Source organism: Phytophthora cinnamomi, assembly GCF_018691715.1.
Source record: "Phytophthora cinnamomi strain GKB4 chromosome Unknown Contig39, whole genome shotgun sequence".
NCBI lineage: Eukaryota > Oomycota > Peronosporomycetes > Peronosporales > Peronosporaceae > Phytophthora > Phytophthora cinnamomi.
Window position 1 is genome coordinate 1,356,805 of NW_027150972.1, and position 138,366 is coordinate 1,495,170.

The window sequence follows — 138,366 nt, forward strand, 5'->3', positions numbered from 1 at the left end:
CTTTGATGCGGAAACGCATCAAAGGCGCGATTACTACATCGGACTCTTTCATGAGCTCCGATGGTTTCAAAGCAAGAAGACCTCTTCTCGCAGCAAAGTGCCCGAATGGCAGGCACTTTGTCAAAGCTGGAACGCCTTTGTTGAGAACTTCAACAAGAGGCCGAGTGCTTACCGTGATCGGATTAAGCAAGCGCGTGATCGCTTCGAGACGTACTCGAAGCGTGGAAAGTTGGAGCAACTTCATGTTGCTGCTGAGGAGGCAAATGTGCCGTGCGCTGTGCCCGAGGGCTTTCAGTGCACGAAGTGCTTCAGGTGCGGTCCGCTTGAGCGACCGCGACCTGAACGGGTACACGTCGTTTCGTGTGCCCGAGAGTCTCAAGAGCTCCGTGCTAAGTTCTTAGCACGTGAGGGTTCGGGCGCTAGCGATGATCGCAGAGCTCGTGTTACTTCCGCTGCGCCAGCGCGTACTGCTCTTCGTACGCCCTCACCATTTCCGGAACGTCCTCCAGCAAGACGTTCCGCGGCTCTATGTATCTCGATGGGGAGGAAATCCTCTCCAACGAATACGAAAACGAGCCCTTGAGGGTTCGTTTTCGGGATACTATGGTCAACAATCCGCTCAACAATCCAGCGGGTTGAGCCGCGGGCGTCACGGATCGGCGGTGGCGGGGTGGGAACACGCCCGGGTATGATCAGCCCCGGGCTGATCAGTATGCGCCTCTCCACGACCGGGTGACCGTCGTGGAGCGTCTGCAGGGCGCTGAGTTCGCCGCCCTAAAACAGGAGCTGGCGAACCAGAAGGCCCAAGTCGCGGCGGTCTCGCAGACCGCCTCGAATATCCAGGTCGAGCTGGGGACCCAGATGAAGGGTTGCTCCAGCGCGTCCGCGCGCTGGAGGAGAGGTTGCTCGTCGCCGAGGCCAAGTCCTCCGCTTCTGCCTCGGCTCCTGCCGAGGCTTCGGGTCAGCCGAGCTAGATGGCTCGTGCTGCAGGTATGGCTTCAGCCGTCCGACGTAAAAGGTCGGATGGAGGCGCATGCTAGACGGTATGTCTAGCGTGTATGCGTTGCCGTGCCGTGCCAACACAGTGAACGGCCCGATGAAGCGCGGAGCAAGCTTGCTTGCTCCGAAATCCGAAACTGCATGTCTAGGCAGGTTTTGTGTAGCTAACAAAACTAATGAACCAACCTTAAATTCATTTGTGTTGCCTCTGCCCGCATTGTCTGCGTTCAGCTTCTGTTGATCAACAGAAGCTGCTATTGTGTCTTGGACAAACCGAATCACGGCTTGTCTTTTGGTGATGAAACTGATTGCATCCGAGCTGAAGTCATTCAGCTCGCTCTCCGCTAGAGGTCCGGCCTCTGCGTGGTTCTTTGCGGTGTCTGCGCCCTGCGCAGACCCGTGGTCGTTGGCCTTGTTGTTGGGGGAGTCTGCGCCCTGCGCAGACTCATGTGGTTTGTTCATTGTTGCAGCTGACACTGTTCAAGTGTCAGCGGTTTTCTGCGGCTGCAGTATTGCAGTCGTAGATCCTCCCCCACTTAAAGTGGGAGCCATCACTCCGAGTAAACTCGGTAGACGTGGATGTCGCATGGCATTCACGTAGAACGGTGTATGCCCTGTCGAGGCATGCACTGAGTTATTGATGGCAAACTCTGCCATCGATAAGCACTCGCTCCAGTATTGGAACGAGTGAGCGAAGCTCTTCAACATATCGACGAGCACGCGGTTCACGCGCTCGGTTTGACCGTCCGTCTGCGGATGATCCGTAGTCGACATGGGAAGCTGGCTCCCAAGAAGTGTAAACACTTCTTGCCATAGGTGCGCTGTGAAGCGCGGGTCTCTGTCCGACACGATGTCGGATGGCATGTCATGGTGTTTGAACACCATGTCGACGAGCAGACGGGCCGTCTGCTTCGCGGTCACCTCTGCTGGCATCGCAGCAAGATGTACCATCTTGCTGAAACGGTCTACAAAGACTACAACACCGGTGTTCCCTCCGCTATCCGGGGGAAGACCAAAGATGAAGTCCAAAGACATGGACTTCCAACACTCCGACGGAGTCGGTAGTGATTGCAGTGGAGCCTGCGCGAATGGCGCAGGCTTTACGCGTTGACATACCTCGCAAGCACGGATGTACTTGGGCACCCACTTATACTGGTGGTGCCAGTAGAAGTCGCGCGTGAGAAGGACGTAAGTCTTCTCACGTCCGAGATGTCCTGCAGTCGGGGCATCATGATACTCGTACATGATCCTGAGTCGCAGGTCATGGTCATTGGCACGACAACGCGGATCGCGTTGTCGTTGACTTGTGTAAAGCAGTAGTCCGTCGTGCACACGAAAGCGGTGTGCACGCGCTCGAAGGTGCTTGGGCAGTTTCTGACGGGACTTGTCAGAAGGCGCTGTGCCATAGGCCAGCAAGAGCTTCGCGTCCGCGTCGTGCGCGTACGCGGCCTTCACATCATCCAACAGAGATGATGTGGGTTTGCTCGATCGCATGGCGTCAATGGCATTGACGTCAACAGCTTCTGCGTAGTCCGGCCGACGTGATAACGCGTCGGCCACCACGTTCAATCTTCCGGGTTTGTATTCGACCCGGAAGTTATACTCCGCAAAGAATGAGAGCCATCTCGCCATTCTTTGTGAAATGTGGCGACTTCACTGCGGTACGCAGTGAAGCATGGTCGGTGTAGACCACAAATGGTCTACTCCCAAGCAAGTACACTCGGAACTTTGCGAGTGCATACTTCATGGCAAGGAGTTCCTTGTCATGCACCGGATAGTTGCGCTCAACTGGCTTCAGCTGACGCGATTGGTAGTAGACGACACGATCACGGCCCTCGTGATCGTGCTGCATCAACGCGCATCCGATCGCGAAGTCGGATGCGTCGCACACTACGTTAAAGGGGCGATCTTGGTCAGCCACTGCCAAGATCGGCGCCTCAGTCAAGCCCGCTTGACTGCATCGAATGCCTTTGGCAATCGGGTGTCCAATTCCACACAGCTTCTTTCTTAAGAAGCTGTGACAGCGGGCGGATCTTGCCCGCATAGTCCTCCACGTACTTGCACAAGTACGTGGCCAAGGAACTGCCTCAGTTCCTTGACACTTGAAGGCGTTGGCCATTCGTTGATCACTCTGACCTTTTCCGGGTCAGGGCGAACACCATTCTTCCCTACGAGACACCCGAGGACGGGTATCTCGCTCGCCCCGAAGATACACTTCTTCAGGTTCGCGTAGAGCTTATGCTTTCGCATAAGCTCAAGTAGCTTCCGGAGATGCACCCTGTGCATCTCTACGTCGTCTTCCGTCCACAGCCCGGCTGTGGATGAATACATCATCGAAGTAGCTCGGTGCGAAGTCGCGCACCGAGCGCAACAAGTGCGTCACGCACCTGTTGAAAGTCGCAGGGGAATTCTTAAGCCCCTGTGGCATTACTAGCCATTCCCAGAGCATACCGCTTGGCGTGCTCACTGCCGTGAGAGGGGTATCGCTCTCACGCATTAGGATTTGATAAAATCCATCTCGCAAGTCGAGAGTACTGTAAACGGTGCTCCCGGCCATCGAATCGATGATAACATCTTTTCGTGGTATCGGCGTCTGCGCCGGTACCGTCGCATCGTTCAGCTTGTTGTAGGCATGAACGATGCGCCATCCGCCCTGTCGCTTCTTGACACAGAACGTCGGAGCACTGTGCGGGGACTTTGATTCCCGCACTTGTCCTGCTTTACGACGACTTTCAAAGAAGTCGTCGATCGCTTTCACTTGTTCTCGCGGCAGTGGCCACTGCCGCGTGACACAGTACTTCGTGCCCGGCACGAGATCAATCTCGTGCTGAATGCCCTTATCCTGCGGAAGCTCCGCAGAATGTCTTCCGGGATTACGTCTTTGTACTCCCTCAACAATTCGTAATAGGGACTCGACTTCAGCGAGTCCCAACCTTATTCCTCGAAGCGCTCTCGCTTCGTCTTCGCACTGAGAGTGTCTTCACTCTCAGTGGTACTCCATGAAGAGTTGTCTCAGCTCTTCGCTCTCGCTCTCCGTTCTTTCGCTGTCCGAAGAACGCAGACTGCTCGATGCGTCCATCGTGCAAGTCGCGCCGTAGCGCTTCCAGCTCATGGCTGGAAGCAAGTCAACTCCGACGCCGTCGTCGGAGGATTAGCGAGTTCCATCTCACGATACTGGAATCCAGTATCGGTGCGCGTCAAGACGCTTAGCGTCTAGACGTCCGGCGTCACCGCCTCAGTCTGCCCAGCAGACTGTTCTTGTCGCGTCTCGGTCCCGGACCAAGACTTGCGCAGCGTTTTCCGCTTGCGCCGTCTTCTTGTTGTGCGGAGCCCGGCTCCGCACAGTTGTTCTTCTGATCCAGGCCCGGCCGTGGACAGTTGTTCGCCGGCGGACCCTGTCCGCGGGCGCGCGGTATCAAGCCCGGCTTGGCCGCATGGCGCTTCGTCGTGCAGCCCGGCTGCACGGTAACGTGTTCCTTCGCCGGCAGACCCTGTCTGCGGGCGCGCGATATCAAGCCCGGCTTGATCGCATGGCGCTTCGTCGTGCAGCCCGGCTGCACGACAGCATGCAAATTGCGTCAGTGCGGTACGTTTGCAACCGTCCGCACTGTTTGCAGCGTCAACTCCCGGAGTTGACACGCCTTCGTCACCTCGACGCCATTCATTGGCGGAGCCCCTCATGACCGAGGGTGCGTCGGCTCCCGGAGCCGACGCGTCGTTGTCGACCTGACCGCTTCGGGTCAGGGACTGTCCCTTACGCTTGAACGTGGGTGTTGGTTCCCGGAACCAACACATCTTTGTCTTCCGACGTCGGCAGCATTGCCGACGTGGGTCTCACTGTGCGCGCCCTCGCGCACTTCTTGGCACTTCGGGACAGCAGCATAAAGCGCTGTCTCGACTGGTAAACCGCGCGCACCTGCTGGTGCGCGCGCTGCGTAACAGGGCCATCGCTTTCTGTTCCGCTGTCGCGTCCGAAGCGCACGAGCGTGCGCTTCTTCCAGTCTACCACCGGATCAAGCCGTGCAAGCCACGGCATGCCCATTACTACGTCGAACTTATCGTCCAGGTCTGGGACGATAAAGTGTTCGACAAACACTCGTTGTTTGTACGAGAAGCGCACGTTCACGACGCGCTTCTCGGTTTTGATGGCACCTGTTGCCAATCGTACCTCAGAAAGACTTCGAGGTGTATCTACCTCCTCGAAGTCAAGTCTCGACAGGCTTCGTAGTCGAACAAAGTTGTTCGACGCGCCTGAATTACCAAAGCTCGAAGAGAGTCACTCGCTCTCTTCGAGTAAACCTTCAAGATGACTAGGTTCGGCCTGTCATCTTGTTTCTTACAGTGAGGGCTGGTCTCACTGGGGCTGCATTCTCAGTGTCGCGTGCCCGATGTCGGCACGCGCGACTGCATTACCAGTAGGGCGCCCCGCGCCTACTGGATGTTCGCGTTTTTTGTTGGTCCGCGGCGATGCCTAACATCGCCACGACGGCCACCTCCAGGGGCATGGGAGCTGTGCACTCCGTGCAAAGTGACCGATCCTTCCGCAACGGAAGCATCGCACGTTACCTCCCTGCTGCTGGTAACCAGCAGTTGTTGCGTTCGAGAGGTCCATTGGCTCCGGACCTCCCGTCCTCACCACCGGGCGCGGTTGCGGCCTCGGCACGTTTACATGCAGTTTAGCCTGCCGCAGGCTAAACTCTTCTTGCATGGCAAGAGTGATTGCAGATTCGAGAGTACTCGGGTACTCTCGGAAGAGATAGGTCTTCACAGGCCCATCTCTAAGCCCCTTCATGAACGTGACGACCTTGGTCGCCTCGTCAATCGGGTTAGTCACGATATTTGATACCAAATATCGTGCGCGCTGCGCGTAAGCATGGACGTCATGCTTACCCTGCTGAGGGTCGAGGAACTCCGCCCTCGACCGGAACTCGTTTTGAGGGGGCTCAAACGCTTGTTTGAGCTCCTCTTTGAACACTTCGTACGTGCTGAAGCACGTAGGATCGGAGAGTCGGCGTCCATACGCCCAACTCCTTGCGCGTCCGCCAAGGCAGGACATGGCGAACGCGACCTTCGACAGCGGGTCGACGATGCGTCGAGCCGCTATGGCTGTGTCGAGTTCGACAAGCCATCGGAGGAGAGGCTCGCCCTCTCTTCCAACGTAATTGCTTACGCTCAACTTTAATGGTTGAGCACGCGGTGTCGTCCCTGACGACGCCGTCACTGAAGCAGCGTTACGCTGCTCCTTCATGATGAACCCCAGAGCAACACCATGTTGCTCCGTCGGCGATAGCGTACGCAGCATTGTAGCTATCGCCGCTTCTCAATGACTGTTGACAGTCGTTGGAGGCCTCCACTCTGGGTCAGACTGGTGGGGCAGTCAGCGCGTGAAACATGCGTTGCAGGCGTGTTGGAGCTCTCCATGGGCACCTCCGTGCTCATGTGGTTCTCGGCTCCGCGTTCGTACACCGCGTACGAACGTCAAGCAGTCGGTCGTTGGACGGACTACAAAGTGCTACCAGGTGTAGTGGGTCTAACTTGACTCACTACTTTAGCTTACACGTTGCGCAACGTGTATGAGGAAGCGTAAGTACTTAGTAATTACTTAGGTTAATTATATTTGAATACACAAATATAAGTTAAGTAACAAAAGGATTCCAAGTGACTTAGATTAGGTAAAATGAGAACTGTATTGTTTGTAAATTGATCTTCCTCTAAAAGCTGCTAAAACTGTTTATCATCTATGAAAGGGTTGGCGGCGGCTGGCTGTCAGAGCCCCGCTAATATGCATGTCTCTGATTGGTGAAAGATGCTGCTTTCTACCAATAGGATCAATGGTATGTGTGGACCACTCACTGTGGTGGTCCACTTCAATGTATCCATCGGTGTGTCTTACACCAATGTGAGTAAGTATCCAAAACGTTTAACAGATAACCTATCTGTTAAATTCACAAGTGGCTTGCAGCCACTTGTACGTGTAACCCCGTTACACAACAGCACAGCATCTTGTAGGACGACTACCCAGAGGTACAGTAGCAATTCCAAAAATCCTCCAGTTGATATGTGCGGTGTTAACTGTTTTACCTATGTTGCCATGTAGTTAAATGGAAACACTTCGCGTTGCAGACTATCAGGAGGTGTAAGAGCAGCTCGATCTAAAACGAATGAGCGGCGGTCCGGGGGAACCCCAGCAAGGGAGCGCATGGCGTCCCGAGACAAAGCCGCCAGGTAATATCCATCCACAGCGCCAGCATTCCAGCGCCCCAATCTTCTAATATGTGACTCTGTTGCTCCAGCTAGTTCAGCCATTCGGGATCCAGATCCTCGGGTAGCGTGGGTCTGAGCTTTTAGTGCATACTGAGGGCAGATAAGGCTTTACGGTAGCGCCGTAATGTGCTCGGTATGTCATTGCTTTTGTTGATTTTTTTCCTGCCTTGAGAACTTAAAATTATACGACAGTGCAGGCTCTAGAAAATTAGAAACAGCTTCCTTAGGCGCGTATGCGCGGGTCGTGTCGGCAGGCCTTGCCTCGCGACAGCGATCTAGCGTTGCGTTACTGTCCTCTTCGAGCTCAACTTGCAACCCTGGTGGTTCCATGGCACCCCAAACACAATTTACGATATGGACTATTTTTTGCTATCACCGAAGAGCTGCCTGCAGGGAGGGACGCCGTCCCCATTCTATAGTGCATTCAAGTACAGCTACACCTAACCCTAGGGAGGTAACCTCTCATTATCGGAAGTTTTAGGGAGACGCAGTTCCCACCTCGTCCCCACCCCGTCCCTCGCCCGTCACTCTGATATGTCAACTATCTGAAGTTTGAACTTCCGGATAATAGCACATATCCACGTACTCAATACACAAAACAACACATTTGCACAATACACATTTAAACAAAATCCATTTGACAGAACGCAGCGGCACCAGCGCACTGGGCGGGGCACCACACGGACGTCGACCGCGCCGGCGCCGGAGAGAGTGATGGCCAAAAGGGCGGTGCGGCGAAGCAGAGCAGCAGGGGCCAGCGCTGCTACGACTAGCGCGCCGACGACGACCGCGCCGACGCAGGAGGGAGTGATGGCCTGAAGGGTGGCGCGGTGGAACAGAGCAGCAGGGCCAGCGCCAGCGCTAAAGAGCGGCAGTCAAATCTGTACGTGCAACAAGGGGGAGGGGGCTGAGCATGGATTGAACTACTAACTGGTTTTGAAATTGGTTTTAAATGTGAACTAGGGTTTGCCTTTGAGACTGCCGCTCAGCGCATTGAGTGTAAGCTTGCTCTGTGTACGGTGTGCTTCGACAGCACAGACGGATTGATCGCGTTCGTGTTAAACGGAGGATTTGCCCACAACTTATGGGATGGATGCACTTCACGCAACATGTAGTGGGTCTAACTTGACTCACTACTTTAGCTTACACGTTGCGCAACGTGTATGAGGAAGCGTAAGTACTTAGTAATTACTTAGGTTAATTATATTTGAATACACAAATATAAGTTAAGTAACAAAAGGATTCCAAGTGACTTAGATTAGGTAAAATGAGAACTGTATTGTTTGTAAATTGATCTTCCTCTAAAATCTGCTAAAACTGTTTATCATCTATGAAAGGGTTGGCAGCGGCTGGCTGTCAGAGCCCCGCTAATATGCATGTCTCTGATTGGTAAAAAGATGCTGCTTTCTACCAATAGGATCTTTGGGTAGGTGTGGACCACTCACTGTGGTGGTCCACTTCAATGTATCCATCGGTGTGTCTTACACCAATGTGAGGAAGTATCCAAAACGTTTAACAGATAACCTATCTGTTAAATTCACAAGTGGCTTGCAGCCACTTGTACGTGTAACCCCGTTACACCATCCCCCCTTAAGGTTAGACGCGCGGGGTCCCCGCACGTCAATCTTTTGGAATTGACCATTCGTCAATTCTCCGCGTTTGGAGAAGAAACCCGCGCTCATTCAACGATGAGCGCGCCTCAGAAGAAGTCCGCAAAGTCGGTGGGGAGTCATCTCTCCATCGACGACTACTTCGAACGCCAGAAGGCGAAGTACGGCGACGTCGTCGACTTCGACGACGACGATGAAGACATGGAGGGCGAAGAGGACTCGCCTCAAAGCGTAAAGACTCAGTGTCGAGCGAATCGCTCGACCCTCACGCCAAGAACGTTCGCCCGCGTGAAGGGGACGAATCGGACGCTTCGAGTTCGAAGCGTTCGCGTACTGAGAGCGATACCCCACTCGCTTCCGCTGGGGCTCTCAGTACTCCGCGCGCTGCTGCTGCAGCGCGTGATGTCAAAGGCTCTCCGCGCGCTGCGCCTGTAGCGCGCGATCCATGGATGCCGTCCGCGTCCGAGATCGCGGACCGGTTTGGGAACTCGGTACCTCCGAATGAGGTGCCGTTGTACGTATGCAGCGCCATCAAGGATGACGCTGTAGCTGCCGAGCTGCACTTTGATGCGGAAACGCATCAAAGGCGCGATTACTACATCGGACTCTTTCATGAGCTCCGATGGTTTCAAAGCAAGAAGACCTCTTCTCGCAGCAAAGTGCCCGAATGGCAGGCACTTTGTCAAAGCTGGAACGCCTTTGTTGAGAACTTCAACAAGAGGCCGAGTGCTTACCGTGATCGGATTAAGCAAGCGCGTGATCGCTTCGAGACGTACTCGAAGCGTGGAAAGTTGGAGCAACTTCATGTTGCTGCTGAGGAGGCAAATGTGCCGTGCGCTGTGCCCGAGGGCTTTCAGTGCACGAAGTGCTTCAGGTGCGGTCCGCTTGAGCGACCGCGACCTGAACGGGTACACGTCGTTTCGTGTGCCCGAGAGTCTCAAGAGCTCCGTGCTAAGTTCTTAGCACGTGAGGGTTCGGGCGCTAGCGATGATCGCAGCGCTCGTGTTACTTCCGCTGCGCCAGCGCGTACTGCTCTTCGTACGCCCTCACCATTTCCGGAACGTCCTCCAGCAAGACGTTCCGCGGCTCTATGTATCTCGATGGGGAGGAAATCCTCTCCAACGAATACGAAAACGAGCCCCTTGAGGGTTCGTTTTCGGGATACTATGGTCAACAATCCGCTCAACAATCCAGCGGGTTGAGCCGCGGGCGTCACGGATCGGCGGTGGCGGGGTGAGAACACGCCCGGGTATGATCAGCCCCGGGCTGATCAGTATGCGCCTCTCCACGACCGGGTGACCGTCGTGGAGCGTCTGCAGGGCGCTGAGTTCGCCGCCCTAAAACAGGAGCTGGCGAACCAGAAGGCCCAAGTCGCGGCGGTCTCGCAGACCGCCTCGAATATCCAGGTCGAGCTGGGGACCCAGATGAAGGGTTGCTCCAGCGCGTCCGCGCGCTGGAGGAGAGGTTGCTCGTCGCCGAGGCCAAGTCCTCCGCTTCTGCCTCGGCTCCTGCCGAGGCTTCGGGTCAGCCGAGCTAGATGGCTCGTGCTGCAGGTATGGCTTCAGCCGTCCGACGTAAAAGGTCGGATGGAGGCGCATGCTAGACGGTATGTCTAGCGTGTATGCGTTGCCGTGCCGTGCCAACACAGTGAACGGCCCGATGAAGCGCGGAGCAAGCTTGCTTGCTCCGAAATCCGAAACGGCATGTCTAGGCAGGTTTTGTGTAGCTAACAAAACTAATGAACCAACCTTAAATTCATTTGTGTTGCCTCTGCCCGCATTGTCTGCGTTCAGCTTCTGTTGATCAACAGAAGCTGCTATTGTGTCTTGGACAAACCGAATCACGGCTTGTCTTTTGGTGATGAAACTGATTGCATCCGAGCTGAAGTCATTCAGCTCGCTCTCCGCTAGAGGTCCGGCCTCTGCGTGGTTCTTTGCGGTGTCTGCGCCCTGCGCAGACCCGTGGTCGTTAAGCCTTGTTGTTGGGGAGTCTGCGCCCTGCGCAGACTCATGTGGTTTGTTCATTGTTGCAGCTGACACTGTTCAAGTGTCAGCGGTTTCTGCGGCTGCAGTATTGCAGTCGTAGATCCTCCCCCACTTAAAGTGGGAGCCATCACTCCGAGTAAACTCGGTAGACGTGGATGTCGCATGGCATTCACGTAGAACGGTGTATGCCCTGTCGAGGCATGCACTGAGTTATTGATGGCAAACTCTGCCATCGATAAGCACTCGCTCCAGTATTGGAACGAGTGAGCGTAGCTCTTCAACATATCGACGAGCACGCGATTCACGCGCTCGGTTTGACCGTCCGTCTGCGGATGATCCGTAGTCGACATGGGAAGCTGGCTCCCAAGAAGTGTAAACACTTCTTGCCATAGGTGCGCTGTGAAGCGCGGGTCTCTGTCCGACACGATGTCGGATGGCATGTCATGGTGTTTGAACACCATGTCGACGAGCAGACGGGCCGTCTGCTTCGCGGTCACCTCTGCTGGCATCGCAGCAAGATGTACCATCTTGCTGAAACGGTCTACAAAGACTACAACACCGGTGTTCCCTCCGCTATCCGGGGGAAGACCAAAGATGAAGTCCAAAGACATGGACTTCCAACACTCCGACGGAGTCGGTAGTGATTGCAGTGGAGCCTGCGCGAATGGCGCAGGCTTTACGCGTTGACATACCTCGCAAGCACGGATGTACTTGGGCACCCACTTATACTGGTGGTGCCAGTAGAAGTCGCGCGTGAGAAGGACGTAAGTCTTCTCACGTCCGAGATGTCCTGCAGTCGGGGCATCATGATACTCGTACATGATCCTGAGTCGCAGGTCATGGTCATTTGGCACGACAACGCGGATCGCGTTGTCGTTGACTGCATTGTAAAGCAGTAGTCCGTCGTGCACACGAAAGCGGTGTGCACGCGCTCGAAGGTGCTTGGGCAGTTTCTGACGGGACTTGTCAGAAGGCGCTGTGCCATAGGCCAGCAAGAGCTTCGCGTCCGCGTCGTGCGCGTACGCGGCCTTCACATCATCCAACAGAGATGATGTGGGTTTGCTCGATCGCATGGCGTCAATGGCATTGACGTCAACAGCTTCTGCGTAGTCCGGCCGACGTGATAACGCGTCGGCCACCACGTTCAATCTTCCGGGTTTGTATTCGACCCGGAAGTTATACTCCGCAAAGAATGAGAGCCATCTCGCCATTCTTTGTGAAATGTGTGGCGACTTCACTGCGGTACGCAGTGAAGCATGGTCGGTGTAGACCACAAATGGTCTACTCCCAAGCAAGTACACTCGGAACTTTGCGAGTGCATACTTCATGGCAAGGAGTTCCTTGTCATGCACCGGATAGTTGCGCTCAACTGGCTTCAGCTGACGCGATTGGTAGTAGACGACACGATCACGGCCCTCGTGATCGTGCTGCATCAACGCGCATCCGATCGCGAAGTCGGATGCGTCGCACACTACGTTAAAGGGGCGATCTTGGTCAGCCACTGCCAAGATCGGCGCCTCAGTCAAGCCCCGCTTGACTGCATCGAATGCCTTTTGGCAATCGGGTGTCCAATTCCACACAGCTTCTTTCTTAAGAAGCTGTGACAGCGGGCGGATCTTGCCCGCATAGTCCTCCACGTACTTGCACAAGTACGTGGCCAACAAGAACTGCCTCAGTTCCTTGACACTTGAAGGCGTTGGCCATTCGTTGATCACTCTGACCTTTTCCGGGTCAGGGCGAACACCATTCTTCCCTACGAGACACCCGAGGACGGGTATCTCGCTCGCCCCGAAGATACACTTCTTCAGGTTCGCGTAGAGCTTATGCTTTCGCATAAGCTCAAGTAGCTTCCGGAGATGCACCCTGTGCATCTCTACGTCGGTCTTCCCGTCCACAGCCCGGCTGTGGATGAATACATCATCGAAGTAGCTCGGTGCGAAGTCGCGCACCGAGCGCAACAAGTGCGTCACGCACCTGTTGAAAGTCGCAGGGGAATTCTTAAGCCCCTGTGGCATTACTAGCCATTCCCAGAGCATACCGCTTGGCGTGCTCACTGCCGTGAGAGGGGTATCGCTCTCACGCATTAGGATTTGATAAAATCCATCTCGCAAGTCGAGAGTACTGTAAACGGTGCTCCCGGCCATCGAATCGATGATAACATCTTTTCGTGGTATCGGCGTCTGCGCCGGTACCGTCGCATCGTTCAGCTTGTTGTAGGCATGAACGATGCGCCATCCGCCCTGTCGCTTCTTGACACAGAACGTCGGAGCACTGTGCGGGGACTTTGATTCCCGCACTTGTCCTGCTTTACGACGACTTTCAAAGAAGTCGTCGATCGCTTTCACTTGTTCTCGCGGCAGTGGCCACTGCCGCGTGACACAGTACTTCGTGCCCGGCACGAGATCAATCTCGTGCTGAATGCCCTTATCCTGCGGAAGCTCCGCAGGAATGTCTTCCGGGATTACGTCTTTGTACTCCCTCAACAATTCGTAATAGGGACTCGACTTCAGCGAGTCCCAACCTTGTTCCTCGAAGCGCTCTCGCTTCGTCTTCGCACTGAGAGTGTCTTCACTCTCAGTGGTACTTCCCATGAAGAGTTGTCTCAGCTCTTCGCTCTCGCTCTCCGTTCTTTCGCTGTCCGAAAGAACGCAGACTTGCTCGATGCGTCCATCGTGCAAGTCGCGCGTGAAGCGCTTCCAGCTCATGGCTGGAAGCAAAGTCAACTCCGACGCCGTCGTCGGAGGATTAGCGAGTTCCATCTCACGATACTGGAATCCAGTATCGGTGCGCGTCAAGACGCTTAGCGTCTAGACGTCCGGCGTCACCGCCTCAGTCTGCCCAGCAGACTGTTCTTGTTGCGTCTCGGTCCTGGACCGAGACTTGCGCAGCGTTCTCCGCTTGCGCCGTCTTCTTGTTGTGCGGAGCCGGGCTCCGCACAGTTGTTCTTCTGATCCAGGCCCGGCCGTGGACAGTTGTTCGCCGGCGGACCCTGTCCGCGGGCGCGCGGTATCAAGCCCGGCTTGGCCGCATGGCGCTTCGTCGTGCAGCCCGGCTGCACGACAGCATGCAAATTGCGTCAGTGCGGTACGTTTGCAACCGTCCGCACTGTTTGCAGCGTCAACTCCCGGAGTTGACACGCCTTCGTCACCTCGACGCCATTCATTGGCGGAGCCCCTCATGACCGAGGGTGCGTCGGCTCCCGGAGCCGACGCGTCGTTGTCGACCTGACCGCTTCGGGTCAGGGACTGTCCCTTACACGCTTGAACGTGGGTGTTGGTTCCCGGAACCAACACATCTTTTTCTTCCGACGTCGGCAGCATTGCCGACGTGGGTCTCACTTGTGCGCGCCCTCGCGCACTTCTTGGGCACTCCGGGACCGCAGCATAAAGCGCTGTCTCGACTGGTGAGCCGCGCGCACCTGCTGGTGCGCGCGCTGCGGTAACAGGGCCATCGCTTTCTGTTCCGCTGTCGCGTCCGAAGCGCACGAGCGTGCGCTTCTTCCAGTCTACCACCGGATCAAGCCGTGCAAGCCACGGCATGCCCATTACTACGTCGAACTTATCGTCCAGGTCTAGGACGATAAAGTGTTCGACAAACACTCGTTGTTTGTACGAGAAGCGCACGTTCACGACGCGCTTCTCGGTTTTTACGATGGCACCTGTTGCCAATCGTACCTCCAGAAGACTTCGAGGTGTATCTACCTCCTCGAAGTCAAGTCTCGACAGGCTTCGTAGTCGAACAAAGTTGTTCGACGCGCCTGAATTTACCAAAGCTCGAAGAGAGTCACTCGCTCTCTTCGAGTAAACCTTCAAGATGACTAGGTTCGGCCTGTCATCTTGTTTCTTGCAGTGAGGGCTGGTCTCACTGGGGGCTGCATTCCTCAGTGTCGCGTGCCCGATGTCGGCACGCGCGACTGCATTACCAGTAGGGCGCCCCGCGCCTACTGGATGTTCGCGTTTTTTGTTGGTCCGCGGCGATGCCTAACATCGCCACGACGGCCACCTCCAGGGGGCATGGGAGCTGTGCACTCCCGTGCAAAGTGACCGATCCTTCCGCAACGGAAGCATCGCACGTTACCTCCCTGCTGCTGGTAACCAGCAGTTGTTGCGTTCGAGAGGTCCATTGGCTCCGGACCTCCCGTCCTCGCTACCGGGCGCGGTTGCGGCCTCGGCACGTTTACATGCAGTTTAGCCTGCCGCAGGCTAAACTCTTCTTGCATGGCAAGAGTGATTGCAGATTCGAGAGTACTCGGGTACTCTCGGAAGAGATAGGTCTTCACAGGCCCATCTCTAAGCCCTTCATGAACGTGACGACCTTGGTCGCCTCGTCAATCGGTTAGTCACGATATTTGATACCAAATATCGTGCGCGCTGCGCGTAAGCATGGACGTCATGCTTACCCTGCTGAAGGTCGAGGAACTCCGCCCTCGACCGGAACTCGTTTTGAGGGGGCTCAAACGCTTGTTTGAGCTCCTCTTTGAACACTTCGTACGTGCTGAAGCACGTAGGATCGGAGAGTCGGCGTCCATACGCCCAACTCCTTGCGCGTCCGCCAAGGCAGGACATGGCGAACGCGACCTTCGACAGCGGGTCGACGATGCGTCGAGCCGCTATGGCTGTGTCGAGTTCGACAAGCCATCGGAGGAGAGGCTCGCCCTCTCTTCCAACGTAATTGCTTACGCTCAACTTTAATGGTTGAGCACGCGGTGTCGTCCCTGACGACGCCGTCACTGAGGAAGCAGCGTTACGCTGCTCCTTCATGATGAACCCCAGAGCAACACCATGTTGCTCCGTCGGCGATAGCGTACGCAGCATTGTAGCTATCGCCGCTTCTCCAATGACTGTTGACAGTCGTTGGAGGGCCTCCCACTCTGGGTCAGACTGGTGGGGGCAGTCAGCGCGTGCAACATGCGTTGCAGGCGTGTTGGAGCTCTCCATGGGCACCTCCGTGCTCATGTGGTTCTCGGCTCCGCGTTCGTACACCGCGTACGAACGTCAAGCAGTCGGTCGTTGGACGGACTACAAAGTGCTACCAGGTGTAGTGGGTCTGACTTGACTCACTACTTTAGCTTACACGTTGCGCAACGTGTATGAGGAAGCGTAAGTACTTAGTAATTACTTAGGTTAATTATATTTGAATACACAAATATAAGTTAAGTAACAAAAGGATTCCAAGTGACTTAGATTAGGTAAAATGAGAACTGTATTGTTTGTAAATTGATCTTCCTCTAAAAGCTGCTAAAACTGTTTATCATCTATGAAAGGGTTGGCAGCGGCTGGCTGTCAGAGCCCCGCTAATATGCATGTCTCTGATTGGTAGAAAGATGCTGCTTTCTACCAATAGGATCTTTGGGTAGGTGTGGACCACTCACTGTGGTGGTCCACTTCAATGTATCCATCGGTGTGTCTTACACCAATGTGAGTAAGTATCCAAAACGTTTAACAGATAACCTATCTGTTAAATTCACAAGTGGCTTGCAGCCACTTGTACGTGTAACCCCGTTACACAACAGCACAGCATCTTGTAGGACGACTACCCAGAGGTACAGTAGCAATTCCAAAAATCCTCCAGTTGATATGTGCGGTGTTAACTGTTTTACCTATGTTGCCATGTAGTTAAATGGAAACACTTCGCGTTGCAGACTATCAGGAGGTGTAAGAGCAGCTCGATCTAAAACGAATGAGCGGCGGTCCGGGGGAACCCCAGCAAGGGAGCGCATGGCGTCCCGAGACAAAGCCGCCAGGTAATATCCATCCACAGCGCCAGCATTCCAGCGCCCCAACCTTCTAATCTGTGACTCTGTTGCTCCAGCTAGTTCAGCCATTCGGGATCCAGATCCTCGGGTAGCGTGGGTCTTAGCTTTTGAGTGCATACTGAGGGCAGATAAGGCTTTACGGTAGCGCCGTAATGTGCTCGGTATGTCATTGCTTTTGTTGATTTTTTTCCTGCCTTGAGAACTTAAAATTATACGACAGTGCAGGCTCTAGAAAATTAGAAACAGCTTCCTTAGGCGCGTATGCGCGGGTCGTGTCGGCAGGCCTTGCCTCGCGACAGCGATCTAGCGTTGCGTTACCGTCCTCTTCGAGCTCAACTTGCAACCCTGGTGGTTCCATGGCACCCCAAACACAATTTACGATATGGACTATTTTTTGCTATCACCGAAGAGCTACCTGCAGGGAGGGACGCCGTCCCCATTCTATAGTGCATTCAAGTACAGCTACACCTAACCCTAGGGAGATAACCTCTCATTATCTTATACGCAGCGCGTGAAAGAAAATCAATGATCTTTCCAATTGTGTCCTGGCCAGCAGAAGATGGTCTTATGTCTGCACATTTTTAGAAGGCGATGCCATCTCGCACGGACATCCCCCCCCGCATTGCCATCAATCCACTGGTAGAATGGCATCTACCGTCAGCAACGCTAACGTAGTCGGTGTCACCGATGTTGGCATCATCTGCGGAGCGCACAAGGCATCCCCATCGCTCAAATGTGGTGCCGAAAGGCTAGTGAGCGGACTCGACTGATACTCAATGGTCACTATCATGTCGATCACTTGTGCACTCGAGCCTGACGTGCCTAGAACATTAACACCGGATCTACCGGCCGTACATAGCGCAAAGTCCACTCCACCAAAAGAAGCCTGGAGGAGAGGTCCACTTGGACACTGGATAGATTCACCGCAGAGAACTGTGCTCGGTGTCACGCTGGTGTTATTGAGAGCAGCCAAAATGAGATCGAACGGCGAGACGGACGATAGACATTCCACAGTTCGGGAAATGGTGGGGTCTTCCGAGGTGGTCACCACGTATCCCGCGCCGTCCACGATCATGTACGTACGCAGCGTATCACCTTGACTGATGGTTGTAAGACCGTCGTACCGGATACTAATCTTGTCGGCAGATACGACTGGTCTCGCAAAACTGACAAACGCGTCTTGTCCGTGAATGGATAACCCGTTACCCCCAAGGGTAACACGAAGCAGTAACGGCGGGGCATCCAACAACGAGGTCTGGGACGGGTGCAGATCGGCTTGCTCCATTGAATCTCTCGAACCGTGCGAGGGCAGCGCATGTGCCAAGCAAATGAGCGTGATAACCGCAGTGATCGTCGATCTGATTGACAGCTGCATCTGCAAAGCTGGCTGTGGTTGGGCGCGGGGATTTCGGAATGAGTTGTTTTTCGATCTATCTCGGACGGGCTTGAAACTACATGTGCATTTATTGAGAGGTTATCGCCTTAGGGTTAGGTGTAGCTGTACTTGAATGCACTATAGAATGGGGACGGCGTCCCTCCCTGCAGGCAGCTCTTCGGTGATAGCAAAAAATAGTCCATATCGTAAATTGTGTTTGGGGTGCCATGGAACCACCAGGGTTGCAAGTTGAGCTCGAAGAGGACAGTAACGCAACGCTAGATCGCTGTCGCGAGGCAAGGCCTGCCGACACGACCCGCGCATACGCGCCTAAGGAAGCTGTTTCTAATTTTCTAGAGCCTGCACTGTCGTATAATTTTAAGTTCTCAAGGCAGGAAAAAAATCAACAAAAGCAATGACATACCGAGCACATTACGGCGCTACCGTAAAGCCTTATCTGCCCTCAGTATGCACTCAAAAGCTAAGACCCACGCTACCCGAGGATCTGGATCCCGAATGGCTGAACTAGCTGGAGCAACAGAGTCACAGATTAGAAGGTTGGGGCGCTGGAATGCTGGCGCTGTGGATGGATATTACCTGGCGGCTTTGTCTCGGGACGCCATGCGCTCCCTTGCTGGGGTTCCCCCGGACCGCCGCTCATTCGTTTTAGATCGAGCTGCTCTTACACCTCCTGATAGTCTGCAACGCGAAGTGTTTCCATTTAACTACATGGCAACATAGGTAAAACAGTTAACACCGCACATATCAACTGGAGGATTTTTGGAATTGCTACTGTACCTCTGGGTAGTCGTCCTACAAGATGCTGTGCTGTTGCGTGAAGTGCATCCATCCCATAAGTTGTGGGCAAATCCTCCGTTTAACACGAACGCGATCAATCCGTCTGTGCTGTCGAAGCACACCGTACACAGAGCAAGCTTACACTCAATGCGCTGAGCGGCAGTCTCAAAGGCAAACCCTAGTTCACATTTAAAACCAATTTCAAAACCAGTTAGTAGTTCAATCCATGCTCAGCCCCCTCCCCCTTGTTGCACGTACAGATTTGACTGCCGCTCTTTAGCGCTGGCGCTGGCCCTGCTGCTCTGTTCCACCGCGCCACCCTTCAGGCCATCACTCCCTCCGGCGCCGGCGCGGTCGACGTCCGTGTGGTGCCCCGCCCAGTGCGCTGGTGCCGCTGCGTTCTGTCAAATGGATTTTGTTTAAATGTGTGTTGTGCAAATGTGTTTTTTGTGTATTGAGTACGTGGATATGTGCTGTTATCCAGAAGTCCAAACTTCAGATAGTTGACATATCAGAGTGACGGGCGAGGGACGGGGTGGGGACGAGGTGGGGACCGCGTCTCCCTAAAACTTACGATAATGCATAGTACGCTGACTTCAGCATCACCCCCTAGCAACCGTGGCGCAGTCGACGTTAAGATGCTGTTATACAAGTGTATTGTAATACTGCTATTACTAAACTGTGCTAAAGCACGGTTTAGTTCTGTGTATAAGCTACACAGCCTCTCTGTTTCTGTCTGTGTCTCGACAGAGCCAACGCAGACAGAGGGAGTCCAGCCCGAACGTGGCTTCCGGCATCGGCAGTGGAGCCGAAGCCCCTGAACATCGCCCGGAGCAGCGAGGACCGGGGAGGGCGAGAAGGTGGTGGTCCCGTACGCCCAGGGCAACGCCACGGTGGTGACGGTTCCCGTTGCCCCGAAGGAGATTGCCGCGATCGCGACGGAGGACTAGCAGGTGGTAAATGTGGTGACTCCCGAGGTTGAGACTGTATTATTAGGCTATGAAGGTGTCATATTTTGGCTAAAGAGTTATTGTTTTGATATTCTACGTGACCACAAACACATAATCTACTGCGTTTGCACCTCATGTTCAAAGCGATATGGTAGTTTGTGGTAAGTACTTGCAGGAACACTATTAGCAAGTACAAGGTTTCTTGTGACTACTTGTGGATACGCGCACTTATAGATGGAGATGCCGTGCTTAACGTTCGGCCCTTCTTCTTCTCGGGTGGGGATAGCAGCTGCACTATTGGAAGGACGCTTCGTTTTCCTCTTCAAACTAACACGCAGAGGTTCTTCTCTTCTTGTTCCGCCAGTTTATCGTTATCGCTTTACTCATCCTATTCAGCCTCATGCTTCTCCATCCGATTTGCATCCGCGTGCTCTTCTTCTCCCCTCTTGGTCTTCCTCACGTTTATCCTCATTCCACTAATCCACTGACTCCCCCCATCATGGCGCGTTCAGGCAAAATCCAACTATTGGTACTTTCGGAAACATCAGAGATAACCTGACCAAACCGTGAGCGAGGGAGATCAGTTGTTATCCAGCATATAGCATCGATTTCTGATCAGACACAAAACATACGCATGGTACAGGCCGGCAACATGATATATATACTGAGATTCATAGCGCACCGTTTCCTCTGCTACTTTTAGTACTCATCTTCCTTTGACTAGAGGCTAATTAGCCACAGAACAAGTGCTCCCCAATCGAATCGAAGAGGCAAGTACCGCACCAGCAATGTCTATTCGAGCGTTAACATAATCCTCGCATGTGACGTTTTTGAATACTACCTTAATATTCTCCTTGTCATTCTGAAAGTGGCATAAAGACCTGCAGTCTTGTACAGACGAAGAAGCCACAGCCAACTTGAATTCTTCTTTGTTCAGGAAGCGCTGGTCTTGCTCCATTAATGTCAAATAAAATGGTGCTTTGATTCCAATTCAGACGCGTGGATACGAACGGAATACATGGTACAAAACGCATACGCGTCCAAAAGGGCCGCATGTCCTTCTAAGGGAATTTGCCAATTTAGTGCACTTTTCAAAGGGCATCAGTCAAGGCGCGATAGCCGAAAGTCTACTGTGAGTTTCAGTGTGCAATATGCATGCCCAGACAGGTGTTTGTTTACTCTCTCACAGATTAATTCTGGTATGGAGAGGCTCTTATTGGGTAGTTTGGATGGACTGTAGTGAATGGCCTATTTCGCTGATTGCCAGTTTAGTGCTCCTTTTATCTTAGTATTTGTATGAACCAGCATTTCTCAAACTGGGACAGTGTTTCTTTCGTTCAGTGGTTAGGTAACCTATAATACACGATAAAAATGCAAACACATCAGTTTTGAAAGGATATGTATCTTGAAATAATTTGTCATTTCGACAGTGCTGACAGCTCAGTCGGTTAACGCCGCTGGCTTAATGAGGCCCTACGGAGCATGGTTGTCGCGGGTTCGAGTCCTCGGACACGTTAATTCTCCGCACTGTTATAAAGGTATGATTATCTGCTCATCTGTGTGTGCAATTGACTTACAGTAACTAACATTGATTTGCCTGTCTGTCTTATCTCTTGACTAAACTTCAAACAGCGATTGCTCGGGTGCGCCTGGAGCATTTTCAACCCCGTATGAACCGGTGTCAGTCGAACCTTTGCCGTGCCTTTCGAGGTTTGCTTGTAGGTTCTCTAGTAGTTCACGGTTAGCAATCGCCCACCAACTGTCGCTGTCTTCCGCTTCCTGTCTTTCGTGCGTGGTGGTGGAGGACGAGAAGCTGTTGTTGGACGGTTCTTCACGTGAAGCCAAGCGGCTTGCTTAATCGACGCCGGCGCCGCTTCATAAAGCGCCTGTACCAGCCGCTACCAGCGCCAGTGCCCGTAGTCATCTCAGCTATCGTGCTGGCCTTGGCAATGATTTCCACGTTTGGCCGGCTTCCGATAGCTGTCGCCCATTATCCACTCACAAAGGTTTGCTCTGCCTCAGCTGTCAGGCGTGGTTGAGGCCACGTCACTGAGACTCCATCGATTCGTCTTTCTTGCGCTTGCCTACCCACTTAATTAGCTTGCGGTAGAGTTTAGCTTGCTTTGGTGTAGTCTCCGCGCTTCGTCATGATTCTCGGGGCGAGGTCAATTTGGTAGTGATAGTCAAATAGTTAAGCTCATGCCACTAGTACTAACTGCAAAAGCAGACGAGACAAATCGGGTGGTCGAGAGTTAGCCAACAGGAGCTGTATACATAATGGCAGGTTTTACGGTTTCGAATATGTCATCCAGTAATATACCAGAGCTCGTAGGGTTTTGGCGTGATTGGTCGTTTCTATTAGTGCACTAATATGCTTCTAGTGCACTAAAGTGGCAGATTCCCTTACATGTATTAAGGAAGATTTCGGTGCGTAATCGTACGCCGTGGACGCGATTTGGAATTGTTTCGGTTTTACGGACGTATTTTGGAATTTCCCCTAGTTTTTTTTACGTCCACATACATAAGGACACGGAGAGCTGTTGTGAAATTGGGCAACTGTATGGAAGAAGTCGACAAACAGAGGTGTCCGTGGTCATACATGCTGGTACGAGTGTGAAGTACACTCGACGTTGCATTCTGGCTGTGTACGCGTGTGCCATACGAACTCGCTTTACTGTCCGAGAACGCAGCGTCACTTCAACTGAAGTTACCCCCGTCGAATCCGATATGGCTACTCGTCATCACCTTCTTTCCTCGTCACCATCGGTTGCAAGAGCTGTTGCCACACATCCTTGCTCTACCTCGCTCTGCCTCGCTCTACCTCGTCCCCCTACTCAGCCCCGCAGCCTGCGCCATGAAGGTGGTGTGCGTGTCCGACACCCACGGGCTGCACGACGACGCGCTGCAGGTCCCGGACGGCGACGTGTTCGTGCACGCAGGCGACTTCACGGACACGGGCGAGCGCAGCGAGGTGCTGGCCTTCAACGAGTTTCTGGGGCGGCTGCCGCACCGCTACAAGGTCGTGATCGCTGGCAACCACGAGTCGTCCTTCGACCGCCAGTTCTACCCGCGCTACTGGCACCAGTACGGCCACCGCCAGCAGTACGGTACGTTGTTGGTGTCGTCGCTAAGTCGACACTGCGCGGTTAAGTCGACTGCCCACTAAGTGCTGTTTTACCGCAGACCCAGAGGAAGTGCGGGCGCTGCTCACCAACGCACTGTATCTCGAGGACCAGGCGGTGCTGATCGAGGGCTACCTGTTCTACGGGTACATTTTGAGTGTTATGTCACTAAGTCGACAAGTGGCCCACTAAGTCGACAACTGTGTTGTGTGCGTGTGTGGACTTCATGGTGTACTGATACGCTGTAGCACGCCGTGGCAGCCCGAGTTCTGCAACTGGGCCTTCAACCTGCCGCGCGGAGACGCACTGCTCAAGCAGTGGAGGCACATCCCGACCGACACGGACGTGCTGATCACCCACACGCCGCCGATGGGCCACGGGGATTTGGTCGGATACCAGAACGTGGGCTGTGCGGACCTGTTGCGGGAGGTGGAAGACCGGGTTCGACCCAAACTGCACGTGTTCGGCCATGTGCACGAGGGCTACGGACGCAGCGCCAGTCCGGACGGAGCCATCACCTATTTCAACGCATCGGCTTGCACGCACAACTACGACCCGGTGAACGCACCCTTCGTGTTCGAATTGACTGGTCCTCCCAAACGGGGCTGGCTCAAACACACGTTACCCAGCATGACACCGTCGTCTTCTTCCGGTTTAGGCATTCGACGCAGCTTCAGCACGAACGACGTGAGCAGTATCAGCAGTCTTTCGACGACGGACGATGAAGATGTCGACATGGATGCGGATTTTCCGATCCACCCTGAACCACGAGACTACGCGTTGATGCTGCACGAGTGGCTACGACAGTGCTCGCACAAGCCCCCTTTCATTGAGAAGAAGGTCGTCCAAGTCGAAACCTGCCAAGTCAACGGGAAGGGAAAGCTGCGCGAGTTCCGCGTGGAGGGCACCACGTCTGGGCTGCTGTTTGAGAGCACGCTCAAGATACGCCCCGTGACGAACGTCCAGAAGCGCGCGTTGCGGTATCTCTTCTCACAAGGTTTTCGCAGTAATTCGGACAACTACAAGGAAGAGAATTCCGAAGGAGAAGCTGTGATTGCTCAGAAAGAGGCCAGCTGTGAGGTGAGGACGACAAGCATGGAGGTTGATAGCGAGCCTAGTGAGCCTACTAGAGAGCGACGGAAGTATGGAATCTCTCGCCGTGTGACTGTGGCTGTACTGGATGACATCGACGAAGTTAAAGAAGGAATGGACGATAGAGATCGGGAACATGTGCAGCAGGCGCGTGTAGCTGCTGCGGCTCTCGGTAAGGATCCGACATCGGATGCAGAAGGTGGTCGGTTTCGTCGTCCACGCCGCAATAAGACTCTGCAGCGCCGGTCAGCTGTACCGATGCTGGCATCTCTCACTGAAGAACCGGGCGAAGGTGAAAAGAACAGCACTAGCACGTCAGATACGTCGTCCACACAGGAGGAGAAGGCGAGTGGCGACGCCGCTGCGTCCGAGGCCATAGTCGTGGCCCCTCCGATTGTTGAGTGCGCGTTGTGCAAGTACAAAGTTCCTGGCCACATTCATCCCGGAGTGCAGCCACCTCCACCCCCAGTTACGGTAGTGACACCTGCAGAAGACACAGAAGTACAAAAAGAGGAAGAACCGAGTGAGCAGCGATCTAGAGCCGACAACCCCCCGCCGAAACGGTTGTCGTCCTGGTTCTAAGACTTAAGGTTGCGTAATAGATGCATGTGATGTTGCACTCTCTCGAAGTCGTACAACAAAAAAACAACAGCAAGAAAAAACTTTGAATCGTGATAAACTAAAGCTTTACGTTCTATCATTCGTGTCGCGGCTGCCGTGATTTGGCATACTTCGAAGTACACACTTGCATTTCTTCCGACAGCTGGCATCCAGGCCTGTTGCGGTCCTTCTCAGTAACACATTGTACCTACGAAGGCCCCCAGTCGTACACTCTCCAGACTGGGTTTGTTCTTGCACCCGATCTCTGTGAAACATAATTTCCGTTTTCTTGGGCCGTTCCAGTACACCCTCAGATGCAGCACAAAGCACCTTCGTGTGAGTACCTTCGTGTGAGTACCTTCAACGTGAATTTCGTAGTCTTGGTTATCGATCTAGATATCTCATCCTTTCTTTAGTTGTTGTCACTACCTTCTGACTTCGGTGCTGCGTTGGGAGGTATACACGATGCCTTATTGAGTGCAATAGGCATCACAATTCCCGTCGAAGCCAGCAGCGCCCCACCAAAAGCATCGCCCGACATGTTTCATCCGCCAGAGATGGGGACCCCTGGTCGATTGAAGTCGAAAAATATTTTCAGGAACATGTATGCATATAGCTTTCCTCATCACTATGGCCCTAACGAACGGTATTGCTTACGAATCGCTTTCATGTCCACGGATCAATAGCATCTTTGCTTGGTTTATTAAAAAAAAAAAGCACCACATCCTTCACTACGTTCCAGCGGTCAATCTGTAGTAGCAATAGAAAGCAGCTGACGAAGGCTGATCATTGCCAGACGCTGGACCTCCTGACGTTGTCTCCGCCACATTGGCTCATCTTGAAGGCTAGCCCGCTTGCATCGGATGGCTCGTTCAGCACAAGCAACCCCTCACCCAATGCTTCTACTTACTGATCAGATGTTTAGCGTGCACAGCCAGATAATTCTGGTAATGGTTGATGATTCGTCGATACACTGGGTTCGAGTCGATGTCTAGGTGGCCGTACATCGCTCGGTCGGTTAAACGCGCCTTGATCCAGTCATCAAAGGCCTTAGTTCGGGCGGTCTCTCTGGTCATCAATTCCTCCAGGAACGCCGCACTGAATCCCCGTTCTTCTTCGTCTTCTAGGTAGTGCTTGAGGCTTGCACGTTCTCGTAGAAGCCGTCTATTCTGCTGGCCCGCATCGCTCAGACGACCTTGAGAGATAGCCAACTTTTTGTCGCCCACGAGTGTGTTGCCACTTGTCTGGAGGATGTTTGTAATTGTCAATAAAAATATAAAGCAAAGGCGCATGGTGCTTGTAGGTTTGCTGTTGAGTGAATCGAAAGAGATGTGTCTTGTGTTTCTTTTAAGCTATTGATCAGAAAATGTTGAGAACTCATGGAGTTACATCGGTAGGGAAAAAACTCCATTTCCGTATCCCCGAAATTTCGATTTTATTTCTGGCGGTGACCTCAATATTTTTTTCAATTTTAACATATTGTATAGTGTCAGAAAGGTGTTGTAAAAACCAATCGAAATAGAGTTTTTTTCGCTTTCTACGACTGTTATAAGGTTTTATAGTTTTGATGTTTCGTTATGTACGAATTTTGACTGGTCAACTTCAGCCGTGATTATCTCGAAAGCTCCAAATGGTGGATAAGTAACTTTTTGCTTGGCGTGGCAGCGCATATTATGCGCAGTAAGACCGCCATAGATACAGTAACCAAACGGATCACAATTGACGACGTGAGAGTGTGAAACTGGACGTCAGACTCAGAAAACGAGATCAATATATAGGACAGATAGATATACGGTACATTGTATTTAAAAATTGAGCTTGCATCGGAGCTAGCGATCGATCTCCTTGTAGATTTGATTTCATGTGTACATGTAACGCAAACCGAAGTCGCTCATGCTAACGACTCTCTTTATACCATGATTTGTGGAGCGATCAACCTCGATCTAGCCATAAAACAGGGTGACATTTTATCTGCAAAACACAATACACAATAATTACGATCGTTATAATTAAATCGGCCTCGATTTATTATAACTGGAGAAGAGCGCCAAGTGAAAACGGCAAAACGTTTGCAAAGCACAATACCTATTCATACAGTCATATCACCAACTTAATCTGGCTTTTTTTTACTAGCAGATAGATTCCCCCGGGCGTCTCTAGCCGAATAGTAGGATAATATTGCGCTCTCCAGCTTTCGACGAAACCTGCTATTTACTCTACAGGTATTCTCGATTCGTACTGCTCACAAAAATCCATATTTTTAAAGTTGTGATCCTGCTTGGGTGTTGTGTGAAACTGCATTCAGTTCATAGTATGTAATAGTGCATATCTAAGTGTGTATTGCACCAGAAATCTTGGTTTCCGACACCAGGCAGGTTATGTGGGGGCCAGAACACGGAGACGTTTTCCATATTCTTAGCCGCTACATGTATTTCCAATTTGATTGAGTCGTCGAGTTGTTGCAGTACCAAACTTTAGTAGGTAAATACAGCACAAATTTATATGGAGTGATTACGAAATCATAGGATAGGACATGTTCAAGCTCGGACACGAAAACAGACCCAGGTGAGATCGAATTCTATTCCCTAACGTACATGTAGCTCAGTGAGCGCTAAACGCGTAGGAACGATCTGCCGTCTTCAACCATCAAATCCCACCCAGTCTAGTTCTTGCGTGACTGGAACTTGAGAATCGCATCCATACACTCAGGACCAAGCCACAGCTCCTTGAGCGTGTGGCATTCCTGGTGGTTGACCTCCTGCAGATCCTTCACAACCGCCGGTGAGCGAATCAGCGCCTTCGAGCGCTGCATGGACTGTGGGTAGCGCGACAACAGCAATTCCACCTTTGTCTGCACCTGCGACTCAAACTCTGCGGCGCCGTACACAGCTGTAGCCAGTCCCGTGTCCAGCGCGTCCTTGGCACTCAGCTTTTCACCAAGCAGCAGCAGGGCGTTCGCTCGCGCGGGTCCCATAATACGCGGCAACAACAACGACGAGCAAGCCTCCGGCGACTGGCCCAGCGACGTGAAGGGTGTGTGGAACGTGGCAGTTTCCTTGACGTACACGAGGTCGCAGAGCCCCAGAATGGTCGTGGCAATGCCCACCGCCGGGCCTTGCACCGCCGCTACGATCGGCTTCGGGTACGTGATGAATGTGTCCACCACGTTCTCCAGCAGCACCGCGCCCTTGTCCGCCATCGCCTCGAGCGAGAGGCCGTCCGGGTTGGACGTGAACATGCTGAGATCGTTGCCGCTCGAGAAATATTCGCCCGTGCTCTTGAGAAGCACGGCCTTGACTTTGTCCTGGGTCCTGGAGCTGTCCAGCGCCTTGGTCAGCCCCTCGTACATGGTGATGTCGATAGCGTTGAACTTCTTGGGCCGGTTCAGCTGGATCGTCAGCAGCCCCGCCTCCCTACAACAACGAACAAAGTAAGCTTCCGTCTCGACAAGGCCCTAAATCGTCTCTAAAATTCCACCAAAACCTCTAAAACCTACGAAATCTCGACAAGCAGATCTTCAGATCTAGCTGCAGCCGTTGCAGTGGCCGCCGCGTCCTGGTCCTGCGTGGCGGCGCCGTGCTCGGCCGCCAGCTCGTCGATGATGGCGATGTACTGCAGCTTGGCGTCGTCCTGCGTCATGTCCCCCAATTTGCTCCAGGCGTCCCACTTGGCGCGCCCCACGAAGTCCAGCATACCCGGTCTGGCCGAGGCGTTGCGGCCGCTCTGCGCCTGCTTGAACAGCGCGTAGAGCCGCAGCTTGGCCGCGTTGTCGCTCAGCGGCGGCAGCGTCTTGCCCAGCGCCAGGCTGCGCTCGAAACGCTCGGAGATGGACGAGGAGGTGGACATGGAGAGTAGCTGCAGCGGCAAAAGGGGGGCGTTAGAGCGTCCGTCGAGACGTCGGAGGAGCGACAACATCACTACTAGGGAGATCTCTGGGATTGACACATGGATACACACGCACCGTTTCGGATAGATTTTTTTTAGTGATGGGGCTGACGTGGAAACCAACGTGACACACCTGCTGACACGCATACGTATGCTGGATGGTGGGGAAGTTGCCTTTGGTGGGGCGAGCCGCTCGGTGCATTGACCTCGAATACATTAGCCCTACAGACCGCAAGTGCTGCAACCGCAAGCTTTCCCATGACAGTTAGGACTACAAACCCCAGGAGAGCGTAATCGAAGGGGCTAAACAAGGTGCCACGAAATCAAGCGTAGCCGTGGAATGTCCTCTGTCGTGTGAGCCCGGGGCCAGCTTGCTCGCCTCGGGTAATTGCAGTGAATTGGTTGTGAAAGCAAAAGCGAAGTGCGGACCTGGTTTTCTAGCCGGTTGGTCGCTCTTGTCAATCGAAGGCCGTTGGCAGTCGCTTTATGCCGGACACAGGCGGATGAACTTTGCCCAGCCACCATTTCGTCGCTGTGGTCATTTCTCGAGCCTCATGAAGAGCCTGCTCTTGGCGTATCCCGCCAGTTCCTTGAGTAAGGCTGCCGGAATGCTGGGGCGGACGTTCACGTGTAAGTGCTCCTCACCACGTTGCCTCGATAGAAGTCATGGGTCTTGTCCGCGTCAAAAACGCCCTCACGCTTGCCGACCGCCTTGGATTCGCTGGTGTAAGCACTTCTGCATGATTCGACTCCCTCTCGTGCTCCGTGATGCCACGTACCTGCTCGCTCGGAAGCAAAATTAATGCGTACATTGGGCTCTCGTTACTTTCGTCCTCGTGGAGCTTCGACGTCGTCACTGCACCCCAATATCAACGTCAGGAAGGTGCTTCCTGAAAATACAAATTTGTGAGCGTAGTAAAAGTGAAAGTAACGGGCCTCAAGCCACCTATGGTGCAAAGTTTCGTGCTACCAAATAGCAGTCAAGGTTTAGTGCAATCCACTCGTTTTTACCTGATCATGACATGCATTCTCTTATTTTTTATTTTATTTTCCGTTTTATTGAAATATAATATAATAGAGAACTTTAGTTTCTGGAGTTGGAGCTATATAAAATCCAGATAATCTGAAATAATCTGGAATAAATTACGGATACAATACCGGTGGATAGTCCAATACTTAACTACCTTGGAGTTATTGCAAAACTGGACTGCTTTTTGCCAAACCACGGGATCTCAATGTAGGCTGGAGACGGCTCCAACAGAAGTCTTACTGCTCTGGAGAGTGCGCACTGCTATGGTATTGTGGGTTATTCATATATTATATGGATTCTTCGTATGATATCAATTCCATGGCTGACATTGCCAATTTATTTTTCGACATTCGAAAGAGCTCGAATTTGACGGGTATGCAGTCAGAGTTATCCTCCAGCAATTGGAATTTGACGAACCCAAGTTATTCCCCCACCAGCAAGTCGAATTTGGATTCCTCGTCAATAACTAGCAGAATAACTTAGTCCATTTACACTCAGATAACTAGCAAAACGAGTTCGCAGCTAATCAACTGTTCTTTTTGTTCTCGGGTGCCTCATCAGGGGTTAATTGAGTTTTCTAGTGTACATCTTAAGCGTCTGAGTCTGGATTAATGAGCTGCACCAAGTCCGCCATCGATATTGACGGGTATCGTGCAGCAGACCCCAGCGGAGAAAAAGCAGGTTGGTCCCACACACTCTCTAAGGTCAAACGCCGACTTGCACTCCTGCTGTTTTCGAACGCTGCCTGTCGCTGCTTCTGGTTGTGAGTCGCAATTTTGGCTGGACACTGCTTCTTCGCAAACGCCAAGCACGCTTGGCACACTGCAACGTCCCTATCGGACAACTTTGCTCTGTGACCACCTGGCACTTTGACCCTTCTCTTCACTCTGCAACTCCAGCATAAAGGCGTAGCGCAAAGTGCACACGTCTTGTCATCACTGACTGGGGTACTGGCGCGGCGAGATGCCGGGTTTCGCTTCCTTACGCAATTATCACAGTGTCTTGACTCGATGTACATATCGGAATGTGCCAACGACGCCACTTGCTCCCGCCGCTTCTCGCTTTTGTTTTCGATACACCACTGCAACTTCTTCGTCTCGGATAGTTGTGTGGCTTTCCAGAATCCTAGAGTCGATTCCCACATCGCAGCAATAACCAGCTTATCCAGGAGTCGGCCGTATGTCTCCACGTACATCTGGATGTACACGTCCACGGTGTCATTATCTCGTTGACAATAGAGGGCGCCGTACATGAGTTTCCCCCGCACCATCGGAGCTGGGAGTGGCGGGCACTGCGGCAAATCGATCGACTGGACAACCTCGTACCCGATCCGCTCTCCGTTTGGACGGCGTACGACACCAGTAGCTGATACATTGATGAAGTCTCGTGGGCGTACAACCATGCTGAGAGGCCAGCTCTGCTCCCCCACCATCCACGTGACGCCCATGAACTGGAACGGGTCGGCTCCTGTGGGTCCTGTGAGTTGTTCCAAGATGGCCCCATCCACGGACTGTTTACCGATCACCTCGGCCCGGACTTGCAGAGAGAGGAAGTCGGGTGTCTCCAGTCCGAACATGACCTCGTCGAGAGTGCTGTCGATCGTCCCCACAGCCAGCAACACACACGGGTTGTTCCAGTTGTCCCCAGGGAGATGGAGGTCTCTTTGCGTGATGCTAGTGCGCTCCGAGTAGAGCGAGGCGTTCTTCTGCGTCTTGAGCTGCTTCCACCGCGTGCAGTCGAGGTTCGCGTGGTGTCGAGGCGACCCCGAGAATGGGTCTTTGCTTTCATTACGCTCGTCGTAGCAGCGCAGCGTGCGGTCGAGCAGCTGGAACGTGAGGTCCTGGCAATGCTGTTGCTGGTCGGGCGTCAGTTCCAGTGGCGCGAAGGGGTTGCCTCTCCTCCGGTCGTCGAGTGCCATGGTCCGTTGGTCGCTCCTCTAGCTGTTCGATTGGATTCTGACTCGGTTCCCGGCGTTTGAATCGCGGCACGCGTGGCGCTCATTTCTCCGCCGTCATCACCTGCAAACTCCATGTGCCTGGCGCATGACAGGGACAGCATAAACGCTCGAGCGCATCGTCTTCAAGCGAGGTACCGGTACATACACTGACTCAGCACAGTGCCGTTCACTCAGTATGCAGGGGCCGTAGAAGAGATGAACAAATCTCGCGTTCGGTGCGTGCAGATGTACTGGGCGTGCGGCGGTGAAGCTTTGGCTCGCCTTCGGTGTCCCTGTCCGCCCATGCAGTGACTGCAACCAGCGACCGCTGATGGATCATAGTCATCGGCGGGGGTTGTCCCGCGGTGCTCACTCAGCCGGCGCTCGTCGTTATCGAGATCGCGCTACATGCACCAGGACGGATGCCATATTTTGCGGGGCTCCAGGATGGATTCAACAACGCATTCACCAGCGAAACGAAATCCCCAATGCTTCGTTTTGCCGTCGAGGCGCAACCGCCACAACGCTGTCGATATCACCAGCTTCCTTGATGCCGCGGGTAGCTGTATTTGGCGAAGCTTCCTACGACGACCGAGCCGCGTGCAGGCACTGCAATGCTCGAGATAGGAACTGACCGTAAGCCGTGATAACGTCCGGCGGCAGCTTGGCAGTCTCCCTCACTCCGACCGCAGCCGCATGTCTAGCATGTCAAGTACCGGCAGGCTGACGACCAAGTCGGCGCCAACCTGCAGCGCAGTCGACGACAGCAACGCGCGACTCGAGCGACCTCTACGACGCGTCTCCCTCGCGTCGAGACCCCCCGCCAGCTTGAAGACGACGCATAATAGAGCGCGCGGGTCAAGCCGAGAGACGCTGCCGGACATCCCACCACGGATGTGCTCCGAAACTCGGGTCATCAATTCAAGCGCTTATACCCCTCTCACACCCGACGTCCTACATTCGGCGTCGCACATCCGATCATACAGGTTCCAGCCCACAACTCCCACATAACTGATACCCCCCTCCATACACGAGTCCTCGCACTTGTTGTACTCAGGCGTCGCGCCATCCCTTCCGTGTTCGACGTGGCATCTAATGGAGCTGTCGCCACCGCGCTCCCGCGGTCGATCTCTCTGCTGCGCGGCTCGGCTCCTGCGCGCTTCCGCCGCTGCCAGACCCGAATTTGCAGCCTCCCGCGCCTAGAGATCCCATGGTGGCGGAGCCCGCGCAGCCGCCGCGCCAGGCCGTGGCGCTGTCCGAGGAGGACCAGCTCAAGTTCCAGGAGATGGCCATGCAGCTGCTGGACCGCACGCTGCGCGACCTGGACGAGCACGACGCCGACCCGCGCGCGCACGACCGGCAGGACCCGCGGCTCTGGAAGCGCATCCACCACAAGCCGCACTTCACCACGTACACGCGCTGCGACGACGCGCCCGAGGCCGCGTACGTGGCGGCGGACGGCGGCCGCAGCACCACGTCGCGCCCGTCCAAGGACGTGGTGCTGGGCATGGGCTACGTGCAGTGTCCGCTGAGCGAGCTCATGTACGGCGTCTTCATGGGGGACAGCGAGGCCATGGCGCTCAAGTCCTCGGTCGTGGACAAGAACATCGGCAACGGCGCCGTGCTGCTGCGGCTCATGGGCCCGACGGAGGAGGACCCGTTCCGCTTCCTCGCGCTCAAGTGGATCGAGGTGCGGCCGCCGCGCGGCGTGTCCGGGCGGCTCGTGGCCCCCCGAGAGGTCATGTTCCTCGGGGGCACGGGCACCATGCGCCGCCGCGACACGGGCGAGTTCATCGGCTACGAGGTGCACCACTCCATCGACCACCCGGCCTTCCCGCCCGTGGACGGCCTGCGCCGCACGCGCATCGTCATCGGCTCCATCTACCGCGAGCGGCCCAACGGCACCGTGGACCTGTTCATCAAGAGCTACAGCATGGAGGCCGACATGGGCAGCATCCTGGGCCCGCTGGCCATGGCGCACGCCGCCAAGTGCATCGAGCAGGTCTGGACCGTGCCCGACTTCGCCTACGCCAAGAAGCTGCACTGGTGCGTCGAGCACCGCGTGCACAGCGGCAACACCAAGGCGCTGCAGGCCAAGATCGACAGGCGCTGCGTCGCGTGCAGCAAGAGCGTGGCGTCCGTGTGGAAGGCGCGCGCGGCCGCCAGGGTTTGCTCGCTCTGCAAGGCGCCGCTGTGCTCGAGCTGCCGCGTCAAGAAGGAGCTGTTCCAGATCGCGCCGTACTTCCGCGCGCGCAAGTCGTTCGTGCGGATCTGCCCGCCCTGCCGCGAGTTCGTGCGGCTGCTGGACGCCAAGGAGATCCAGCGCCAGGAGATGCTGCGCCCGCAGAGCGCCGAGGTGTTCAACCCGCTCACGCCCAGCACGCTGGACGTGCTGGCGCGCAATTTCTCGCTGGACAACAGCTTCTGCACGGCCTCGGTGGAGAGTCTCTGCGTGCTGGACTCGCCCCGCGCGCGCTCCGACAGCGTCATGACCGACCTGCTGCATTGAGGACGTGACGAGAGGAGGCAGGGCAGGTGTACGTGGTGTTTGATCAGAATTGTAATGCATTATGGTGTTCATACGATGGTTTTGCTTCTCAGATACTCTGCTGGCTTTAGCCGTAGAACGGAGACGTTCGCTGCGGGGTGGCGTTCAGTGACTCGGACGTCTCGAGCGTGAGCTTGTAGATGGACTCGGCCACCATGCGCAGCTCCACCATTTGCGACCAGATCTGCTCACGCCGCTCCCGGTCAGTCAACGCCACCTTCTCGACCTCCTCGTGCTCGGTGATGTCCTCGTGGATGACCTTGTCAGAGTTGTGGGCGCCACGGAACGAGTCCACGGGTAGATCTGCAGTCGGTGACAGCACAGAGCGTGAGAATTCGTCGTCCGTGGGCAGCGTCATGGTGCTCGCACCTGTGTCGGTGGTCACGCCCATGCTGGCGAAACTCGGCTGGCACGCGAGGCTGCTGGTGGGGGCGCTTTCCATTGAGAACCAGCCACTTTCGACCTCTGCGCGCGCGACGTCCACGGCTGCGAGGTGGTCGACGTGCAGAACGCAGCGCTTGCAGATGAGCACGTCCTCCTGCCGCAGCCACAACTTCTTGCTCACCTCCTTGAGCGTTCGCGAGACTCGACAGCGCGAGCACGTTGTTGCGGAGCACAGCGCACACGAGATGGCTCCACTGACGAGCTTGTTGAGTCGTTTGGCGCAAGTCCCGCACCTCAAGTCCTGAGCAAGTGGAGCAGGTCGAAGTGATCGATATGCGGTGTGAGGAGTGCCCAGGTTGTCGTGGATGTCGACATGGCTCACATTTGGAGAGCAGTTGATGCTGCTGCTGGCGTGGGAGCGTTGGCTCGAGCGACGGACTCGCTGTGAGCCTCGACGCCGACCACTCTCCCAGTCTGGTTGCTGCCGGAAGCACCACATGAGCTTCTTGAGGTTGGCACACTCGACCGTGTTCCAGGAGCTCATGAAACCCGTCGAAGCAGCCGTGAGCGCCACGGAGTCCAGCAACTTGCCGTGCGCCTCCACGTATCCTTTGACGTACACGTCGACCTTGGAGTGTCTGCTCCCCAGGCCTGCGGGGATCTCTCGGAAGATGGAGCAGCTCGAGATGCGCCCGCGAGTGACATCCATCCCAGACCGAGGCGTCATGTCACGATACTGCGGCAGGTCCACAGAGTGCAGGAGTTGGTAGCCGATGCGTTCTCCATTCGGACGCATGGTGATCCCTGTGGCTTCGATGAACACCAAGTCTCGCGGTCGCACGATGCCGTGAAGCGCAGTCGGGGGACCTTTCACGAACCACTTGATCCCCAAGAACCGGAACGGGTCAGCGTCGCAGGGGGCATCGATGCACGCCAGCACTGCCCCATTAATCAGCGTGTTCTTGACTACCGTGGCCTTCAGCAGCATGCTCTGCGCGTCTGGCGAGGCGACGCCGTACATGACGTCCTCCAACGTGCCCTCGATCCAACCAGTAGCTACCAGTAGTTTGGGCTCCGTCCACTCGTTGCCACGGAGGGCCATGGACACTCTGTCTGCTATACTGGCACTACTGGTTCGGGACGCCACCACTAAATGGTTCGTGGCCGCGAGGGAGCTCGGGATCGGATACCGTTCCTTGTAGACGGTGATGTGGTCCCGAGTCTTGACGGGCTTCCACCGCCGACGACTCATCCGTCGATGTCGCGGGTCGGCGGAGTAGATATCGTAGTCCCGCAGCGTGTTCGACAGCAGCTGGGTGGCCAGCACTCGGTACTTCTCGCGCTGCTCTGTCGTGAGCTCCACGGGCGGCAGGACGTTGGTCGTCCACGTCGTGGGGCTGTAGCCGTCACCGTCTCGTCGGTCCATGACGGTCGGCCAGTCAATTGACTATCAACTATCAGCTTTCGCGTCGGGCAGCGGAATGCAAACTGAACCAAGGAGAGACGAGTGCAGCACACACTGAGGTCGGAGGCGGCCACCTGGACGCCCTAAGCGCCACAAAGTCGTCGAGTCCCGCGTGACCGGAGTGGGCATGCCACTCACCGACTCTCGTCTGAGATTTGGGCAGTGGCGTCCTGTGTCCTGTACAGTACGCGGCGCAAACGCATTTTCACGCCGGAGCAGCAAGGGCATGAATGGATACTCGTTCTGATACGGCAGTTCGGGTGCTCTGGGCCGCCTTATCTGGTGCAGTGAGCACTTTCGGTGCGTCGAAAATGTGTGGAGTTGTATGGCATTCACGACATCATTACACAAGGTATTACGGGACGCAGGAGGCTGCCAGCTTCCCGGTCGCTGACCTGTTCTGGAGCCCCGTTCTTTAGCGGCATGGATACTTCTGGACTTCCGGTCGCCGACGGAGATGACGGCAATCAGATTCTGAAGCCGCCACTCGCCACCGCCCGCGATCTTGCACCTTGTGCGAGTGCTCGCGGCAGTCTGACTCGGACTCTTGTTCGACAATAGATCAAGTCGCTGCAGCTTCCCGGCACGGATCAAGCAACGTTCTCACCTTGACACATGCAGCTGCAGTGCTTTGAACGTCTAGGATATGGTACCCACGCCTCGACGATCCCCAGCGCTTGACGATAAAGGGGTTTACCGCCCTGACGTGCTACCATCACCTCGACTTGCATACTGAAGCAGATACGATGAAGCTAATGCGTGGTGGCCTGAAGGCGCCGCCTATCGCATTGCTCATGCAACTAAAGACCGAGACCACTTCAACATGATCACTTCAACATCGGCAATTTTCATGGTGACTTCGAGCACTTCATGTTCGCTCCGCTTACATTTTCGCAGTCGTCTCTCATAGATCGAGACGGACTTAGCTGCCTTTGCTTCAGTAGTAGGTGTATTGCGAGCTCACGCTTCCGAACGGACTGAAGTTCGGGCCGCAGCACGAGTCCGTTGTATGTTTGGCGATTTGGTACGTGTTCTCCACCGCGAGCCGCAGCTCCGTCATTTGGCTCCAGAGGTCCTGACGTCGCTGCTGGCTGTCCGTGAACTCGGGCGTGTCCGCCCAGTCGTCCTCGTCGTCTTCCTCCACGCGAGCGCGGCCGTCGCTATCGTGGGCGGACGAGCTCCAGCTGTAGGCCAGCGGGTGAATAGGCGACACCACCGGGCTCACCGAGTCCACCGCCGTCGAGCACTGCGAAAGCGTGCCCATCTGACAGTCACTGAGCGTCGTGGACTCGCCGAGCAGCACGGGTCTCGACTCGGTGCTTTGTGGTTCACTCTTTTTGCGGCGTCTGAACCACCGAGGCTTGGTTGGTAGCACGACACGCGAGCTCGAGGCTGAAGCTTCGGCCTGCTGCTTTTCCTGTTGCTGCTGAAGCTGGTGAAGGCGCTCAAAGAAGACTGTGGTCGAGTTGGAGGAGGTTGTGTGCGTCCGCGCGCTCTCATTCGATCTGTCGAAGTGACAATGAGATCCTGCAGAGTTTGATCTCGGTTTCGAGCGGACAGAGCAGCTAGAAGGAGAATGTACTGCAAACCCCGTGTTTTGGTCCTTGACACGCTGCGTCCGCTTCTGGGCACTGCTGGATCCGCTGCGGTAGCGCCCGTTGCGGATTTCCTGCTGAGCGATGCGGCGAGCAGGATGGAGACGCACCTTCGCCTCGCATAGGCGGCAGATGACACTCTCTCGGCGTTGAAGCTTGAGATCTCCTGTCACGTAGGCCAGTTTCTTGGTGACTCGGCATTTTGAGCATGTGGGCACTTGACACAGCGAGCACAGCCCGACGCTCTTCACTTTCTTCAGCTTACGGCCGCAGGTCCCCCCGCACAGGTCGTTGGGGCCAGCGATGCTGAGGTTGCGTAAGTGAAATCCGCTCGGACCGTCGAAGCTGCTGCTGACGTGTGAGCGCACTGGTGTTCGAGCGTCGGGCCCTCGAGCGCGAGCAGCGGCGTCCTCTTTCCAGCTCACAAGGTGCGGGTGCTCGATGAACCACATGAGTTTCTTGACATGGCCGCACTCGACGGCGTTCCACGAGCTCAAGAAGCCCGTCGACGCCGCCTTGAGCGCAACCGAGTCGAGCAGTTTGCCGTGCTGCTCCACGTAACCGCGGACGTACACGTCCACCCGTCGACTGTCCTCGGACTCCTTGAAAATGGTGCAGGTGGAGATTCGGCCTCGCGTCAACGAGCGCTCGGGAAGTGGTCCGTAGCCGTCCAAATCGACGGAGTGCAGCAACTGGTACCCCATCCGCACTCCGTTCGAGCGCACGATGGCGCCCGTGGACTCGGCAAACACCAAGTCGCGGGGCTGCACGAGGCTGCGCAGCGTGGATGGAGGTCCCTTGACGAACCACTTGACCCCCAAGAACCGGTAGGGCTCCTCTGGCGTCGGGCCGTCGATCTGAGCCAGCACCGCGCCGTCCACCAACGCGCTGCGCACGATCGCCGCCTTGAGCAGCATGGACTCGGCGTCGGGCGTGGCGACCCCGTACATGACGTCGTCGAGTGATCCGACTATGGAGCCGACGCCGACCAGCAATCGGGGCGTCTGCCACTCGTCGTCCGTGAGCCGCTGGTGCTCCGGCAGGTCGAAGCTCGTGCCGGTGATCTTGGGCGGGTCTCGCTCCTTGAACACCGTGAGGTTGTCGCGGGTCTTGACGGCCTTCCAGCGCTTCTGCCTGGCCAAGTCCCGCTTGGCGCCGGGCAGCTTGTCGAACGCGTCGAAATGCGCCAGCGTCTCGCGCACGAGGCCGCGCGCCAAGTGGCGGAGCTGAGACTCTTGCTGGGGCGACAGCGTCAACGGGGGGAACACGTTCTTGCTCCACGACCGCTTCATGGTCGGCTATGGTGCACTAGGTATGCTAGGCAGTACTTCTACGCAGATAGGTAGGTAGGTGAGACTTTGCTGGGAGCGAAGCGATACTTGGTACTGGCGCCGCGGTTTCAGTAATGAGCGATGGACTGCGAGTCATCGCGACGCAGCAGTCAAGTGACTGCGGCTTCTACCTGCTCCAGCATTCCTGCCCCGAAGAGGTCGTGGGCATTGTGGCAAGTGGCTCCAGTCCGCATAGCGCCCGCCCATCACACTTTGCTAATCGCGTAGATGCACCCGACTAAATAGATAATCAGTTTTTGTCGAATTTCGCAAGGAATCAGATATCTCAGTTATATTTGTATGTATCATCATTAACTTATAGATTGCGGATAGGACAACTTATCGCTATAAGCGAGGTAGAAAACTAAGACGATTTCGGGTCTCGTCCGACGTGAGTTCAGAGATCGCTCCAGTGCGAGCTCTGCAACCTGCGGACGTTGCACCGAGCCTAAGGCCCAAAGCTTCGGCTCGAAAATTGCCTGCCCCACTGCTGATGCTCGCAGCGGAAGACGCACACTCTGTTGATGGCGAACGGAACGCACAATATCCCCCGGCTGGCAACGTAGCCAAACAGCGGAGGCTAGACTCCACCGTCACTCGAGCGCAACGGCTCCGGCCTGAGGGAATGTGACACCGAGTCGGCTGCACTGGCGGAGTCCGAGTCGCCAGCTCGCCGGCTGCTCGGTCGGCGAGCATTGGCACTCGGCACGCTCCCGTAGCCATGCCGGGCTGCCCTGCAGTTGTTGAACGGTCAGGCCATCCATAGACATCACAGCCCGTGCGCCCGCTTCAAGGACGCAACTCAAAGTCCAGCGGCGGAGGACAACGCGCTGGTCAGCGGACTAAGAACTGCGAGTCTTCGCAGCTTCCATGTCGGCATGAACGCGACTCAGGCCACCAATTCGCTGCCACGCTTCGCTTTAGGATCAGGCCCGCAGATCACTTTCGAGTCGATTGGATAGGCGGGGGCTGACTCGCTTTCGAGTGCAGTGCCAGAGCCGCAGAGTTGCAATGACGATCTTAGTCCGGTCTGTCGGGTGATCCATACGTTGACTCCAGGCCCCGACCAATTTCGCGTGCCTTGCCAAGGCGATCTCCATTGTTGCGCCGCTCCTAATGCGGGACCCGATCTACTGATCCACTCCGGTTTCCAGCCTCGTCTCCTTATTCCAGCCTGGACACAACAGGCCACGAACGGCACGAGAGAATCTGAGAGACCAGCGCATTCCAGATCCCAAAGCTTATTATTATTCCGCGGGAATGCCCTCGCTTTCGGATTGCTAGGGCGAATGTGTGGCAATAATCTTCCATTCTCGTCCGCTGCTGCAGCCATTTGGGTGCTTCAACAGCGGCAGAGCGCGATTCGATTCCAAAATGGAAAATACGCTCTTCATCTTCAAGGTGGCAGCCGTTTAAAGTGTCGTACTCGATTTCATCGGCTTCTCCTCGCCCTGAAGAGTTTAGCGTAGTGATCTCTGCACTTCTGTGTGGCCAGCCAATATAGGCATGACTTAACTTCGACGTACATGAGCGCTCCACTGTCTGAAATCCATATTGCGTATGCGAGCGTAGAGCACAATGCGTAGTAGTGCACTGGTCTCGCGTAGTGTCGGCGAGTGGTTTCAGTCTTGTGCTTTGACAAGAAGTTAATACGCATTATGGTACCTTGTTGAAGGTTTGATGTTACGGTAGACTTGTTGCCGACATTGAGATGTATGGTGCGAAAAACTCAACTTGAATTGTAACATGGTGTTACAACTAACATTAGCGGGTTTTACGAAATAAAAATAGTAGTTCTGTCCTGCTGCAGGGCTTTATTGGTGAGATAGAATTGTTTTGCTTTCACTTCGGCCCCAACACTACTTCGTAGTCCTCAACACTCGAACACTCGTAGCCATAGGTTTCCTACTTTAATCATGAAGTTTCGCGCTTATCTTGATGAGCATCTCACCATGGTATCATCAATCAAACGAATACCGTATTGCTAGGATGCATCTGTGCAATCGACCACACATGGCGCGGTAGCACGTAGTGTAAGTAACCTAAATACACCTCATACAAGTAAAATTTACGATCGACAACCTCATTAAAAGAATCCAAATTCTGGGTGCTTAGGTTGGCGAAAAAGCGCAAGTTAACGTACGTGCAGGCGATCGATCAACCTTAAACGTCCACGTGTTACCACGGCAGCCACAATATTATTAATACTCAAGGTTTTGGTGATGTTAGGCATGGGCGTTCATGACGCGTCGTTAAACGTGAAAGTGGAAGTTTGGTCCATGAATCCGTCTCTGGGTGGCAAGGCGCCACGAATGAGAGGGCGGCACCATAACACTTTTAAGTTATGTACAGATAGCACCAACAGCTTTGTCCTCATCCAAGCCCAGGACACGTACTGTACGGGGTACGATTCGACGCGGTAGTAAACATCACGTAAATGCAATCGTATCAAGAATACGATGCACCGCACGAACGATGCTGCTTCGTATTTTTGTGCTGTTAGCACGCGCGCATGTTTCCAAAGTTTATTGAAGAGAAGCATTGGTCACGTGTTCCCTAAAGCAGACCTGCTCCAATATCCCAGACGAATCGGCTTCGGTGCGGCGCGTTCCGAGCGTCACATTGCCACATTAGCCTTCTGAAGCGCAAGCGCTCCGATCACTTCCATTATGTCATCCGGAATTCCTTTCGCGCCGCTGAGCTTGACACTCGACCAGCACCAACACTGCCAAGATATCGCATTCCAGCTGCTGGATCGCACCCTACGCAACTATGATGAACGAAATGATAGCAAAGATCCACACACTGGCCTGCCACGGCATCACTCAAACCTCGACAGCGTGAACTGGAAGCGGCTCAGGACACGCGCGAACACCTCGCTCTATTCGGAACGCACTAGCTCCTTGCCACGGGGCCACCATTTCCCCCTCCATGATGGCAGCTGGAACAACCCATGCGCCTTGTTGGCTGTGGGGACGATCGACAGCACCCTTGACGAGGTCATGTTTGGATTGGAGACGCCTGACTTCCTCACGATGCAAGTCCGGTCCGCGATGCTCGGTAAACAGTCCGTGGATGGGGCCATCTTGTCGCGGCTTGCTGGGCCCACAGACACCGACCCGTTCCAGTTCATGGGCATTACGTGGATGGCGGAGAAGCAAGGCTGGCCTCTCAGCATGGTGATACGCCCACGGGACTTTACCATCATCTCTGCAACTGGAGTCGTACGCCGTCCCAACGGAGATCGGATCGGGTATGAGGTTGCTCAGTCGATCGATCTACCGCAGTGCCCGCCACTTCCTGCGCCGATGGTGCGGGGTAAGCTCATGTATGGTGCCGTCTACAAACAACTAGACAATGGCACTGTGGATGTGTACATTAATATGTATGTGGAGTCTCAAGGGCGTGTTTTGAATAAGCTGGTTGCTGCTGCGATGTGGGAATCGGCGCTCGGTTTCTGGAAAGCCCCGCAACTATCCGAGACGAAGAAGTTGCAATGGTGTATGGAAAACAAGAGTGATACGCGGCAAAAGCGAGCTGCAGTGACTCACGACGACTCGGATGTCAAGGCAACGCACTGTGAAGTCTGCTCGAAGAAGAGGAACCTGCAATCAAGACGACACAGCACCCAGCACTACAACGACCGCACCGCATGCTCCCTCTGCGCAACTCCTGTGTGTTCGATATGCAGGATAAAACGCACGGTGAATGTTCCCAGTGAAACCAGCGAGAATCTCCTCCATATCAGTGTTTCTGTGTGTCGGGTCTGTATGCTGTTCGTGCGTCGGCAATGTCCATCTACGATCGCCAAGCTCAACGAACAGCAGCGACGAGAAACGGATTCGCGGTCCAGCCATCGCCTTACTTTCGAGAGCGTGTGGGACCACGCTGTGTTCTCGCCGTTGAGCTCGCGCACAAGATACCCATCGATCTCCGTGTCGGATTTAGTGAAGCTGATAAATCGTTTTGCGGATTTGGACGTGCCAGACGCCAAGCGCTCGTTACGCCGCAAGACAGACCCAACAAAGGCGTAAGTAGGTTACGAAATGAATGATTGTGTACAAGTATCGTAAAAAGAAAAATCTCTCAATTTTTATTGAGTTTTTATTGCCTACGGAGAACATCCATGGCTGTGAAGTAGCCGAAGGTGACTGGACTTCGTGCCACAGTCCATTCAATTGAGCTTCGTCCTGCCCGAAAGGGGTCAGCTCAATGCAGTCCTGGTTTTATAGGTCCGCCCACTGCGGTCGTGCCTCAACCGAGCCGATGGCGCCTTACGTCTTCCCCAACAAAGACACAAACGATGTGCTGAGGGTGTACACGTAAGAACATACCGGTGCTTGGTAATCCACACAACGTAGATAAGGAAATTTCGGTGAAAACATGCATCCCGCTTCCTCAAGAACCAAGTCTAGCCGAAGCCTTGCGTCGAGTGGACAAGTGAGCCCTATGTGGACGGGTGATTATAGAAGACGGAGGAATCACTGTGCAGTAAAAGGTATCCACGATTGTACAGTATGGAACCATTGAATACTGAGGTGGCAATGACGCGAGAAGCCATAAATTTTGCGACGGACGTGTAGTGCTGGAATTTGCAAGCTGCGGAGGTCGTGTCTCAATCGCTTGGAAGGAGCTCTGGTACTGTACATGCAGTGTATCAGGATACGGCAAGTCGATGAGCTCGAGCGAGGACAAACAAGCACCGCGAGTCGCTAAAGTTTATGTATGTCGCCGACTTGCAAAGCGGCTCTCGGCACGACTGTCGACATCTGCACGCACCGAAACCCCGATTTGATGCCCGCTATTTCTTAGTCCAATTTGAAGTGGCTCCGCTCGCCCACAACTTTCTCCTCGCGTGGCTACGACTCGTCCGCAATCAGACTGGCGCGCTCGAGCCCCGTCGGCCTGTCGATGACCCTGCAATATACGCTCGCGTTATTCCAGACGAGTCAACTCGGTACACAAACTGCTCGGCGGTGGAAGCAGCGCGAGGAGAACGCTCGGAGGCTTGCAGTTTTTCCTGTCCTTCAGTTCTCCGACACAACTCAATCGACCAGCTAGAGTGCAACGGCTACAGCAACGGCGCGGATGACAATCGACAGTCGCAGAGAAGTCCCCTTTGCGCCGTTACGCTTGACAAGGAAGCAGCGCCAGCACTGCCAAGACATCACCTTCGAGTTGCTGGACCGCACCCTGCGCAACTATGACGACAGAAGCGACAGTGTAGACGGGCACGTGGGCACACCGAGACACCACGCCAATCTCGACAGGAGCCACTGGAAGCAACTCAAGACCCAGGCAAACGCGTCGCTATACGCAGAGAGAGCGAGTCGGTCGTGGCACGACCTGAATCTCTCCGTCGGGAACGCGGACAAGCAGTGCGTACTGCTGGCTGTAGGGACCATCGACGGAAGTCTGGACGAGGTCATGTTTGGACTGGAGACGCCGGACTTCGCAACCGTGAAAGTCCGGTCCGAGACGCTCGCCAATCGCCCTCTGGACGGCGCCATCTTGGCGCAGCTCGCTAGTCCGACAGGAGCCGATCCGTTCCAGTCCATGGACATCACGTGGATGGTGGGCCAGAAGAGCTGGCCGCTCAACTTGGTGAAGCATCCTCGAGACTTTGTGCTTGTCTCGGCGACTGGTGTCATGACCCACACGAACGGCGAGTTCATCGGGTACGAAGTAGTCCAGTCCATCGACTTACCGCAGTGCCCAGCACTCCCGAAGCCCATGGTGCGCGGCAGACGAAAGTATGCTGCCATCTACAAGCAGAAAGAAGACGGCATGGTCGACGCGTTTATCCAGATGTACGTGGAAACTCAGTGCCTCGTGTTCGACAAGCTCGCTGTTACTGGGCTCTGGGAGTCCGTGCTCGGTTTCTGGAACACGCCACGCTTGTCGGAGGCCAAGAAGCTGCAATGGTGTATGGACAACAAATTTGTATCCTTGGAGCAGCAACAGTCGGCGGGAGATGGCGAGTCGAAGCACTGCGAGAATTGTCCGACCAAGAGAAATCCAAGCTCGAGACGCCGCAGTGCCCACTTAAGCGACCACAGCACGTGTGCGCTTTGTACAGCGCAAATATGTTCAAGCTGCCGAGTGAAGCGAACCCTCAAAGTGCCCGGGGAAGAAGGCGTGAAGCTGCTCGATTTGCACGTGGCAGTGTGTCTGCCGTGTCTGACCTTCGTGCAGGAGCAGGATCCGGCCGAAATTGCCTGGGACAATCAGATGCAACGCGAGGCATGCAACCAGAGCAAGACCACGAAGCGCCGCTTCTCCTTCAGCCGCGAGTGTGGTCTACCTACGTTCTCACCGCTCGGCTCCAACCGAAGATATCCGTCCATCTCGGTGTCGGACCTCATCAAGTTGATGAACTCCCTCTCTGACCTGGGCATGAACAGGGCGTCGCAAACGATACGGCGCAAGACGGTCCCGCTGCATTGAACGAAGACGCTGTGAAAAATTCCAGGTCGAGTTTTGTACTGTATGTAGTTACGTGTGCTTGTTGTTGTAAAAAGATGATACAATCAAATGTGCACCAATTTTATCGTCCACTTATTGTTGGTACATCGTTGCGACCAGAAGCAAGGCGACCAGCCACAACGGTGCACTGTCAATCGTAGAGGAACTCGAGGTGGCACCACCTTGAGTATTTGCTGTCGCAGCCTCTTCATCAAGATTGAGGGTTTGGCCGAACTGGTCAACGCACCGCACGAACATGGCGTTCCCAATCACGCGAGACTTGTATGCAGTGGGTCATTCGCTGTAAGTGCTGGGATCGTCGGTCACACCGACGTAGCAGCCCATGTAGGTGAATTCAGCCTTGCCGGTTTGAGTGTAGAAGTTCCTGCCGCATTCCGTCGGCGTGACATCGGTTGAGCCACCTTCGTTGATGACTTCCAAGTCGCGGCACACGCAGCCGTCAGGAACAGAATAGTTTAGTGTCAGGGCTGCATTGCCGTTCGCGTCGCCGCATACGCCCCCTTCGCAGCCGAACTTGCACATGTCGGTCGTCACTGATAAAACGTTATCCACCTTGCTGAGACCGGACTCTAACCGCTTTATATTTGCTGCGCTCATTGCAGCTTTGTTGGCTACCTTTGCAGCACTTAGAGCTGTCGCTGCTGTGCTCGCGCAAGCCTTGAGAGTGTTGAGCTCGGAGCATTTTTGTGCCTTGCCGTACAACCCCTTGTAGCAATTCATAAGTTCATTCACCTTCTCGTTGACAAATTCGACGCCGAAATTGATCGTGAAGCCCACAGGGTCATCCGTGAAGTCGCTGACGACGGTGCCCATAGCTTTCGCGACATCGTCCAGTTTAATAGCGGTGACCATATCGAGGGCACAACTGACGTAATTGATTGGGTTGTTGCATACTTCTTCGGACGGGCAGGTAATGGTTCCCCACCAGCAATTTTCGGTACTGGCAGCTTGAAGCGCGTAGAAGTCTTCAATCGACGTTCCATTGCTCACTCCGACGAAAGGACCAGAAGCAGCACTTGCACTTCCAACGATTGACGCGGTGGAGCCCGTGAAGGCCGTGCTGAAGGTGCAGGAGGCTGTTAGAACCAGTGTAGGTCGCAACATGTTTGTCGCCAAAGCTTGACTGGAAGCGGGGGAATTTTAGAGCGGAGGAATTGAAAGTGAGACGAATAGAAGGCTTGTTAATCGCTGCATGCTAGGGCGAGGACGTGGGTAGGTATGAGCGTGTCGCTCGGCGGACAAGTTCGTCAAGATAGCCGCTATTTGCACGCCTAGAACAAACCAAACCAACCAAAGTGCAAACTATTGGTTCGAAGTTATATTTCACGACCTTTGAACCAATTTTCGCCGTTACTTTGGTTACCAGACCAACGCTCTTGAACCATTCCTGAGGTTTGGAGTTTCGTGGTTTGGAGTTGAGCTTCAGCTGCAACCGATGGTTTGCTTTTTCCGCTGCCTGGTTGGTCAATATGGCTCTCTGTACTCCCGGCGGGCTCTCTTCAAAGGCCGCGCCCAAGCAAGCGGCATACCCGAAGAATTAGAATCTGCGGCTGGTATCGGTAGCAAGGTTGGCTTATTCGCTTGCACCTCCTGGATGACAGGATTTGCATTCCCGAAGGCGGCGAGCATCTCACCCTGATGCAGCTTTCGTCTTTGACAGCGGCTCCAGCCTTCAACGACGCCGGCCTTTCGGCTGTGCAGCGCGGCACTTCTCGATAAGAGCCGCATCGTGAACAGTTTCAAATCGAGGTTTTTATCCAACCACATTCTCGTGGTTTGCTTTGGTTTGCAGCGTCTCACTCGGTTCAAACCACTTCGAACCAAACCACGAAACAATTTCGAACCTGGTTCATTGGTAGTTTTGGTTTGGTTTGTTTACCGAACCAAACCACGTGGTTTGGTTTGTTCTAGGCGTGGCTATTTGATGCAAAATATAGACTTCGAGGACGAAGAATTTAATCGTCAGCGCTAGAGACGAATACGTCCTCCACCTAGAAACGTCGTGGACTTCTTCCCGCAGACAACCACGCTTCGTCGTTGATGAATAATGATCGCGTTCATAATGTCAATAGGGGGGGGGGGGGGGCTAACTAGCTAGTCAAAGGCTTCAGGGTGTGCGTTACGATATCAACCGGTCGCATGTGCTGCACGAACACCATGCACGCCCGACAGACAATGACCGTGTGATCTGTGAGCTTGAGACGCCGCTCGTCGATCGCCTCCAGTGTCTTCTCAACGCGGCACTTGGCGCACGTGGGCGACACGCACAGCGTACACGCAGTCTTGTCCTCCACGTCACTGCCCCGCATCTTGCGCTTCTCGAGACACAGTTTGCAGTTGTCTTTCGCCGACGGAGACGCCTGCCGCTGGAGTTGTCGACGCTGCGCCTTGCAATTGGCGATGCACCACTGCAGCTTCTTCATCTCGGCGAGCTGCGGCGCGACCCACAGGTCCAGCGTGGACTTCCACGTCGCCGACACCACGACTTTGTTCAGCAGCGTGCTCTGGGTCTCGATGTACGTTTGCACGAACACGTCCACGACGCCAGGTTCCTGCTGTCTGAAGATGGCGGCGTACATGAGCGGGGTGCGCATCGACCCGGGCAGTGGCGGGCATTGCGGGAGGTTCGCCGGCTGCACGACCTGGTAGCCGATGCGGTCGCTGTTGGCGCGCGTCATGGTGCCTTTCGACGCGAGCGTCACGAAGTCGCGCGGGGACGATACCGTTTTGAGCGGCCAGCCGTGCTTGAAGGCCATCCACTGGATGCCCATATACTGGAACGGATCCGCCTCCGTGGGGCCCGCCAGCTCGCTCAGGACGGCGCAGTCCACGGGCCTCATGGCCAGCATCTCGTTGCGGTCTCTGAGGCTTGCAACAATGGGCGTCTCCACGCCGAGCATGACCTCGTCCAGGTCGCCCTGGATGGAGCCCACCATGAGGAAGACCATGGGGTTCTTCCAGTTGCTGCCCAGGAGGTTGTCATCACGGTGTACGCTGGAGCTACGCTCGAGGTAGAGCGACGCGTTGGCCTGCGTCTTGAGCTGCTTCCAGCGCGTGCTGTCCAGGTTCGAGTGGTGCAACGGCGTCGTGGGGCGGCCGTTGTCCTCCTGGCCGTCACGCTCGTCGTAGCTGCGCAGCGTCCGGTCCAGCAACAGGAAGGACTGGTCGCGACAAGTCTGTTGCTCGTCGGGCGTGAGCTGCAGCGCCTGGAACGGGGCGCCCTGAGTCGCCATGGGCTCCGATAATTCGATTGTGGTTCCACGCACGCCGCAACCAGAGCACCCGATGTCACGCAGAGAGACTGGAACTTCCAGTGCCTGGAGCCATGTGTCGCCGCCCAGACAGGGCGAAGCGATGCATCTGCCCGGCTTTGGCGATGGCGAACTTGTTTGTCGAGATACGAAGGTGCGATGGGATGTTAAAGCAAGCATGCTGAATCCTGTAATCAGTTTCTGACTCACTGCATGATGGTGTGCATCAACAAGAAGGGCTCGATCAAGTGCCAGACGCCGGCCTGAATGCTCATAGAGGCGCCGTGTCCAACTTGGCAGCGCACGTAGGTTTTCAATTGAGTTAGGTACTGTGCTCGTCAGAACTGTACGTCCGTCACGACGCTGTCGTCTTGTTCAGGGGCACGCCCGAGAGGGCCCCGACGCTGGAAACGCGGCCAGCGCTGCTCGTCTTCATGTAGCACGTGGGCCCCGCCGGATCCAGGTTGACGAACGTGAAGGCGTTGCAGCCCTCGGTCTCCCGGCACAGCGAGCAGCAAAGCCAAGGATACAGCGTCGGCGCGCTGCTCAGGTCGTTGCCGTAGTAGTCCACGTCCGTCTCGAGTCCTCCGCAGCCGTCGGGCAGGCCGATGCACTGGTAGTAGTACGTGTTCCAGGGCTGGCAGTAGCTGCTCGACTCGCAGCAGGTGGTGCCCTGCGCGTTGCCACAGTACTGACCCTCGGCGACCGAGCACTCGGCTGTCGGTGTTGGTGTCGGTGTGGCCGACACTGGCAGGAAGGCCGACACCACCGTGAGGTCTGTCGACGTGGTGTAGGTGGTGCTGCTTCCCATCGCGCTCTTTAGTAGGCAGCGCTTGATGCCCTCGCTCTTGGACACGTACAGCGTGTAGAGCACGCAGCCTTCGGCCGCCAGTTGCGCGCAGTAGGCGCAGCACTCATCGGCCGAGTCGGTGGAGAACTCGTAGATGGTAAAGTCATCGTAAAATACGCCGTCCAGCTGCGCGCTGCAAGCAGATGGAGTCGCTGTCGTTGGTGCTGGGGATGGAGAGCTGGTCGCTGTGGGTCCCGGCGCCGACGTGACGGACACCATGAAGGCCGACACGGCGGTGACGCTCGAGCTGTCGGCATAGTTGGTCTTCTCGCCCGCCCCGCTCTTGAGGTAGCAGAGACTCTGGCCCGTGCTGGACGAGTGGAAGTACGTGTACAGCACGCAGCCGTCGTACGCAGCGCAGAGGCTGCAGCACGCCGCCGCGTCGGTCACGGTCGACGTCTGCAGGTTGAAGCCGTGGTAGTAGATGTCCTTGAGCTGCGAGCCGCAGGTCAAGCTTGTAGCGGCATCACCGATGCCCAGGAGGCAGCTGAAGGCCAGTGCGACTAGCAAATGGAGCGAGAGCTTCATCCTCGATGGCACCAAATCGATCACTGAAATCGGGCAAATGCAGGACTGCCGCTCGACCAGACTCCCAGCCAGCTTCAAGGCAACTATCGAAAGGGACTTCAAACACGGTCTCCGATATCGTAGCACTGCCAACGCCGGGAAGCGGAGCAGATTCCGCCATTCGAACGGCGAGCGCAGAGAGAGGTCGATCAGGTCGACGCTCGTTGCAGCCGCAGTCGCCGCTCCTTGTGGTTGCGTAGTGCGATATCTCTGGGTCGAAGCTGCTGCACGAACGCCAAGCACGAGTGGCACACCACTACGTGCTTGTCCGACAGTCTCGCGGTGCTCTCGTCCAGCACTTTGAGTTTCCGCTCGACGCGGCACCCCCAGCATGTCAGCGACGCGCACAATACGCAGACGCTCTTGTCTTCCTGACCGCACGGCTTCATCAACTCCCGCCTGTCGTGGCAGTGCTTGCAGACGCCCCGAGGTGACGACGACGCTCGCTGCTGCTCCTTCATGCGTTCCGACCTGCGGTTGGCGATGCACCACTGCAGCTTCTTCATCTCGGCGAGCTTCTCCGCGTTCCAGAAGCCCAAGTTCCCCTTCAGCGTGATCGACACGATCAGTTTGTCCAGGATCGCGCCCTGCGACTCGACATACGTGTGAATGAAGACGTCCACTACGCCAGGCTCTTGCTGCTTGAAGATGGCGGCGTACATGACTTTGTTGCGCACGATCGCCCCGGGTAGCGGCGGACACTGCGAGAGCCTCGCCGGCTGCGCCATCTCGTAGCCGATGTAGTCGCCGTTTGCTCGCGTCATGGTCCCCGTGCACGCCAGCGTCACGAAGTCTCGAGGACGCACCATCGTCTTGACTGGCCAGGCGTGCTTGTACACCATCCACTGGATCCCAACGTGTTGGAACGGGTCGACCTCTGTCGGACCTGACAGGTCCGCCAGGATGGCGCAGTCCACGGGCTGCTTGGTGAACAGCTCCGTCCTTACCCTGAAGCTGGAGACGTCAGGCATCGAGATGCCGAGCATGATTTCGTCCAGGTCGCCTCGGATCGTCCCCACCGTGAGGACCACCACCGGGTCCTTCCAGCCTCCGCCGAGGAGGTTGTGGTCATCCAGTGTGCAGTTGTGCCGGGCAGTGTAGAGCGACGCGTCCGCCTGCGTCTTGAGTAGTTTCCAGCGCGTGTTCTCCAAGTTCGAGTGGTGCAGCGGAGTGGCGCGGCGACTGTCATCCCCCTGGCCATCGCGCTCGTCGTAACTCCGCAGCGTCCGATCGAGCAGTTGGAAGGATCGGTCTTGGCAATGCTGCCGCTCCTCGGCTGAGAGTCGTAGTGTTTGGAAGGGTGTGTGTCGAGGAGACATGACGAATCGAGGACTGATGCGGTTTGTGCACTTCTCGGAAGTGAAGACACAACCGAAGGAATCGACTGGACATTTCGGCGAAAGCCTAGACAGGACGTGCAGACATGGCCATGATGATGATGGCGACTTCCCAAACGGGAAGCGAGAGCAAGGCTTAGCGTCGTCGATGGGGCAACGCAGTGCATTGATTGGCGAGAGCAGCTCCCGTACGGACGAGATCGGAAGCAGCGGCGACGTGGTACAGTCCTAATCAGAGTATGACAGCGCATTCAACCGTAACCGGATACGGTGGCGAGGCGATTGAGCATTCGCACCTCCTCTCGGTGTGTGTACGTTGCGAGCTTTCGGGTGATCGGTAGATGGGTTTTGGCATCTCGGTCGTCATTCCCCGCTAGCGGTAGGACAACTCGACCTCGGAATGGTACGAAGCATCATGTCGTCGTCGTCGACATTGTGTGCTGACTAACCAGTGTCAGTCTGAGAGGTGCAGCTTTCTTGTAACTCCTTGTTATTAATATAGTGGATTGCAAAGGAGGACGGCCAAATGGTACGCTGGATCCAGATCAGTCATGCAAGAAAGCCTGCAAGTATTGCATGATTTCGTTTATCAACGCTGCGTTAATTTGCGTGGCTAACTGGTATTGCGACTGTGCTGTTCAGATGTGGTTGTCGGGTTCAATGCTGATAAATTGGAACGCGACACTGCTTTACTGAGGGATAGAATTTAGTGTTATGTCCCTCAGTTTATGGTTCGAGCGTCTGGCTGCTCCATTGATTTAGATAGGAATGCAAGTCTCAATTTTGGTCATAACAAGCGACTTCCCCGGATATCCACGAGTGCAATGTCTTACCGGTATCCGAAGCGTGAGACCAACGATCTATGAAGGCACTAGCAGTGGTTGAGACGATCCGTTTGTATAACGCCACACATCATTCATTACTCATGTCAGCTGTACGAGCGAGCACATCGAAGTCGCACACGTTCTGGGAAGGATCCGTCTTACTTACGCAGACCACCGCCCATGCCACCGAAGCCGCCGCTCCATCCATTGCCACCCTGGTTGCCGTTGCCCTGCGTGTTTGAACCAGAAGTAGTAGTGGTGGTGGACGAACCGGCAGAAGTCCACGAGTTGCCGCTGTTTCTGGTAGCAGCAGTTGACCCGGTAGACGTCCACGAATCGCCGCCAGTCGTAGCGGATCCCGTCGAGGGGGCGCTGGTCGAGTCGCCTGTCGTCGCAGGAGTTTCCGTGGTGGTTTCGCCTGTCGTGGTCGATGACTCCGTCGTCGATTCACTAGTCGTGACTGAAGATGCAGTTGTCGTACCGGTACTGTCACCTGACGTGGTTGAAGTTGTCGTTGCTCTATCCGCCTCGTTTTCGGTAGTCGAAGATGCAGCAGTGTCACTCGTTGTAGACGACGTGGTCGTCGTCGATGAGGTGGAGGAGCCGCCGGCGGGGCCCGTGAGAGGCACGCAGTCCTTGTACACCTGCCAGACGATCTCGCTGTCCACGCCCTGGAACGCCAGCCAGTAGAACCGCAGCATGCAGCCGCTGGTCGAGCACGACGAGTAGTCCACGGGTGTGAACACCGACTTGGTATCGACCGTGCCGTCTCCGTACGCGGTCATGCAGTCGTCATTCGACAGCACCATGGTGTCGTCCAGCCAGATCTCACACGGACCGACGTGCACCATGCCGCGCGAGAACGTGGCATCGCCAGTCGTCGGCGGGTCCTTCGCAGTGGCGTCGGGATCCGTGTAGCCGCAGTTGGCACCGTACAGCGAGGTGTCGCTGTCGAGCAGCGTGCGGATATCGCTGTAGCCATTCGAGGACTTGAGCTCCGTGTAGACCGAGGTCAGACAATCGCTGTCGTCGCTGCTGCAGCTGTCCCAGTCGCCAGACCACTGCGGGCTGATCTGCACAATCCAAGACGACGTGGCCGTGCCGTCGAACTCGGCCAGCGGGATGTACATGTAGCCGTGGGCCTTCACATTCTGCACGGCGATTGCGAGCGCAGCGACAGCAGAAAAGGTGATACTGCTGGACACCATGGCGGACGAGAAGCTGCGACGTCAGATAGGACTATTACTTGGAGGTTCCGATGCAAATTCTCGAATGAAGCTAGAGACAACGAAGCTTCACGGACGGCTGCGGTGCACAACCGGGAGGTGAAGTGAGGGGTGAACACCATTATGAACGTAGAAAGCAGGTGATCGGCCAAGATGAAGGCACCTCCGGATACCCTTCAGCTATTACACGCCGATTAGATTCGAGCAAGATTGCCGTGGAGTGCATGTTCGATCGTCGAAACCAAATGGAGGACTTGGTCTCACGGGAAACGTCCACGTTGTGCGCTTTGGTGGACTAGAATGGCTCAGCCTTAGGTGTCTGGTGGTGTGTGCCTCTCGCCGGAGACCGTCAGAACTCCGCGGTCCTATACGTTTCCATGAGATAAGGGCGCTTCTTTACAGTTTGGAGGATCCGAGTCGCGGCATCGTCGTGATCGCAGCACACCGATGATCGACATCTGCTAGGTGGACGGCCACCGAAACACCTTTACGGGATCAACACGTTGAAGACATGCGTGTGAGAGCCACACTTCCGCACCGAGACTGGTAGGACAGACCGATGTTGGCGAGGCAATTGGCGCAGATAGAGTGATCACCAACCAACCTTCACTGGTGCTGCTAAAGTCTACATACATGAGGTGGACGAGATAGGTCTGTATCAACGGAACGGATATGCGGGCTACTACACCGGAACGGTGAACCAGCATGCTGCTATGATAGACTGAAACTAAGTAACATTTGGTCAGACATTATCTGCATGTTGTCTACTCCGTGCGCTTCACTCGCTTGTTGCTGCGTGGGCTGCTCCAAGACCATGACTTGTCGGCGTTCTTGGCCGCTCCCGCCAATTGCTGCGGCTCTTGGTTTTCCCCGTCTTCTTCCTCCTCGGGCTCAGCACTCGGCCGCTTTTCTCCGTGCCCGCTCCACCGAGAGCTCTCCTTGACCGGCGTCGTTTGCTGCTGGGAGTCATTCGTGGTTTGAAGCCACGCGTGCCCTCGTACTTGCTCAGCTGAGGGTCGTTGTCGCGGATCCACACGAAGCATCCAATCCAGCAGCGTGCGCAGTTCACGCGGCAGTCGGTCTTCCTGCCCCCACTCCCGCAGCAGCGATCCAATCGATCCCCCGGGCTTGGACACAAGGCGGAATCTGGCGTCCACGTCGCTCGCCTTCTCGAACGGCGGGATGCCCGTCACCAAAATGAACAAAATCACTCCCAGAGACCAGATATCTGCTTGCAGTCCGTCGTAGCAGACATCGACCCCCACACTCGCGCGGCTGCATGTAGCGCCTACGTCGGGGCGGTAGGGCGGGCGAGAGAAAACTTCGGGAGCCATGTACAAAATCTTGCCCACCCGCGCGCCGAAGCAGCGGGTTCCAGAGGCACTCGCGAGTCCAAAATCTGCTAGACGGCAGCGTCGAAAGCTGTCGAGCAGCACGTTCTCCAGCGACAAGTCGCGGTGCGCCACGTTGCGCGCGTGCAGGAAGCCAACCGCGCTTGCGATCTGCTCGAAGCACGAGCGCGCCATCTCCAGCGGCAGTCCGCGCGGCTTGCCGTGACTGCCAGCGTGGGCGCTCACGTGCGAGAACAAGTCTCCGTAGGGACAGTAGTCGAACAGCAGGCAGCGCGTGTTGGTCGAGCGGTCCACGAAGTCCTGGTGCAGCGTGAGCAAGTGCCGGTCGCCTTGGTGGGTCGCCCCGGCCGCGCGAGCATCGTCCTCGACCCCGTTGCTCCACACGGGGCTCACGCTCCAGCTGCAGTCGTCGTCGTCCTCCTCCTCCTCCTGGTTGTCTCGCGTCTTCTCATCGCCGCCGACGCCGGACGAGTAGACCAGGTTCCGCCCGAGCCGCCGCAGGATCTGCAGCTCCGAGTCCCCGTCCTCCTGCACGAAGGGCCCCGTCACAGCGCGCCGGGCTCTCACGTGCGGCAGACTCATGGCCTTGAGCGCGTAGAAGCGGCCGGACGAGCGGTGGCGCACCAGCACCACGCGCCCGTAGATGGCGCCGGCCAGGGGGCGGACGACGCAGAACGAGTCCATGGGCAGGCAGAGGATGGAGAAGTGGCGGATAAATTCACAGCGCCGGCGGCCGCTCGCTCGGGCTGCGGCGCTCAAAAAAGCACGCCGAGTCTTGTCAAACGCGGCCAAACGTGGCCGGCATGCGCGATGAACGGCAGCCACCTAAGAGCGGCCACCTTCCGCCGCTGAAATAGCACCGCTTAGGATAATGCGCATGGCGTCAGCGCGCTGCGGATCACGCGGAAGAGCGGCCAGCGTGCTTTGCCGTCCCACGCACGAAGCGCTCTCTGCGATGGATCGATGAACAACCGGACAATATCCCCACGCAGTCAAGTGCACGCCGATGCCGCACCCGTTCGACGCGCTGGAGCTGACGGACGAGGAGGAGCAGGACTGCTACGACCGCGCCTTCCGCCTGCTGAGCCGCACGCTGCGCAGTTATGACGAGCGGGACGAGGGCCGACCCGAGACGCCGCTGCACCACGCGCAGCTGGACAGTGCGCGCTGGAAGCTGCTCAAGACGCAGGCCAACGCGTCGCTCTACGTGGAGCAGGACAGCAGCACGCAGCGAGACGACGCCGTCCTGGGCGCGGACTGGGAGAACCCGGTGGCGATCCTCGCGGCGGGGACGATCCCGGGCGAGCTGGACGAAGTCATGCTCGGCCTCAAGGCGCTGGACGCCAACAGCATCCGGTCCCGCACCGAGATGCTGACGAACCACATCGCAGACAGCGCCGTCCTGGCCGAGCTGCTGGGCCCGACCGAGGTGGATCCGTTCCGGTTCCTTGGCGTGACTTGGCTGCTGTACGAGCAGAGCTGGCCGCTCAAGTCGGTGGTGCGGCCGCGAGACCTCTTGACGCTCACGTCCACGGGCACCATGACGCGCGAGAACGGCGACCGGATCGGCTACGAGGTGGTGCAGCCAGCGACTTTCTCGCAGTGTCCGCCTTTACCCGGGACCGCCGAACGCGGCAAGGTCATGTACGCCGCCATTTTCAAGCAGCAGGAGCCTGGCGTCGTGGACGTTTACGTGACCACATACGTGGAGACCCAAGGCGCCATCCTCGACAAAGTGGTGGTTGGCATCACGTGGAAGGCCATGCTCAGGTTCTGGGACGCGCCTCAACTCGCCGAGATGAAGAAGCTGCAGAGCTGTATCGCCACCCGCGGGCTGGAACGCCGACAGGAACAGGGACGGCCGTCTTCTTCTTCCTCTTCGACTTCGACTTCGACTTCGTCTAGTGCTAGTGCCTGCAAACGCTGCTTCGAACGACCGAGCATGATGAGGAGGTTCAGCACGATTGGCCACGGGGATAAAAGTTCCTGTTGCTGCGCTTTGTGTGCATCGTCAGTGTGCTCATCATGCCGCGCGGAGCGAATACTCAAGGTGACAGACAAGAGTAGCGGGAAGCTAAAGGATCGGCGTGTCATCGTGTGTCAGTCGTGCTTAGTCCTCGTACAGCAGCTTCGCCCCACAGAAATCGCCATGCTGAATCGTAAGCATCGGTCAGGACAGCCGTCACGTTGATCATACTAGCGCAGTTTATCAAATACGAGAAGGAGTTCATGGAGCTACTACGAACGCCAAGATCGTACCCTAGCAAGACAAGTCTATCCGAGCTTTGGGTATCATAACAACTCAATGGATTTCCACATAACCAAATGTAAGTAGTTGGCAGCACTGTGATCTTCAAAAAGCTCTGGCAGGATCGACCAGACCTTTGAAAACTTGCACAGCCTCTGTTGCACACAACAAAAGCTTTTCCCGAAGAGCTGCTGTGGTGGCCTGCAACTCGGCTTGATCTTCATAAATGAGCATACACGTCGTGAGCGTATCTTGGGTTACATGGTTCTTGGCCAGCCATTCGGGGCGCAGTTCACGCATGCGATCATCATATCTAAACATGACCAGCATCGATAAGTTTTTATGAGAAAAATAAAACCCGAGAGAAACGAACCCACCAACCTTTTCGCAATAAAGTCCTCGAGCTCCGTGGGTTGCAAGCTAATCGCTTCCTTGCAAACTGCATCGATGAGCTCGCACTGGGTATCCACTAAAGCGCCAAGCATGTTTAGGTACTACGATACCAGGACACCCAGCAAGAAAACATTCATGTGAGCAACGTCCTAAAATAAAATCGGCAATTCTCCTTACCTCGTGCAGGCTTAGAACCTGCATCACATCATCACCAAGGAGGGTATTGATGCTGCATGTGCTGGATGAGAATGTTCTGCCACTGCTTCGAGAAGACGTTCCTGCTGAGCTCAGATGCGCACTTTGGTTCTGCATGGCGGTGGCACTAGTGTTGCTTGACGTCCGAAAAATCGACCTCTCACTGCCGCTACTAACGTAAACGGTAGAACTCTCAGTGAGGAGGCCGCGACTTTGGTTCAGCTCCATCTCAGCAAAGTGCTTAAGTTTTGCAACCACCACCGCGGTTTCTGGCCGTTCAGACGGCTCGAAGGCGCACATTCTCTGGATAAGTTCCCACTGCTCATCAGAGAAGCTATCAGGTCTGATCGGTAGAGCTTTCAGTTTGACCACGTGATAGCGCACGGCAGTGTCGGGCATCTGATTTCCCCATGGCAATGCGTGCGTGGCTGCCTCAATGATGCTCATTCCGAAAGAATAGATGTCAGCAGCGTAGGACGCACCGCTAGCTCCGTTCAAAACCTCGGGGGCTTTCCACCGCAGGGCTCCAATCGTCCCCACTATCGGAGCCGGCTCTGCCGAGCTCGTGAGCAAACAGCTCAGCCCGAAGTCCGTTAGCTTAGCTGCTCCATCGGCGCCGACGAGGATGTTGTTTCCCTTGAGGTCGCCGTGGGTAACATTGCGTTCGTGCAGAAAGTGTAGCCCCAGCGCGACCTCGTGCAGCTTCCGCCAGAGCACGCGTCGACCTTCTCTCTCCTCCTTGACAATGTAATCCGTGAGAATTCCGTTCGACGCGAACTCGCACACGAAGAACGGGCGGCCGACGTGGCAGGCGCCGTGCAGCTTTACCACGTGCGGGTAGTTGAGGTAGAACCATATCTTGATCTCGTTCATGAAGACGCTGCGCTCCATCTCGTTGTCCACGGGGCTGAGCATGCGCTTGACCACGACTCGAGCGTCCAGCCACGTGCCGTGGTGCACCGACCCGAAGGCGCCGCGGCTGAACGGGGTCTCGACGAAGTCCACCTCGTGCGGGGGGATGAACCACCGCGGCACGTGGGGCACCTCGGCGCGCGACAAGCTGGCCGCGTAGCCGAAGACGGCGTTGAGCAGCTCCAGCTCGTGCGCGGAGTACTTGGCGAAGTACGTTTCCTTCTCGCACTTGAGCAGCACCATGGCCTCCACCTGGGAGGCCGTGTCCAGCAGCTCGGCCGCCAGCCGCGTGCGGTCTTGGCGTAGAGCCTCCCACCCTTGGCGTAGAACGCTGCGGTCGTGCAGCCACTGGGCCTCCCAGTCGTCGGCGGGCAGCTCCAGGGCGGCCCACACGGCGTCCAGCTCTCGGTGGAGGCTGCTGGTCTGCTCCAGGACCTTGCGGCTGCACACGAGGCGCGTCACGAGCTTCTTGCCGCTGAAACGGCTCAGGAAGGCGTGGAAGCGGAAGGTCTGCCATAGGAACTTGTCCAGCACGGGCGCGGACACGGCGTCCAGGCCCAGCAGCGCATTGTAGAGCGCGGACAGGCGGCGGCAAACGTGCGTGCACAGCGTCTCCGCCTCCTCCATGCGACGCGTCAGGCGGGCGGCGTCGGACAGCGCGGCGGAGAGAGGCAGGCCGAGGCGAGGCACCAGCACGTCGCCCAGCGAGGAGGACGCCATGCTAAGTTGAAGCCACGAAGTGAACCCATTCCATTGTTGTGTGTCGCACACAGTTTTGGTGCTCGTTATTTTTGTCGTGTATAACGGTGGGTTTGAACGTATAATACATGTACACGTCCATACCTAATTGCACAAAAAACATGGTGGAATTGTTTTGTGTTTACCTGCACAAAGGTAAATAACCCTCATAGAGAAGAAACACCGACGTACAGCTAGGTATGCTATGTAGCTTGATCCTGTAGCCATCTTCTACAGCTGGTACTTGCGCGTAATAGCGATCACCAGGCCATGAAAAAAAAAGCGCTCTTCTTAGTCTCCTTAGCCTGGGTAAAGTACCAGGAGCGTCACAGGCATTCATCCAAGTAGCTAGGCACCTTGGTTTTCTTCATGCCGCGCTCGGTCTTCATGCGAGCCATCGCCTTGACCTCCCAAATGTACTCTATCCGCTTGGTACAATCCCTGCGACCAGATTCAAGAACGTTTTCGCGTGGTTCACCCACTGGTACGAATACCACACACCAGTCAACACTTTGTTATTTTCAAGTGTGTAGATCTTACCTTTGTTGCGGCCGCTCTCACATAGGACTTGGACTGATCAGCCATAATCAAAGTGCTAATGTTAGGAAACGTATCTGGTCAACTTCAACTCCATGACAGCGCACCCACCAAGCCTCTGTCGGCGAACTTCAATGTGCGATCGACGAATTCTTGGAGCAAGATGTGCTGAAGTACACGTCACGTGACGATGTCCCGGGCGTAATCCAAGTTCATCCCGCATGCTTTCGACGGATTTTCCAGCCCCCTGCCGATATCCAACAACAGCTGTTCCGCGTGTACGCCGTCTATCGTACGACAAAATACATATCCACACAAGGTAAGCACACATAACTGACGCGTGTTACACAGATAAGACCGCGATGCGTGGCCGACACAGCAAGAGGATGCTGACCATCCGTCCCGCGGCCGGCCACGCGACCCGTCATATACCATTTCCGAATCGGCTTCGTTCCAGACAACTCCCCACCCCGTCATATCGACCAAGGCCGCGGCGTGCCACGGCCCGCGCGCCGGATCGGCGGCGCCGTCAGCAAGGACTGCATCATTGGCGTGCCCGTGCCATGTGGGGTTAGAGTGAGAATCGGCGGTTTGTACGGAGCGAGTTGGTGGGGCTACGCCCTGTACCGCTTTAGCTGATTGTTTTCAGTCACCACGATAAAGTATGCACTGACTGGCATTTCTGGAAGAGGATGATATCAACACTGAGATGAAAAAGAATTGCATTATTAAGTGAAGTTATGTGAAGCTTGCGTTGATCTCTGTCTCTTTAATCAACCTCTCTTCTTTTACGTCTCTTCCGTAGCATCTGCTTCAATATAGTGGCGCTCAACCGGGTACGCTGGCGGTTTCGGTATGTGGTTATCTCGGCGGAAGGCAGGTTAGTCGCCGGTTCCCATGTTGGCTCCTATGACGTTAGGAACGTGACACGCCCGATTATTCGACGGTCAGCTATACTCCTCCGCATTTGGTGTATTGGCCAGCCACTGAGGTCAAATCTTGGATGCACAGACTATTTTTCACATGCTTGATATCAAGCATGTTAAAGAAATACTTAACTTGGAAATTGTATAGGCAAAAAAAGAACGTCGTCCGGATGTCGGAGAAAAGTCTTATCATATGTACTATTTATGAACTCACACGATGTATATCAAGCGTCTCCAATCACATATCAGGACGATATGCTTGATATAGCGGATATCGTTTTGGCCCTTTTACTGAGAGCGCCTTTTTACGTTGATAGACGTGTGCAAACCGACTGCAATGAGTAGATAGGTATCGAAATTGATAAGCAATCGCGTGAATTGCAAGTATTAGCTGCTGATTACTCACGTAGCTACCCCGCTTCTGTCCGTACCAAGAATCACCACTACTTGTATTCTCGTCTGTCTTGCCATCAGTCTCTACGCGCAATTTCCCTTCCTCAGCCGTCTCCTCCTGAGTATCGTCATCATCACAAGAAGTCGCGGCATCCGCTTCCTCATGAGCTTTGTCATCTTCATCGGCAGCACACATCCTCACCCGCCTGCGCATCGTTATAGCAGGGGGATCCCTCTGTTCGTCTGCGGTGCCGTCGTCTTCACCTGCAGTATCTCGATGTTAGTGTACGGCATCGGCTTTGCCAGCAATTGGCAGCTTCTATCGAGGAGCTCGCATTTGGATACCGCGACCACAGCGAGGCTGCGGTCGCTCGCTCCCATTTCGCCAAAGCTGGTGCCAGATTGTAAAGCTAATCAAGTTGTTGTTTGGATAGTGCTCGCTACGCACCCCATCACACAAATACAACTAGCGTGATATCGAGCATGAGTCATTTGTATACGTGCTTGATATCAACCATGATGCACTTACAGGTTGGAGCCTTTGCAGCACCACGGACAGTAAAAGCGTGTTACCTGACGCTTGTTGGTGACAGTTTTGCGGATAGTGCACACCTTGCAGCGCCGCCGCCGCTTCCGAATATCATTCACCTCAACATACTCATTATTCATCTCGTTTGCGTTGGCGTATCGGGGGCAGGTGAGTAAGACTTCAAAAGCAACAGCAATTTTAATTAGAATCGAATCCTTCTTTTTCCTCATAGACGGTTTGCTCCACGGCACAGCGAGAGGCGTGGTCGCTTTCACGTACTCAAAGTCGTCGTTCGGAATGCCCTCTTCGTCATCAACGTAGCTTTCATCTTCATCGTCCGCCTCCGGCTCAGCTGCTGCAGTTTTCTCCGCCAGTTCCTCGTGGGATGCTACCGGTGCTTTACCGAACAGCCGTGACGTCTTCGCTAGCATATTGTAGAATTCAGATAGGGTTCCCAGCTTGATTTCGACGTACCGCGCCAAGCAACAGTCGCTCGGGATCGTCTGACAGAGGTGGTGGTGGTGGTGGTGGGGGGGGGGGGTGGGGGGGGGGGGCTATGGCGGCGGTGAGGTGGCAGCGACTTCATCATCGTCGCCAAAATCGGCGTCACGGTCCCTGGTGCCTTCCACGTACTCGCGATGCTTGGGGACGAGACGCCCCCGCTTAGCACCGTGTCTTCCTTACAGACGCCGCAGAAACGGCTTTGCCTCTCTTCTCGTCACACGGCGGGGTGGCATTCTTCCTTGAGATGGCAGATTCCTGAATTAACGCTGTCACCCACTAAACGTCATCGAGGGAAATGTGTGTACTGACCCTGAACTGCAGTGGATACATCGACCTTTCTTTCTGCAGTTGAAACTTTCTTTCTTTAGTTGGATAGTTGGAACCCCAAGCCCTGTGTATCGCGGACCAATTTGGTCCAATCGACCGGTTTATGGACATTCTCACATGTGTGATTATTAAGCATGTGAAAAATCCCACATGCTTCCTTATCAAGCCTTAGTACCGGGGGGGGGGGGGTTAAGACGTTGCAGCAAAAACGTTTTTTGTGTGTGTGGTGATTACTCAGTATCTAGCATACCTCACTCACAAAGAGAATTGTTAAAATTAACAAAATACTGTAGGTAACTCACATCAATATATAACTCTTAACCTCTTATTCCTATGCCTACTACTCTATGTCCGTGCTAGGTACCTGGAGGCACAAGAGGAAGTGAGCTCGTCTTCGGACTGCGTCCTAGACAGCTCACTCCTCGGCCTCTTGTCGTCATCGCACTATGGATGGCAGGCAGCTCTCCGCCTGTACTATCCAGATCGCAGCTGGCGATCTGAACATTTTCCTCTCGTACTTGCTAATATAAACATTAACAACTTAACGAGGTTTTTCTTTCATTATTCAATTACTCGACTGGCGGACAGGCATTGCCTGCTGCCATTCTACGAGCGGGGCGCGCGCTGCGCGCCTCCTCATTCAACACTCCCACTAAGTACTAGGGGACAATTTCAGTTCGCGAACGCCTAGTTTCTCTCTTAGTTTCAGGAATTTTTTTGTGGGAAGAGCTTTAGTCAGAATATCCACTGTCATCTCTGTTGTAGAGCAATAGGCTATCTTAAGGCGACCGAGTTCAACAAGGTCTCTCGTAAATAGATAGCGGATCTCAATGTGCTTATTTGCTTTGTGATTTCCAGGGTTTTTCACAATGCTGATGGCAGCGTTGCTGTCACGCCATACCTGCACTGGTACCTTTTGAGGAAATCCCATTTCTCCCAGCAAATGCCACAACCACTCACTTTCCTTGGCTCCCTCACTTAGTGCGATAAGTTCAGCTTTAACAGTCGAGAGTGACACGCCTCCCTGTTTGCTACTGCACCATGACACACTCGCTCCGGCCATTTGGATCACATACCCAGTTACGGATTTACATTCTTTTGATTGACACGCGAAGCTCGCGTCAGTGCACACTTCGTAAGTCACGTCTCTCGTTTTTCAATCGAGAAACAGACCGTACGTTGACGTCCCATTCAAGTATTTGAGTACTCGCCTAGCTGCATCCCAATGCGTGCGGTTGTAGCAAGATAGAAATTTGCTTAATTCTCTAACCGTGTTGGCGATATCCGGGCGTGTGCCACTGACCAAATATTGGAGTGAGCCAACAATACCTCTGTAGTCAAAGGGCTGCGCAGCAATTTGCTCTGCAGGCCAGGCACTTGTGGTGGCATTACTGGCGCGCATTCGCCCAGTTTGTACTTTGTAATCAGCTCTGCAATGTACTTGCGCTGTGAGATCATCATCACACGTTGATTTCTATTGTGGTGCACCTCCATGTTGAGGATATAATGATGTCGCCCAGGTCTTTCATTTTGAACCGGTTCGACAATTCGGCTTTCAGCCTGTTAACGAGTCGCATATCTCGCGACATTATCGTCAGATCATCGACATATACCACGACTATGATCCATTCTTCTCCCACGCTTTGCACGTAGATGCACAACTCTTTGTGGCAGCGTGCAAAACCCATCGACGTCAAAAAGGAATGTAAAATTCGATACCAGATGCGGGGGCTTGCTTCAGGCCATAGATGCTCTTTTGAAGTTCGCAGACCAAATGCTCATGGACTCACTTCGCAAATCCGTGAGTGTGCCTCATATAGATCTTTTGCTCTCCGTCCATCGTGCCGTTCCGAAACGCCGTATGGACATCCATCTGATGGATATGACAGTCCAATATCGTTCCAATCGCCAGCACTAGGCGCAGAGACTCGAATCGTGCAACTGGTGCGTATACCTCGTCACAGTCTACCCCAAACTCCTCGTGGTTACCTTGTGCTACGAGGCGTGCTTTGAACCGCTCGACAGTCCCGTCAGCGTTATACTTTACAACTAGTACCCAATGACATGGCAAAGTCATACGCCCAGGTGGCAGTCGTACGAGTCTCCACGTCCCATTCTCGATCAAGGGTCGTACTCCAGTTCCAGAGCCTGTTTCCACTGCTCTCTATAAGGCCCACTCAACGCGTCTTTGAGCGATCGTGGTGTAGGCACTCTGTGCTCTAGAATGTCTTGCGCAACGTTGTGCTCTAACATTGCCTGGAAGCACTGATAGTCCGAGTATCTCTTCGGTTTCTTCGCCACTCGACGTGGGCGGGGATCGCGCCTCGGTGGCGTATCCACGATTCCCGCACGTCGGCGTTTCTTAGCTCCCACTGCTGGGTTACTGGTCTGCGCAGGTTCTTCAGCTCCCACTGCACCAGTAGACCCTTCTACAGGTTCCTCAGCTGCCACTGCTCCCGTAGACTCGGTTGCAAGTGCATCGGCTCCCTCTGCTGCGGGTAACTCTCGCGCAGCAGATTCAATTGTGAGGGCCTCATAAGTCTGCCCGAACGCTCGCTGGACCATGGTGGCTACATTGGTCGTATCGAACAACACGTCTCGTGATTGGATGTACTTGTTGTTGTACATGTCCCAGAGTCGATAACCCTTCGTTTCCTCCGACATTCCGAGGAACCGGCACTTTACGGCACGAGCAGACAGCTTCTTGTCCTTTCTTAGGTTGGCAGGGATATGCGCAAAGCACACAGAGCCCCACACGGGCAGCTTGCTCACGTTGGGAGGTGTCCAATGCACCATCTCATACGGTGTCTTATTTCCCAACCGAGCCACAGGTGTGCGATTTTGCACATACGTCATGTACATAAGTGCCTATGGCCACCTTTTGTGTGCCATATCAGCGTCTTTCAATGCGCAGCGAACTCTGTCCAGTTTGCTCTGATGATCTCGCTCAGCAGCACCATTCTCTTCAGGGCCGTAGGCATTCGATGTCTGGAATATAATTCCTTTGCTTTTACACAAGCTTTAAAGGCAGATTTCACAAACTCAGTTCCTCCATCGGACCTGATCCGACGAATCGTGAACTTTCCCTCACGCTCCAGCTGCAAAAGCAGTTCCTCTACTTTCTCTAATACTTTTTTCTTATTGCGCAAGACATAAGTTCAACGCCATGACGTGTCGTGGTCAATGATGCTCAGAAAGTATTTAAGTGTTGGGCTCCTTTCGCACAAACCGCGCTGTCTCGCTGGTTAGGTCATACCCGCACCCTGAGTTAAGTACCCAAGAATTTATGGTTAGATACATTTCATCATCTAACAGAAATGGATACAAACTTCGCACCTTTTTCTCGAGCTCAGTCAGCATACCGTCGAAGGACTTCGTCGTCTCAGCAATCTCTTGATTGCTGTCCTTGCCTGGCTGCTCTTCCATGTCCACGTCGCCGTCCGGTTCCTTACCGGCGGCTTGAGCCTTGCCCGTGGCGTCAGCATTCACTGCGTTGACGACGGTATCCATTGGCTCGTCTTCGTCGCTGAAGGGCAGCGTGCCCTTTCCTGGGGTCACGGGCACCACGAACTTGCTCGGAGGCGGGCTCGTGTACCCATCAGCTGTCGCTGGTGACGCGCCGTGTTCAGCATTGCACGCGTCCACCACCACGGCTTTAGCCAGGCACTCATCCAGTGGGACTTCACGTCTCACCTTGGCCTTGGCCCTTCCCTTGCCGTCGCCCCTCATCTTGGGCGTTAGCTCGTAGACTTCCTTGCGAGCCTGGCGTCTTGGCATTGACCAGATGTTCCGGCGGTGCACGCCAGCTGCCTTGTCAAGTGCACGCTTGGGGCAGTTGATCATCTTGTGTGGCCCAACATTGTTCATTTTGTTGTGCTCACCACCACAGTAGTGGCATTTCATTGCACCAATGTTGTAGTGCAAATCGCGCACCGGCCCGTCTACGGCCTTGCGCTTGCCAATCACAGGACCATTCGGATTTGCAGGAGCTGCGTTGACATGGTTGACCGCCTTTCCGCTGGCCAGAGCCCAGATCTCGCTCTTGCTCTTGGTGCCGAAGATGGCATTGAGCTTGTCGCTCACCTTCTCGACCGTAAACCCATCCTGGGTCAGCTCAACCGAAGAGCCCCATATGTGCCTCTGAAGCACTCCGAGCACCATCACCAGCATAAGCTGGGAGGTCAACATGTGGCTGTGCTTAGCCTCGTGCGCGTTCACGTTGAGTTGGCTTCGCACACTGTTGAGATCTGGAATGAGCTGTCCCACGCTCTTGAAGTCGGTGTTCATCATCTCCATGAACTGACAAACCAGCCCGACGACGCCTGCCGCGTTGCTGAGGCTGTACTGTTTTTCAACGTGCCGCCAAATTACATGGACGGTCTCGTCCATTCGCTTGGTCGCGATTCCCTTGAAATCGCCCGGCAGCGTCTCGCACAGCAGCCGCTTGATGTACGACGACCGCTGACTCAGCAGCGTCTCGTGAAAATCGTGCTGCCATGCCGCGTCTTTATTATCCGCAGGAGGACGCGGCGGCATTACCGGCTGGCTCTCGAGCAAATCCTCGAACCGAGTCAACGGCTTTGCACGCTTGTGCTGCAGCTCCTCCAGCGCGCGTTGCTCGCTTAACACCTTGAGGTGGATGACCAGCTTGCTCTTCCATGATGCGAAGTGCAGAGGATTTCCGCTGAACCGCAGCGAGTCGACCGAACTCTTGTCAACTTGGGGCTTGCTCATGTTATTTGAAATGTTAAACTGAACAGAACACTGTAGGTAACTCACAACAATATATAACTCTTAACCTCTTATTCCTATGCCTACTACTCTATGTCCGTGCTAGGTACCTGGAGGCACAAGAGGAAGTGAGCTCGTCTTCGGACTGCGTCCTAGACAGCTCACTCCTCGGCCTCTTGTCGTCATCGCACTATGGATGGCAGGCAGCTCTCCGCCTGTACTATCCAGATCGCAGCTGGCGATCTGAACATTTTCCTCTCGTATTTGCTAATATAAACATTAACAACTTAACGAGGTTTTTCTTTCATTATTCAATTACTCGACTGGCGGACAGGCATTGCCTGCTGCCATTCTACGAGCGGGGCGCGCGCTGCGCGCCTCCTCATTCAACAAGAATCTTATTGTGTACTCAGTGTTCAGTGCGTGACAATTAGTAAGTGGGCGACCGGCGAGAGCTCGCACATTTTCTGCAACAGCGCTTTTTGGGCACGGAGCGTTGAAAGGGTGCCCTTGCTGGCAAGACCAGTGTAGTGCTTGAGCTGAAGGGCAAATATCACATGAATGCAGAGTGCGAACTTGAAGTTGCACTTACATCCACATTCAAAATTGCTCACATCAACCTCCATCCGCTCTCCGGTTGGCCTTCCAATTCCATTCTCGCGTAGTTTGAGGCCGCCTGTGCCGATACTGATGCAATCTCTCGGCTACGACCCAATTCAGTAAATATATGCGAACACAACCACGTGACAGTCCACGCACAATGTAGGGGTTTGGTGATGCGAGCAGAAACTCGATACTTGACCGACTTGGAGTCATGTCGACGAGCAGGTTTCGCAACCGAAAGTCGTTCATAAGCAACTGGGTGACCTTATGAACATCCTTAAACTTTCTTGGCGTAACCGGTTGGTGTCCGCAACAATCTACCAGCAGCTGGAAGAGCGTCCAATCTTGTGCTCCGTACGTAAAGTGCAATCGCGCTTGATTAAACGGTTAAACTACTCCACCGGATTGTTCGTGGTGGCGTATCCACTCGGGCTATGGAAGTCCTACCAGCGATGAAATTCGCTACACGCCTAAAGTAAAACCGAAAATCAGCCAACCCACTTTCACGCGACCACTCGACGAAAACAGTCGACCATTTTTCGTCATAAGTAGTTTGGTCAGCAGCAAAGTGAAGTTCGTAAATGTCGGCTGTTGCGCCTTCGGTCACGCAACCGCTGGGAAACACCCATAGACCTTAGCCATCACATGATAAAATCACACCAGGTACATGTAGACCGATTCCACGCCAAAGACTTGATCAACAGCATTTTTGCTGAACCGCTTCCGCATCTGCCATGACGTATTTGACCAGAAGTTGCTTCCCAGTAACCGCCGTAAACAATGTCCAATCCACCAACAGGGTCTTCACATACAGCTCCTCCAGCCTCCAGGAGGTGAAGAACAGCGCCACCATGGAACGAACGGTTCCTGCCCTACACACCGCAAGCAACAACTGGGTATACCAGCTGATTTAACTTGAAGGTGGCGTCCATGTGAAACACGAACGATGTTGGATCGTGGGCGACGTTCTGCAGCAGCCGCTGTGACGTCAGCCCCACCAAAACGAAAGTTCATCATAACTGTTTCCGACATCTGACTTCCCTTGGGCATTGCATTGCCACGCAAACGAAAATGGCTGGATGTTGTCGTAGTCATCATTTCGATGTTGCTTGGCATTGGTGAATGCGACGGTGAACCATTGAACTTATTTCAGTATACATAGCCGAAACGCCGAGCCATACCCATACGAATTTGCACTGGTTTTAATCCTTGCGTCGCCAACTCACGGCCGTATTCTTTGAGCCGAGGAGTCATCTTTGCTTTTGAGGGTCTCTTACGAGAGTCTCGTGGACACCCCTCTTATAACGGGGTTACACGAGAATTACCCGAAGTTTACAGAGTGTGGGACACACGGGGAGGGGTCCACTTTTAAACACAAATAACTAGGAACATCAGTTGGTGGCTTTACAGCCAATGGATATGCAAGAGACTAGGGCTCACTATGCTAAACAGTGAGCGCCATACATTTACACCAAGACAACAAGAAACATATTCAGTTTGGGATTAACATTCAATGAGTCTTGTGTTGGCTCTTGGAGTCCGTAGGAAGTACGGACTCGTACGTCGTTCTGGTACTAGAATGCCAGCTATCCTTAGCGAAGACTTGGTGAGTCTAACCTGCCTTTGTTTTGACGCAAAGTTATGGCAATCCCGCTGCACCTGGTAGCACTTGTAGTCAATCCTACACCTGAGGCTGGAAAGACTGACCCTCTGTGAGGATGGACCAGTTCGCCCACATGCCCCCGAGCCAGCAGGATGCACCTAAAAAATCTTGTGTCCTTGTTCGACCCAGAGAGCGTGACGCAATTTGCGCAGCCAGGCCCCGACTTGGTGAACACGCGTCTCGAGGCAATCTGAAGCTATGAGAATCCTCTGGTGGTGCTCCTTCAGCAAAGGATGGCCGCGACCGCGGCCCCCCCCCCCCCCCTGGTGCCCACGTTGCCATCCGACGATATATCAAGCCCAAGCCGCTCATGGTGAGCGTGAAGACCTTTGAGGGCAAGGAAGGTGCGAACCTCCTGTTGTAGACCCGAGAGGTCGAGATGGCTATGTGCCCAGCCATGCTCAGAGCGGAGCAGCAGCGCGTGGCACTAGCTCTCTCGAGTTTCGGTGGACGAGCGAGAGAGTGGACACTAACGTTCGGGTCGTCGGTCGACGTGGCCTTCCCAACATGGGACTTCCTAAAGCAGCAACTGTCCCGAGTGTTCGCTCTGTCTAACCAGGCGTATTGCGTACGCTCGCGTTTCCTAGCTACTCGACAGGGTAAAAACGAATCGGTGGACTATGCCCAGGAGTTGGGGACTCTTATTGCAGGGATGGCTGCTAACCCCCTCATGGAGGGCCTACGCACTGGTGTACCAGGGCGGAGGCATTCCACGTGCATCACAGCTCTTTTGAGGATGTGAACATCACATTGAACACCGAGATCAATTTTAAGTCATCCCGACATGGGTTGAATGCGTCGTACGCTAATTCTTAAAGTGATCCGGAACCCATAGACCTCAGCTATGCTGAAGATGAGGAAGATGAGCTTCGGGCTGCTGAGCAGCGGCGGGGTTTCCACATATTTTTCATTTGTCGAAAGTGATTGCAGACGCGGTCGCTGCAGCGGTAAGTGTGATGGCACTCGTCACCGGCGAGTCGGCTGCCCGCTGCGTAATCAGCGACAGGCATCGGCAAACCACAGCTCCGCTTCGCAACAACCATCTGGTTCGTCTCGGGGAAACGAGAAGACTCGATAGGCGCGGGGCGGTCTACTGTGGAAGAACTAAGTTCTGTTAAGCCTCGGCGAGGTGGAGGGACACAGGACTTAGCAGCGATGAGAGCCGTACTCTCTAACACGGAACGTGTGTGCAAGCCGGGCTTGCTAGTCGTCCAGGCGACTGTGAAGGAGTTCAAGAAGACGTGGGCGATTTTGATCGATTCGAGAGGGTCGGGTAACTACGCCCGGAGTTCTACGATAAAAGGTAATCAGCGGTATGCTGAGGCGCTGACAGCGCGTGTTTGTGACACCGTCACTGTTAGTCTCGCGACGGGCCCTCGTGTCACGGTGCCTATGGCCCTGTGAACCAGGGCGTGGAGTTGTTGGACTTCGATAGCGTGGAACGTTGTCTGGTCTTGGACCTGGATTTGAGATACGATCTCACCCTTGGCATGGCGTGGCTGGGGCATCACGTGCCTTGGATAGATTGACGGTCCAAGACCCTTGGTGCTACGCACTTCTCACCTGATGGAGCGTTGGCGAGTCGTGAACCCACCTATGCTAGGAAGCAGAAGCGCTTGTGGCGCGAGCACTGGACCGAGGTGGTCCACATGCTAGATGTCGGAGTTTCCGAGTTGGTGAGCACTGAATGTGCCGAGAAGGAGTGTCCCGAGCGTGCCCGGTTACTGTACGTGGAGCGGCACGAATTCCGATTAGCGGTGAGTATCCGGAGGGCGACACACTGCCGCGCGGTGGTCACGATGCCGCGACTGAAGAATGTGGAGTGCAGCGTCCGTTTCTTCATCCCCAAAACGTACACAAAGCCCCCTAAACTCCCCAAAACGTTTTCTAGAAAATTAGGGAGCGCTACCCTGGTTTTACTTAGTCCCCAAAAATATTTCTTACATTTTATTATTGCAGATCCCAGGATGATTTTTCAACAAAGCATATGAATGAATAAATAACGGTTTTGTGAAAGTTGTGAATTGACTTGGTAATGCGTTGTGTACCTAAGTAGATCTAGCTGGTCAGCCACTGCCAAGATCGGTGCTTCAGTCAAGCCCCGCTTGACTGCATCGAATGCCTTTTGGCAATCGGGTGTCCAATTCCACACAGCTTCTTTCTTAAGAAGCTGTGACAGCGGGCAGATCTTGCCCGCGTAATCCTCCACGTACTTGCACAAGTACGTGGCCAAGCCAAGGAACTGCCTCAGTTCCTTGACACTTAAAGGCGTTGGCCATTCATGAATCACTCTGACCTTTTCCGGGTCAGGATGAACACCATTTTTCCCTACGAGACACCCGAGGACGGGTATCTCGCTTGCCCCGAAGATACACTTCTTCAGGTTCGCGTAGAGCTTATGCTTTCGCATAAGCTCAAGTAGCTTCCGGAGATGCACCCTGTGCATATCTACGTCGGTCTTCCCGTCCACAGCCCGGCTGTGGATGAACACATCATCGAAGTAGATCGGTGCGAAGTCGCGCACCGAGCGCAACAAGTGCGTCACGGACCTGTTGAAGGTCGCAGGGGCGTTCTTAAGCCCCTGCGGCATTACCAGCCATTCCCAGAGCATGCCGCTTGGCGTGCTCACTGACGTGAGAGGGATATCGCACTCACGCATTAGCATCTGATAAAATCCATCTCGCAAGTCGAGAGCACTGTAAACGGTGCTCCCGGCCATCGAATCGATGATAACATCTTTTCGCGGTATCGGCGTCTGCGCCGTTACCGTCGCATCGTTCAGCTTGTTGTAGGCATGAACGATGCGCCATCCGCCCTGTGGCTTCTTGACACAGAACGTCAGAGCACTGTGCGGGGACTTTGATTCCCGCACTTGTCCTGCTTTGCGACGACTTTCAAAGAAGTCGTCGATTGCTTTCACTTGCTCTCGCGGCAGTGGCCACTGCCGCGTGACACAGTATTTCGTGCCCGGCACGAGATCAATCTCGTGCTGAATGCCCATATCCTGCGGAAGCTCCGCAGGAATCTCTTCCGGGAGTACGTCTTTGTACTCCCTCAATAATTCGTAATAGGGACTCGACTTCAGCGAGTCCCAATCTTGTTCCTCGAAGCGCTCTCGCTTCGTCTTCGCACTGAGAGTGTCTTCACTCTCAGTGGTACTTCCCATGAAGAGCTGTCTCAGCTCTTCGCTCTCGTTTTCCGTTCTGTTGCTGTTGGAAAGAACGCAGACCTGCTCGATGCGTCCATCGTGCAAGTCGCGCGCGAAGCGCTTCCAGCTCATGGTTTGAAGCGAAGTCAACTCCGACGCCGTCGTCGGAGGATTAGCGAGTCCCATTTCACGATACTGGAATCCAGTATCGGTGCGCGTCAAGACGCTTAGCGTCTTGACATTCGGCGTCACCGCCTCAGTCTGCCCAGCAGACTGTTCTCTTGGCGTCTCGGTCCCGGACCGAGACTTGCGCAGCGTTCTCTGCATGCGCCATCTTCTTGTTGTGCGGAGCCCGGGTCCGCACAGTTGTTCTTCTGGTCCAGGCCCGGCCGTGGACATTTGTTCGCCGGCGGACCCTGTCCGCGGGCGCGCGATATCAAGCCCGGCTTGATCGCATGGCGCTTCGTCGTGCAGCCCGGCTGCACGACAGCATGCAAATTGTGTCAGTGCGGTACGTTTGCAACCGTCCGCACTGTTTCCAGCGTCAACTCCCGGAGTTGACACGCCTTTGTCGCCTCGACGCCATTCATTGGCGGAGCCCCTCATGACCGAGGGTGCGTCGTTATCGACCTGACCTCTTCGGGTCAGGGACTGTCCCTTACACACTTGAACGTGGGTGTTGGTTCCCGGAACCCGCACATCTTTTTCTTCTGACGTCGGCAGCATTGCCGACGTTGTTCTCACTTGTGCGCGCCCTCGCGCACTTCGTGGGCACTCCAGGACAGCAGCATTAAGCGCTGTCTCGACTGGTGAGCCGCGCGCACCTGCTGGTGCGTGCGCTGCGGTAACAGGGTCATCGCTCTCTGTTCCGCTGTCGCGACCAAAGCGCACGAGCGTGCACTTCTTCCAGTCTATCACCGGATCATGCCGTGCAAGCCACGGCATGCCCATTACCACATCGAACGTATCGTCCAGGTCCAGGACGATAAAGTGTTCGACAAACACTCGTTGTTTGTACGAGAAGCGCACGTTCACGACGCGATTCTCGGTCTTCACGATGGCACCTGTTGCCAGCCGTACCTCCAGAAGACTTCGAGGTGTATTCACCTCCTCGAAGTCAAGACTCTACCAAAGCTCGAAGAGAGTCACTTGCTCTCTTCGAGTAACCTTCAAGATGACTAGGTTCGGCTTGTCATCTTGCTTCTTGCAGCGAGAGCTAGTCTCGCCGGGGGCTGCAGTCCTCAGTGTCGCGTGCCCGATGTCGGCACGCGCGACTGCATTACCAGTAGGGCGCCCCGCGCCTACTGGATGTTCGCGTTTTTTTGTTGGTCCGCAGCGATGCCTAGCATCGCCACGACGGCCACCTTCAGGGGGAATGGGAGCTGTGCACTCCCGTGCAAAGTGACCGATCCTTCCGCAACGGAAGCATCGCACGTTACCCCCCTGCTGCTGGTAGCCAGCAGCCGTTGCATTCGAGAGGTCCATTGGTTCTGGACCTCCCGTCCTCGCTACCGGGCGCGGTTGCGACCTCGGCACGTTCGCATGCAGTTTAGCCTGCCGCAGGCTAAACACTTCTTACACGGCAAGGGTGATTGCAGCTTCGAGAGTACTCGGGTACTCTCGGAAGAGATAGGTCTTCACAGGCCCATCTCTAAGCCCTTTCATGAACGTGACGACCTTGGTCGCCTCGTCAATCGGATTTGTCACGATATTTGATACCAAATATCGTGCGCGCTGCGCGTAAGCATGGACGTCATGCTTACCCTGATGAAGGTCGAGGAACTCCGCCCTCGACCGGAACTCGTTTTGCGGGGGCTCAAACGCTTGTTTGAGCTCCTCTTTGAATACTTCGTACGTGCTGAAGCACGTAAGATCGGAGAGTCGGCGTCCGTACGCCCAACTCCTTGCGCGTCCGCCAAGGCAGGACATGGCGAACGCGACCTTCGACAGCGGGTCGACGATGCGTCGAGCCGCTATGGCTGTGTCGAGCTCAACAAAAAAGCCACCGGAGGAGAGGTTCGCCCTCTCTTCCCACGTAATTGCTTACGCTCAACTTTAATGGTTGAGCACGCGGTGTCGTCCCTGACGACGCCGTCACTGCGTCACGCTGCTCCTTCATGATGAACCCCAGAGCAACACCATGTTGCTCCGTCGGCGATAGCGTACGCAGCATCGTAGCTATCGCCGCTTCTCCAATGACTGTTGACAGTCGTTGGAGGGCTTCCCACTCTGGGACAGACAGGTGGGGGCTGTCAGCGCGTGCAACATGCGTTGCAGGCGTGTTGGAGCTCTCCATGGGCACCTGGGGTTCTCGGCTCCGTGTTCGTACACCGCGTACGAACGTCAAGCAGTCGGTCGTTGGACGGACTACAAAGTGCTACCAGGTGTAGTGGGTCTACTTTGGCTCACTACTTTAGCTTACACGTCGCGCTACCTGTATGAGGAAGCGTAGGAGTTTATTAATAATTTGAATTAATTATACTTGAGTACACAAGTACAATATAAATCTAATAAAACACCAAGTGACTTAGATTAGGTAAAATGAGAACTGTATTGTTTGTAAATTGATCTTCCTCCTAAATCTGCTAAAACTGTTTATCATCTATGAAAGGGGTTGACAGCGGCTGGCAGTCAGATCCCCGCCAATACGCACGTCTCTAATTGGTAGAAAGATGCTGCTTTCTACCAATTGGATCTTTGGGTAGGTGTGGACCACTCATTGTGGTGGACCACTTCAATGTATCCATTGGTGTTACTTACACCAAGATGAGGAAGTATCTAAAACTTTTAACAGATATCCTATCTGTTAAAATCACAAGTGGCTTGTAGCAAGTGGCTTGTAGCCACTTGTACGTGTAACCCCGTTACAGACAATTAAACTGTTTGTTGAGTCGTGTTTCGCGGCGCTTTCCCTGCTCCTTGAACCGATCCTTCTACACATGGAGCAGACGTCGAACCGACGAACATGACGTGGTTGTGACTGAAGTTTGCTTTAGTCAATCTCCAAACTCCGTCTGCTCCTGCTGCATTGAAATAGCAGGGACATTCGTGTGCAGAATCAGCGCCGTCATTGAGCTGTCGTCCGTTCAATCTTTTACAACAATACTTCGCGTTGTCGCCGTTGTTTTTCTTGGAGCTGTTGCCTTTCACATACAGCTGGAAGCCGCATTTCGTAGCTAATTCCTTGCACCCACGTTGAACAGCACTCTGAGAGCCAAATGTATCCAAGCCGATACTCTTGCGCTTTCTGTATGCTTCCCCAAACTGAAAAGTACGTGGTGTCGATTCGTTCACAGGCACATCAGGACGAAGTATTCCCATTGAATGGGCTGTCTGGATATGGTCTTTTGACAAGATCCAGCCTTGACAAGTATCACCCGGAGTGGAGCTCATCCTGAGCAAAAATGAAGAGTGAAAAATGAACCGAAAACGCTGTGCTTATCTCTTTATATAGACCTCCTCCCCGAGTGAGACGGTGAAGGCTCAACGGAATCAACTTAGAAACACGCAGCCATTTCTAATTTGCGCTACCCGAGATATGGGTTATTTCTAATTTCGTAGCGAACTTAATTTCTTACTACAGTCTGCCCTCCCAAATCTGGATTGTTGTAATAGGAGTTTCCGATACTAAAGCAAAGCACTCGATATTCCCTCTCAGTACTGATAAGTGATAAGTTCTGGGACCAAATATCATCTATATTAGACAGGTTTAAAGTGGTGCGTGATTGTTTGCTGCTTTCTAGACGCGACTAAGACCCTGGAAATCATGACGGCTCTTGAACGTGGCCAGCCAGCCGTTTGAGAATCGTTTGGATGAGATCGTCGGAAATGGGGACCAGGTTGCCCTGCTGCGCGAGTACCCAGAGCTTTAGGGCCTCGTCGAGGCCATGATTCGTTTTGCGGTCGTCGCTCACCACGGCATCAAGGATCTCGGTGGAACGTTTGAGAATACTGGAGATTGTTGCGACACCACTCTCTCAGCTCGTTTTGCGTGAGCTTTCGATCAGCTGCCGCTTCTCCTTTTGAGTAAGGTTTCCTGTGCGGAGCTGGGGTGCGAAGATGGGTGTGGGTGTGGCGAACAGGGAGGGATTCGCAACTAATTGAGCTGGCCTGTTCTCCCGTGATAATCATCTGTGGGAGGGCAGACTGTACAGAACCGGACTTAAAGACCAATCCACTTAGATGCTGCAACTGCTGCCATGTGTTAGCACATCTAAGTGCTCTTTCACTTAGATAAGGTAATTCCTCTGAATCAAACCATGCCATGGGTTCCAATTTACACATGGAATCCAATTTATCATGCATAGCGTCGTGTTAACATTTGTTGTAGTAATACATGTGTAGTCGATTACGCCTGCTTCCATCATGGAACTTCCACGAGATGTGGACATAATCGAATTGATTGCATTCCGTCGCAAACTGCTACAGAGCGGGAGGAGCAAAAAACGATGCCGTTGCTTTCCAACACTTTCGGGAGAGAGGGCGCATTTTTCGCTCTTACGGAGTAATTGTACTAATGTGTACGAGTGCGTCTTAGAACACATTGATGCGACTCGTAGCCAGTGGGGTGCTTGGTGTCTGCAGATAGCAAATATATTTTTGCCCTAATTTGATTCTTAGATCATGCTGACACGGAAGTTCGAATTGTGCGGGATTGTGCCAAAGCACACCACATGAAGTTCACTTGCGTAGCACATAGCTACGAAGGCGTGCCTCCAGCTCGAAGAAGCTCTGAAATCCGGGTTTTCTAATATTTAACATCATTCGTACTAGAATACACAGGAAAATATGAAGCAAATTGGCCAGGCGTGGCCTAGAATAATCCGAGTAGGGATTCCAATCGCTCCTTAACCCTGGAATAAATTTCAGATACCATATCACAAACTGGTCAGTCTTGCACTTCGACAATGTTGTGATACGTGGATATGTGCTACGTAAGTGACCTACTCGTAGTTTGCTTTGGCACAATCTCGCACAATTTGAACTTCCGTCAGCATGCCGAATTCGCGGATACGGAAAATAGTGTTTTTTACTCGAAAACGGTCGACCGGCACATTGTGTGCTTCCGAACGCACCCTTAATTTTCAAGCATCTTTCACGTTTCCACTGGAGTACACATTTTATTGCCACTTAAAACGCGGTACTTCAATGTCAATACTTTGTTAACAACAAATCATACGAGGTAGCGTTTGTTTGTATCATTTGTCCGCTTGGAATAAGGGCTAGGAAAAATAGCCGTTATAAAACCCGTTAGGTCCATTCTCCACCAGCTCATGCGGCCCCATGCGTCGAAATACACGCGTGTGAGCGGCCGCATTCGTCGGGGAGCAAAAATAGTCGCACATTTGTTGAAATCAACGCGTATGGCCAAGTTGCCCCACAGAGACACGCGTGATGCTGGTGGTTTCTGATGTATTTTGTAAGTGTGCTAAGGTCCATTTTCAATTGGCGGTATCGGTTGAGAATGAAAATACGGCTGTATCGGTCGAGAACGAAAATGCGGCCGAAATCCTTGTTCTCAGACAGATGGTTCAAGCTATTTGCACTCAAAAGCGTTCCAACAGGGGTGCCCGCACCCTACCCGAAGTTCGTGTATACCCGGTTTCCTCGCGAACTGCAACAGAGCGGGAGGAGCAAAAAACGATCCGCTTCCTTTTTAACTTCTGGACGGGTGCGGGTGCTCCATACCAGATTAGTACACGTCGGACGGGTAGGGTGCAGAGCTCCCAATCGGGTACCCGAACCCGGGTAAAATACTTTCCCGAGCAGTGAATTCGAATATGTCATTACATGTCGCGTAATTGACTACACATGGAATTGTACAACAACTGTTAACCCGGAATTATGCATGATGTTTTGGATTCCATGTGTAAATTTGCATCCGTTACGTTTTAACTTGAGGTACATTACACTTCGTTTGCTTAACGACCTAGAGAAAGTAAATTATAACCCGTGGCATGATTTGATTGAAGTCAGATTGACTAATATGCATCGCAGCTGTCGCGCGTATTCTAGTCTGCGGACTACGGTTGCCTACGATACCTACCGACGGTAGGTATCGTTAGGCGACCCCATCGACGCATTTCCCAATTTGCAGCCTTCCCACTCCTACAAGTCCAAAATGGTGTCAACTGCGTCCCTCATCTCGGCCACGGCTATTGCGGTGGCTGGATGTCTTGCGACCCAAGTCCAAGGTCATGGCTACATGCTAATTCCGTTGACGGAGTTCAAGGGAGGCACCGCAACGGGGGACTGGGTCGTCCAGATCCCCCCGCAGTTCAGCGCGAACTGGGACTCCGTCAGCTACGGCCATGAGCTCAGCGTGATGTACGCCAAAGCAGCGAAGGAAGCCGGATACACCAACATCCGCAAGTTGCTGGACAGCGACACCAGCCTGTACGGAGAAGACTGCGGCTACTCGGACCCCAACGCCAAGCCGAAGAACCCGCCGACGGATGGCACAGCCACCTTCGAGCGTGGGCTTGCTCACCCCGTACGTATTAATTGGCGTTTCTTGTCCTTTGCAAGGAGCAGAACTCACATCTAATCTTCTGCTTTGATTTTTTTCTGTCCGTAGGGGCCCTGCGAAATCTGGCTGGACGACAAGATGGTGCTGCACAACGACGACTGTGCCCAGGCCTTCAGCATCGCGGACTATATGAGCATCAAGTCGGTGTTCAAGCCGGTCGACTACTCGTCGTGTGCATCGAGCGGCTGTATGTTCCGTTTCTACTGGCTCGCGTTTCAGGTGAACCCTACCGGCAAGGGCGGCACATATGTCTGGCAGATCTACAGTACGTCACCATATCACACCGAAATGGCGTGTGAGAGCTCCGCTAACAAGTCCTCGGGTTGTGCCACACAGAGAACTGCATCCCACTGACGGGACCGCCTGCGGGTCAAACTAGTACAGTTTCGACTGCATCTAACACTACCCAATCGGCGGAGGGCTCCTCAGCTGGTTCCTCAGCTACAGAGACCCCCGCTGCGAACCCTCCAGCTAGCGGAGATCAAACCCCTCAAGCGCCGACATCCACAGATGCTCCCGAGGCTCAAGCTACTCTGACTGCGGCGAACACACCGGCTCCCATCACGCCTTCTACGACGGAAAACTGCAATGCTCCTCAGAAGAAGCGCGCGTAGACGGCAGTGTGCGAGGTTGGCTCTTGCCCATACCGGAACAAGATGTGAGTTCACTGAATGTAGTTCGAGATAAGGTTTCGTATCAACCCAGTTTCGATGGAAGACGAGTTTCTTCAACCACTCAAAGGTTCGTCTTACATCAATCTTTTTGATCATTGGATAGGATTCTCATTTTGATAGAGGTACAAGAGAGTACGTTCTCCATCGACGTCAATGAGAGCATGTCGTTGGGCGACTTAACGAGCGCGATCAAATAGCAAAACTCTGAGAACTTAATTTAAAGAATGTCGACGCGCCTGAGCTGCAGCTCATCCTGGCGACGAACGACCGTACGTGGCTTCAGTACGACTCGGAAGTTGTGAAGAAGCTGGAGCAGGGGAAGAAGATTGCTGTAAACGAAGAGCTGGCACATGAGACCCCGGAGTTACCGGTGACGTGTGATCTCCAGACGGCATGTGTGAACCAGAGGTCGCAACCAGAGGTTCATGGGTCACCCTACTAGAGCTCGCCAATGGCGATTTTCGGGTTACCCGCCCCGCCCGATCGCATCTCTTGGTTCTGCTTCGGTACCCGCACCTGCTCGACAGCGCAGTTCGGGTACCCGAACTTACCCGCCCATTGTATACTAGTAGTACACAAACAGAGCCATTCTAACAAAGCGTGCAATATATTGTGAGTTCATCTTCAACACTTTCCCTACCATAAAAAAGCATAATGTACAGTTTACCAAAAGGTGGTACCAACGCCGTAGTACAGATAACACACATCTCACTCAAGGATTGGTAGTAAAATCACGACTAGTAATATACTCTACTATTAGTACTATGCTATTAGGAATAGTAATTTTACAATCCAAGTATCGCAGTTAGTACTAACATAAACTTAGTAGGAACAAAAATCACGACATTAGTACTAAAACAACTACTAAATATCCTACTAAATTCCAGGTTGAAGTTTAAGGCCAATACTTCAAAGGACACGCGCAATGGATGGCAATTGCAGAGCGGTTCTGTCGTATTCTCCCGCTCATTTTGCGTTTCCGTGCTTGAAGATCGCAGCCGGATCCGATGAGGTGCTCCAAGGCCGATAGCTGTTTGCCTGATGTGACGGAAACGGCGCCTTGTTGCATCTGCGGTCGTCCTGATCATTATATCTGCAGCAATGAAGTCTGGGGCGAGGCAGAGCTTTCCAAACGGTACGGTTATGGCTACTTGGGTCCATAGTTTGCTACCATCTATCGTGCTCACCCCTATGCGTAGCTTTTGCAGTCCAGGGTGCGTTCTAATAACGATCAACCGGACGGTGAGCCCTCCCCAGCAAGCAGTCAAGGGATATCTGTGTCGAGGCAAGCTACGGAGGTGGATGAAGCTACTCTCACGGAATCTAACAACCGTACTCAAGCAACAGCGAGTCGTAAATCTGGTGTTCGGATTCCGGTTGATATTAGTCATTACAAACCCTCCCGAGCTCGGGACGGCCGTTGCTCCTCAACAGGTTTTTTTGAGAGTCTTTTCGAAAGGTTCGATAGTATTGAGCCCTCTCCGCACACGCACAGGCAATGCGCGAGCCCAGCGCAGCTAATCCTTCATCACAACTACGTAGAGATTGAGCAGATGAGAAAATACGAGCGGAATCTGTGGTAAGGGATTTCAGAAGTTTGATTTTACTGTTAGTAACTATATTTGTCAATATTACATTTTCCACGTGCCCAATTAGCAATATTAATATATTAAGTAAATCAAAATCGTCTCCCGAATTATTAATATTACTTTAGCGTGCGAAATCGATATTATTACCAATCCCTGATTTTGAATTTTGCCAGTTTGGTGATTGCTGATATCTGTAAGCACTATTTCTACTAATCAAATCGAGAATAGCGAGTCTGGATACCGTAAGGAGACACAATACAAGCGAAGCCTGAGCGCACGGAGACACAATAAAGCGGAGGCGCCTTCCTGCCGAGGTAGAGATGGGCGCTGGCCACCAGGGAGCATCCAAGATCAGCTATAGGCTGCTCCCTACGGCAGCAACTCGGTCACAGGCCGCACCGTCCCTGCTGTCGCGCACGGATCTATGACAACGCGCCACATTCACCGGCAGATAAAGGTCACCACGAGGTCCACCAGCGTTTCCGTGCTTGTTGCGGCTCCACTACAATCTCCAAACCGGACCAAGATAGCGACGCTCTTCATCGTCAGCACGGAAGCAGATTTGCCGCCGCCTCACAACCAGATCGGGGAGCTTCATCGCTGTCGCAGAACCAGATTGGCGAGCTTCATCGCAGCCACACAGCCAGGTTGGCGCGCTTCATCGCCACCGCAGAGCTAGCTTTACCGCTGCAGCAGAATCGGATCGGCGAGCTTCATCGCCACCGGGAAATTCCAGCGGGTTTCATCGTGAAAAGGATAGTTGCGACAAATTTGCTGGGATGCTAGTCAACTATCAGGACGCCTCATACTAACAATGCTGGTGTTGAGTCACCACTGGTGACAGGCTAGAGCATCAAGCAGCAGAACTTCTGTACCTAGCTTCAGCCGGGAGAAAAAAAAAGCATACATATGCCAGTGATGACGTTTCGTACAGATATTTGGGGGGATGCACTCGTACTTGATAGTAATAGCTAGCATAACCACATACCTGATCACGTCGCTTCGGGAAAGATTCTCTCGCCATTCCCCAAATGGCGCGTGTACGGTCAAGCCCGAAGCCTGTTGGTTTGGAATGGTGCGTTCAAGGAAGATACATAAGCCATCTCGGGCGTCAAAGCGACCTCGAACATGCAATGCCAATTCTGCCTCAGCTCGTCCCCTACAAGGTGGGGCATTTTAGATACGGACGCGAGTTATCAATCGCTCACGTGTGTTGTATTTTGAAGCTTATACGCAGAGAATCAAGTGATTTTCAAACACGCATGGAAGGATCTGCGTAGGGAAGGATGGTTTGCTAAACCACCAAGGAGCGATTTAGATGGGCGCTATCGCTACGTGCGCCCTAACGGCAATCCAAATGGAATCAAAGGCGAAGATTTTTTCTTGAGTGAAGAGGCCCTTACTGACTTCTGTAACGCTACGTACGGTGATAACACGGAGTACACCATGCCTGCGGAAATGAAAACAACTGGAGGTAGCAGTGAGATGGATCATCCCCGCAATTTATCAACACAGCTTGCTGTAACTGATCCCATTGATTTACAAGTGGTAGCACTTGCAAGGGGTACCGCGACAGGACGATAGACGGCAAGTCAATTCAAAGCGCCATAATCACCTCATCCAGTCCATTCGAATATGCTGAACACGGAGAGATGAAACCGAGACTGACTAATTCGGACGACTCGTACACTGTGGAGACCACCCAGCGCTCTGGAATGGAAGGGTCTCCGTCCCCAACTACATGTGCTGTCTGTCACAATGAGTACAACATGGCGCGGCACTGCACCACTTGTTCTTCATTTCTGTATCACTTTTGCTCTCACGATGTTTGTGTCTTGCTAAAGCTTCGAGATCCGATTGGGCAGCCGATTAATGATTTTGGGGACGTGTGCTACTGCAGCAAGCGCTGCTACGAAAGTACAACAGGAAATATAAAGTACAAGGGTGCCTCGACCAACTTCGAATCAAATGCCCGCATTACAAGTCCACCTGGCGCCGATGACGGTGACACGACTCCACATCCTGCGACAGCAGGAGGCGGTAGTGGGTTGCAGTCTCGTCCAAAGCAAAAAAAGAATCGCTGCAAAGGCTAAGAAAGACACGAAGAAGAAGAGCGTCGTGCGCCAAGGTGAAGAAACCCACAGCATCTACTAAACCAAGTGCTACTCCTAAAAGAAGAAAGTGTAGCCGGTGCCAACCCCCACGGCAATCCCATTGCACGTCGGCTGGTCGGAGCGGCCGGGGAGATAGAGTAGTGCGTCCGCCTAGGTAACCTGGTAGACGCCATGAGGGAGATCCATGTGCGAGGCAGTCACGCAACACTAACCAAACAGCTACTGGCCGTCGGACCAGCCGTCCTTCGGATAGGGACGGTGGGGAGGACACATTATCGGCGACCCACGCCCCGGGAAAGGCCGGTGGGCTGTGTCCCGCAGGTAGCCCGTATTCCTCTAACTACTGTTGCGGGCTCCGGAGCTCGAGCCCGAGTACGTGCGGCTGAACTCCGTCGCCCTCACGGCCAAGGCAGGTTGTCGCACTCCCGCCGCAGCCCCCGCGGTCTTTCTCCACGGTCCCCACCACCCTACTGTGTTTCACCCTCTTAACCCTTTGACTACCAGCCGGCTGGAGTGATTTATAGGTCCATAGGGACCCATGAGAGGTCTAATCGCAAGATGCGATTGGCCAAAACTAAAAGCTACGAGACGACGGCAAAGCACTGTACAGCCTAACAGGTCTCCATGGACCTGTAAAATGCATTACCGCAGGAGCCACAAACAGTTCGTGTGACCTGCCATAGTTGTTTTCTCGTCTAGCTAGCAGCCCCGCCTCCCCTTCGTGAACAAAAGGACTTAGATGCGTTGTTCAATGTAGCCGACGACGACACGTGAGACTGGGAGACCGACACGGACCCTGGCCTGGAAGGGTGCGGAGCAGGTTCGAATGTATACGAGCTAATATTCAAATTCATACATCAGGCAACGCTACAGAATCCTAACCAAACTAGATGAGCTTACAGTGATAGCGTCATAGCAAGCCAATGTGAATATTACACAGGATTGCATGTGCAGGAGTGCGAGCGGTTGGCGGATGTAGATTGGAAACTGCTACTACATGGGGTGCTCGGCTAAGCACGCATACTTGAGATAATGCTATAACGAAATGACGCTGAGTCGAGAGCGCACGGGCTCCGACGCCGCTGCTCGGAGGTCAGCATCCTCAGTGGGCACGCCGTGATGTCCACCCCAAACGGCTCCTACTTCCGTAGACCATTGCCGTTGTAGCGACACTGACCAGGGCGCGACGGCATGTAGCTCGACCTCTCAAACTTTTGATTGGAAGTAACGTGAAGTAAACCAGCGTCGCCACGTGTAAAGATTAGTGTTTTTGATTGGTCGTTTTTTCCCTGTGCGTTGAATTGATTTGCTAGAGCCGTAGGTCCAAGGAGACCCGTAAGAAATCTCTGAAAGTGAAAAGGTTAACTGCACTGGTCGTCCTGCCCTCCGTCTTATCTCAGCCTTTACTTGTACCCGCGTTCGGCACCACTCTCCTCTGTATTAGTATTAACTGCTCTCCAACCGGGAACAATTGCAACTGAGGGTCGAGCGGCCTCACCGCACGCTCGTTGCCCTCGCCTACGAAGCCCACCCAGTCACCTACACTACCCTACGAGAGGGTCCTATCCGCTCCCTCTGCTGCTCCTCACCTTTCTCGGAGCTCCTCAGCCGCACACTCCACTCTACGCTGTCGCCTTGCCCTTCCGCATACTCCACGGCGTCACTCCTCGCCGTGTCACCCCGCCTTCGCTGCCGTCGTCTGGCACCTTGAAGCTGTGCAGCCCTTCAAGATCCCGCCCATGGCCTGTGTCACGAGCCTGCTGGCTCGCTGCCGCCACCATCCCGGAGATCCGCCACTCTCCTTGGTCCCGACTTTGCCGCTCTTTCACCCCGTCAAGTCGATCAGTACCTTCGGCTGTCGGTGCCGTCGCCTGGTGGCCACGTGATCGCTCCCCTGCCTACACGCCATTCCCAGCCTCAAGATCGACCTCGATCTTTCCGGCGTCGTCGAACGCTTCGAACTCCTCGTGGATGAGCCACTTTCGACCCATTGGTCACCCACGCCGTGTACTGTACTCGACTTCATGTTCAATGACGTAAAGCCCGGCGCGGTTACGCACTCGTCGTTGCGCCCGTTCCACGATGAAACCTGCCGTTTGCACTTGAAGCTGTTCCGGCAATGGCACCTGCCGACATGGTCGCCCTCGCCCTCGTAACATGCCGACGCCTGCTCCATCTCCACCTTCTCGATCTCCACCGTCGCGCCGAGAGTCTTCTGCTACTTGCCGGGCTCTGTTCCCGACCGGCACGGGGGCACCGTCACCTACACCTCCGCCTCCACTGGAGTCTCTGCCACGTTCGGCACTCTCACCACCGTGTATCCCACGAGCAGAGTCTGCACCAGCCGTCTGCGCATCTGTGGCTGCCTGCTGGTTACGCAGATCTTGGCGCCGAGCTGCCCGCTCTCCCCGCGCCGCGTTTTCGGCTTGGCGCCGCTGCTTCTTGCGCCGGGCCACCTCGCTTGCACCATCATCCGCCTTCGCCTGTCGCTGCCGCTGCTGGTTTGTCACTGGCACCGGGGGCTGCTCGATATCTCGCCCATCGCGCCGGCTATCTACATCTGCCGTACAGACAACGACGGATAAATCCGGGCGACACTAAAATCCGGGTGAGACAGATCCCCATTCGATCCCCACACAAAATTTAACCGCATTTTTATCCAATGAAATGCTTAAATGAATTATTTTAGAGCCAATCAGAAAGTTAAAGATAATGAGTGGTGTGAAGCTAAACTCCTTTGCCGACACAGTAATTTGAGGTCAGTTGCGCAATGAAGCGCGTCGAGCACGTGACGGCTACAGGGTACGGAGTGGCACAACTGGGCCAAATGGCGGCCGGTGGTGGCCCCCGGGCGGGCGGCCAGCACCCTCCCAAGGACGTGCTGAGTAGAACCACGTAGAGCAGCTGGTAGCGCGTGTAGGCGCCGCTCTGCAGGTCCGCCTCGAGGTTCCCCGGGTCAAGGAAGGCCATGCTCATGAGCCACCCAGTTCCCCCGTGTAGGACTAGAGCACGGACCAGCTGAAGCGCCTCCGTCTTGGGGACGTGGTGGGGGCATCTGGAGCATGTGGGGGGAGGGGGGGGCGAACAGCGCCGAGGTGTGGGAGGTCAGCATGACGCATATCCGGGTGTGAGGTTGCCACCGAACAGCTCACCGTTGTGCCAACCGCTTATTGCTGGTGTCATGGGGCCACTAAAAAGCGAAGCTAAGAAATAGTGCTAAAACTACTAGAGGCACAGCAAAAGAAAACGCCTTCGTGCTATTCATGCCACTATTGCTGTGTGGAACGCCACTACCGACAAAGGCGATAATTCGCAGCATCAAAAAAAACAATTCCTAGGTACCCTAAGGTAACTATCTAAAAAGACGGATGTTTTTGCCTTTCCATACGGTTTTGACTTCGTTTTCTGTACCATACGTTAGTTTATCAACCAATCCAATCGCAGAAGTTTTACTCCCTGGATTTTTGTGTCGGGAGCGGAGATTGCCCTATAGTATGGAGGATGTTGAAGCGACCTGCAGTCGCGCGCAGAGTGAAATCTAAGGTTGCTAAAGTTTTGGCGAGCGAACAAGCAGCAAAAGCTACTTGTGAAGGAATCGTGTTTTTATGAAGTGAGCTGGTAGCCCACATTAGTTCTTCTCTTTGACAGATAGTCGTACTGCGTCTTCAACTGGCGCATGCCTAACTGTCAGATGTAGCAGACAACCTCCGGAGGACAATTCTGCTACGTGGGAAAACCTCCAGCACCATCGTGCCTTCTCGGGATAAACGACCCACACATGCTCGCCTGCATCATCATGCTTCGCAAGTTTCTACCAAGCGGCGGGGACCAGTACACTGGAATCCCCAACAACCCCACCTACTGGTTTCAGCCGCTGCACTTGGCTCGCTCAAAAGCCGTCCTTGGTATAAGCCCCATGGCCACTCTGTGCTTCTCAAACTTCGCTCTTGATAGAGACTTAGTGAAGGCATCGGCGACATTTTCGCTGCCAGGAACTCGTAGCACTTCAATCTCCTTCATATCGACTCGCTCTCGGATGAAGTGATGGCGTACGTCAATGTGCTTGGTACGGCTGTGAAATGCCGGATTGTTCGCCAGCTTCTTCGCACTTTCATTATCCACGAACACTTCAGCTGGTGCCATCTGCTGCACTTTTAGTTCTTTCACCATCTGTCGAAGATGAACTACTTCTTGCACGAGCAGACTCGAAGCCATATACTCGGCCTCCGTCGTGTGCAAGGCCACCGTTTTCTCAGTTTGACTGCACCACGAAATTGTACTGCCGCACAATTTTGTTAAATAGCCAGCAATAGATTTTCTATCATCAATTCGATTTGCGAAGTCAGCGTCGGCAAAAGCTTCTAAATGTTGATTAAGCACCTGATCAGACTACTGCTTTCCGCCAAGCCGAATTCCCCATTCAAGTGTCTCCTGCAAATATCGAAGGCCCCTCTTTGCTGCTCTCCAATGCAATATACCTGGCCTTTCAAGATATTGTCTGCATTCACGAACTAAATAGGCTAAATCAGGGCGCGAGCCCATCATTAGATACATCAAACTTCCAATAACAGATCGATATGGCTTTGATGACATCAGCTGTCTCTCATCTGCATCCGCAGCACACATGCTCTTCGTCAACTCCATATCCGTTGTGCATGGCGTCTTACAGCCATTGCACTTCTCCATCCCGAATCGCTCTAGCACTGACTTAGCATATTTGTGCTGATTGATGAAGATAGTCCGCTCACGTCGATTGCGAATGATCTCCCAGCCGAGGATGTAATGTAGCTCTCCAAGCTCCTTCATGTCGAATCTCTCAAAGAACATTTGCTTCATCTCATTAATAAGTTTCATATTGGGAGCGAACAAAATAAGATCATCAACGTAAAGCGGAATGAAGACTAATTGGTCATCAATAATCTTCACAGCAACACAGGCTTCCGATTTCAGCAAAGTGAATCCTTGATCTTCCAGAAATGACTTCAAAAGCTGAAACCAGACGCGAGGCGCCTGTTTTAATCCGTACAAGCTCTTCAGCAAGCGACACACCCAAATTTCTTTTCCGGGCACCTTGAAGCCATCCGGTTGCTCCATATACACCTCTACATCGATTTTTCCGTTGAGAAATGCAGTAGTCACGTCCATTTGGTGTATTTCGTAATCCCACACCGCTGCAAGCGTTAGCAGCACTCGCAGTGTCTCCAAACGTACAACTGGCGAGTAGACTTCTAAGTAATCAATTCCATATACTTGCGTGAAGCCTTTTATCACCAGTCGTGCTTTGAACCTATCAATTTCTCCGTCTGCTTTGTATTTGACGCGGAACACCCAGCGATTACGCAGCACTTTCATATTCTGGTGCCGTGGAACCAACTCCCACGTGAAATTCTTTATCAAAACATCGTATTCTGCTTGCGCAGCAGCTTTCCACTGCACGGCAAACTCACCCTCGATAGCTTTGTCGTATGTCTCAGGCTCATCAATCACACCCATGGTCATACAGCAATAATCCTGCCACCATGCAAGTGCTTGCTCCGCCATTGCACGCTGCATCTCTTCGCGAGCCTTCTCCCATGGTATTGACGAGCTCATGAATTCATCTGAGTTTGTGCTGGCGTATGCAACGTAGATGTAATCACCAATCCATGAAGGCGTTTGCTCACACGACCACTCCGCGTTTCTGGGCGGTTCTTAGTGCGAACACCTCCGGAGGCCACGTACTCGCGAAGACCACCACGAGAGGAGGTTTGTATACGCTCCGCGCTAGGTCCATCACGATGTACAGGCGTCTCCAAGGCCACGGTCTCCATCTCGCGAGTCTCCGAAGACGGTGTTCGCTTCTGGACTGACGATTCTTCACGTGATGCCTCTCGTTGCAACGTAGCTTCAGCAGTCGGTGCCATGCGCCGCCCCCTGCATCATTTTTTTCTTTTTGCATTTTGATTCAGTAGTTTGCTCACTTTCACTCACATTGCGTGGGTGCTCTGCAGCACCTCGCACTGTCACGACATTCTCGGACCGCGTCCGGTTTTGAGGAGGTTCATCACTTTGACTACTCTCATGTCTGTTTCGCTTTGCTCCAGCGCTAGCGGCACCACCAGCAACTGCACCACTAGCTCCACCGCCACCAGCAACTGCACCACTAGCCCCACCAGTCCTGGCACTTCTATCATCTGCCCCACCTGGATGGTCTGGAAGTATGTCGCTGGTACCAGCAGATTCACAATCTACATCCTCCTCTGTATCTTCATCATGCATTTCATCAAACATAGCTGGGATGTTTTCCATGGCAACATTATCCATTTCAAGATACCGCTCGATGGGCACCACAGTGTCCAAGACAGGCGTCGTACCCGTTGCTATTCGCCCTACCTTCCTCTCATAAAAAACAGCGGTATGGCTATAGAAAGCCTTCCGTGTCTTGCTATCAAGTAGGCGGTAGCCATGCTTCTCACGACTGTAGCCAACAAATATAGCTTCACGAGCCTTAGCTTGCATCTTTCTCCTCTCTACTTTGTCCACGTAAGCCAACACAGCACAGCCAAATGTGCGTAACCGTGAGTACGCCGGCAATTCGCGGTACCACACCGCGTAAGGGACCTCCATGTCTCTTGTTGAATTAGGCATAATGTTGACACAGTAGATTGCTGTTACTGCAGCATCTCGCCACATCTCTTCGGCAACTGAAAATGATTCAGCAAACATCTCATACACTCAGATATTGTCCTAACCATTCGCTCCGCCTCGCCATTTTGTTCCGGTGTGAGCTTAACGCTGGACGTACACACCATGCCGTACTTTTTCGTACAAATATCAGCCAGCTTGGACAGCTCCTTGGCGTTGCCATTGCGAACCGCCTTCATGCGCACATTCAACTGGGTTTTCACTCGCTGATAGTAGATGTGTAGGTTTTCGCAGACATCTGAGCGCTCAACCAAAAGGTAGATAGTTGCGAATCGACTGGCTTCGTCAACAAACACCGCAAAATATCGCTTGCCAGAGTAGGATTTTATCGCGTATGGCCCCCAGATATCAATATGAGCGCGTTCACCAATCAGCCATTCACGTGTTGGCGCGTTATGGGTGTTGCGAAAGCTTTTTCTGGTCAATTTGCCCTTGACACACGTATCACAGTTGAACCCGTTAGGAACGCGAAGCTCCAGTTTCCTCATTGGCCACCGAGTGTGTCGAAAGAGCGCATTGAATGCATTTCGCCCTGGATGACCAAGGCGGTCATGCCACAGTTCCACTTTATCACCTCCTACCATCAGCACTGCATCGGATGGTCTCTCCAACCTCAAACGATAGAGATTTGTTTCATCTCTGTGAGCTGTATTGCGACCCGACTAAAGCATTACATCTGCATAATCATCTTCATCAAAATGACATCGCACTCGCTCTGTAGCCACTAGCAACCGTGAAGCTTGTCTTCCCACTGAGAACATGCTACACTGTAATTCAGGAACGTATCGTACTCCATACAGCAATAATGAAACTCTGCCACTGGACGTAATTATTTCTTTCTTAATTATTCCAATGCCAGCAACTTCCAGCCAATTTTTCGCCACCAGTACGCACTGTCGAACTCAAAGGTGTGAACGACATAAAGTCATCTTTTTGGTTCGTCATGTGACTAGTAGCTCCTGAGTCCAGATACCAGCGGTCATGAGCGAGATCAGCTACCTTTTTCTCCAACTTTATCAAACTCATTATAACATAGGCGTTATCATCGCTTTCATTACCATCGCGGCCTTTACTGTTAGTCTTGGCGCCTTTTTCTCCTCCATCGATCTTGCTGCGCTTTTGGGTTGAACATCCGCGCTGATTCTCGGACGGAGGGCGCTTGCCCAGGTACGGGCAATTGCGCACTTGGTGCTCTTGTTCGTGACAGTGGAAGCATCCTCCGCCACGCTTCGGACTGGCGCTACCTTGACCGCGGCCAGCACCGCGACCTCCCCCTTGATTTGCTCCTCCACGACCGCCAAAACCTCGTCCGCGGCCACCGCGTCCGCGTCCTCGACCGCGATTAGCTCCTCGTCCACGACCACGGCCCCCTGCAGCAAAGAACGCCTTGTCTTCTTCATCGCCCTTGCTACCTTCCGCCTTCCGGTTCTCTGTGTGGTCGTAAGCCATCTCCAATGCTTGCTCCAGCTGTTCATAGTTCGGTGGGTCGTCCGGGTTTTGCGTTGTGTGGCTTGCAAGAAAAGTTTGAACCACATTGTCATAGTCACGCGGTAAGGAGCCAATCAGGATAGCCGGTTTTGCATATTCATCGACTGGTCTGCCAACCACCGAAATTGTCTCCATGATACGGCGCATTTCACTTAGGTGATCTGGTAGATTGCCCTTCGACTCCAGCCGGAGACGACTCAACTTTGTTCTCTCCTCCGCATATTTTAAATAGGTTTTCCCCATGAAACGTCGTTTCAAGCGTTCCACCACGCAGGATAGAATAGACTCGTACTTCACTGTCTTCATTATCTGATTAGTCATTGATTCGTATAGAATCTCCTTTGTCCGCGACGTTTTGCTCACCCAGTCGTCATGATCAGTCTGTTTACTTTCTTCAGGCTCTGCGACGTCCTTCTCACGGTATCGCCACAGCTGCTTACGTTGTAACTTCAGCCTGACACGCTCCAGCCACACCTCAAACTCTTTTCCATCGAACGGCCGAATGGACTTCCTCTCGCTTTTCGACTCCTTCACCTCCTTGACTGTATCTGCCATTCTTGCGTAGTCAGTTCCAGGCGAGCTTCACCAGCGCAGGTCTTGGGCTCATAACCTGAAGCGACCTGCAGTCGCGCGCAGAGTGAAATCTAAGGTTGCTAAAGTTTTGGCGAGCGAACAAGCAGCAAAAGCTACTTGTGAAGGAATCGTGTTTTTATGAAGTGAGCTGGTAGCCCACATTAGTTCTTCTCTTTGACAGATAGTCGTACTGCGTCTTCAACTGGCGCATGCCTAACTGTCAGATGTAGCAGACAACCTCCGGAGGACAATTCTGCTACGTGGGAAAACCTCCAGCACCATCGTGCCTTCTCGGGATAAACGACCCACACATGCTCGCCTGCATCATCATGCTTCGCAAGTTTCTACCAAGCGGCGGGGACCAGTACACTGGAATCCTCAACAGATGTCATTCAGTGGGTCCGGAATTATCCGTCGTTGTCTGTAGTTCCCTCGGCTGCTATTCTCGGCAGCATTCCTGCTGAACCGCCATCACTGGGGACTTCCTGTCCTGAGCCAGCGGCTTCTGACCGTTCCGCCGCCATTACACCACCGCCTGCGGCGTACCGATGAACGTCGCCGTATTGTACGGTGCGATATCCGACCGACAGCCCCTCATTGGCGTGCCCCACTATCGAATTCTCGACCCCGGCGTTGTCATCACTGTGCTCTTCGGCGCCCTCTTCCTCCGCCAGTTCTGCAATGATCCGGTCTGCCACATCACCCAGCGAGTTGCTTGGGCACTTGCTCGACACTAAAAAGCTGCAGTGCACCATGAGGTGCTCGTCGTTGTCATCTCGGAGGACCACGAAGTTGTCGAAGCCCGCATCGCGAATGATATTTGCTGGGCCCACCCACTGATAAGCCAGCTTTGTGATGTCCTTGCCCTTGGGCGGCTTGAACACCCACACCGAGTCCCCATCCTGGAAGGTCGTGCTTCGTCGCACGCGCCTGTTGTAGTAGCGCTCGCGCCGGAGCTGGTCCTTCGTCAACGCTGCCCTCGCAACCGCTGTCGCCCTTGCCATGTTATTGACCAATGCGCGGTGATAGTCCGCGAACGCGCCGATCTGCGTGACTCCACTCGCCCTTAGCAGCTCATATGGAGCTCGCAACCTTCGCCCCATCATAAGTTCGTTTGATCTGAAGCCCGTACCGCCTCGCCTCGCGCCATTGTACGCATACGCCGCGCACGACAACCATCGATCCCAGTCGTTCTGGGCGGCTGCTACGTAGATCGCTATACTATCTTTCCACGAGCGGTGGAACCGCTCCACCAGACCCAATAACGCTGGCCTGTACGGGACCGGCGTGATCTACTTCGCCTGCAGCATGTCGACCAGCGCGTCAATTACCTTGCCGTTTAGCTCCATCGTGATCTCGCGCATGGGCCCGTACACAAAGACTAGCTTCTCCGCAATAAACTTCGCGACGTCAGTCGCCGTGTGGTTCGCGACAGCCGCCACTACTGCGTAGCGCGTAGCATAGTCCACCGCGGCCACCACGTAGCGGTTCCCATCGGCAGTCAACGGTAGAGGACATGCCACGTCCAATGCCCATCTGTCGCCTGCACTTCCGATTCCTTGGATCCTCAGCGGAGGGATGATTTCCCTCGCCTTCGCCTTCCGCGAACCACAGTCTCTGCACGCCTGTACCCAGCGCCTGACGTGCGCCCGCATATCGGGCCACCAATAACTCACGGACAACCTCGCATACGTCTGTGGCGTACGAAGGTGGCACGCAAACACTGAATCGTGCCCCTCCCGCGAAGCCTTCGCCCACAGTGTCGTCGGCAGCACTACTCGCAGCCCACCGTCACTCTCCCGGATGTACACGATACCGTGCACGACCACGACGCCGCGGTCACCGTACTTACCCTTGCTGCGCAGCTTCGTGACTGCCCGGTCCTTCACCTGTTCAGCCCTGATCTCGCGGTCCGTCAGCTGGCCTTCTCCTCCGACCACTCGTTCGTCTCGCTGGTTCGCGCCGTCACTCGCCCGCTGGCGTGCTCCCGTGACAGCACCCACTGGTGCCCTCGATAGGACGTCGGCGACAACGTTAGTGGCACCTGGTCGATAGATGACCTCGAAGTCGTATTCTTGCAGCTGTAGTGCCCAGCGGTGAAGCCGTCCTGGAGGATCCTTGGACGTCATCAGCCACTTCAGCGCTGTATGGTCGGTGACCAAGCCGAATCTCCGCCCTACAAGTAGGGCCTGAACAGTTTTACCGCCCAAATTACCGCCGCGCACTCGAGGTCAGTGATGCTGTACCTCACCACCACTTCAGAGTTGATTTCAGACGCGTAAGCAATTGGCTGCTCACCGCACCCCTGGTCCTAGACGAGCGTGGCCCCGAGGCCGACCTTCGATATGTCCGTCACTAACCTGAAAGGACGTGAGAAATCTGGATACGCTAACAGCGGTCTTTCCGTAAGCGCTGCCTTCAGGTCCTCGAACGCTGCCTGCTGCGGCGCCGCCCACCGCCACACTACTCCTTTCCTCAGCAACTTCGTCATGGGCGATGCCCTGCTCGCGAACTCAGGCACAAACCTCCGGTAGTATCCAGTCATATGCACGAAGCGCTTGATCTCCTTGGTATTGGTCGGCACCGGAAAGTCCACCACGCTCTGCACCAGGCTAGACATCGGCCGCACACCGTCCCTGTCCAACTCGTTCCCCAGGTACTCTAGCCGTTCCGCCGCGAACGTGCACTTGCTCGCTTTAACGGACAGCCCCGCCTTGGCCAGCCGCTCGAGCGCTGCCGCTAGCTCGACCACGTGACGAGCTACCCCGCCCCTTGAAAAGACGATCACGACGTCGAGGTAGACAAGGCAACTCCTCCAGGTCAATCCTAGCAACATCGCATTCATCATCCGCTGAAAGGTCCCTGGTGCGTTTGCCAGTCCAAATGGCATCCGCATGAACCGGAATAGCTCCTCGCGCGTCACAAAGCCCGTTTTGTCGCGGTCCCGCCTCGCTACAGGCACTTGCCAGTACCCGGCATGGAGGTCCAGGCTGGTGAAGCGCTGAGCTCCATGCAGCTCGTCCAGTGTGTCATCAATTCGGGGTAGCGGGTACACGTCCTTTGCCGTGACAGCATTGAGCTGACGATAGTCGATACAGAATCGCACCGTGCCATCCTTCTTCCTAACCAGAACGACGAGGAAGCCCCACGCCCCGTTTCTCTCCTTGATTGCGCCATTCTGCAGCATTGCGTCCACCTCCTCGTCGATGATTCGCTGCTCGTCATGCGCGTGCCGCCGCGGCCTCACATTGATTGGCGCTGCTGTGCCCGTATGAATTTCGTGCTCGACGCCTAGTGTCGTCACGGGCGGGCCGCCCTTCCTTGCTTCAAGTAATGTCGGGTAGTTCCTTGACAGTGTCAGCAGGAGCTCTTTGTCTGCCTCGTTCATGTCGCCAAAGTGCAAGTCCTTCTCGTTCATGAGCGGTTCCATGCTCGTGCTCAGGCCCTCTATCCATTGACGGACCCGGTCGTGGTCCAATTCCCCCTGCATCTCGATGACCGTCACTTCTTCGTTGGTCGGCGCCCAGGTTCCTTGGGCCTCGCGTGAAGGCAGCTTGCTCGTCCTGCCCTCCAGGTTCAACACCGGGATCGTGACCTTGCCGTCGTGGACTGCCGTCAATGTCGGCGCTAACAACAGGTGTGGCTCTGCGCGCTGGTCCGGGGTGAACAAACTCACCGTTCCATCGGGCGCTGCCACTGCTAGCTCCACGTTGTGACATGTCCTCGTCCGCACCTTGGTCTTCCGCACCAGCCGCACCCGTTCCAGTTCCAGTCCCTGCAGTTCCGGTCCCGGTCCCCGTTCCAGAACCACCTCCAGATCCAGTCGAGTCGGCGCTCCTCCCAGCACTCGTCCTCGTGGGGTCGCTGCCATGTGTCGCATCGGGTCCGTGTCCGCGCTGGCTGTCGCCGCCGCTGCCCGCACGACAGCTCCTTCCATCGTTTTGGTCACCGCCACTCGCCACCTGGTCGCCGCCTCCTGCACCGGCATTCGAGCCAACATTACCCGTGTTCATTAGCGTGTGGCCCGTGGTTTGGTGGATCTCTGCCGCGTCCAGCGTCACCACGCCGCCGTCGTCTGTTTCCAGAGTCACCGAAGCCGCTTGCCGCTTTACTGCTTCTGTCGCCGCAGCCGCCCGCTCCTGCGACGCTGCGCAACACTCCGCACGATCGTTACGTGTCGTTGTCATGTCCTTAGCTTTCATTAACAACATCCAATACAAATCCCAAACCCATTAGTCCTCTTTCTCAATTTCCTGTTCGTGTTCCGCAGCGGGATTTCTCCATGTCGCCAAGCCTGCAGTAACCATATCCCTATGGCCCTGCCCGGAAGGCGCCTGTCATGACCACCATGTAGCAGGTGCCAACCCCCACGGCAATCCCATTGCACGTCGGCTGGCCGGAGCGGCCGGGGAGATAGAGTAGTGCGTCCGCCTAGGTAACCTGGTAGACGCCATGAGGGAGATCCATGTGCGAGGCAGTCACGCAACACTAACCAAACAGCTACTGGCCGTCGGACCAGCCGTCCTTCGGATAGGGACGGTGGGGAGGACACATTATCGGCGACCCACGCCCCGGGAAAGGCCGGTGGGCTGTGTCCCGCAGGTAGCCCGTATTCCTCTAACTACTGTTGCGGGCTCCGGAGCTCGAGCCCGAGTGCGTGCGGGTGAACTCCGTCGCCCTCACGGCCAAGGCAGGTTGTCGCACTCCCGCCGCAGCCCCCGCGGTCTTTCTCCACGGTCCCCACCACCCTACTGTGCTTCGCCCTCTTAACTGCACTGGTCGTCCTGCCCTCCGTCTTATCTCAGCCTTTACTTGTACCCGCGTTCGGCACCACTCTCCTCTGTATTAGTATTAACTGCTCTCCAACCGGGAACAATTGCAACTGAGGGTCGAGCGGCTTCACCGCACGCTCGTTGCCCTCGCCTACGAAGCCCACCCAGTCACCTACACTACCCTACGAGAGGGTCCTATCCGCTCCCTCTGCTGCTCCTCACCTTTCTCGGAGCTCCTCAGCCGCACACTCCACTCTACGCTGTCGCCTTGCCCTTCCGCATACTTCACGGCGTCACTCCTCGCCGTGTCACCCCGCCTTCGCTGCCGTCGTCTGGCACCTTGAAGCTGTGCAGCCCTTCAAGATCCCGCCCATGGCCTGTGTCACGAGCCTGCTGACTCGCTGCCGCCACCATCCCGGAGATCCGCCACTCTCCTTGGTCCCGACTTTGCCGCTCTTTCACCCCGTCAAGTCGATCAGTACCTTCGGCTGTCGGTGCCGTCGCCTGGCGGCCACGTGATTGCTCCCCCGCCTACAAAAGCCCGGAGTGGCGTCAATACAGTCAAACCGACAGCAGCTAATGCGTTTAGAAAAGGACTTTCTATCCGAGCGCAAGCCACCGCAGAGAAAATTCATGAATGCTGACGTTGCATTTTCGCCAGCTCTGGAAGCGTGGATGGATCCTGAACAATAATTTGACGTCGGTGCTACATTTCGTGCCGGCGTGGTACTCTGCTACAAAATCGAGAATGGTAAAAACGCCCATGGCGTGTGCGTCCCATTCCCCGATTCGAGATTCTAAGGACCAACACGGCTTTCCAGACCACAAAGCACGTGCACGAGGTTGATGAATGTACTGTATGTCGATGCGTGGAACAGTACGTAGCGATGCAAAAAGATAGCGTGGGTTTTGGAGAGTCGTGGAGTACTCTCTGCAACGTGGTTCCCAAATACACAGATATCTCGCCCATGACTGAAGAATTCGAGGAGATTGACGAATCACAGTATTGCGAGTGGGCAAATTTTCGTGGGCGGAAGGAGTTTCACAACGATCTCTGTCCGGGCCAGATATATTCAGTCATAGTGATGGTACCACAACGACCCGCCTCCGATGGGATAGCAAATCGCTCTTTGGCCGATCTGCGACCTCAAGTTTTTTTTTTACGTTCTTTCCGCTGTCGCTGTGGAAGCAAGTTGTGGTCTTTTCTAATGACTATGCTTCTGCAAGCGGAAATGAGTCGAATACACCCATTGAACTTGACGAACTCAGGAAGTGTCTCGGAATTGTGTGGTACATGACGCTCGTTGACAAGGGTGTGATGAGGAACTACTGGTTAGACAGCAAAGAAGTCAATATATTCCCCGGGTGTGGCACAACCAACTTGTCGACTATTATGAGCTGGAGACGGCTCCTATATATTCGAACGAGCCTAACTTTCTGACGCGATCCCGTTGCTAAAATAAGACCGTTTATCACGCTGTTGAAGAAGCGGTGCAGGCGACATGTAATTTCTGGTCGACAGGTTGCTGTGGACGAAGCTAGCATCGCGTGTCGTTCAAAGAATGCGCGTCACTTGATTATTTTTAATCCACGCAAACCTACGGGAAAGTATCACTTCAAACCATATGTATGTTGCTGCTCGACGAGAGGGGTTGTATTAGACTTCAACCTCCATTGCTCAAGTGAGCTAAAAGACCGCCTGGAAAATGTTATTCCTGGCGCCGACATTGCTCGCCTGGCTGCACTAACGAAATCGTCTTCCGAAATCCGAAAGCATGTGCTCGAGGTAACGAACTCGCTGGCGGGCTCGCGACGAGTGGTGAATACAGACAATTTTTACACTTCGTGCTCACTTCTAGAAAGTCTGAGGACAGTTGGTCTTTTCAGTCGTGGAACGGGTCGCTCTTCAAGCAAGCATTTCCCTCGTTTTACAATGATTGAACCGAGTGATGGAGTAGCTCGAGGTACCATGAAACGGGGCGTGTGTGTGGAGAAGCATATTGTGGCGGTCAGCTGGGTGAACGGATCAATCTTCAATGGTGTATCCAATGCTGATGATTCCAGTACTTCTATTGTATATCGTCAGATAAAGCAATAAGCAGAACCGTCCGAAGCCCCAACATGCGTAAGTGAATACAACGCCGCTATGCAAGGGGCAGATCGCCATGACCAGCTACGGGGTCGGTTTTCCATTGCAGACGGCCTCTCGTTCAAAAAATGAAACAAGAAATTAGCTATGGCAATGGTCGACACTGCGCGCTGCAATGCGTATCAATGCTACAAAATGGCTTCGGACGCGGACGATAATGCCCGTAATGACGCCCAAGACGCGTCCAGTAATGGTAGACTCCGCGCTCGTGACAAACATTGATCTTTCGTAGCTTTGATGGAAAAAGAACGGTTCACCGACACATGGAGAGAATCATTGTCAGACCACGACGGCAAGATGTACGTGACACGTCAAAATGCCTCTCCTCCTACTTCAAGATCACCAAATCATGAAGATGAAACTATGCAGGCAGGCGATACTACCCCGGCATGTATTGCTCGAGAGTCCTCAATTGTCCTCAAAGATCGGAGACGAGAAAAACGCGAGTGCGCTGTATGTGTATAACATCCACACAGAAGACCGACTATTGTGGATTACACAACGTTGCGTTGTGTAAACGCACCTATTCTGTCGACACAACAAATCCCACCTTTGTCAGGCAGCAACCTGGACGTGCTGGAAAAAGTATCATGACTATTATTTGCCAAATCGTGTGTATTGTCCCGTTGGTATCTTGATGCGTAGCTCTCCGATGTACATGACGCACGTACCGTTTCTCACAGAAACGAACGATAAACGCTAATAACACTTGATGCTAGTGCTTCATGAATTACGCTATTTACCCTTTCCAGGAATTCATCTATTATCGGTGAAGATCTGCGTGTTCAATAGATTTCTTTTGCTCCAGCAGGCAGGAAATGCTGTGACGATGAGTTGATACTTTTCATGCTCTAGCGCCCCAATTAATCGTAGATCTCTATGATACCTCGCCCAGAGAGTTTTCACAAGTGACGGAAACCGATACGGACGCTCATGTTGCAGCCGCTTACTGAAGATTTTGTATGGTTATGATACTCACGATAGCCTCACGAAAAATTTATAGTCTCACTCAGCTCGACGCGGAGGGCGGTGGACGCCAGCTCCAACCCCACCATGAATTTGTCCGAGTTAGCGCATCGTGGTCTCTGGACGATGGCCGGGTTGCAACACTGCTGGAGTACATATCCCCCATGTCTGCGAGTGATCAAAACGCTGCCAAAGTTCTTGGCGGTTGGATCCGATACTAAGTAAGCCGGATATCCTCCAACGCTATCCTGCTTTGCGTATCTCATCAGACTTTTCCAAGAGTCAGCTTCGTTTGTTGTTAGATTAGCTTCAATACGCCTACAACACATGTTGCACGCGCTGACTACCCCCACCTGTCTGATACAGAGTGGGAAGCTCTTCAACGACTGTCAGCAGTCATTGGAGAAGCGACGATAGCTACGATGCTGCGTATGCTATCGCCGACGGAGCGACATGGTGTTGCTCTAGGATTCATCATGAAGGAGCAGCGTGATGCGGCTTCCTCAGTGACGGCGTCGTCAGGGACGACACCGCGAGCTCAATCATTGAAATTGAGCGTAAGCAATTACGTGGGAAGAGAGGGCGAGCCTCTCCTCCGGTGGCTTATCGAGCTCGACACAGCCATAGCGGCTCGACGTATCGTCGACCCGCTGTCGAAGGTCGCGTTCGCCATGTCCTGCCTTGGCGGACGCGCAAGGAGTTGGGCATACGGACGCCGACTCTCCGATCTTACGTGCTTCAGCACGTACGAAGTATTCAAAGAGGAGCTCAAACAAGCGTTTGAGCCCCCGCAAAACGAGTTCCGGTCGAGGGCGGAGTTCCTCGACCTTCATCAGGGTAAGCATGACGTTCATGCTTACGCGCAGCGTGCACGATACTTGGTCTCAAATATCGTGACTAATCCAATTGACTAGGCGACTAAGGTCGTCGCGTTCATGAAGGGACTTAGAGATGGGCCCGTGAAGACCTATCTCTTCCGAGAGTACCCGAGTACTCTCGAAGCTGCAATCACCCTTGCCGTGTAAGAAGTGTTTAGCCTCCGGCAGGCTAAACTGCATGCGAACGTGTCGAGGTCGCAACCGCGCCCGGTAGCGAGGACGGGAGGTCCAGAACCAATGGACCTCTCGAATGCAACGGCTGCTGGCTACCAGCAGCAGGGGGTAACGTGCGATGTTTCCGTTGCGGAAGGATCGGTCACTTTGCACGGGAGTGCACAGCTCCCATTCCCCCTGAAGGTGGCCGTCGTGGCGATGCTAGGCATCGCTGCGGACCAACAAAAAAACGCGAACATCCAGTAGGCGCGGGGCGCCCTACTGGTAATGCAGTCGCGCGTGCCGACATCGGGCACGCGACACTGAGGACTGCAGCCCCCGGCGAGACTAGCTCTCGCTGCAAGAAGCAAGATGACAAGCCGAACCTAGTCATCTTGAAGGTTACTCGAAGAGAGCAAGTGACTCTCTTCGAGCTTTGGTAGATTCAGGCGCGTCGAACAACTTTGTTCGACTACGGAGCCTGCCGAGTCTTGACTTCGAGGAGGTGAATACACCTCGAAGTCTTCTGGAGGTACGGCTGGCAACAGGTGCCATCGTGAAGACCGAGAAGCGCGTCGTGAACGTGCGCTTCTCGTACAAACAACGAGTGTTTGTCGAACACTTTATCGTCCTGGACCTGGACGATAAGTTCGATGTGGTAATGGGCATTCCGTGGCTTCCACGGCATGATCCGGTGATAGACTGGGATAAGCGCACGCTCGTGCGCTTTGGTCGCGACAGCGGAACAGAGAGCGATGACCCTGTTACCGCAGCGCACGCACCAGCAGGTGCGCGCGGCTCACCAGTCGAGACAGCGTATAATGCTGCAGTCCCGGAGTGCCCACGAAGTGCGCGAGGGCGCGCACAAGTGAGAACAACGTCGGCAATGCTGCCGACGTCAGAAGAAAAAGATGTACTGGTTCCGGGAACCAATACCCACGTTCAAGCGTGTAAGGGACAGTCCCTGACCCGAAGAGGTCAGGTCGATAACGACGCGTCGGCTCCGGGAGCCGACGCACCTTCGGTCATGAGGGGCTCCGCCAATGAATGGCGTCGAGGTGACGAAGGCGTGTCAACTCCGGGAGTTGACGCTGGAAACAGTGCGGACGGTTGCAAACGTACCGCACTGACACAATTTGCATGTTGTCGTGCAGCCGGGCTGCACGACGAAGCGCCATGCGATCAAGCCGGGCTTGATATCGCGCGCCCGCGGACAGGGTCCGCCGGCGAACAAATGTCCACGGCCGGGCCTGGACCAGAAGAACAACTGTGCGGACCCGGGCTCCGCACAACAAGAAGATGGCGCATGCAGAGAACGCTGCGCAGGTCTCGGTCCGGGACCGAGACGCCAAGAGAACAGTCTGCTGGGCAGACTGAGGCGGTGACGCCGGACGTCGAGACGCTAAGCGTCTTGACGCGCACCGATACTGGATTCCCGTATCGTGAAATGGGACTCGCTAATCCTCCGACGACGTCGTCGGAGTTGACTTCGCTTCAAACCATGAGCTGGAAGCGCTTCGCGCGCGACTTGCACGATGGACGCATCGAGCAGGTCTGCGTTCTTTCCAACAGCGACAGAACGGAAAGCGAGAGCGAAGAGCTGAGACAGCTCTTCATGGGAAGTACCACTGAGAGTGAAGACACTCTCAGTGCGAAGACGAAGCGAGAGCGCTTCGAGGAACAAGGTTGGGACTCGCTGAAGTCGAGTCCCTATTACGAATTATTGAGAGAGTACAAAGACGTACTCCCGGAAGAGATTCCTGCGGAACTTCCGCAGGATAAGGCTTACAGCACGAGATTGATCTCGTGCCGGGCACAAAGTATTGTGTTGCGCGGAAGTGGCCACTGCCGTGAGAGCAAGTAAAAGCAATCGACGACTTCTTCGAAGGTCGTCGCAAAGCAAGACAAGTGCGGGAATCAAAGTCCCCGCACAGTGCTCCGGTCAGGTCAGAGTGATTAATGAATGGCCAACGCCTTCAAGTGTCAAGGAACTGAGGTAGTTCCTTGGCTTGGCCACGTACTTGTGCAAGTACGTGGAGGATTACGCGGGCAAGATCCGCCCGCTGTCACAGCTTCTTAAGAAGGAATCTGTGTGGAATTGGACAACCGATTGCCAAAAGGCATTCGATGCAGTCAAGCGGGGCTTGACTGAGGCACCGATCTTGGCAGTGGCTGACCAAGATCGCCCATTCCACGTCGAATGTGACGCATCCGACCTCGCGATCGGATGTGCGTTAATGCAGCACAATCGCGAGGGCCGTGATCGTGTCGTCTATTACCAGTCGCGTCAGCTAAAGGCAGCTGAGCGAAATTATCCAGTACATGACAAGGAACTCCTTGCCATGAAATATGCACTCGCAAAGTTCCGGGTGTATCTACTTGGAAGTAGGCCATTCGTCGTCTACACCGACCATGCATCACTGCGCACCGCAGTGAAGTCTCCACACATATCACAAAGAATGGCGAGATGGCTCTCATTCTTTGCAGAATATAACTTCCGGGTCGAATACAAACCCGGAAGATTGAATGTGGTGGCCGACGCGTTATCACGTCGGTCAGACTACGCAGAAGCTGCAGACGTCAATGCCATTGACGTCATGCGATCGAGCAAACCCACATCGTCCCTGTTGGACGATGTGAAGGCCGCGTACGCGCACGACGCGGACACGAAGCTCTTGCTGGCCTATGGCACAGCACCTTCTGACAAGGCTCGTCAGAAGCTGCCCAAGCACCTTCGTGCGCGTGCACACCGATATCGGGTGCACGACGGATTGCTTCTTTATAATGCAGTCGACGACAACGCGGACCGCGTTGTCGTGCCGAATGACCATGACCTGCGACTTAGGATCATGTACGAATATCATGATGCCCCGACAGCGGGACATCTCGGACGTGAGAAGACATACGTCCTTCTCACGCGCGACTTCTACTGGCATCACCAGTATAAGTGGGTGCGCAAGTACATCCGTGCTTGCGAGGTATGCCAACGCGTAAAGCCTGCGCCATTCGCGCAGGCTCCGTTACAATCACTACCGACTCCGTCGGAGTGTTGGAAGCCCATGTCTTTGGACTTCATCTTTGGTCTTCCCCCGGACAGCGGAGGGAATACCGGTGTTGTGGTCTTCGTCGACCGCTTCAGCAAGATGATACATCTTGCTGCGGTGCCGGCAGAGGTGACCGCGAAGCAGACGGACCGTCTGTTCGTTGACATGGTGTTCAAACACCATGTCATGCCGACCGACATCGTGTCAGACAGAGACCCGCGCTTCACAGCGAACCTGTGGCACGAAGTGTTTACACTTCTTGGGAGCCAACTTTCAATGTCGACTGCGGACCATCCGCAGACGGACGGTCAAACCGAAGCGCGTGAATCGCGTGCTCGTCGACATTTTGAAGAGCTACGCTCACTCGTTCCAATACTGGAGCGAGTGCTTATCGATGGCAGAGTTTGCCATCAACAACTCAGCGCATGCCTCGACCGGGCATACACCGTTCTACGTGAATGCCATGCGGCATCCACGTCTACCGAGTTTACTCGGAGTGGTGGCTCCTACTTTAAGTGGGGGAGGATCTACGACTGCAGTGCAGCAGCCGCAGAAAACCGCTGACACTCGCACAGTGTCTGCTGCAACAACGAACAACCCACATGAGTCTGCGCAGGGCGCAGACTCCTCCAACACCAAGGCCAACGACCACGGGTCTGCGCAGGCGCAGACACCGCGAAGAACCACGCAGAGGCCGGGCCTCTAGCGGAGAGCGAGCTGAATGACTTCAGCTCGGATGCAACCAACTTCCTTACCAAAAGACAAGCCGTGATTCGGTTTGTCCAAGATGCACTAGCAGCTTCTGTTGACCAACAGAAGCTGAACGCAGACAACGTGGGCAGAGGCAACACAAATGAATTCAAAGTTAGTTCATTGGTTTTGTTAGCTACTCAAAACCTGCCTAAACATGCAGTTTCGGATTTCGGAGCAAGCAAGCTTGCTCCGCGCATCATCGGGCCGTTCACTGTGTTGGTACGGCACGGCAACGCTTACACGCTAGACATACCGTCTAGCATGTGCCTCCATCCGACCTTTTACGTCGGACGGCTGAAGCCGTGCCTGCAGCACGAGCCACCTAACTCGGCTGACACGAAGCCGAGGCAGAAACGGAAGCTTTGGCCCCGGCAACGACCAGCCTCTCCTCCAGCGCGCGGACGCGCTGGAACGATTCCTTCATCCGGGTTCCCAACTCGACCTGGATATTCGAGGCGGTCTGCGAGACCGCTGCGACTTGGCCCTTCTGGTTTGCCAGCTCCTGCTTCAGGGCGGCCAACTCAGCGCCCTGAAGACGCTCCACGGCGGTCACCCGGTCGTGGAGAGGCGCGTACTGATCAGCCCGGGGCTGATCATACCCGGGGCGTGTTCCCACCCCCACCACCGCCGATCCGTGACGCCCGCGGCTCAACCCGCTGGATTGTTGAGCGGATTGTTGACCATAGTATCCCGAAAACGAACCCTCAAGGGGCTCGTTTTCGTATTCGTTGGAGAGGATTTCCTCCCCATCGAGATACATGGGAGCCGCGGAACGTCTTGATGAAGGACGTTCCGGAAATGGTGAGGGCGTACGAAGAGCAGTACGCGCTGGCGCAGCGGAAGTAGTACGAGCGCTGCGATCATCGCCAGCGCCCGAACCCTCACGTGTTAAGAACTTAGCACGGAGCTTTTTGAGACTTTCGGGTATACGGAATGACGCCTACCCGTTCAGGTCGCGGTCGCTCAAGCGGACCGCGCCTGGGAAGCACTTCGTGCACTGAAAGCCCTCGGGCACAGCGCACGGCACATTTCCTCCTCCGCAGCAACGTGGAGTTGCTCCACCTTTCCACGCTTCGAGTACGTCTCGAAGCGATCACGCGCTTGCTTAATCCGATCACGGTAAGCACTCGTCCTCTTGTTGAAGTTTTCAACAAGGCTTTCCAACTTTGACAAAGTGCCTGCCATTCGGGCACTTTGCTGCGAGAAGATGTATTCTTGCTTTGAAACCATCGGAGCTCATGGAAGAGCCCGATGTAGTAATCGCGCCTTTGATGCGTTTCCGCATCAAAGTGCAGCTCAGCAGCCACAGCGTCATCTTTGATGGCGCTGCAAACGTACAACGGCACCTCATTCGGAGGTACCGAGTTCCCATACCGGTCCGCGATCTCGGACGCGGACGGCATCCATGGATCGCCGCTGCAGGCGCAGCGCGCGGAGAGCCTTGATCTTTGACATCACGCGCTGCAGCAGCAGCGCGCGGAGAACTGAGGGCCCCAGCGGAAGCGAGTGGGGTATCACTCTCAGTACGCGAACGCTTCGAACTCGAAGCGTCCGATTCGTCCCCTTCACGCGGGCGAACGTTCTTGGCATGAGGGTCGAGCGATTCGCTCGACACTGAGTCTTTACGCTTTGAGGGCGAGTCCTCCTCGCCCTCCATGTCTTCATCGTCGTCGTCGAAGTCGACGACGTCACCGTACTTCGCCTTCTGGCGTTCGAAGTAGTCGTCGATGGAGAGATGACCCCCCACCGACTTAGAAGACTTCTTCTGAGGCGCGCTCATCGTTGAATGAGCGCGGATTTCTTCTCCAAACGCGGAGAATTGACGAAAGGTCAATTCGGAGATTGACGTGCGGGGACCCCGCGCGTCTAACCTTAAGGGGGGGTGTAACGGGGTTACACGCACAAGTGGCTAGAAGCCACATGTGATTTTAGATACTTCCTCACCTTGGTGTAAGTCACACCAATGGATACATGAAGTGGGCCACCACAATGAGTGGTCCACACCTACCCAAAGATTGGTAGAAAGCAGCATCCTTCTACCAATTAGAGACGTGCATATTGTCGGGGCTCTGACAGCCAGCCGCTGCCAACCCCTTTCATAGATGATAAATTTTTTTTAGCAGATTTAGGAGGAAGATCAATTTACAAACAATACAGCTCTCATTTTACCTTAAACTAATAACTTTGGGTCTTTATTTGGATTAAATTATACTTGAGGACTCAAGTATATTTTATACTAATTAAATCTAAACTACCGCTTCCTCATACACGTAGCGCAACGTGTAGGCTAAAGTAGTGAGCCAAAGTAGGCCCATTACAAACCCGGTGACTGTGACCGATAGAAACCAGGTGGCAGTGATCTTTAGAAAGCCGGTGGCGGTGAAACACAATGCGGTAAAACGTTGAACGTGATAATGCACACTTGCCCATATATTATAACATTCTTATGTGTCGGGGCACAGGATGTACTGTAGGTCTAGAGCTCTGGAAGCTAACAGCAGTCATCCCGTACTTGGCCCTTCCAACACAAGCTCAGTGTCTGTGGAAACGATGGAACCTGTGTTCTGTACAGTATTCTTTCGCTTCTCAAGTTTGGTTTTTCGAACTTGCCTGTTAAACAGCTTCTCCGGTTTGTCTTCCACACCAGGGCGTCCGAGCCGCTTTGTCTACCGCGTGATGATAATCTAGCACCAAATTTTGAATTTAGTGCAAAATTTTCAACCACACACACACTTCTCAATTTCGACGACTCACCCTTCCTCCGACATAGCAACGGAGTGGGCGTACCACAGCGACCAGGTCACGACGCTGTTGTAAAGTCGAGCAGCAAGGGAACGCTGTTCCCGTGCAAGAAGTGCAGGCTCAAGACAGATCTCATCGTCAGAGAGATCTGAGTCGTCCACAGCCTCCGTGAATGCACCATCAATCGCAGCGCACAGTTCTGTCATATCTGCGTTTCTTGCTCATTTCCACTGGGTTCTTTAAGGAAGCTGCTTCATCCAACAGTCGGATTTTGATTTTTGTAAGCGGCAACGCGTCCTTACGCTATCATTGACGCTTCGGACTTGGCGGCGGTTGTCGGGAGTATCTGGAGTTGGGGTGTGTGCCACAGTATCGTGAATAACTGTCATGGTGACCGTAAGAAGGCGCCGAATGAAAAATCAACGTCGTCCCGTGTAAATTTTCAAGATCGCGTTGAACGTCTCGCAGAGGTTATTCGTGGTCGGATACCGGACAGGTGTGTGGAACACTTGTCATGTCCAAAACCGGCTGTCTAACCACTGTGCCGAGAAGTACTTTGTAAACTCTTTCAATTGAGACACCGCTTTCCAGTCAGCCAGGACTTCTTCTTTCAGTTTGTAGTACGCATTCCTGTTGCCAGCGTAATACATCTGGACAATCCCATTCATAACAGTTCTACGGCCCTTCAGTAGCAAATGTTGGGTGCGTTTACGAACATTACAAAACACATGAAAGAAACACATAATGTACGTTGCGGAGTCAAATGGTGTGACCTGTTGGACTCCGTTGAATAGTGTATCTCCTGCGTCTCACATTACCGCATCGATGTGTAGAAAAGCTGACGGCATCACTTTTTATCATTCGAACCAAGGAGCTCAGAGCCATGGCGTATTCATTTGCGGTTCGATGGCTTACCACAAATATAGCCGAAAGTTGGTAGGGTCTTGAGGGATCTGAGAAGCTGCGTGTGATAACAGGATAATCAAGGTCACTCAGCATGAATGTAGCATCGGTGTGGAATAGTGTGAGGCGGCTCGGAGAAGCAAATTCAATTGAAGCGGTGATTAAGGCGAGACTAGTGACACCAATGGGAGATGATTTCTCATCGGTCCCCTTACCAACGTACGGATGACCGCCTGTCATCACGAGCCCCAAAGCAAAACGCACGAGCCATTTCGCCGGTGGAATCAAGTGAGTGTCGGCGAGTAAGCTGTCGTACAGCAGATTTCTTAGTACCTTGGAGTCGGCGCAAGTATTTGCACAGTTCGTGACTTATGAGAGGACGGGTATCCTCGTGTTGGCTGCGGAATATCAATAGAACGACACATGCTACTCGGAATAAGCGGTGGTGGAACGGCACGCTCATCTTGCTGAATGACAAATTTCATTTGCGCAGTTATAACAGCTTTGTGCGGGTATTCGAACTCCATCGACGCAGGTCGCACATGGTCGACTATGTTGTTGTACACTTGACTGTGTTTCGAACCTTCACACAGCCATAGCTTCCTGACAAACTCACACGTGCTATACAACTTGCATGTTTTATCCCCGCAACGCGTCCTCCGTTCAACTATGGTGTGATCCACGCAGTCACATACTCGGCATCGGCGAGTTGGATCCGCGTGACCTACACGAGCACAATAGAACTCCAGGTTCAAGAATTCCACTAGCTCTTCTGGCGAATCAAGCTTGCATACCAGCTCCCAAATGTATGTAGTCCGTATCATTCCTGGCCCACTCACGCTTCTAATTATAAATACACACTCTCCCTAGTTTCCTCCAGCGCCCAGTGCTCACAATCTTCGCGTTCGTCACCGCAATCCAAGCAGTCACTGTCAGCGCTCCAGCCACTAGAATCTACACTCCAGCCAACTCAGCCGGCACGGCCTACACGCCAACCCTGCAGCCCAGTACCACAGTCTCAGTTTTCTTCACCGAAATCCAACCGATCACTGTCAGCGCTCCAATCTCTACAACCTGGTCTCTCCAGGTCTGCTTCAGCCTACCACTAAGCTTGATTTTGCGTTAAATTAACTGCGTTGATTAGCGCTTCACCAATATCAATGGTTGCGGCGTGCACGAGTGCTAAGGTCACTACTTTAGACACTACATGCACTTGAGGAACTGTTCGAAAATGATGTGATCCACCTTATATTAGTTCACGATATGTGCTTTCATTGCTAAAGTCTGTGGATTTACGCCACGTGACAGGTTTATCTGTGCGTTTATCTATACGTCTGTGGATGTATGAATTCAGGGTGTCCACACTTTTCGACTCCATTATCTTTTTAAGCGGCGACATCACTCCCACGTCCAAAGGTTGTTCGATTCCTGTGCACCCAGCAGGAATGCAGTGAGCAGTGGCACCGTCGCTGCCCTGCCCCTCCCGCACGCTTTGCATATTATACGTCTTCAATGTGTTCAGCAAAAGAACGGAATAACCAATAACGTTAGGACGAAAACCCACTCGATCATTACCTGTTCGTCAAACTGTACGTTCTTCTGGACGGAGAACGTAGCCACGTAACGCACCACACACTTCCGCACCTCCTTTTCTAAGTTGCCGCCAGACTGACCCTTGAACACAAAGTGCGGCGGCAGAACCACGCCACCCGCTCACAACAAGACAGCCATTGTGATACGCTGACTGCCCAATCCCGCCGTTAACACAGGTACCACTCACGTCCCAACCTCATCCACCGTAGTACTCAAAGTCGTGGCGGCGAAAAAAGCCGTTTGATTCATATTATAGACCCTCGCGCGAGGGTCTATAAGAGGGTTCAAAGGCAAAACGCTTTATGTTATCACGACGGGCTTCGTCACAGAACTCTGTCTTCGCGACGAACAAGGACTCTAGTAACTCAGTGAATTACCAGGCGGTTCTTACCCATAAAGCTTTCATTAAACGCAACTTATTACAATAAATAATCATAAGAGACGTGAGAAATATGAATACACATCGACCACACCAGCATCGCGCAGCATTTATACTTTTCTCCTCGAAAAACGCCCACGGTCTGTTCGTCTCCCGGAGCTCCTCAATTCGCTTGACCCACGATAAACCGTGGAATTGTTGAGGCCAAAGCTGCGCGGCTGAAGAGGCTTCCTGAAAATTCGGTAGGGCGTCGACGTTACTTATTCGATCAATTCGATGCGCGCGCTTGTGGCAATTACACTTGATATGGTGAAGCATTTGTTTGACAAAGCTGGACCGTTCTTCAGATGCACAACAAGCATCGATGTGCGGGGCCTGCTCGATAAAGCAAGTCTGCTCAATGTGGTGGACGCCGAAGACAACGAGATTGCAAGGGTCTTGGTAGTGACATCGGGTGAGATCAACCAGGTACAAATTATTAGTATGTAATCTGATTGATTGAGTATATGCCGATTTTGTTTAAGTCAAATTGTATAGAGAAAATTTGACTTGTCACTCTAAATGTAGAGAGTGGTAACATCTTTTAGATGACTGGATCTTTCCGAATATGGCGATAGGTAGCCAGTAGCCAGAAGCAAGGACATAGAATATGGTAAGGCTCAGTCCCGAAATTTCTCTGAGCCACAAAGACCTCCAGCCTTCTTTGCGGATCTGGTGACTTGGTTGTGGAGACAGGAAGTGGGCCAAACATTGTGGTGGGGTGGGGGGCTTATTTAGCACGATAGCGATGAGGTGGTTGCTGTTGAGCAAAGAGATAGCAAAATGAGAGAAGAGGGGGTAGCACGTTGAAGTCGGTGTCCTCGCTTTCAAAGAATTTGGTAACCGACTCTATTGTTATTCTTCTTGGTATTCCCCCGTGCGATCTCAATGTATCGTCGTGCGGCGATATTTGTACTTCATCGCATGCGACCACCTACCCCACAAACCTATCGGAGACGGGAGATGACTATTTGGTCGCATGCGACGATAAAACCGATTGAGAATGGGCCTCAGACCAAGCACAAGCTACCGCGCTGTCTCTCAAGATCGATCATATATATGTAGTTCATCTACTTCAATTTTACATAACTTGTACACAACTTATAACCTCTATGAAACAAAAGAGGCACACTGTTGAAAAAGCTTAGAGGTACGGTAAGCCACGGGTTCATTGCAACACTCGTAAAATGTTCTCGTCCTATATAATTGTTGGCAAATTCTTAGTTTTTACGGCGTAAAAATTAAACGTGAGCAGAATTTGCGGGCTTGAATGAATGCTTAGCCTTTTCCATACAAATATTAAGATAAAGACGTTGTGTCACCCCCATATATCTGATCTCTGCACCGTTTTTGCCGAAAGCCTGGGTTTGTTCTGCACTGATGTTAGGACAGGCAAGTGAGTAAAACTAAAAGCTCCCTCTGTAAGGGCCTGCTGCAGCGTCGGGCCTAGATGCAGAGGCACAGATTAAGGCAGAAGCAGGGGTTGATGAAGTAGGTGAAGCCGCGAATGCAACTTGAGCAAGAGACTGACGGCGGTGACAACATGACGAGGGTGTTTCGCGAAGAGAGGTAGCTTGAGTGAGTGAGATGGAAAGCCAAAATGCGCTCGCTGAACGTTGTCAAACGATCTACTGAAAGCCCTCTCTGTGAGCAAACTTGCTCAAATCCGTGGTCAGTGTAAATTCGCAGATCGAAGAACTGTCGTTTGGGGCTGTTTTTCGGATGTCATCAAGTAACATTGGTGCAACATTCTCCTACTCCAGGAACGTCATTGAGTACCATAGGTGCAACACCAGCCATCTCTGGAATACAGGGCGGTTAAACATCAACAGCCCCTGCAGTCGTCCAGAGATCTACGACTACTTCGGCATTCGACAACTCGTGGGCCATGAGGGACGTGCTGTTCTCGTCGCTGCAGGGAGAGTGCGCCTTCATGATGCCGCCGCCGCACCGGCTGCGCCGCCCGCTCACTACGGCCACCCGGCCGGTTTCTTCGTCTGGCTCATCGACGAGCCCGTGAACACCTACGTCTCGCGTCGTTTCTCGTTCGGCTTTCTCGACTTTATCTCCCTTTACTCCTACCCTTGCTCAGTGGTCCAAGCGGCTGCTAATTATTATCTGGTATTCTACCACTATCCGCCTGTTCAGTAGCTGGGTGGTCCCTACTCACATGTCATTAGTATTGTTCAGCTGTTACACCATCGGCACAACGGGTATGCTCTCCTGTTTCCTGGTAAATTTCTTATGTTATTTCGTAGTTTACCTAGACCAAGTCGTAGGTGGCACTGCTTGTTGGCCGGTAAACGTGGGAGTGCGGGGTGGGCTAGCCTGTTAAGTTTCATCCTACCAACATGTAATGGCGTGTGCGTCTCTTCTTTTTGCGAGCTGTGCACACCCTGATATTTATTCTCGTACATGTGCTAGTCACAGCCACCCTCGTCCTCACTGACAACTGCTTAAATGTTTTAGTTGCCATGTTCGGATGAAGTATATCATACACTTCATCCGAACACGGTGACAATATATATACTTGAAGTATAAGATATACTGTATATCTACTACATTGTGCTCATGGTATGCTTTTCGATAACAGGTTTTCAGGTCAACAGATATGCAGTTCTGATTCTCTGTCGATATGCAACAGATAAATAGTGCTTGCAACAGGCGAGTAGTGACTGTGGAGGCCCACACACGAGCAGGGGGAGAACAACAGATAAAAATATTTCCGGTCCAAGCCTCCAACATCAGCACTGCAACAAGAAAAACGGTTATGCGCTCTGTCCGCTGCCGTTTGGCAATCTTTTCATACCAATTAATATATTCCTTTTCAGTCTATATTACGTTTGTTTCAACCTTCGAACTGCGCCTCCCCATCCCGGGTCCACAACCGGGGTCCCCGAATTTTTGAGAGAATCTCACGCATTTTACTCATGCCGGTGCAGCAGCAAAAGCTAAACTTATCGCTATATTTTGGGGTATATTTACGTTTACGCACGGGTGGAGATGCCATAAGTCAGCTATTATTACATGTAGTGATATTTATCTTCTTTTGACTCAGTTAGACCAAGTGGTATTGAGTAGAACGAGAAAAAAAACTACTACGTAGTATTAAGGACGTGCCGTTAAACGTAGATGGGAATTAATATATTCTAGCCAGAAGCGTGTCATGCGACTGGATGCCGGACTCAGTTCGACGCTGTGCTATTCCTTACGTAGTACGGCTCGTCCTGGTATTCAGCCGAGCAGTACGGGAACGTGGCGCTGTCGTCGTCTGGGTTGAACAGGTTCTTACCGGCGTAGATCATTACGTAGAAGCCCACGACACCGCAAACGGTGGCAATGGTGATGCAGATGGCCTTCTCCCACACCGGAATCTTTGTCCAGAACACCTTCACGTAGAAGATCAGCGGCAGGATCAGACTGCACACGGTGATGGCAGTGGCGCCAGTGAAGTCCACCAGGTCGAGGAAGTGGTCCTTCAGCAGGATCGAGGCCACCGTCAGGATCGCGATCAAGGCGATACGCACCAGGACGTAACGAATCACGTTCACACTGCCCTTGTACTCGGAGAGGTCTTCCTCGCTCTTGGTGGCCGACAGACGCTGTTCGTGGGCGTTGCTCTCGAGGTCCGGGACAGCCGGCGCAGGCGTAGACGCAGCCAGGTACGACATCTTCTCCTCGATCTCGACCTCACGCTCCTCGCCGTCGATAGCGAGAGGCTCAACCTTGTGCATGCCGAGCACGAGACGCTCGGCCATGTAGAAAGCCGGGTGCAGGATCGTCGAGAAGGCAATCGACAGGTGCAACTGCATGAACAGGTACGACATGACCACCGCGCCACGGTTCGCGGTGAAGCCCAGCGTCGTGGAGCTGTACGGGTCCGAGGTGTTCACGATCGAGAAGAGGAGGTTCCCGGAGAGCTGGCATCCACCGGCGACGTAGCCGATAATGGCGATGGCCAGGAAGAAGGCCGAGGCGAGGCCGAGGCTGACGACGATGACGCGCGGCATGCGCTCGGGCTGCGAGTGCTGGCGCTGGAGGTCGGGGATCACGATGGCAGCAGCATAGGCGAGCGAGAGGTTGCCGAAAGTGGTGAGCACCTGGTGGAGGGTGACATCAGGCGTGGGCGGCGTGGGGTGGCCACGCTCTTCGTACAGGAGAATTGAAACGCCGATGACGTCAGCAATGATGGTGCCGAGGCAGCCAGCCACGGCCATGCTGGCACTCTCCTTCAGCGTCGGGATCAGCGCCACAGGGATGACGAGCACCGCCATGAAGATGATCCAGACGGTTTGGCTGAACGAGTCGGGGAACAGCACGTCCAGCAGCGTGCCGCCCAGGACGAGGAACGCGCACGGGGCGAGCAGGCACACGCCCATGTGGGAGATCACCACGAAGAAACGGCCCCACTTGCCGGCAACCCATTCGCCGAGGTCGCCATACGTCTTCACCGAAGCCGGGGCCACCATCAGCACCTTGGACAGAAGCACCGTGGCGTAGATGTTGGCGAAGGCCATGAACAGCAGGGCGACGGTGGCGTAGCCCCAGCCGGCGCGAGCGTAGTTGGATGGCATGCCGAGTGAGCCGATGCCGCAGATGCAGCAGAAGATGTTGAACGCGATCTTGGCATCCTCGAGCGTGAAGAGGGCGGAACGCGTCGCCGAAGAAGAGGGGGCCGCCATGGTAGCAGTTGACGCTTGGACGGCAAAATGGACAATGAGCTCCGCCGGGGCCGCACCGGCGGGGTGTGCCGGTGCTTTGACTGGAGAGCGGGCGCAACAGCCAGCAGCATTTTCCCTGGTTTGCGCAAATTCGTTGAAAGACAACGCGCGCCGCGGTCCGTCTACAACGCCATGTCTCCCCCGTCGTTGTCTGTCGCACCAGCATTGCCGGTCCGGAACATGAATGCAACTGCAGGCTGCAGGGCACGCGGCCGGCTCTGTGCCCGCAGCCCCTTTGACGTAGACCGGCGAAAGTGATCGCGCAATGCATCAGCAGACTGTCGACTTCCGAAACGCGGCCGTTAAACCCGCGGCGGTGGCGGACTCCGCTCGCGGAGCTGCCGCGCTCGGTACAGCGGAGGTGGCGTCGGGCCAGTCGTTCGTCGACATGGCAAAATGGCGGGCCCATCACTTCGGAGCCCGTCACATTGGCCCCATCTCGCAGAGCAGTGATGGGCTCGTCGCCGAAAAGCTGTCGCCGAATGTGTACGGACCGGATCTATTCATCAAAGATCGGTCTCACAACAGATGGGCTCCCTAGGACTGGCCTTCTCGGTAGCCGCGCCGGGACGAGAAAAGTCTCGACTCGCTGCTCGACCGTCGAGTCGACGCGGTTAAATGTAAGTCCGCGCTCGTTGCGCCATGCACGTGCGATTATTGAAGGCGGCTCGACTGACTCACAGCCAACGTTTGCGCGTACGTACATTCCGCTGCGCGATTTATAAAGCTTGCGGAGGCTCGCGCACCAGCGCCGGCTTAAACATGCACTTATTGCGGCAAAAACCGCGACCGTGATTCGAAGCGAGGCAGCTGAAATGCTCCACCCCGTGCAACCAATCGGTGCATCTGCTATCACAACTTGTGATTCACAAGGCAATCCCATACTGAAGTGTCCTGCGGGCCAATAGTACAGTATGCCGATGGCGTGAAACGATTCTAAGCAACAAAGACTCTTCGAAGTTGGCACTTTTGACTGGCAAAGATAGCACTATACGCCGCTCAATAGCACGAGAAATACCGCTGTCTGACAGACAGTGTAGCGCATGGTGGGGCTGGTAGGATATGCCCTCCCAAAACCAAGCGCTGCAGCCCTCCCGGCAACTTAACATGAAAACAATGTGCGGAAAAAGCCTCAAATTCAAAAGTGAACCGATTTCTTAACAACCGCCGCAAAGTTTCACAGCGCAACTGACACATACTTATTCAGCCTAGCTCTCGTGCTCGGCCGTGTAGTTGTAGTACACAGTGTTCTCATACTCCGGAGCGCAGAACGGGAATGCCGCGTCATCGTCGCTGGGGGCGAACAAGTTCTTGCCCGACGTGTACGTCACGTAACAGCCGAGGCAAAAGCACACCACGATCACCGTAAGCGCTGGAGCCTTCTCCCACATCGGAAGGACAGTCCACTTCTTCTTCAAGAGGAAGACAATGGGCAGGATGATTGAGTTTACCGTGATGCACGACGCGCCCGCAAAGTCCGCCAAGTCATGGAAGTGGTCCTTAAGGATCACGGACGCGATCACCAGGATCGTGATAATAATGACGCGGAGAATGACGTATTTGATTGCATTCGCGCCCCGGTACTCGGCAGCCTCCGCCTCCGGGTCGCCGAGGTGCACGTTCTCGTTGTCAGCAACAGAAATGAACGAGCGGCGCTTTGAGGCGCGCGACGTGTGCGACTGCTTCTCGGAGCGCTCGGCGACATCAGCCGGCGTGGACACATCGGCGTAGTTCAGCAGGTTGTTCTCGACGTCGGCAGCGGGAGACTTGTGCATGCCAAGCACAATGCGCTCGGCAATGTAGAAGGCGGGGTTGAGGATGACGGAGAAGGCAATCGTGATGTGCAGCTGCATGAAGAGGTAGGCGAGGACGACGATACCCCAGTCCGAGGCGAAGCCCAGGGTGGTCAGGCCGGTCTCCGAGTCCGGGTAGATGGCGTACAGGAGATTGCCCGAGATCTGGCATCCGATCGCTGAGTACGCGGTGCTAGCCAGGATGAGAAACAACACCGAGATGAAGGTCATGGTGACTCCTACGACGCGAGGCATGCGCGTGGGGTCGCTGTGCTGGCGTTGCAGCGCCGGGATCACGATGCCGGCACCGTACGCGAGGGCCAGGTTGCCGAAGGCGCCAGCAACCTGCTTGAAGTTGAGGTCGGGCTTCGGGATACTTGGGTGACCACGCATGCCGTGCATGACAACAGCAACGCCGATGACATCGGTGATGATGGTGCCCATGCAACCGGCGAAGGCAGCGCCAGCTCCTTCCTTAAGAGTCGGCACCAGGCACACGGGCATACATGAGAGCGCCATGAGGATGATCCACGTCGTCGTGCTGAAAGCTTCCGGGAAGAGGCCGTCCAGCAGTGTTCCGCCCAGCACCAGGAAGACGCAGGGCACGAGAAGGCAGTTGGCCATCTGCGAGACGACCGACAGGTAGCGGCCGGTCTTGCCCATGCACCATTCGCCGAGGTCGCCGTAGGTTTTGACGGACGTGGGCGCGAGCAGCATGACGCGGCAGATAGCCACAGCGCCGTAGACGTTGGCGAAGGCCATGAAGGCCATGGCGATAATCGCGATGAAGGGGCCGGCGCGCGAAAAGTTGCCAGGCATACCAAGCGTTCCAATGCCGTAGACGCAGCAGAAGAGGTTGAAGGCCGCCTTGGCGTCCTCTGCGGTGAAGAAGCCTCTGCGCGGCATGGTGTGAGCAGCGACGGATGGCACGGACAGGGGAGTGGTCGAGTGCCGCGGTTGGGTGGGCGGGACTTAAGCAGAAGCTGGTAAATCCGGGAATGAGGAAGTGGAGGCTGTCTTGGTGGCGGTGGTGACTGAGGATCGCGGAGCGATGCAAAGAGGGGATCACACCAGATACCGAGGAACGAGCACATACACTCTGAGTTGAACACGAAGAGTCTTACGAGTTGTCTGTCCCTTGTGCGTTTAACGAGAGAGTCAAGAGAGTCGGACGCTCCGGTGCGGCAAGATACAGGACTTCAGCTGCGCGTCAGTGGGAAGTTGGGCCTATGGTAGTGCACTTCCGCTACCGTAGCGTCTCTGTGATTCTCACCGCGACGGTCAAACTACACCGCAATGTGCAATCTTCTGGATTTTGCGGGCGTCGTGATGCAGTAACTACATGGAGCTTCTTCGAAGGACTGTGAGGGCTCACTTTCCCTCCCTCGCTCTATCCGAAGATCGCACGAAAGCGGAAGGTCTAACGTGAAGCCGACAACAGCTGCAGCTTGCAAGTACCCTTTGAAAGGCTGACCGTCCATCTACCTTGGACCGGATAGTGTGCGAATCGGCACATTGTGCCCTCACACTATGTATCACATGTCATATAGTATTGCAGCATTTCCAAGGCGCCAGAGGAGGCTTCCACTCCCGGTTTGCAACCTGCTACGCCGTTTCCTAGTCAAATAAAGTAGTGATTTTTCACGCAAAGCGATGTGCCGACGAAACCCAAGGCACTTCAGTGCTGCATGAGTTAAACACGTGGGGCTGTGGCTGTAAAAGAGCAGTTACAACCGCTTGAACCCATCTTCACCTTGTTGCTGTTCAAGATCGGCATCCTATTTTGAAAATAGTATTTTCTGCACAACACTGATTAAACGTTTTAATCAAGGAGATGTACACACGAATGAAGTGTGCGATCGTGAGAGCGCAGCCAGTGCATCAAAGCGCATTTCATAGGGCAATGGGTGCATGACGCGCCATGAATGACCTGTTTCTTGCACTCCAACAGTTCTCCGACTCTTTGGATATGATTAACGATCCACAACTGCTACGTAAGGGCAACTTCAATGCCATTTCACACCCTCTCAAGGTGAAATTTGTCGTACACACGAGGTTGAATGCTTGTTCCTCGGCATCTGGTGTGATCCCCTCTTTGCATCGCTCCGCGATCCTCAGTCACCACCGCCACCAAGACAGCCTCCACTTCCTCATTCCCGGATTTACCAGCTTCTGCTTAAGTCCCGCCCACCCAACCGCGGCACTCGACCACTCCCCTGTCCGTGCCATCCGTCGCTGCTCACACCATGCCGCGCAGAGGCTTCTTCACCGCAGAGGACGCCAAGGCGGCCTTCAACCTCTTCTGCTGCGTCTACGGCATTGGAACGCTTGGTATGCCTGGCAACTTTTCGCGCGCCGGCCCCTTCATCGCGATTATCGCCATGGCCTTCATGGCCTTCGCCAACGTCTACGGCGCTGTGGCTATCTGCCGCGTCATGCTGCTCGCGCCCACGTCCGTCAAAACCTACGGCGACCTCGGCGAATGGTGCATGGGCAAGACCGGCCGCTACCTGTCGGTCGTCTCGCAGATGGCCAACTGCCTTCTCGTGCCCTGCGTCTTCCTGGTGCTGGGCGGAACACTGCTGGACGGCCTCTTCCCGGAAGCTTTCAGCACGACGACGTGGATCATCCTCATGGCGCTCTCATGTATGCCCGTGTGCCTGGTGCCGACTCTTAAGGAAGGAGCTGGCGCTGCCTTCGCCGGTTGCATGGGCACCATCATCACCGATGTCATCGGCGTTGCTGTTGTCATGCACGGCATGCGTGGTCACCCAAGTATCCCGAAGCCCGACCTCAACTTCAAGCAGGTTGCTGGCGCCTTCGGCAACCTGGCCCTCGCGTACGGTGCCGGCATCGTGATCCCGGCGCTGCAACGCCAGCACAGCGACCCCACGCGCATGCCTCGCGTCGTAGGAGTCACCATGACCTTCATCTCGGTGTTGTTTCTCATCCTGGCTAGCACCGCGTACTCAGCGATCGGATGCCAGATCTCGGGCAATCTCCTGTACGCCATCTACCCGGACTCGGAGACCGGCCTGACCACCCTGGGCTTCGCCTCGGACTGGGGTATCGTCGTCCTCGCCTACCTCTTCATGCAGCTGCACATCACGATTGCCTTCTCCGTCATCCTCAACCCCGCCTTCTACATTGCCGAGCGCATTGTGCTTGGCATGCACAAGTCTCCCGCTGCCGACGTCGAGAACAACCTGCTGAACTACGCCGATGTGTCCACGCCGGCTGATGTCGCCGAGCGCTCCGAGAAGCAGTCGCACACGTCGCGCGCCTCAAAGCGCCGCTCGTTCATTTCTGTTGCTGACAACGAGAACGTGCACCTCGGCGACCCGGAGGCGGAGGCTGCCGAGTACCGGGGCGCGAATGCAATCAAATACGTCATTCTCCGCGTCATTATTATCACGATCCTGGTGATCGCGTCCGTGATCCTTAAGGACCACTTCCATGACTTGGCGGACTTTGCGGGCGCGTCGTGCATCACGGTAAACTCAATCATCCTGCCCATTGTCTTCCTCTTGAAGAAGAAGTGGACTGTCCTTCCGATGTGGGAGAAGGCTCCAGCGCTTACGGTGATCGTGGTGTGCTTTTGCCTCGGCTGTTACGTGACGTACACGTCGGGCAAGAACTTGTTCGCCCCCAGCGACGATGACGCGGCATTCCCGTTCTGCGCTCCGGAGTATGAGAACACTGTGTACTACAACTACACGGCCGAGCACGAGAACTAAACTCTAGCGTAGTAGTTCTACCTCAAGGCGTTGCATCTACTAAGGCGTTTAGCACACTTACCTCTGCACGTGAAGTTCAATGTGAAAGTTTTTGAAGAAACTCGGTTCATTACATTCATCGACTAGCTATAGCGTAAATGTGACTGAAGAAACACTACTACGCTAATATTTAGTTCTCGTGCTCGGCCGTGTAGTTGTAGTACACAGTGTTCTCATACTCCGGAGCGCAGAACGGGAATGCCGCGTCATCGTCGCTGGGGGCGAACAAGTTCTTGCCCGACGTGTACGTCACGTAGCAGCCGAGGCAGAAGCACACCACGATCACCGCCAGCGCTGGAATCTTCTCCCACATTGGAAGTACAGTCCACTTCTTCTTCAAGAGGAAGACAATGGGCAGAAGAATCGAGTTCACCGTGATGCACGACGCGCCGACAAAGTCTGACAGGTCCGAGAAGTGGTCCTTCAGAAGCACCGATGCAATCACCAGGATAATGATGATCACAATACGAAGAATCACGTACTTGAGAGCGTTGGCTCCACGGTACTCAGCAGCTTCCGCCTCAGGCTCACCAAGGTGCACGTTCTCGTTGTCAGCAACAGAAATGAACGAACGCTTGGAAGCACGGGACTCCTTCTCCGACCGCTCAGCGCCATCAGCGGGGGTGGCAGCATCGGCATAGCTCATCAGGTTGTTCTCGACGTCGGCAACGGGAGACTTGTGCATGCCAAGCACAATGCGCTCGGCAATGTAGAAGGCGGGGTTGAGGATGACGGAGAAGGCGATCGTGATGTGCAGCTGCATGAATAGGTAGGCGAGGACGACGGCACCCCAGTCCGAGGCGAAGCCCAGGGTGGTCAGGCCGGTCTCCGAATCCGGGTAGATCGACCACAGCAGGTTGCCCGAAATCTGGCACCCGACCGCCGAGTAAGCCGTGCTGGCCAAAACCAGGAAGCAGCACGAGATGAACGCAATGGTCACACCGACCACGCGGGGCATGCGCGTGGGGTCGCTGTGCTGGCGCTGCAGCGCCGGGATCACGATACCAGCACCGTACGCGAGGGCCAGGTTGCCGAAAGCGCCAGCAACCTGCTTGAAGTTGAGGTCGGGCGACGGCACGCTCGGGTGACCGCGCATGCCGTACATGACGACGGAGACGCCGATAATGTCCGCAATGAGAGTGCCCATGCAGCCTGCGAAGGCAGCGCCGGCTCCTTCCTTAAGAGTCGGCACCAGGCACACCGGCAGCACCATGAGCGCCATGAGGATGATCCACGTCGATCCACTGAAAGCTTCCGGGAAGAGGCCGTCCAGCAGTGTTCCGCCCAGCACCAAGAAGACGCAGGGCACAAGCAGGCAGTTGGCCATCTGCGAGACGACCGACAGGTAGCGGCCGGTCTTGCCCATGCACCACTCGCCGAGGTCGCCGTAGGTCTTGACCGAACGAGGAGCGAGCAGCATGACACGGCAAATGGCCACCGAGGAGTACGTGTTGGCGAAGGCCATGAAGGCCATGGCGAAGACCGCGATCACAGGTCCGGCACGCGAGAAGTTGCCGGGCATACCAAGCGTTCCAATGCCGTAGACGCAGCAGAAGAGGTTGAAGGCCGCCTTGGCGTCCTCCATCGTGAAGACAGCGCTGCGAGCCATGGTCGAGTCCGTTGGGTTGGCGACTTGAGGGGCAGGCGGAAAGTTGGAGACTGAATCCGAGTGAGGTGGGCGGCGGCAATGCCTTATGTGCCCCGCTCAACGTGGCGGTTCAACTGGCGAAGTTCTCAGGCGATACAAACGGAGCGGAATGCGCAAAGCTGAGAGCGTAGCCAACGCAAAACGGGTTGCAGCAGGGACCCTCTGCGCGCTAGAGCGTGTCCGCTATCAGTCCTCCTGGCGACGTCAGTCCCCAGCAGCCTATGAACGCTGGCCGATTCCCAACCCCGCACTTTCTGGTGCTGCATTTAACGCTCGTGCACCGGCACTCGCACCACGACACCGGACTTTGCGCCGCCAGCTGGCACAGCAAATCCACTCTTGCTGTCAACATGACTGACTGATTTTAATTCGGCCTGCTGGCGTGAAGGACTCGACGGGTTCAACATACAGTAGCACAGCGCTGTGCGTCGCGGAAATCGAGTTGTAAGTCCATGCAAAGTCACGATGTCCAACGCACATAAGTATAAGACTTACGCAATTTGTGGTGCGCCAATAGCAAGTAGTGACTTGATGAGAAATTGCTGCGGGGCTACACTCGTTGTGCGTTTGCAGCGCGATCTCCCGGCCGAAAGCATCACCGGGATGCTCTCGCTGCATGGTACACACAGATCTTCGTCGCGTCGCACGAGCGGCGAAGTAGTCAACGTGTGTGGAGCAAATGGAGGCGTGTCGGCGCAATGCAAACGGACTGCTAGTGCTAGCACCGCCATGTTCGTGCAGCTGAAACCGCAACGGCGCTCACATCGTGGTCAACTTCGATCATCAAGCGTTGCATGTACATGTATATGGCGTTTTTGAACGGGATCAGATTGAGTTAAAAACGCTGCAGGCTTCCGCTGTCCAGTTGACGCGGACGTCGCCAACGACACTGCTTGCTGCTACATGTACATGTAGCACAGCAAGCATGCCTGCTGGAATGGTTAGCGCGTTAGTAGTGTCTACATCTAGCGAACGATGTTCGCCTTGCCGCAAGAATCATTCAGCTCGAAGCTCAGGAGCCCGCCCAAACTCGGCCGACTCGAAGTGGCTCCCACTTCAACATCTCCCCAGGCTTTTCTATCGCTGATGACAACCAGCGCCGTGGCGGCCACCAGCAGACGACGATTGGTCTCTTGCAGAGAGTATTCCCGCACCCTCACCAGCCTGGCGGCCAGCCGCGAGCGCATCAGCACATGCACCGCTGCGGCGCACCGGATCTCGAAGCCGCCTTCCCGCCAGCATCACCTTGAAGGCCGCAGCGTAAATGATTCAAGCTCCTTCTGGCGAGCCCATCCAGCTTGTTCTGACACCGGCAACTTGCCCCGACACCGGACGCGAGACATACCCAAGTGGCAACGCACCAGAACGGGATGCTCCAACTTCAGAAACGCCCGCTGGCCCCCAGCTCTTTCCTTTGAGACAAGCGAACTCCAGCGAAAGCAAGCGTTCGGGAGGCGAGCGCTCCGTGCCATGCTGGGCAAGTCTCCGCAGAGAGGACGCGCGGCTTGCTTGAATGAAATCCCAGAGATACGGAGCCTTCTTTGCTGCAACCTGAGACTTGCACGCGGCTATGTCGATTGCCAAAAAGAGTCGGTGTCCGGTGATGTGCTCTTCCGGTCCGGAAGTTCTGGAGATGCTTTGCAGGTGAGGATGCGCCTGCCGCAAAAGTTGCCGGAGGACATGGACCTCGCAAAAGATCCGCTCGACCCGAGGACCCTGCACTTTGCACCCCTTTCCTTTTTGAAGTTGCCGCTCATGTGAACGCCGAAGAGCATGTACGTATGCACTACATGTAATACCATACGCATCGTCAATAGTGGCGTGGCTTTCGGTAGTGCCGCCGCGTTCGCTCAATTCGTCCGGGAACGGCGCCGCATTTCCAGGTGCCGCACCACTCGATGCCAGATGACGGCGCCCATTATTTACGCGGCTTGGCTCGCTGAATTGGCGCTCGGTGGAGAACTTCATGGGTAGTAGCGACACCGCCTGCCAGAAGCATTTGGTTTGCCCATGTGCCGGGGATCACTGAATTGGGCGCTCCTTCTCAGACAGCGTTGTTAACACGAACCTCGCGGACGCGACGACGCTGTCGCGAAAGACCATTTTTCGTTTTGGCGCCGCCGGAACTCCGACATCCAACCTTGCCACCGCTTTGAACGCACTCGAGACTCCATCAAGATGACTCGCGGGGCCTTTTTCACGATGGAAGACGCCAAAATCGCCTTCAACCTCTTCTGCTGCGTCTATGGCGTCGGCACCCTCGGCATGCCTGGCAACTTTTCCCGAGCGGGGCCGGCGATCGCCATCGTAGCGCTGGTTTTCATGGCCTTCGCGAACGTCTATGCCTCTGTGGCCATCTCCAAGGTGATGCTGCTGGCACCCAACACCGTGCGCACCTACGGCGATATCGGCGAGTGGTGCATGGGCAAAGCTGGACGCTACTTGGTTGTGCTCTCCCAAATGGGCGTGTGTCTGCTGGTGCCCTGTGTCTTCCTGGTTTTGGGTGGCTCGCTGCTCGACGGTCTCTTTTCGAACGCCTTCGACCAGAAAGTGTGGATTGTGATCATGGCACTTATGGTACTCCCGGTTTGCCTCATTCCGACACTCAAGGAAGGAGCTGGTGCTGCTTTCGCGGGCTGTGCAGGCACCATTATCGCTGATTGCATCGGAGTTGCAGTCGTCACTCACGGTATGCGTGGCCACCCGAGCGTGCCGGGGCCCCAAATCTCCTTTCCGCAAGTTGCTAGCGCCTTCGGGAACTTGTCTCTCGCGTACGGTGCCGGCATCGTGATTCCATCGCTGCAGCGCCAGCACAGCGACCCGACTCGCATGCCCCGTGTTGTAGCAGTCACGTTGACATTCATTTCGGTGCTCTTCCTGGTACTTGCGAGCAGTGGATACTCCTCAATGGGATGCCAAATCTCGGGCAACCTCCTTTTCACCATTTACCCGGACACTGCCACGGGTCTAACGTCGCTTGGTTTCGCATCGAACTGGGGCGCCGTCGTCCTGGCATACCTCTTCATGCAGCTGCATGTCACCATCGCCTTTGCTGTTGTGGTCTCCCCAGCGTTTTACATCGCTGAGCGGCTCGTTCTGGGGATGCACCAGCAAAACACGCAAGAGCGCCTGCCAGGTGACGACGTCGAGGCGGCGATCAGCTACGACCCCACTGGTACACCAATTTTGAAGGGACAGCGCAGCTCCAAGAGATCGATGGCGTCGGTGGTGTCGATGGCGGACATTGGGAAGGACAATGAAGCAGATGAAGAGGCCGAGGCTGCCGAGTACCGCGGTGCCAACGCGATCAAGTATGTGCTACTGCGCATTGCCATCGTTGCGTTACAGGTCCTCGCCTCAGTGTTGCTGAAGGACCACTTCTCAGATTTGAGCGACTTCGTCGGCTCGTCGGCTATCACTATGAGCTGCATTATCCTACCTATCGTGTTCTACTTAAAGCGCTGCTGGACTCGAGTTCCCATGTACGAGAAGGTGCCGGCACTGCTCGTTGTTTTCGTTTGCTTCGTGCTCGGTTGCTATGTGACCTATTTGTCAGGGAAGGAACTGTTTGCGCCGTCCGAGAGCGACGTCAACTTTCCGTTCTGTGCGCCAAAATACCAAGACAACGTCTACTACAACTACACAGCCGAACACGAGGCATAAGGAAAACACAGTCCACGTTGGCCTTAAGCAAGGGAGCGGGTTTAAGTCAGTGTACATCTAGCGTTAATGTATTCTGGAACATGTTCGACCTAGACGTGAGCGAAGTCGCTGTCGACTGTCGGCGTGGACAGATTCGGATCCAACGTGCTTTCAATGTGGAAGAGGTCGCAGAGAGTTCTAGAGCTTACTCCTTGGAACTTGCTATCGCTCCGCTTCAACTGAGGTCGCGGAGGGAGGAATGAGCCGGAGTGAACACTCGCGGTCATCTCATTTCTAGCAATGGATGAACCCAGCGGCACGGAGGCTAGCAACGGGTGTGGAGGTAGATACGAGTTGTGACGATTTAAAATTGCGACCTCATCATCATCTCCAAGTACGCTTTGTCGAAGTAGTGGGTGATGGTACGCAGTCGTGATGGGAACACCTGCGTTTGCGGTGCAGATTTCACTTTGAGCTAGCGCAACCAGTTTGAGCAACTGGGCGTACTCGATTTGCATTTCGTCGAGCTCAAATAGTAGCCTTGCAACGCTGTTGAACCGGAAGCTCGAAAGGTGGAAACCGCACCGTCGAAGCACCAAGCGCATCTTTTCGACATCGATAGAACCAGAACGACGAGAATCATACGCCTCCAGTTCCGCCTGCAGGTCATCAACCGAGAGCATCTTCGTTTGCATGCTATCCCACAAATTGGCAGCGAACTCGGAGCGCAGCTCCACGATTTCGCGAAAATGGTTGACTACTTCGTTTAGTGTGGTGCCATCCACGCGAAAAGTGCTGCTAACAAGCACGAAATTCCGGAATATCGGCGGTTGAAGTAGCAGGGTGTTTAACGCTAGCGGTAGTGGGATAGCTAGCACCTCGACCAGACCCGAATCCGCGTACACGATTCCAATCTGGTAGGCAACGCATTGGGCGCCTTCCAAAACCTATATAAAACGGTTTGGTCATTAGGGGTAGGGGGTATTAAACTGGTCATTAAACGGAGCGATTAAACGGAATTGTTTGAAGGATCAAAAAAGTGTCCGTTCAAACAATTCGAAAATGGGTTTGGTCGCCCGTTTAATACCCCCCTTATTTGGCAACTCGATTAAAAAGTATCTTAAAGAATGTATGGGTTCAAACAGTTCCCTTATTTAGAGATTTCATTTGAATTGAAGTTGCGCGCGCGATCTTGGAGGGTCTTAAGGCGCAAAAGCGCGCGCGCTTACAGAGCGCACGCCTCATTTCGAATCTGGACTCCTCGTGCCGAAGTCCTCGCCTGCCTGCTACGAACGTGTACGTACAGTGCGAGTTAATGTAGTTGTTCATTCATCTAAACTATCGATTATCCCCTGCCTAGGCAACCATGCATTCGTCTCCACCGAGCAAGCGCCGCCACACGGCAAGCAGTGTCCTCGAGACTTCGATTGCTTTCGACACCAAGCGCCGCAAGATCACCGCCGCGCTGGGTTCCAGCGCCGCTGCGGCCGAGTCGATCCGCTGTAATCCGCCTTCAGGAGAGCCATGCAGCGAGGCCGCTGTGGTTGTACCAGGCAACCCAGTGCCTTCGGCCACCGTTGCTGTCGCACCCACGAAACCGTCGACGGGGTCCAACGACGTCGCGAAGGTTAAGAAGACCACGGTACTGACGGTCATCAAGACCGTCACGACCGTCACGACTACCGTCACGACACGAGTTTCTCGAGCGTCGCCACGCTCAACGTCCTCCGCCGAAGAGGAGCCGCTCAGAGAGATATCCGCGCAACCAGCTCCAATGGCCTCCGGCGCCGGAGCCCCCGCTGCTTCCAAGTACCTACTGTCGGCGTCGCCAAGGACGCGATCAGGCCGGGTTGTGCTGCCTGAAGGGGTCAACGCGTCGGTGACGATGCAAGTGGCGCCACTTGCAGAGTTTCAGCTCTCCCCGCCTGCTTCGTCGAGTGAAGGCCTCCCCAGTCCTCGTTCCAGCCAGAGCACGGAGACGGAATCATCGCTTCCAGGCACGCCTGCGCGATCGGCTCCGATCCCAGATGCTGCATACTCGCCTGCGACGGCAAGTTCCCAAGCGAGCACTGTGGCTCCGTGGTCACCCCAAAGCCCCTTCCGGACCCGTCAGCAACAAAGAGCAGAGATTGTTCCTCGATGGTACACCGAGGCGGTCGCCTCCGACAGCGACGATTCCGAGACGGCACCGCTCATCGGCTCCCCGCTCCCAGCTGCACGCCCATCGGTCGCTTGCTTGCTCACGAGCTCTCCCGGATTTACTGTTGTCGAAGGCGGTTCAGCGAACCCACCTCGCGACGAGTGGCAGCTCGAGTCGTGGCCGGATGACGTGCAGTTCACATCGGCACAGCTGAATCCGCGCCGCTGGAAGTTTCCAGCCGTCAGCGTGGGGGTGAGAGGGGGGCTTGGCTGTGGATGCGAAGAACGGTGCAAAGCTAACACCTGCCTCAACGCTCGAAGCAGCAGATTCTGCACGGAGTACAACTGCACCTTTGCTGCCGAGTGTGGCAATGGGCTTCACGAAAGCCGTGCGCTCGCTATCGGTCGCAACCTGCGCACTGGTATGCGCGGTTTGGTGGCGCAGGCTGCTATTCCTGCTGGCGAAGTCATCGGGCAGTATTTGGGCCACATGGACTTGTTCGGGCCGCCGTGCAAGAACGGCCCGTTCAACGATGGCTACAGAATGCATCTTCGCACTCGGAGCACGGGAAGCAAGTTCATAGGCATCGACGCCTTGAAAGTGGGCGGCAATCTCCGCTTCATGAACCATGCCTGCAATCCGAGCACCCGGTTCCATGAAGTCCAAACGGGTCAAAGGCTGACGGTGGTCGCCGTCAGTATTCGTGACATTTACTCGGGCGAGGAGGTGACGGTTTCCTACGGCAACAAGTTGTGGTTTGTCTGTCGCTGCGGGTGGTCGGGATGCCAACATCGTCACCTGGAGCACTTGCACCAGGATTCGGAGTCTGCGTGAATCCACCGCACGTAGGTATATAAAAATGGTGTACGTGTTGTGTAATGAAATCTTTTGAAATTCGAAGCTTCCTGTCTTGTATACTGAACATCGTACATCTGACCCAGGACGCGATGGGTTCATTCGCCAGCTCGACCGCTTCGACGCAAGCAACGTCGGAGAATATGGCGGTGCGTCTCGTACAGCTCGTTGTCTCCAATCGATGTTTTCCTCTTCGGGGCTAACCTGCGCCGTATCTTACATATCTACCTACAGCGAGGACGACAGCAAGGATACCAGAACTACAGTGCTAAGGAGGAGCTTCTTATCTGCGATTTGGCCGCCAAACTCCTACCAACTGGTAGGAATATGTGGATGGCGCTGGCAACCGATTACAATGGCTCCAAGGATCCAAATTGGCGTGAACGCGATTTCGACTCACTGCGAAGGAAGTTCCGTAAGCTCTACGGAAAACCCAAACCAACGGGCAATCAAGGAGACCGCCTCACGCTCAGGCAGCGAGCTATCCTCTTGGCCCATGAAACGCAGTATGAGATAGAGAAGAAAGGAGGGGTGCATACCTCGCACGATGGCCACGACAATGGCGACGACGATGAAGCTCTCATGGACGAGGTCAACGCCGCCCTCTTCGCGGACGAGGTGAACAGGACCTTCAATCGAAGATCGAGGGCGAAATCAGTCTCGACCAAGGGAGGTGGCGACATCAACCGTGAGCAGATCAACAAACAGCGGGAGGAGGAGGAGGAAGAAGAGGCGGAGGAGGAGGAAGAAGAGGCGGAGGAGGAGGATGACGCCTCGGTCTCTTCTGTCAACTCGGTCGAGGACGAGAAAAGCTCAGAGGCGGATACATCCGAGGCGGCTGACGCCAACCAATCTCGTGGTCCCCCTATCCCTCCAGTTTCCGAGCTTCACGGCGGCGAGTCTGTGTTGGCAGGGGCCGTGATGACCCATCAAGGCCTCGTTCCGATCGAGTTCGCTGCTGACTTCCAGCACACTAACGCCAATCTTGGCGATGAAGAGGAGAGTGACACGCAAGGAGACCAAGCGAGATCTGGAGGGGCGCGAAGCGATCATATTGCGACCACCTCAACGATCCATGACACTCGAGCAATTTCCAGGGCAAGGCCCACGCCAGTGACACCGAGAGCAGTCGGCCGCCCCAGACGCGACAGCCAACCTCTGGCATCGGTTGCTTCGCCTGAGGGGCCCACCCTGATGAGGAACCCCGATCGTGCAGCTTCCGATGAAGTGGAGTCGGAAAGACACAAACGACTGTACACTACCAGTGATCGCCTGGGAGGGCGGGATCTAAGGGTACTTCGGGACAACTTCGAAGCAATGGGTGGGCGCGATCCAGGAGCAAAAACCAAAAGCTCCGCGTCCGAGAGTTCGGTGACGACAACGTACGCTATGTCGAAGAGAAACCAGGCCAAGAAACGAATGGACTCTATTGACAAAGATTTAAAAAAAGCAGAGGCTGTTCACGCTTCAATGGGATCGGAAATGAAGGAGCTACTGCTCATCTTTCGCGAAGACGCCGATCGCAAAGCCGAAGCAGAGGTGAAGCGGCGACGAGAAGAACGAGATGAGCGGCGTGCAGAGGAAAAGCGAGAGCGAGAGGAGCGAGAGAAGGTTCGCCGCGATGAAGCTGCGCTTGTCGAAGCCAGACGTCAACAAGACCGTGAGGACACACAAAAACACCTCGAAGCTGCGGAAAAGAAGGAGGAAGCAGCTCGAGCGGACCGTCGAGAAGAAGAGGCCGAGCGTCGCCGACAGTTTCAAGCTCGTCTCGAGCAAGACCGTGCAGAAGCTCGGCAGCGCCACGAGCAAATGATGCTACTGATTTCTACGATTCACAAGAGCAAGTAGTACTTGATAAAATGCGCGTGCAAGGAGGAAGAAGTAGTGCATTCAATTTGCATTATCTGCGTAATCAATTTCAACTCACTCTTGTGTATCTCCTGTCGCCCTCGCCATGAAGGAACGTGGTTCGAATCTCACTAATACCGACTGTTCTCACCCTGTAGTTAGCAAGCCGGAAAAGGTTGTCCAAGCGCTGCTGCCGTTTGCTGCGGTCGTACGGCAACGGCATCAGCAACCGGTGATAGACCTTTTCGACAGAACCCATTCCCCACTCCGCACTTTGTCTAATCGAAGTTATTGCCCCTGATAACGCCCTAGCCGCCGCACGAACTGACGGCACCAGTCTACTCGCATCTCCGTCCTTCAGGGGTGTCATGATTCTGCCGATCATGTTCCCACTGCAGGGGAAAGCACTGTCCGCAACAACACCATAGCGAGCGTCGGGGTTTAGTTCCGCCGAGGCTAGCTTACGCCGGAAGTCTAGACTCGTATCACCATCGTTCCAGGATCCTGGACAGTTATGTTTCGCCCAAACGATGAGCCCGTCCGCCGAAAAACATAGAGTGCCGGTGACGAACACACCATGTAGCCAGCCATTATAATGGGCATTCTGGATATCTCGGTCTGGAGGCTGCTGCACCTGTGAAGTAAAAGTATGATACAGGAATGGTAAGATCATCAATAAATAAAATCACATTTTGATGTAAGTACCTTGTAGTTTTCCCATCCAAGAACCCCCATGTGAACTGAAGCATGGGCTCCTTTGCTGCCACTAGACGAGCTAGAGCCTTCTGCCTGGTGAACGTAGGCCATACAATCCTAGCGGGCGCAAACCCTCGCAGCGCCGCCGTAAGAGCGTCTTCAGCTGCATTTAGCACGCGGGTAAGCGTCGTTGGGGGACCCCAAACATGAGGCACAGGCGCCCGCGATGCTCACAGCCTACATAGAAAGCTAGAAGCAAGCCCAACACCTGATGGTGGTGTTGGAGCTTACGGGGTCGGCCCCTTTCGCGCAGAAGATTGGGATCTCGTACTGAGAGGCAAACCGAGATAATAGAAGCTTGAATGAGGCCCTACATGACAAGAAATAGTTAGACGCCAACTGAACACTCAAATCTGCATGTTGACCTTACCGAGACAGGCTAGTGACTGTTATCATGTTCTTATCGTTTCCTTTGAGCCACGTGTCCATCCAGGACGAAGACTCAGGATCCTTTAGGCAGTCCAGGGTGATGTAATGGCGCATTCGTACGAGTCGCTGCCACTCCCAGCGCCTGCGCTCGTCGTGCAGCCGCCGCCTCAAGCCCCGGAGCGTCTCCAGCGAGCGACGGCGCGTCCGGGACGATGCACAGAGCATCAGCAGTAAGCTTGTATCCGGGCCATACATTGTGCTAGCAGAAGCGCGAGAGAAGCAAATGACGAGGTCGGTTGCTCGGAAAGGGTCGAAACGACCTTTCCCGCTGAACGAGATCTTTACTAATAGAGATTTTTTGTAAAAAATTGTCCAGCTTACGATTGTCCCCTTGCGATCCGCATAATGAGACTAATATACTCTTACGTCAAGTGGCAAAGGTAGCCGGACACAGATCAGCTTTAATGATGGTTTTGGCCTAGGTTTTTATCTCCTAAGATGTGCTGGCATTTGGTCCGGCAAGTAACGAGCCGAATCGGAGGATCAGAATTTTTCGATTAAACTGTTTTATCTAGGTTTTGGAAGGCGCCCATTGGACTACTAAGGCAAGATAAAAGCCGTTGAGCATCAGCAGCAGCATCACTACAAAATGCCACGACTTCCGTGAAAACCATCGGATATTCACACGAAGCACGTCCTCGGGCGGCGGGCAGTCCTTGTTTCCATCTCGTCGACGACGTTTTCGCATTCGCGGTGCTTCGTATAGCTCTTGCACCTTTTGCATAGTCAACAACGCCTGCCCTGCATCCTCTTGGGTCCAAGCTCGAGCTTCCTCGAGGGCGATAGTCCTGAGACGCCTTTCCATTGCCGGTGGGTCTGCGGCCATTCCAGCAGCTGTGAGCAGTTGCTGGACACACGAGCGGAAGTAAACGAGGACAATGACATGCAGCGCTAGCAGTGCCCACGCAAACCCCACCAGCACGACCACGAGACTGCGACGCTTGGGTACGTTTGGCTCCGTATGCTGCAGGGCGTCTGTAATACCCTCTAAACTCCAGGCAACCGCCAGCAGCAAGGCCCACATCGGAGCACCGATGTCTGTCATGTGTGTGATCTGGTTGTTCTGCGCCTGCCGCAGGTACTTGGCGAATGGGAAGAGCTGCGGCAGGTCGAAGCGAGTGAGGAACAAGTGGCGCAGCAAGCGCAAGTGTACCAGTTCTTGAACGTCGCGTGTCGGGCTGCCTGTTGACGAGGCCAAGGCGTCGGCTAAGTGCTCGGTGGACAGCAGCTCGGCGCGATCTGCTCGGACGTTGTGCCTGCGCAGGCGCAGGAAGATGCAGACCGTCTGCAGGATGAGGGTCAGCGCCAGGATGAAGATGGTCAGGTCCGCCACCTGGAAGGCCGTCATGGCGGCGCTGCCGCCGTTGACGCTGGGCGCCTCCTTCGCCAGCTTGAGGCCGAGGCCGATGAGTCCAAGGATCATGAGCTCGCGGTACGCCTTGCTCAGCAGCTGCTGGTACTTGGCGGAGGTGGCGGCGCGTCGCTCCAGGAGGTGCAGCGCGCGCTCGAACAGCAGCAGACACGCCACCAGCACGCTCAGGTGCAGCAGCACGCGCCAGAGCTCCACGGCGTCCCCCACGCGGAAGAGCGACGTGCCCGCCATCCGCTTCCTCTTGCAACAATGTGATAATGAGACGAGACAAAAATAACTTCAACATGTGTCACTAATTCGCGGGTCGACTACTCCGCCACAGTGACATCATGGCCACGAGCACCGATGGCGCCGGGCTGCGCGCGCGCTTCCGGCAGCGGCGCTCGGAGCCGAGCGGGGGCGCCGTGGAGCTGGGCGCGTCCTCCGCCAACGCCTACTTCACGTCCAAGCGCATCCGCCAGCGCGTGGCCCGCAAGCCCAAGCCGCCGCCCCTGAAGGAGCGCCAGGCCGCGCAGAGTGCGAGGCGAGCGCAGACGCAGCGGAGCCGCCGGCAGAGCCAACAGGGAGCAGAGGACGGAGCAGAGGAGGACGGGGACGAGGAGCCGAGCAACGCGCTGCAGCTGCCCTCGCGTGGGGAGCTGCTGGCGGAGCTGCGCGCGGCGGACGAGCGCGTGGAGCCGCAGGCCAGACGCTTCCAGCAGCACTTCCCGGCGTGGAAGAGCGAGCTCCTCGCTGGCTACAACCTGCTCTTCTACGGCGTGGGCTCCAAGTTGTCGCTGCTACAAGTGAGGGATAGGATGCGTGGTGTGCACAGTACCGACCTCGTTGTAAGGACTAACACGTGCTGCGATGTGCGAGAAGGAGTTCGCGGCTGCCTTCCTGAGCGACGGCATTGTTATGCAAGTGCACGGGTACCTGCCTACTGTCTCACTCAAGTATCTGGCTGAGACTATCCAGCAGAAGGTGGGGGTTTCGGTGTAGCAGTGCTTTGGAGCCTTCTGAACGTGGGATTCACAGGTTGTTCGTGCTTTGCGGGTCGACAGGTTCTTCGCGTCGACACGAAGCCAAACCAGTCGCTACCCCAACAGGTACAAACCTGTCTTCAATGGCATCTACATGCACTCATACATGACAAGATGCTGTATGCTTCCATGCTTTCCAGTGCCGAGAAATCGCCAAGACCAAGCCCGCGTCACGTCACGTAACTCCGATTTATCTGCTCGTGCACTCAATAGACGGCCTGGCGTTGCGGAATCCAGAGGCTCAGACGTGTTTGAGCTGGTTGGCGAAATCGCCTTTCATCGCGCTTGTTGCTTCAATGGACCACATCAATGGTCCCTCTATTTGGAAGGAAGAAGACTCGCTGCGGTTCGAGTGGCTCAGCCAGAACCTTGACACGTGCGAGCCGTACACTGACGAAATCGAACTGCGTTTAGCTAAACGCGCAAAGACGGCAGACGCTACAAGCAGTGGTGTCAAGTTCATTTTGCAGAGTCTAACACCCACCGACGTGGCTACATTGCAAGAGCTAGCGCGCCAACAACTCGCAGGTGCCGATTCAACGAAGACCCGCGCTCGGAAACCCAAGGACGCCAAGCTCGCGGCATATCAGTCCGTCTATGAAGCTTGTCGCAAGAAGCTGCTGCACTCTACACCTTTGGCTATGAAAAATTCTGTCAAGTGTCTGGAAGACCATGGTCTACTGAAACAAAGCCGTGTTCAAACGGTGGAGTATCTTGAAATACCCCTGCCGGAAGCGATCATCAGGGCCGAGATTCTCCAGCTAGAGCCGCAGTAGATTTGGGGTAATGATGGAGTGGCTAAGCAGCATCAGTAATTCAAAACTCACAGCTCAAAATGTATTCTTCACCTAATTATTCTGTTCCAGGCACGTAACACACATCGCTTAGGATTCGTGTTCGGCCGTGTAGTTATAGTAGATCTTGTTCTCGTACTCCGAGCTGCAGTAGGGGAACTCTGTGTCATCATCCGTCGGCGTGAACAAGCTCTTGCCAGTTGTGTACGTCACGTAGCACCCGAGAACGAAGCACACCACGACCACAATTACAGCGGCGGCCTTCTCGTACAACGGAGTGTTTCCCCACGCCTTCATGAGGTAGAAGACAATCGGTAGCAGGATGCAGTTCACCGTGATGCACGACGCGCCGACAAAATCGGCGAAGTCTGAAAAATGATCTTGGAAGATGATGGAAAGCACGACCAGAATGACGACAATGACGACACGCAGCGTAATGTACTTGATGGTGTTCTTTCCACCACGGTATTCGGCCGCTTCAGCCTCCGGGTCGTCCTTGAAGTCGCGCTCGCTGTCTGCCACCGACACGTAGGATATCTTGGAGCTGCGGCGAGACTCGGTCTGTACGATGACAGGCGTCGCGGACTCAGCATAGCTGATACCAGCTTCCATGTCTGGGGTGATCTTCTTGTGCATGCCGAGTGCCAAGCGCTCTGCGAGATAGAACGCCGGGTTAATGAGCACGGAGAAGGCGATCGTGATGTGCATTTGCATGAACAAGTATGCAAGCACGACGGCGCCCCAGCTCGGCGCGAAGCCCAGGGAGGTCAAACCGGTGTCCGCGTCCGGGTAGATGGTGAAGAGCAGATTGCCCGAAATCTGGCAGCCCACGGCCGAATAAGCAGTACTGGCCAGCACGAGGAACAGGCACGAGATGAAGCTCACGGTAACCAAAATGACGCGAGGCATGCGGGTCGGGTCGCTGTGCTGACGCTGCAGGTCTGGGATGACAATACCAGCACCGTAGGCCAGAGCCAGGTTGCCGAAGCAACCCAGCACTTGGGAGACCTTGAGGTCGGGGGATGGCACTGACGGATGGCCGCGCATGCCATGCATGACAACAGCCACACCGATCACGTCAGCGATAATAGTGCCCATGCAGCCGGCGAAGGCAGCGCCAGCTCCCTCCTTGAGCGTCGGAATGAGGCAAACCGGCAGGACCATGAGCGCCATGAGGATGATCCACACGGTGGCGCTGAAGGCGTCCGGGAAGAGACCGTCGAGCAGCGAGCCGCCGAGCACCAGGAAAACGCAGGGAATAAGAAGACACGAGCCCATTTGCGAGATAACACAGAGCCAGCGACCGGTCTGACCCATGCTCCACTCTCCGAGGTCTCCGAATGTCTTGACAGACTTGGGGGCCAGCAGCATGACACGCGACATTTTGACGGAGGCGTAGATGTTGGCGAAGGCCATGAAAGCCATAGCGATGATGGCGAGATAGGGGCCGGCACGCGAGAAGTTGCCAGGCATGCCCAGTGTGCCGATGCCGTACATGCAACAGAAGAGATTGAAGGACGTCTTGGCGTCCTCGAAGGTGAAGAACGGCATCTTGGGCGGCGACGGGGGCGACTTGGGCCGGGCGATACCAAAAGCGGAATGGCAGACTAAGTCGCAGCGAGTCAGGGCGCTGGCCTGCTTCAGGGGATCTCGCTAGCTCATGCTGGCGCCTGGGTCCGCCGGTCTCAGCAAAACTTGCTGTTGCACCTGAAGACTTCAGGATGATGGACGATTCAGTGCACGTGTTATGCACGGTTGTTTTGGTAGTTGGGCGACTGCAACGTTTCACAAGTTTTTCTCGCTCGCGTAGATTACCGGTAGCACCCACAAAAGAAGTTAGGGATGTTCCGTTCGCTGCTGATTTTAGTTTGTCCGCTCTACAATAAGCCACCCGTGTTTCCTTTGAGTGTTTGCTGGCCTCTGTCTGATACAACTCGCTCAAACCGCTGTCGACTTAGCAAACCAGCTCCTGTTGTTGAGATCCGGAGATTTTGCTCATCTACGCGTGGGCTTCAAGCTCGCTCTTGTTATCTCGTTTGGAGCTGGTAGCTCCCTCGTCCAATCAGTGGTTTGGACGTTAGCGCCACAATTATGATGTGTCGAGGACTACTCAGTTCTCCATGCTTAGCACGATCGTCTGCGGGAACTTCCGAGTCGCGATCCCAAGTAAGCTAACCAAGCCTTCCTTGTCAGCTACTGAACGACTCGAGGGCGTTTTCGATGATTTACTGATTGGGTAGCCCGGTCGTGACAAGCACGACGTCGTCGGCCTGCTAACGCTATCACGGAAAGAGACCCCCCCGGAATCCTTTTTTGCGAACTGTGTCTCTGCGCTGTGCAAGTTGCACAGTGCAACATCGCCACTCGTCTGACACGTTGAAGTGATAGTGCTGCAAATCTTCACTTCCGGGATGGCGCCGGAGGATGCGGCGGTCGATCACCGACTCGATGCGATTCTGGCTCCGAAAGCAGCACGCAATGTGCAGCACGAGCTCGAATCGACCCAGCAATAGTTAGTAAACGTGGCAACCAAATGCTGTCCCCTATTTTGAGTTCAGGACTCGCGCAAGTACATGACGTGCACGGTGTTTAAAATGGACTACCACTGCGAGCATGGTCTATTAAGTATGTGGCTTAGTAAGCGGTTTACCACCAGAAGCGATGGAGTACTCGTTGGCGGTGCTGGTTATTGACTAGTAGTCGACTACATGTACATGATGCTCTCGTCTAATCATTCGCCGGGACCTTGATTAGACTAACGAGAGCGTCAACGCGGTCCCATTTTCGCTCTATCAACACGATACCAAGGATACGGGGGAAGTCTGCACCTCGTTGCCAGGCAACACCTAGCGCGCTTTCTGGCCTAACAACAGTAGCAGATACGTCTTTGGCGAGGGAGGATCCGACGAAGCGGAACACACACGGTGATCGTATTAGTCCACCGCAAGTCGCGGTTCCGGTCCTGGTCGTTCCGGTGCTCAATCACTTAGATCTGATGTATCGGCACCTGAAGAAGAGGATGCGCCTCGGTTACCAGGCGATGAGCCCTCATTGTACACGAAGGTTTTGTGAGTGTGGTTCATT

At 54.5% G+C, this 138,366-nt stretch overlaps 27 protein-coding genes across 27 annotated transcripts; 8 read left to right on the plus strand and 19 right to left on the minus strand.

Moving 5' to 3' along the window:
• Positions 1 to 22,590: 22,590 nt before the first annotated feature.
• Positions 22,591 to 24,532, plus strand: IUM83_10719 (Calcineurin-like phosphoesterase; the record flags this gene model as incomplete). The annotated part of the gene is made up of 3 exons (XM_067935235.1): positions 22,591 to 22,843; positions 22,920 to 23,004; positions 23,107 to 24,532. 3 exons carry the CDS (start codon positions 22,591 to 22,593, stop codon positions 24,530 to 24,532), a joined length of 1,764 nt encoding a protein of 587 aa, XP_067791447.1.
• Positions 24,533 to 27,212: 2,680 nt separating this feature from the next.
• Positions 27,213 to 31,383, minus strand: IUM83_10720 (Enoyl-CoA hydratase/isomerase family; the record flags this gene model as incomplete). Its single annotated transcript, XM_067935236.1, has 3 exons — positions 27,213 to 27,963; positions 28,047 to 28,405; positions 30,895 to 31,383. 3 exons carry the CDS (start codon positions 31,381 to 31,383, stop codon positions 27,213 to 27,215), a joined length of 1,599 nt encoding a protein of 532 aa, XP_067791585.1.
• A 1,228-nt stretch (positions 31,384 to 32,611) lies between these two features.
• On the plus strand, positions 32,612 to 33,910 carry IUM83_10721 (FYVE-FINGER-CONTAINING RAB5 EFFECTOR PROTEIN RABENOSYN-5-RELATED; the record flags this gene model as incomplete). Its single annotated transcript, XM_067935237.1, has 1 exon — positions 32,612 to 33,910. One exon carries the CDS (start codon positions 32,612 to 32,614, stop codon positions 33,908 to 33,910), a length of 1,299 nt encoding a protein of 432 aa, XP_067791586.1.
• A 106-nt stretch (positions 33,911 to 34,016) lies between these two features.
• Positions 34,017 to 35,759, minus strand: IUM83_10722 (uncharacterized protein; the record flags this gene model as incomplete). The annotated part of the gene is made up of 1 exon (XM_067935238.1): positions 34,017 to 35,759. The coding sequence occupies one exon, from the start codon at positions 35,757 to 35,759 to the stop codon at positions 34,017 to 34,019; it is 1,743 nt and encodes a 580-aa protein (XP_067791591.1).
• Positions 35,760 to 36,735: 976 nt separating this feature from the next.
• IUM83_10723 (uncharacterized protein) lies at positions 36,736 to 38,685 on the minus strand (the record flags this gene model as incomplete). The annotated part of the gene is made up of 1 exon (XM_067935239.1): positions 36,736 to 38,685. One exon carries the CDS (start codon positions 38,683 to 38,685, stop codon positions 36,736 to 36,738), a length of 1,950 nt encoding a protein of 649 aa, XP_067791470.1.
• A 5,172-nt stretch (positions 38,686 to 43,857) lies between these two features.
• IUM83_10724 (uncharacterized protein) lies at positions 43,858 to 45,171 on the plus strand (the record flags this gene model as incomplete). Its single annotated transcript, XM_067935240.1, has 1 exon — positions 43,858 to 45,171. One exon carries the CDS (start codon positions 43,858 to 43,860, stop codon positions 45,169 to 45,171), a length of 1,314 nt encoding a protein of 437 aa, XP_067791485.1.
• A 312-nt stretch (positions 45,172 to 45,483) lies between these two features.
• Positions 45,484 to 46,062, minus strand: IUM83_10725 (uncharacterized protein; the record flags this gene model as incomplete). Its single annotated transcript, XM_067935241.1, has 1 exon — positions 45,484 to 46,062. The coding sequence occupies one exon, from the start codon at positions 46,060 to 46,062 to the stop codon at positions 45,484 to 45,486; it is 579 nt and encodes a 192-aa protein (XP_067791584.1).
• A 1,238-nt stretch (positions 46,063 to 47,300) lies between these two features.
• Positions 47,301 to 48,443, minus strand: IUM83_10726 (uncharacterized protein; the record flags this gene model as incomplete). Its single annotated transcript, XM_067935242.1, has 1 exon — positions 47,301 to 48,443. One exon carries the CDS (start codon positions 48,441 to 48,443, stop codon positions 47,301 to 47,303), a length of 1,143 nt encoding a protein of 380 aa, XP_067791583.1.
• A 373-nt stretch (positions 48,444 to 48,816) lies between these two features.
• Positions 48,817 to 49,839, minus strand: IUM83_10727 (uncharacterized protein; the record flags this gene model as incomplete). The annotated part of the gene is made up of 1 exon (XM_067935243.1): positions 48,817 to 49,839. One exon carries the CDS (start codon positions 49,837 to 49,839, stop codon positions 48,817 to 48,819), a length of 1,023 nt encoding a protein of 340 aa, XP_067791462.1.
• Positions 49,840 to 50,027: 188 nt separating this feature from the next.
• On the minus strand, positions 50,028 to 51,197 carry IUM83_10728 (uncharacterized protein; the record flags this gene model as incomplete). The annotated part of the gene is made up of 1 exon (XM_067935244.1): positions 50,028 to 51,197. The coding sequence occupies one exon, from the start codon at positions 51,195 to 51,197 to the stop codon at positions 50,028 to 50,030; it is 1,170 nt and encodes a 389-aa protein (XP_067791587.1).
• Positions 51,198 to 52,197: 1,000 nt separating this feature from the next.
• Positions 52,198 to 53,247, minus strand: IUM83_10729 (Actin-depolymerizing factor 8; the record flags this gene model as incomplete). Its single annotated transcript, XM_067935245.1, has 1 exon — positions 52,198 to 53,247. The coding sequence occupies one exon, from the start codon at positions 53,245 to 53,247 to the stop codon at positions 52,198 to 52,200; it is 1,050 nt and encodes a 349-aa protein (XP_067791588.1).
• A 782-nt stretch (positions 53,248 to 54,029) lies between these two features.
• On the minus strand, positions 54,030 to 55,301 carry IUM83_10730 (CAMK protein kinase; the record flags this gene model as incomplete). The annotated part of the gene is made up of 1 exon (XM_067935246.1): positions 54,030 to 55,301. One exon carries the CDS (start codon positions 55,299 to 55,301, stop codon positions 54,030 to 54,032), a length of 1,272 nt encoding a protein of 423 aa, XP_067791455.1.
• A 322-nt stretch (positions 55,302 to 55,623) lies between these two features.
• On the plus strand, positions 55,624 to 56,684 carry IUM83_10731 (uncharacterized protein; the record flags this gene model as incomplete). The annotated part of the gene is made up of 2 exons (XM_067935247.1): positions 55,624 to 56,570; positions 56,633 to 56,684. 2 exons carry the CDS (start codon positions 55,624 to 55,626, stop codon positions 56,682 to 56,684), a joined length of 999 nt encoding a protein of 332 aa, XP_067791471.1.
• Positions 56,685 to 56,727: 43 nt separating this feature from the next.
• Positions 56,728 to 59,085, minus strand: IUM83_10732 (TKL protein kinase; the record flags this gene model as incomplete). Its single annotated transcript, XM_067935248.1, has 4 exons — positions 56,728 to 56,769; positions 57,127 to 57,178; positions 57,247 to 57,359; positions 57,436 to 59,085. The coding sequence occupies 4 exons, from the start codon at positions 59,083 to 59,085 to the stop codon at positions 56,728 to 56,730; spliced, it is 1,857 nt and encodes a 618-aa protein (XP_067791464.1).
• A 2,399-nt stretch (positions 59,086 to 61,484) lies between these two features.
• Positions 61,485 to 61,919, minus strand: IUM83_10733 (uncharacterized protein; the record flags this gene model as incomplete). The annotated part of the gene is made up of 1 exon (XM_067935249.1): positions 61,485 to 61,919. The coding sequence occupies one exon, from the start codon at positions 61,917 to 61,919 to the stop codon at positions 61,485 to 61,487; it is 435 nt and encodes a 144-aa protein (XP_067791456.1).
• A 3,645-nt stretch (positions 61,920 to 65,564) lies between these two features.
• Positions 65,565 to 67,053, minus strand: IUM83_10734 (uncharacterized protein; the record flags this gene model as incomplete). Its single annotated transcript, XM_067935250.1, has 2 exons — positions 65,565 to 65,582; positions 65,656 to 67,053. 2 exons carry the CDS (start codon positions 67,051 to 67,053, stop codon positions 65,565 to 65,567), a joined length of 1,416 nt encoding a protein of 471 aa, XP_067791457.1.
• Positions 67,054 to 78,585: 11,532 nt separating this feature from the next.
• Positions 78,586 to 79,607, plus strand: IUM83_10735 (uncharacterized protein; the record flags this gene model as incomplete). Its single annotated transcript, XM_067935251.1, has 3 exons — positions 78,586 to 78,957; positions 79,042 to 79,258; positions 79,330 to 79,607. 3 exons carry the CDS (start codon positions 78,586 to 78,588, stop codon positions 79,605 to 79,607), a joined length of 867 nt encoding a protein of 288 aa, XP_067791465.1.
• A 12,915-nt stretch (positions 79,608 to 92,522) lies between these two features.
• IUM83_10736 (RNA-dependent DNA polymerase) lies at positions 92,523 to 93,119 on the minus strand (the record flags this gene model as incomplete). The annotated part of the gene is made up of 1 exon (XM_067935252.1): positions 92,523 to 93,119. The coding sequence occupies one exon, from the start codon at positions 93,117 to 93,119 to the stop codon at positions 92,523 to 92,525; it is 597 nt and encodes a 198-aa protein (XP_067791458.1).
• A 288-nt stretch (positions 93,120 to 93,407) lies between these two features.
• IUM83_10737 (uncharacterized protein) lies at positions 93,408 to 94,244 on the minus strand (the record flags this gene model as incomplete). Its single annotated transcript, XM_067935253.1, has 1 exon — positions 93,408 to 94,244. One exon carries the CDS (start codon positions 94,242 to 94,244, stop codon positions 93,408 to 93,410), a length of 837 nt encoding a protein of 278 aa, XP_067791473.1.
• A 182-nt stretch (positions 94,245 to 94,426) lies between these two features.
• IUM83_10738 (Gag-pol fusion protein) lies at positions 94,427 to 96,103 on the minus strand (the record flags this gene model as incomplete). The annotated part of the gene is made up of 1 exon (XM_067935254.1): positions 94,427 to 96,103. One exon carries the CDS (start codon positions 96,101 to 96,103, stop codon positions 94,427 to 94,429), a length of 1,677 nt encoding a protein of 558 aa, XP_067791460.1.
• A 17,568-nt stretch (positions 96,104 to 113,671) lies between these two features.
• Positions 113,672 to 115,168, minus strand: IUM83_10739 (Amino Acid/Auxin Permease (AAAP) Family; the record flags this gene model as incomplete). The annotated part of the gene is made up of 1 exon (XM_067935255.1): positions 113,672 to 115,168. One exon carries the CDS (start codon positions 115,166 to 115,168, stop codon positions 113,672 to 113,674), a length of 1,497 nt encoding a protein of 498 aa, XP_067791459.1.
• Positions 115,169 to 116,415: 1,247 nt separating this feature from the next.
• IUM83_10740 (Amino Acid/Auxin Permease (AAAP) Family) lies at positions 116,416 to 117,906 on the minus strand (the record flags this gene model as incomplete). Its single annotated transcript, XM_067935256.1, has 1 exon — positions 116,416 to 117,906. One exon carries the CDS (start codon positions 117,904 to 117,906, stop codon positions 116,416 to 116,418), a length of 1,491 nt encoding a protein of 496 aa, XP_067791426.1.
• A 1,340-nt stretch (positions 117,907 to 119,246) lies between these two features.
• On the plus strand, positions 119,247 to 120,737 carry IUM83_10741 (Amino Acid/Auxin Permease (AAAP) Family; the record flags this gene model as incomplete). Its single annotated transcript, XM_067935257.1, has 1 exon — positions 119,247 to 120,737. One exon carries the CDS (start codon positions 119,247 to 119,249, stop codon positions 120,735 to 120,737), a length of 1,491 nt encoding a protein of 496 aa, XP_067791552.1.
• A 169-nt stretch (positions 120,738 to 120,906) lies between these two features.
• Positions 120,907 to 122,385, minus strand: IUM83_10742 (Amino Acid/Auxin Permease (AAAP) Family; the record flags this gene model as incomplete). The annotated part of the gene is made up of 1 exon (XM_067935258.1): positions 120,907 to 122,385. The coding sequence occupies one exon, from the start codon at positions 122,383 to 122,385 to the stop codon at positions 120,907 to 120,909; it is 1,479 nt and encodes a 492-aa protein (XP_067791592.1).
• A 2,217-nt stretch (positions 122,386 to 124,602) lies between these two features.
• Positions 124,603 to 126,087, plus strand: IUM83_10743 (Amino Acid/Auxin Permease (AAAP) Family; the record flags this gene model as incomplete). The annotated part of the gene is made up of 2 exons (XM_067935259.1): positions 124,603 to 125,599; positions 125,690 to 126,087. 2 exons carry the CDS (start codon positions 124,603 to 124,605, stop codon positions 126,085 to 126,087), a joined length of 1,395 nt encoding a protein of 464 aa, XP_067791578.1.
• A 6,518-nt stretch (positions 126,088 to 132,605) lies between these two features.
• IUM83_10744 (Mlo-related protein) lies at positions 132,606 to 133,697 on the minus strand (the record flags this gene model as incomplete). The annotated part of the gene is made up of 1 exon (XM_067935260.1): positions 132,606 to 133,697. One exon carries the CDS (start codon positions 133,695 to 133,697, stop codon positions 132,606 to 132,608), a length of 1,092 nt encoding a protein of 363 aa, XP_067791593.1.
• Positions 133,698 to 133,795: 98 nt separating this feature from the next.
• On the plus strand, positions 133,796 to 135,264 carry IUM83_10745 (putative origin recognition complex subunit; the record flags this gene model as incomplete). Its single annotated transcript, XM_067935261.1, has 4 exons — positions 133,796 to 134,251; positions 134,328 to 134,429; positions 134,510 to 134,554; positions 134,629 to 135,264. 4 exons carry the CDS (start codon positions 133,796 to 133,798, stop codon positions 135,262 to 135,264), a joined length of 1,239 nt encoding a protein of 412 aa, XP_067791553.1.
• Positions 135,265 to 138,366: the final 3,102 nt, after the last annotated feature.